At 45.9% G+C, this 144,179-nt stretch overlaps 2 protein-coding genes and 1 long non-coding RNA gene across 4 annotated transcripts; 1 reads left to right on the top strand and 2 right to left on the bottom strand.

Annotated features, from left to right (window-relative positions):
- Window positions 1–29,580: 29,580 nt before the first annotated feature.
- Window positions 29,581–100,951, bottom strand: LOC139257603 (uncharacterized). Of its 2 annotated transcripts, XM_070874541.1 has the most exons (4): window positions 100,840–100,951; window positions 95,304–95,415; window positions 32,785–32,964; window positions 29,581–30,933 (listed from the first exon to the last, which is right to left on the bottom strand). In XM_070874541.1, the coding sequence occupies exons 1-4, from the start codon at window positions 100,928–100,930 to the stop codon at window positions 30,678–30,680; spliced, it is 639 nt and encodes a 212-aa protein (XP_070730642.1). In that variant the 5' UTR covers window positions 100,931–100,951; the 3' UTR covers window positions 29,581–30,677. The 2 variants fall into 2 exon arrangements, with proteins under 2 accessions (XP_070730642.1, XP_070730641.1); XM_070874540.1 differs by lacking the exons at window positions 95,304–95,415; window positions 100,840–100,951 and adding an exon at window positions 37,046–37,461.
- Window positions 100,952–102,461: 1,510 nt separating this feature from the next.
- On the top strand, window positions 102,462–112,654 carry LOC139257600 (uncharacterized). The gene is made up of 2 exons (XM_070874539.1): window positions 102,462–102,534; window positions 107,456–112,654. Exon 2 carries the CDS (start codon window positions 109,962–109,964, stop codon window positions 110,874–110,876), a length of 915 nt encoding a protein of 304 aa, XP_070730640.1. The 5' UTR covers window positions 102,462–102,534; window positions 107,456–109,961; the 3' UTR covers window positions 110,877–112,654.
- LOC139257601 (uncharacterized) lies at window positions 102,912–134,330 on the bottom strand. The gene is made up of 3 exons (XR_011592309.1): window positions 134,247–134,330; window positions 122,510–122,666; window positions 102,912–103,156 (listed from the first exon to the last, which is right to left on the bottom strand). It is a non-coding gene; the product is annotated as an uncharacterized lncRNA (long non-coding RNA).
- Between the last annotated feature and the right edge of the window lie 9,849 nt (window positions 134,331–144,179).

Raw genomic sequence — 144,179 nt, 5'->3', positions numbered from 1 at the left:
GTTGAAACGCTTGAAATTTGTTTTCCTGGCGCTGGAGGTCAAGTTCTTGGGAAGAAAAATCGCAGCAGACGGTATCAGACCCACCGACGTCAAGACGGAGGCCGTTAAGAACACGCCGAGACCACAGAACATGACGGAGCTACGGTCGTTCCTGGGACTCCTCAAATATTTCGGTAATTTCCTACCCGGGTTAAGCACCTTGCTGGAACCCCTATTTGTGCTACTGCTCAAGGGAGACGACTGGGTATGGGGGAATTCACAAGAGAAAACCAGAAATCTGTTGTGTTCAAACAAAGTGCTTGTCCTGTAAAACCCATGTAAACAATTAGTATTAGCTTGCGATGCGTCGTCATACGGGGTCGGGTGTGTGTTACAACAGGCTAACGAATCGGGGATTTTGCAACCGGTCGCTTATGCGTCCAGGAGTCTGTCCAAGGCCGAAAGGGCTTACAGCATGATTGAAAAAGAGGCTCTGGCGTGCATTTATGGGGTGAAAACATTGCACCAGTACTTGTTTTGGCCTCAAGTTTGAGCTTGAAACTGACCACAAGCCGTTCATATTGCTATTCTCGGAGAGCAAAGGGATTAACATCAATGCCTCTGCCCGCATCCAAAGATGGGCGCTCACGCTGTTGGCATACAACTATGTAATCCGCCACAGACCAGGCACAGAGAACTGCGCTGATGCTCTCAGTCGGCCTACCATTGCCCACCACCGGGGTAGAAATGGCACAGCCTGCGGACTTGCTCATGGTAATGGATGCATTCGCAAACGAAAAATCATCCGTTATGGCCTGCCAGATCAGGACCTGGACCAGCCAGGATCCTTTACTGTCCTTGGTAAAAAAACTGTGTCCTCCATGGGAGCTGGTCCAGCATCCCAGTGGAGATGCAGGAGGTGATTAAGCCTTTCCACAGGCGCAAAGACGAAATGTCCTTGCAGGCGGACTGTCTGTTGTGGGGTAATTGCGTGGTCTTGCCCAAGAAAGGCAGAGATACGTTCATTTGTGACCTACACAGCACCTATCCAGGCATTGTAATGATGAAAACCATATCCAGATCCCATGTGTGATGGCCCGGCATCGACTCAGATTTAGAATCATGCGTGCGCCAGTGCAACACTTGCTCTCAGCTGAGCAATGCACCCAGAGAGGCACCGCTAAGTTTGTGGTCGTGGCCCTTCAAACCGTGGTCGAGGATCCACGTGGACTATGCGGGCTCATTTCTTGGCAAAAGTTTCTTGGTTGTCGTGGATGCTTATTCAAAATGGATTGAATGTGTAATAATGTCTGTAAGCATGTCCATGACCACTATCGAAAGCCTACGAGCTATGTTTGCCGCACACGGCCTGCCTGATGTCCTAGTCAGCGACAATGGGCCGTGTTTCGCCAGTGCTGAATTCAAGGAATTAATGATCAGCAATGGGATCAAGCACATCACATGTGCCCCATTCAAGCCTGTATCCAACGGCCAAACAGAATGGGCAGTTCAGACCATCAAGCAAAGCTTGAAACACGTGTCGGAAGGCTCCCTGCAGACCCGGCTGTCCCGAGTGCTGCTCAGCTACCGCACCAGACTCCACTCACTCACCGGGGTTTCCCCAGCTGAGCTGCTCATGAAAAGGGCACTCAAAACAAGGCTCTCTCTTGTCCACCCTGATCTCCATGATCACGAGGAGGGCAGGCAGCATCAACAAAGTATGTACCATGACCGTGCAAATTTGTCATGCGATATTGAGGTCAAGGATCCTGTGTTTGTATTCAATTATGGGCATGATCCCAAATGGCTCGCTGGCACAGTCATAGCCAAAGAAGGGAGAAGGGTGTTTCAGGTCAAATTGGCAAATGGACTAACATGCAGAAAGCATTTGGACCAAATCAAATTGCGGTTCACCAACAACTACGAACAACCCAAAAAAGACACCACCAACTTTGACCCTCCAACATGCACACAAGTGGCAACTGACATCATGGTTGACCATGAAGCCGAACTTACCATCCCCAGCAGCCCGGCAAGGCCGGCTGCCCAGCAGCCCAGTGAAGAACTGACCCACCCACACCCGCATTTGTACTGAGACAATCGACAAAGGGGCGAAAAACCCCAGATCGTCTCACCCTGTAAATAAGTGTAATGTTAAATTTACGAGGGAGTGATGTAATGTATTTAACCCTTGGCAACCTGTATCACACCACCACCAGAGCAATAACCTGTTGGAGTCCCAAGGGATCCCAGCATCCCTTGGGAGCACTGTATATAAGCAGGCCACCCACATGGTACCTGCACTCTGGAGTCTTATTAAAGGAGCTAAGGTTACACTTACTCATTGCTCACAGTACTCACTTTCATCCTTTATTATGAGCGTATCTGGTAATCCAGTAATCATGGGGGACTTTAACCTAACTATAGACTGGGCAAACCAAATGTGCAGTAATAGTGTCAAGGACGAATTCATGGAATGTATACAAGATGGTTTTCTAGATCAATATGTTGAGGAACCAACTGGGGAACCGGCTATTTTAGATCTACTATTGTGCAATAAGAAAAAGTTAATTAATAACCTTGCAGTAAAGGGACCTTTAGGGAAGAGTGATAGAATTTTATAGTGAGTTTGCAAGTGATTTAGTTAAATCTGAAACTAGGGTCTTAAATCTAAACAAAGCAAACTATGCAGGTATGAGGGGTGAATTGGCTAAGGTAGATAGGGAAACTACATTAAAAGGTATGATGGTAGTCAAGCAATGGCTAGCATTTAAAGAATGAATACATAATTTACAACAAACATACATTCCTTTAAGGCACAAAGACGCCACAGGTAAAGTGGTCCAACTCTGGCTAACAAGAGAAATTAAAGATAGTATTAGATCAAAGGAAGAGGTTTATAATGTTGCCAAAAACTAATGAGGGGAGGTTGGGGAGCGGGAGGATTCAGGAAAGAGTAAGGGCTCGATTTTCCTATCCTTTGCACTCTGGGTTTCGCTCCGGAGTGACGTGAAAGGCAGCGTTGAGGTCTCCTGTGCCCCGTCGCGACCCTCCGGTTGGATTTTGCGGTGCACTGAGCAAGATTGGCGGGAAGAGCTGCGCCGGGTGTGCAAGGCCCCTGGTTGCGACACCAACAAGTTTTGACTCTTGCCCGATCCGTCCACCTGGATGTGCGCCCACAATGATCGCCTAGCAAATCAGAGCGGTCCAGCCATGCCAGCGGTACAGAGGAAGGCAATGTGCTGTAAAAGTAAGTGCGAGTGTTTTTTGTATTTAATTTTTGTGCAATGTCTGTTGCGGTGGTGTGGGCAATGTTTTAGGAATGTTTCACTGTTTTTTTGTTTCCCTGCGCCCCCACCGCCCCTCTCGCCCCAGGCCCTCTCTGAGAGCGCACATGGCCCGGCTCCTTAGTTCGCGAGTTTCCCATCCTTGCACCACGAAAACTGTACAATGCCTCCCTTAGCATTGTGCCCCTTGACGCAGGGCCGAGATGCCCAAACTAACATACTAAAGCGCAAACTATTCCTGGCCGATAACTTTCCCACCTTGCTTCTGTTTTTGCCCTGAAAAAAAGCCTAAAATCCAGCCCTTAATTTAAAAGCAACAAGAGAAATGTTAAGGCTCTAGAGCAGAGCAGTGTTTTGAGCAAAAATAAGCAGAGTAGGGACAGAGAGAGTAATAAAGGTAATGGGGCATTGCTGTCGAAGGAGATATCAGGGAAAATAGAAAAAAGTCAAAGCTAAAGTGACTCTATTTGAATGTGTGAAGCATTCGCAACATAAAAGATGAATTAATAGCGCAGATAGGAATTAATAGGTTTGTTCTAATAGTCATTACGGAGACATGGTTGCAAAGTGACCACGGTTGGGAACTAAATATTCCAGGATACTTTACTTTTAGACGAGATAGGCAAAATGGAAGAGGAGGAGGGGTAGCCCTGATAATAAAGGATGGGATAAAGACAGTAGAGAGAAAGGATCTTTGGTCGGAAAATCAAGAATTAGAATCACTTTGGGTGGAGCTGAGAAACAGCAAAGGGCAGAAAACATTAGTGAGAGTTGTTTACAGGCCACCAAACAATAGTGATAATGTGGGGCACAGTATAAATCAGGAAGTTAGAGGTGTATGTAACAAGGGTAATGTTATGTATTTAACCCTTGGCAACCTGTATCACACCACCACCAGAGGGCCTACCTGTTGGAGTCCCAAGGGATTCCAGCATCCCTTGGGAGCACTGTATATAAGCAGGCCACCCACGTGGTACCTGCACTCTGGAGTCTTATTAAAGGAGCTAAGGTCACACTTACTCATTGTTCACAGTACTCAGTTGCATCCTTTATTATGAGCGTATCAATTGGCGACGAGATAACGAACAACCGCGCGAAAACATAGAAACGTAGAAAATAGGTGCAGGAGTAAGCCATTCGGCCCTTTGAGCCTGCACCACCATTCACTAAGATCATGGCTGATCATTCCCTCAGTACCCCTTTCCTGCTTTCTCTGCATATGGTTTGATCCCTTTAGCCGCAAGGGCCATATCTAACTCCCTCTTGAATATATCCAATGAACTGGCATCAACAACTCTCTGCGGCAGGGAATTCCACAGGTTAACAACTCTCTGAGTGAAGAAGTTTCTCCTCATCTCAGTCCTAAATGGCCTACTCCTTATCCTAAGACTGTGTCCCCTGGTTCTGGACTTTCCCAACATCGGGAACATTCTTCCCGCATCTAACCTGTCCAGTCCCGTCAGAATCTTATATGTATCTATGAGATCCCCTCTCATCCTTCTAAACTCCAGTGTATAAAGGCCCAGTTGATCCAGTCTCTCCTCATATGTCAGTCCAGCCATCCCTAGAAACAGTCTGGTGAACCTTCGCTGCACTCCCTCAATAGCAAGAACGTCCTTCCTCAGATTAGGAGACCAAAACAGAACACAATATTCCAGGTGAGGTCTCACCAAGGCCCTGTACAAGTGCAGTAAGACCTCCCTGCTCCTATACTCAAATCCCCTAGCTATGAAGGCCAACATACCATTTTCCTTCTACACCGCCTGCTGTACCTGCATGCCAACTTTCAATGACTGATGAACCATGACACCCAGGTCTCGTTGCACCTGCCCTTTTCCTAATCTGCCGCCATTCAGATAATATTCTGACTTCGTGTTTTTGCCCCCAAAATGGATAACCTCACATTTATCCACATTATACTGCATCTGCCATGTATTTGCCCACTCACCTAACCTGTCCAAGTCACCCTGCAGCCTCTTAGCATCCTCCTCACGGCTCATACCACCACACAATTTAGTGTCATCTGCAAACATTTATTCCCTCTCTTTGCTTCCTGTCTGCCAACCAGTTCTCTATCCACATCAATACATTACCCCCAATACCATGTGCCTTAATTTTGCACGCTAATGTCTTATATGGGACCTTGTCAAAAGCCTTTTGAAAGTCCAAATACACCACATCCACCCGTTCTCCCTTATCCACTCTACTAGTTACATCCTCAAAAAATTCCAGAAGATTCGTCAAGCATAATTTCCCGTTCATAAATCCATGCTGACTTGGATCGATCCTGTCACTGCTTTCCAAATGCGCTGCTATTACATCTTTAATAATTTTTCCAACATTTTCCCCAATACTGATGTCAGACTAACCGGTCTATAATTCCTTGTTTTCTCTCTCCCTCCTTTTATAAAAAGTGGGGTTAGATTAGCTACCCTCTAATCCATAGGAACTGAACCTGAGTTATAGAATGTTGAAAAATGACTACCAATGCATCCACTATTTCTATGGCCACTTCCTTAAGTACTCTGGGATGCAAACTATCAGGCCCTGGGGATTTATTGGCCTTCAGTCCCTTCAATTTCCCTAACATCATTTCCTGACTAATAAGGATTAACCTCAGCTCCCACTTCTCGCTAGACCCTCAGTCTATTTGTTCAATTGGTCTGCCATTTCCTTGTTCCCCATTATGAATTCCCCTGATTCTGACTGCAAAGGACCTACATTAGTCTTCACTAATCTTTTTCTTTTCACATATCTATAGAAGCTTTTGCAGTCAGTTTTTATGTTCACTGAAGGGATCATATCACTGGTCGAGTTTAACGAGTGGGCTTGTCCCATTGTTCCTGTGTTGAAGAGTGATGGCACCGTCAGGATTTGTGGAGACTACAAGGTTACAATTAACCGATTTTCAAAAGAGGATCGGTATCCATTACCGAGGGCTGATGACCTGTTCGCCATGCTAGCTGGTGGAAAGTCGTTCATGAAACTGGATCTGACGTTGGCCTATATGACACAAGAGCTTGTCAACACTTCAGAGAAACTCACCTGCATCAACACCCATAAAGGACTGTTCATCTACAACAGGTGTCCTTTTGGGATTCGTTCAGCTACAGCCATATTTCAGAGGAATATGGAGAGTTTACTGAAGTCTGTTCCTAGAACTGTCATGTTTTAAGATGACATTCTGGCCACAGGTCGCGATACTGCTGAACATCTGAACAATCTTGAAGAAGTCCTACAGCGTCTGAACAAAGTGGGACTCAGGCTGAAACGCTCGAAGTGTGTATTCATAGTACCTGAAGTCAAATTCCTTGGGAGGAAGATTGCTGCTGATGGCATCAGGCCCACTGATTCAAAAACTGAGGCCATCAAAAATGCACCCAGACCTCAGAATGTGACAGAGCTGCGTTCGTTCCTTGGGCTACTCAACTACTTTGGTAATTTCTTACCCAGATTGAACACTTTACTCGAGCCACTGCATGTGTTAAATAGAAAAGGCGACAACTGGGTTTGGGGTGCGTCTCAAGATAGAGCTTTTGAGAAAGCCAAGAATCTGCTATGTTCAAACAAGTTGCTTGTTCATTATGATCCGTGTAAGCGTCTTGTATTAGCCTGTGATGCTTCATCATATGGGTTGGCTGCGTACTCCAACAAGCAAATGAATCGGGCAAGTTACAACCTGCTACGTATGTTTCGAGAAGTCTGTCTAAAGCGGAAAGAGCTTAATATGGTAGAGTTTGGCCTGTGTGTATGGGGTAAAAAAAATGCACCAGTACCTGTTTGGTCTTCGCTTTGAAACTTTGAAACAGATCACAAGCCACTCATTTCATTGTTTGCAGAAAACAAAGGTATTAATACCAATGCATCATCCCGCATTCAGAGATGGGTGCTGACATTGTCTGCCTATGATTACGTCATCCATCATAGACCTGACACTGAGAATTGTGCTGATGCACTGAGTCGTCTGTCCTTACCCACAACTGAGATGGAGATGCCTCAACCTGCAGATCTATTGTTAGTAATGGATGCTTTTGAAAGTGAAGGAACCCCTGTCACTGCTCAACAAGTTAGGATCTGGATCAGCCCTGACCCTATTTTATCAGTTGCGAAACGGTGTGTACACAGTGGTAATTGGTCTGCCATACCTATGGAGATGCGTGAGGAGACCAAACCTTACAAAAGTCGCAAGGATGAGCTGTCCATTCAGTCAGACTGTTTGCTGTGGGGTAATCTTGTAATCATGCCTAAGAAAGGTAGAGAAAAATTTGTACGTGAACTTCATAGCACTCCTCCTGGTATTGTCATGATGAATTCCATTGCTAGGTCTCATGTATGGTGCCCTGGAATTGACTCTGATCTGGAATCATGCGTACATCAATGCAATACTTGCATGCAGCTAAGTAAAGTACCAGCGGAATCTCCGTTGCGTCTTTGGTCGTGGCCATCCAAACCATGGTCGATTTGTGGGCCCGTTCCTAAGAAAGATGTTTTTTGTCGTCGTAGATGCATATTCTAAGTGGATAGAGTGTGTTATTATGTCATCCAGCACGTCTATAGCTACCATTGAGAGCCTTCGTATCATGTTTGCTACTCATGGTTTGCCTGACATTGTTGTGAGCGACAACGGACCTTGCTTCACAAGTCTTGAGTTCCAGGAGTTCATGAAACTCAATGGCATCAGACATGTGAGATCAGCTCCATTCAAGCCTGCTTCTAATGATCAAGCAGAGCGTGCTGTTCAAACGATTAAGCAAAGTATGAAATGTGTAACTCAGGGCTCACTGCAGAGACAGTTGCCATGTATATTGCTCAGTTACAGGTCAAGACCTCATACACTTACTGGGGTTCCTCTTGCTGAACTACTGATGAAGAGAAATCTCAAGACCAGGCTTTCTCTTGTTCATCCTGATTTGAATGATTGTGTTGAAACCGGACGTCAAAGTCAGCAATGGTTTCATGATCGTGTTGCCGTGTCACATGACATCTCGGTCAATGATCCAGTTTATTTACTGAACTATGGTCAAGGTCCAAAGTGGATCACCGGCACTGTTACAGCCAAGGAGGGTAACAGAGTGTTTATTGTCATGCTCAAGAATGGACAAACATGCAGGAAACACCTTGACCAGGTTAAACTGCAGCACACGGATGAACTGGAACTGAGTGAGGAAGATGCAGTCAGTGACCAACCAACCATTATTCACTCATCAGAGGACTCTGCTGACATTACTGACTCTGAACCTTCAGTCTCTGATGTGGTCATGACCACTCCCATCAGATCGGCTACTCAGCCCCCAGTCTCAATGGACTCAGAACGCTCGCCCAGAGCCAAAGTTGAACTGAGACGATCAACTTGTGAGAGGAAAGCCCCAGACCATCTTAATTTGTAAAAAGACTGTTGTTAAGATTTTAAAAGGGGGATGTTGTTATGTATTAATGCTTGGGGGTCACCAGACACCAGAGGGCACCGCGGTCGGAGGACTGTACGCATGTAGCATGTTTGCTTGGTCACCTGTATATAAGCCTTTGTCTTTGTCATGCAGGCACTCTTGGGCTGGAATAAAGATGGGTCAGGTTGCACCTGAATGAGTTTATATTAACCAGACTCTTGAGTCATTACAGGCATTATAAAGTAAAGGGGCCTATAATTTCTCAGCCAGTATTGATGACTGCTCACATGCTGCAGACTAGAGATGGGAGAAGATTCATTGAAGAGCATTATGTGCCAATCAAAGAGGTGGCAGACTGTTGAGGGGGAGGAGACCTTACACCCAACACATTTACAGGGATAAGCAGTCATACCTGGACTTGGCCGATAACACGTATCTTAGGGAGGCTGCGCTTCCGAAAGGAGATCATCAGTGAAATATGCCAGCTGATTTAAGGGAGATCTGCAGCCTAACAGCACCATCAGCACTGCCCGTTGAGGTCAAGATCACTGCGGCACTTTCCTTCTATGCATTGGTCTTCTTTCAGGCCTAGCTGGCGACATTTGCTGGCGACATCTCTCAGCACGCTACACATTGCTGCATTCGACATGTGATTGAAGCCCTTTACGCATGCAGGATGGACTTTATAAGATTCCCTATGGCCAGGGAGGCTGAGACAGAGAGGGCTTCGGGTTTCTCGAGAATAGCAAACTTCCCCAAGGTGCAGGGAGCAATAGACTATATGCACATCGCCATGCGAGCACCTTTTCAGGGTACAGAGGTGTTTCGGAACCGAAAGGGATTCCAATCACAGAATGTGTAACTCATTGTTGACCACAAGCAAATAATCATGGCAGTAAATGCAAATTTTCCGGGGAGTATCCATGATGCGCACATCTTGTGTGAGAGCACTGTCTCTGACCTGTTTAAGAGTCAGCCACAAGGTCACGGTTGCCAGCTGGCTGATGACCCCCCCTGCGTAAGACCCAGACGGAAGCCGAGAAACGCTACAATGAAAGCCGCATCGCCACACACAATATCATCGAAAAGACAATTGGAGTGCTTAAGCAGCGCTTCAGATGCCTGGACCACTCAGGAGGTGAATTACAATGCCACCCTGAGCAGGTCGCTCAGTTCATTATGGTGTGTTGCATGTTGCATAACTTAGCTATCAGGAGGGGACAACAATTGCCAGATGGGACTGGTGGTCCACCTCAGGAGAGAGGAGAGGCAGAAGAGGAGGATGAGGAGGTGGACGAGGACCTTGTGGAGGACCATCAGGCTGGCCTTGAAACCATACGCTCACCCCACCCTAGACTGCAGGAAATGCCTCCTGGTAGTTATGCAGCTGCAAGACTGTTGCGTCAGTAGCTCATAAATGAATGCTTTGCTTGAACTAACATTGGTGGTAGTTACGCAGCGGCAAGACTGTTGTGTCCGCAGCTCATAAATGAACGCTTTGCATTACGTTGGTGACAGTTACCTTACGTGTCATCTTTGCCTTTCCTGGCCTGGACTCGCCAGTGTTTTCAAACTTTGTGTATGCTTAACTTTTCTGCTATTTGAAGACACTGTACAACAATGTTAAGTTAAATAACTTTTTTTACTGTTTATAAAAGTTTTCAAGAATGTATTTTTAAAACAAACACCATTAACAGTTAACACTCATGTACCCCCCACTCCGACCCCAACAGTGGAAAATGTTTTAAATTACAAATAAGATTTACAATAAAAACAACAACAAACTTTAAAAAACAATTATAAATATAACAAACACCCAATCACCCACCCACCCCCCAACAGTCAACAAATTTTTTAACAACAATAATAAGAATCCCCACCCTCCCTACCTACGACCACGCTTCTTTCCTTTACCCTCCCCCCCGCCCCGCCAGCCTCATCTGAACCCCACCTCTTCCCCTGCCCCTACCAATTCCAAGCCGCCTTGTAGCAGGGTACCTCGAGCGCTGCTGCGGTGTGGGGGATGACGGCAGATTAATAGATTGGGCTGGAGATGAGGAGAACATTTCTTCCTGCGGTCCTTTGAGTCAGAAGCAAGAGCTTCCTCCTGACTCACATGTGTCGGTGGCAATGGCGGGATGGCATCTTGGGGTGCAGTGCCGTATTCTGGGACCACTGGCTGCCCTCTGGCATCCATGGACTCGGCTATCCTCTCCATCACCGCTACCATCCGCGACATCTCCTGCGAGACTAGCGCGGTCAGTGCGACAACGTGGCCAGTTAACCCATCCATTGCCTGGAGGAGCTCTCAACCTATATCAACGCTTGTCCTAGACAGAGTCACCATGTCCACACTTAAATAAGCCGGTCTTGGAGCAGTGCGACTTCGCCGTACCAATGTCCGTGGGGTCAGCGCAGGCATGGAACCACTTGGGGTGTCTTGCTGTAAGGAGCTGAGAGGGCTGCAGGCTCCTCCTCCACCTCCTCACTATCCTTGGTAGATAGGATGACCTGCAGAAGGACAGGAAAGGCTCTTGCCTCCTCACCTCTGGAGATAACAAATTAAGTTAATCGAAGGGTTAAGTCATGGCAGGAGAGCCAAGATCCATATCATGCTCCTCCTGTGTCCCTGACTACTATGTGTGCGGGAAGTGTATCCAGCTGCAGCTCCTGACAGACCACATTGCGGCACTGGAGCTGCGGATGGATTCACTCTGGAGTATTCGCGATGCTGAGGATGTCGTGAATAGCACATTTAGTGAGTTGGTCACACTGCAGGTAAAGCTTGCACAGCCAGATAGGGAATGGATGACCATCAAGAAAAGCAAGGGAAGGCAGTTAGTGCAGGGGTCCCCTGCGATCACCTCCCTCCAAAACAGATACACCATTGTGGGTACTGTTGAGGGAGGTGGCTCATCAGGGGAAGGCAGCAGCAGCCAAGTCCATGGCACCAGGGGTGGCTCTGCTGCACAAGAGGGCAGCCAAAAGAGTGGGAGAGCTATAGTGATAGGCGATTCTATTGTAAGGGGAATAGATAGGTGTTTCTGCGGCTGCAAACGAGATTCCAGGATGGTATGTTGCCTTCCTGGTGCAAGGGCCAAGGATGTGTCGGAGCGGCTGCAGCGCATTCTGGAGGGGGAGGGTGAACAGCCAGCTGTTGTGGTGCATATAGATACCAACGATATGGGTAAAAAAACAGGATGAGATCCTACAAACTGAATTTTGGGAGCTAGGAGTTAAATTAAAAAGTAGGATCTCAAAGGTGGTAATCTCAGGATTGCTACCAGTGCCACGTGCTAGTGAGAGTAGGAATTTCAGGGTCGCTCAGATGAATACGTGGCTTCAGGAATGGTGCAAGGGGGACGGATTCAAATTCCTGGGACATTGGAATCAGTTCTGGGAGAGATGAGACGGTCTGCACCTGGGCAGGACTGGAACCGACAGTCTAGGCGGCGTGTTTGCTAGTGCTGTTGGGGAGGGTTTAAACTAATATGGCAGGGGGATGGGAATCTATGCAGGGAAACAGAGGGAAGTAAAATGGGGGCAGAAGCAAAAGGTAGAAAGGAGATAAGGAAATGTGGAAGGCAGAGAAATCAAGGACAAAAATCAAAAAGGGCCACATTACAACATAATTCTAAAAAGATAAAGAGTGTTAAAAAAACAAGCCTGAAGGCTCTGCGTCTCAATGCGAGGAGGATTCATAATAAGGTGGATGAATTAACGGCACAGATAGCTGTTAACGGATATGATGTAATTGGGATTACGGAGACATGGCTCCAGGATAACCAAGGTTGGGAACTCAACATACAGGGGTATTCAATATTCAGGAAGAGTAGACAGGAAGGAACAGGAGGTGGGGTAGCGTTACTGGTTAAAGAGGAGATTAACGCAATAGTAAGGAAGGACATCAGCGTGGATGATGTGGAATATATATGGGTAGAGCTGCGATACACCAAAGGGCAGAAAACGTTAGGGGGAGTTGTGTACAGACCACCAAACAGTAGTATGGAGGTTGGGGACGGCATCAAACAGGAAATTATGGACACGTGCTATAAGGGTACTGCAGTTATCATGGGTGACTTTAATCTACATATTGATTGGGCTTTCCAAACTGGTAGCAATACTGTGGAGGAGGAGTTCCTGGAGTGTATAAGGGATGGTTTTCGAGACCAATATGTCGAGGAACCAATTAGAGAGCAGGCCATCCTCGACTGGGTCTTGTGTAACGAGAGAGGATTAATTAGCAATCTGGTCATGCGAGGCCACTTGGGGAAGAGTTACCATAATATGGTAGAATTTTTTATTAAGAAGGAGAGTGACATATTTAATTCAGAGACTAGGGTCCTGAACTTAAGGAAAAGTAACTTTGACGGTATGAGACGTGAATTGGCTAGGATAGACTCGCGAATGATACTTAAAGGGTTGATGGTGGATAGGCAATGGCAGACATTTAAAGATCACATGGATGAACTACAGCAATTGTATATCCCTGTGTGGCATAAAAATAAAAAAAGGGAAGGTGGCTCAACCGTGGCTAACAAGGGAAAATAGGGAAAGTGATAAATCCAAGGAAGAGGCATATAAATTGGCCAAAAGAAGCAGCAAACCTGAGGACTGGGAGAAATTTAGAATTCAGCAAAGGAGGACAAAGGGTTTAATTAGAAGGGGAAAATAGAGTATGAGAGTAAGCTTGCAGGGAACATAAAAACTGACGACAAAAGCTTGTATAGATATGTGAAGAGAAAAAGATTAGTGAAGACAAATGTAGGTCCCTTGCAGTCAGAATCAGGTGAATTCATAATGGGGAACAAGGAAATGGCAGACCAATTGAACAAATACTTTGGTTCTGTCTTCACTAAGGAAGGAAGACACGAATAACCTCCCGAAAATACTAGGGGACTGAGGGTCTAGCGAGAAGGGGGAACTGATGGAAATCCTTATTAGTCAGGAAATGGTGTTAGGGAAATTGAAGGGGCTGAAGGCCAATAAATCCCCAGGGCCTGACAGTCTGCATCGCAGAGTACTTAAGGAAGTGGCCATAGAAATAGTAGATGCATTGGTGGTCATTTTCCATGGACTCTGGATCAGTTCCTATGGATTGGAGGGTAGCTAATGTAATCCTACTTCTTAAAAAAGGAGGGAGAGAGAAAACAGGGAATTATAGACCGGTTAGCCTGACATCGGTGGTGAGGGAAATGCTGGAGTCAATTATTAAAGGTGTAATAGCAGCGCATTTGGAAATCAGTGACAGGATCGGCCCAAGTCAGCATGGATTTATGAAAGGGAAATCATGCTTGACAAATCTTCTAGAGTTTTTTGAGGATGCATCTAGTAGAGTGGATAAGGAAGAACCAGTAAATCTGGTGTATTTGGACTTTCAAAAGGCTTTTGACAAGGTCCCACACAAAAGATTATCGTGCAAAATTAAAGGCACATGATATTGGGGGTAATGTATTGACGTGGATAGTGTTATATATGTAAAGTTGTATTTACTCTGTGCAGCCACCAGAGGGCTCATCCACTGGAGTCCCAAGGGATCTCATAATCCCTTGGGAGCACAGGTATTTAAGGAGACCTCACAGGTTGGAGAGGCACTCTGGAGACCTGCAATAAAAGACTACGGTCACACTTTACTTTGAGCTCACAGTGTTCAGTCTGACTCTTTCTCCATACATAACAGATAGAGAAATGGTTGGCAGAAGGAGGCAAAGAGTGTGAATAAACAGGTCCTTTTCAGAATGGCAGGCAGTGACTAGTGGTTCAGTGCTGAGACCCCAGCTATTTACAATATACATTAATGATTTAGACGAAGGAATTGAATGTAATATCTCCAAGTTTGCAGGTGACTGGGTGGCAGTGCGAGCTGCGCGGAGGATGCTAAAAGGCTGCAGGTGGATTTGGACAGATTAGGTGAGTGGGCAAATGCATGGCAGATGCAGTATAATGTGGATAAATGTGAGGTTATCCACTTTGGTGGCAAAAACAAGAAGGCAGATTATTATCTGAATGGTGACAGATTAGGAAAAAGGGAGGTACAACGAGACCTGGATATCATGGTACATCAGTCATTGAAGGTAGGCAAGCAGGTTCGGAAGGCAGTAAAGAAAGCAAATGGCATGCTGGCCTTCATAGCTAGGGAATTTGAGTATAGGAGCAGGGAGGTCTTGCTGCAGTTGTACAGGGCCTTGGTGAGACCACACCTTGAGTATTGTGTGCGGTTTTGGTATCCTAATCTGAGGAAGGACATGCTTGCTATTGAGGGAGTGCAGCGAAGGTTCACCAGACTGATTCCTGGGATGGCAGGACTGACATACGAGGAAAGATTGGATCTGTTAGGCTTATACTCACTGGAATTTAGAAGAATGAGAGGGGCTCTCATAGAAACGTATAAAATTCTGATGGGACTGGACAGGTTTGACGCAGGAAGAATGTTCCCGATGTTGGGGAAGTCCAGAACCAGAGGACACAGTCTAAGGATAAGGGGTAAGCCATATAGGACTGAGATGAGGAGAAACTTTTTCACCCAGAGAGTTGTGAACCTGTGGAATTCTCTGCCACAGAAAGTTGTTGAGTCCAGTTCGTTGGACATATTCAAAAGGGAGTTAGATGTGGCCCTTATGGTTAAAGGGATCAGGGGGTGTGGAGAGAAGGCGGGAGTGGAGTACTGAGGTTGAATGTTCAGCCATGATCATATTGAATGGCGGTGCAGGCTCGAAGGGCCGAATGGCCTGCTCCTGTACCTATTTTTTATGTTTCTATGCTTCTATGAACCTGGGAATCCTGCGAAGGCTGACGAGCCTGGGGAACCTAGAAAGCCTGTGAGGCCTGGTGACCTAGGAAACATAAATGAGGTTAGTAGATGAGAAGGGGACATCAGGGTGATCTGAGAATGCTTATGCTACACAGGCATATATACGAGGAGCAACACTACTGCTATAAATATACTGAGAGACATCACATATAATTAACATCATGATAATACAGAACCTGCTTTGCATCACAATGATATTTCATGATCTCATCATTAATTACATAACATTACATTATATCAATAGTATTTTATACTGAAATGGCATTAAATTACTTTAAATCACCAATGGTTTGTACATTACTCATATAGCGCAAGAACGGGTTCAGCGTCACCACGAGTGGCCGACCGGTTGCGGACCCCCACTACGGCCAATGCCCGGTCCTCAAGGTCCGACAGCGGGGTCAGATCTCCTGGTCCTCCACCAGTACATCGATGCTCCGATCGATTCTTCAAAAGCTTCTTCTGCAAAGGTGACAAGAGCATGGCATGGCATAAGATCGTTGCCTAGGTACTATTACAGATATGGCAGATATCAGATTACTGACAGATATCAGATTATTATTATTACTATTACATAACACAACACAACACACACAGCACAACACACAGAACACACAGACAATCCCCAATTAGTCATCCCATGCTATTCATCGTTAACGTTATATGCTAATGCGCTTCGTATGCAATTGAATGCATGGTTATATCTACCATCTGAGAATAACTTTAATAAGATCGAGGTTAGGATTAAACGCATGACTCCAAGATTACCAACCTAACTACAATCCAGCATATCTACATTTAAATTAATCATTGCATCATTACAATTTATTAAATAAATTTAATACTTACTCTGCCGGAACCAACGAGGTCATTCCAACGCTTGCAGCATTGGTTAGGCTCTTTGACTTTGTGTGTGGTTGAGGACACCACTTCTGCGATCTCGCACCAGATCCTCTGATACACCGTGGGGGGGGGGGGGGGGGGGGGTGGTTTCCCACGACCACCCCAGGTCAATTGGGCCCATTGATTCTCTACCTCAGAGTCCAGGCAGCATTGGCCTCCTCAGTTATGCGCTTGGCATGCCTTCGTCCGCCCATCTCCTCTCCCACCTTGCCCACTTTGGCCACCTCCTCCACCTCTACATCATTCATATTTACTTATTCTACAATATCGATGCTCTCCATTTCTTCAATACTACTCGACACCAGCTTCTACAATCACCTCCTCTCTCTTTCTCTCTCTCGCTCCTCTCTCACTCTCTTCTTCATATGTGCAGATGACCTCTGACCTCCCGAATCGCGGGAAAAGCCCATTGCTATGGAAGACAGTCTTGCATGATGGAATAAATCGCTAACACCCATTTCACATCGCTACGGCTAATGCCCCCCAAAAAAGTGGAAATTTGCGGGTTTTAAAATGGGCGATATTCCGGTGATCACGAAAAAAAATATTATCACTATCGTCGGAAATATCGCCCATTTTTGGGCAATCTGGACAGCAAAGCAAAGTGTAGCCCCATAATATGATAGAATTTTACAGTAAGTTTGAAAGTGATTTTGTTAAATCTGAAACGAGGGTCTTAAATCTACAAAAAGGAAACTACGTAGGTATGAGGGGTGAGTTGTGTCAGGTAGATTGGGAAACCACATTAATAGGTATGATGATAGTCAAGCAATTGATAGCATTTAAAGAATTAATACATAATTTACAACAAACATACATTCCTTTCAGGCACAAAAACCCCACAGAAAAAGTGGTCCAACAAAAGAAATTAAAGAGAGTAAAAGATCAAATGAGGAGGCTTATAATGTTGCCAAAAAGAGCAATAAGCCTGAAGATTGGACAGATTTTAGAATTCAGCTAAGGAGAACCAAGAAATTGACAAAGAAAGGGAAAATAGAATATGAGTGTAAACTAGCGAGAGACATAAAAACAGACTTCTATAGCTATGTAAAAAGGAAAAGATTAGTAAAAGTAAATGTGGATCCCCTACAGGTTGAGACAGGAGAAATTATAATGGGGAACAAGGAAATGGCAGAGAAATTAAACAAATACTTTGTGTCTGTCTTCACGGAAGAAGACACAAAAAACCTCCTGGAAATAGTGGAGTACCAAGAGTCTAGTGATAATGAGAAACTGAAAGAAATTAGTAAAAAAATAGTACTGGAGAAATTAATTGGACTGAAAGCCGATAAATCCCCTGGACCTGATGGCCTACATCCTATGGTTTTGAAAGAGGTGGCTACAGAGATAGTGGATGCATTGGTTGTCATCTTCCAAAGGTTAAGTGAATAGATTCTAGAACGGTTCCTGCAAATTGAAAGGCAGCTAATGTAACCCTGTTATTTAAGAAAGGAGGAAGAGAGAAAATGGGGAACGAAAGACCAGTTAGCCTGACATCAGTAGTAGGGAAAATGCTAGAATCTATTATTAAGGATGTGGTAACAGGGCACTTCGAAAATAATAATAGGATTGGGCAGAGTCAACACGGATTTATGAAAGGGAAATCATGTTTGACAAATCTGTTAGAGTTTTTTCAGGTTGTAACTAACAGAATAGATAAGGAGGGACCAATGGATGTGGTATATTTGGATTTCCAGAAGGCATTCGAAAAGGTGCCTCACAAGAGGTTAGCAAACAAAATTGGAATATAATGTGGAAAAATAGTAAAGCAGAATATTTTTAAATGGTGAGAGATTGGGAAATGTTGGTGTTCAGAGGGACCTGGATGTCCTTGTACACAAATCACTGAAAGTTAACATGTAGATACAGCAAGCAATTAAGAAAGCAAAAAGTATGTTAGCCTTTATTGCAAGAGGATTGAGTATAAAAGTAAAGATTTCTTATTGCAATGATATAGTGCCCTGGTGAGATTGCACCTGGGTTATTGTGCACAGTTTTTGTCTTCTTACCTATGAAAGGATATATTTGCCATAGAGGGAGTGCAACAAAGGTTTACCAGATTGATTCCAGTGATGGGGGGATTGTCCTATGAGGAGCGATTGAGTAGACAAGTCCCATATTCTCTAGAGTTTAGAAGAATGAGAGGTGATCTCATTGAAACATACAAAATGATTACAGGGCTAGACAGGGTAGATGCAGAGAGGTTGTTTCCTCTGCCTGAGGAGTCCAGAACCAGGGGTCACAGTCTTGGAATAATGGATCGGCCATTTAGGACTGAGATGAGGAGAAATGTCTTCACTCAGAGAATACTGAATCTTTGGAATTCTCTATTCCAGAGGCTCAGTCTTTGAGTATATTCAAGACGGAGATCAATAGATTTTTAAATATTAAGGGAATCGAGGGATATGGGGACAGTGCAGGAAAGTAGAGTTGATGTAGAAAATCAACCATCTTATTGAATGGCTGAGCAGGCTCGAGGGACCGAATGGCCTACTCCTGCTGCTAATTTTTATGTTCTTATCTTCTTAAATAAAGCCAATTACAAAGGTATGGAAACAGAATTGGCTAAAGTGGACTGGAAAAAAGATTAAAGGGTAAGATGGTAGATAAGCAGTGACAGACATTTAAGGAGATATTCATAACTCTCAGCAAAGATATATTCCAGTGAGAAAGACTCTAAGAGAATGATGAACCATCCGTGGCTAATCAAGGAAGTTAAGGATGGTATCAAATTGAAAACAAAGGCATACAATGTTGCGAAGATTAGTGGTAGGCCAGAGGTTTGGGAATTTTTTAGAAACCAGCAAAGGATGACTAAAACAATAATAAAGAGGTAGAAGATAGATTATGAGAATAAACTAGCAAGAAATATAAAAACAAACAGCAAGAGCTTGTACAGGTATATAAAAAGGAAGAGATTAGCTAAAGTAAATGTTTGTCTCTTAGAGGATGAGGCTGGAGGATTAATAATGGGAAACAGGGAAAGGGCAGAGATTTTGGACAAATATTTTGCATCAGTCTTCACAGTAGAAGACACTAAAATTACCCCAATAATAATAGATAATCAAGGGGCTATAGGGAGGGAGAACTTAAAACAATCACTATCACTGCAGAAAAAGTATTAGGCAAATTAATGGGACAAGTCCCCTGGATCTGATGGCCTGCATCCTAGCATCTTATAAGAAGTGCCGGCAGAGATAATGGATGCATTGGTTGTAATCTACCAAAATTCCCTGGATTCTGGAGAGGTCCCAGCGGATTGGAAAACCGCAAATGTTTAAGGAAGTCGTAGCAGGACATTTAGAAAATCATAATACAATCAAGCAGAGTCAGCATAGTTTTTTGAAAGGGAAATCATGTTTGACAAATTTGCTAGAGTTCTTTGAGGATGTAACAAGCAGAGTAGGTAAAAGGGAACCAGTAGATGTAGTGTATTTGGATTTCCAGAAGGCATTCGAAAAGGTGCCTCACAAGAGGTTAGTAAACAAAATTAGGGCTCATGAGATTGGGGTAATATGCAAGCATGGATTGAGGATTGGTTAATGGACAGAGAACAGGGAGCAGGACTAAACCGGTCATTTTTGGGTTGGCAGGCTGTAATTAGTGGGATGCCGCAGGGATTAGTGCTTGAGCCCTAGCTATTCACAATATATATCAATGATTTGGATGATGGGACCAAATGTAATATACCCAAGTTTGCTAGTGATTCAAAGCTAGGTGGGAATGTAAGTTGTGAGGATGATGCAAAGAGGTTTCAAGGGGATATAGACAGGCTAAGTGAATGGGCAAGAACCTGGCAAATGGAATATAATGTGGAGAAATGTGAGGTTATCCACTTTAGTAGAAAAAATAGTAAAGCAGAATATTTTTTAAATGGTGAGAGATTGGGAAATGTTGGTGTTCAGAGAGACCTGGATGTCCTTGTACACAAATCACTGAAAGTTAACATGTAGATACAGCAAGCAATTAAGAAAGCAAATTATATGTTAGCCTTTAATACAAGAGGCTTTGAGTATAAAAATAAAGATTTCTTATTGCAATGAAATAGGGCTCTGGTGAGATTGCACCTGGGTTATTGTGCACAGTTTTTGTCTTCTTACCTATGAAAGGATATATTTGCCATAGAGGGAGTGCAACAAAGGTTCACCAGATTGATTTCAGTGATGGGGGGATTGTCCCATGAGGAGAGATTGAGTAGACAAGTCCCATATTCTCTAGAGTTTAGAAGAATGAGAGGTGATCTCATTGAAACATACAAAATGATTACAGGGCTAGACAGAGTAGATGCAGGGAGATTGTTTCCTCTGCCTGAGGAGTCCAGAACCAGGGTCACAGTCTCAGAATAATGGATCGGCCATTTAGGACTGAGATGAGGAGAAATGTCTTCACTCAGAGAATACTGAATCTTTGGAATTCTCTATTCCAGAGGCTCAGTCTTTGAGTATATTCAAGATGACATCAATAGATTTTTGAATATTAAGGGAATCGAGGGATATGGGAACAGTGCAGGAAAGTAGAGTTGATGTAGAAGATCAACCATCTTATTGAATGGCTGAGCAGGCTCGAGGGACCGAATGGCCTACTCCTGCTGCTAATTTTTATGTTCTTATGTTCTTAAATAAAGCCAATTACATAGGTATGGAATCTGAGTTGGCTAAAGTGGACTGGGAAAAAAGATTAAAGGGTTAGATAGTAGATAAGCAGTGGCAGATATTTAAGGAGATATTTCATAACTCTCAGCAAAGATATATTCTTGGATGTAACGAGCAGGGTGGATAAGGGGAAACCAGTGGATGTGGTGTATTTGGACTTCCAGAAGGCACTCGATAAGGTGCCACATAAAAGGTTACTGCACAAGATAAAATTTCACAGGGTTGGGGGTAATATATTAGCAGAGATAGAGGATTGGCTAACTAACAGAAAACAGAGAGTGGGGATAAATGGGTCATTTTCAGGATGGCAAACTGTAGCTAGTGGGGTGTCACATGGATCAGTGCAGGGAACTCAACTATTTACAATCTATGATAATGACTTGGATGAAGGTACTGTAACCAAATTTGCTTATGATACAAAGTTGATGGGAAAGCAAGTTGTGAGGAGGACACAAAGAACCTGCAAAGGGATATAGATAAAGTCAGTGGGCAAAAATTTGGCAGATGGAGTATAATGTGGGAAATGTGAGGTTATCCAGTTTGGTAGAAAGAATAAAAAAGCAAATTATTATTGAAATGGAGAGAGACTACAAAATGCTGCAGTACAGAGGGATCTGGGGATCCTTGTACCTGAAACACAAAATGTTTGCATGCAGGCACAGCAAGTAATTAAGAAGGCAAATGGAATGTTGGCCTTTATTGCAAGGGTGTGGAGTATAAAAGCAGGGAAGTCTTGCTACAACTGTACTGGGTGTTGGTGAGACCACATCTGGAGTACTGCGTACAGTTTTGGTCTCCGTATTTAAGAAAGGATATACTTACATTGGAGGCAGTTCAGAGAAGGTTCACTAGGTTGATTCCTGAGATGAAGAGGTTGTCTTATGAAGAAAGGTTGAGTAGGTTGGGCCTTTACTCATTGGAGTTTAGAAGAATGAGAGGTGATCTTATTGAAAAAAAAGATTCTGACTGGGCTTGATAGGATAGACGCAGAGAGGATGTTTCCCCTCGTGGGGGAATCTAGAACTAGGGGGCACAGTTTCAGAATAAGGGGTCACCCATTTAAAGCTGAGATGAGGAGGAATTTCTTCTCTCAGAACATTGTAAATCTTTGGAATTCTCTACCCCAGAGAGCTGTGGAGGCTGAGTCATTGAATATATTTAAAGTGGATATAGACAGATTTTTCAACTATCGGGAGTCATGGGTTATGGGGAGCGGGCAGCCAAGATCAGATTAGCCATGATCTTATTGAATGGTGGAGCATGCTCAAGGGGCCAAATGGCCTACCCCTGCTCCTATTTCTTATGTTCTTATGTTCCTTTGTAAACTACTCTCAGGTTCCCATCCCCCTGCCGAGCTAGTTTTAATCTCCCCAACAGCACGAGCAAACCACCCGCGAGAATATTGGTCCCGGCTATGCTGAGGTGCAACCTGTCCGGCTTGTAGAGGTCCCACCTCCCCCAGAAATGATCCTAATGTCTCAGGAATCTAAAGCCCTCCCGCCTGCACTGTCTCTCCAGCCACATATTCATCTGCTCTATCCTCCTATTACTGTAGTCACTTGCATGTGGCACCGGGAGTAATCCGGAGATTACTACCTTTGAGGTCCTGCTTTTTAATCTCATTCCAACTCCCTAAAATCTGCCTGCAGGATCTCATCCCTCGTTCTACCTATGTTGTTGGTACCAATATGGACTATGACCTCTGGCTGTTCACCCTCCTCCCTCAGAATGTCCTGTAGCTGTTCAGTTACATCCTTGACCCTGGCACCAGGGAGGCACCATGTTATCTTGGAGTCACAGCTGCAGCCACAGAAACGCCTGTTTGTTCCCCTAACTATTGAATCCCCTACCACTATTGCTCTTACACAGTTCTTCCTCCCCCTTGTGCAGCTGAGCCACCCATGTTGCCATAGACTTGGCTCTGGCTGCATTCCCCAAAGGAACCATTGCCCTCACCAGTATTGAGAACTGAAAACCGGTTAGCAAGTGAATGCACTCAGGGGACTCCTGCTTTACCTGCCTGGTCTTGTCTGTCTGGCGGCCACCCATTCCCTCTCTGCCTGCACACTCTTAAGCTGCGGGGTGAGCACCTCTAGACACTTGCTATCCAAGTAGTTCTCAGCCTCGCGGATGCACTGCAGTGACTCCAGCCGCCGCTCAAGCTCCGAAACATGGAGCTCGAGCTGCTGTAGCTGGCTACACTTCCCGAACATGTGGTCGCCCATGCCGCGAGAAGTATCAATGACTCCCCGCATGGCACAGGATATGCACTCCACGGGAGTGAGCTGCCTTGCCATGCCTCTATTTATTAGATTATTGACTCGTTTTTAGTATAGTTTCCCAGTCCTAGTTTAAACCACTGACCTAGTTTAGAGAGTAAAAAACCTTAATACTCACCAACCAATCACCTACTTGCTGTCCTGTGGTGTCACTTTTGAGTTTCTGCCTGTGTTTAGCCGGACTCCCACTCTCTCGGACTCTCTACTCCTGAACTCTCCTGGGATCTCTCTCTCTCCCGAACTCACTCGGACTCTCTCTCTCCCACTCTCGTACTCTCTCTCTCCCGCACTCGGACTCTACCCTGATTGAATGCCCAATTCTCAATGAGGCTAATTCTCCACTGCAGTTCTGCATGATACTGAGTTTGTGCATCCACCGGTTAATATTGCGCGAAGAATTGCATTGGGGATGGAGCTGTGATTTTTGACCGAATGCAAAGTATAAAACACATTCATTTTGTTTGATTCATAAAATCATGGAAATTTACAGCACAGAAGGAGGCCATTCAGCCCATTGTGTCCATTCAAACCAACAAAGAGCTATCCATCCTAATCCCACTTTCCAACTCTTGGTCCGTAGCTTTGTATGTTACGTCAGTTCAAATGCATATCCAAGTACTTTTTAAATGCGATGAGGATTTCTGCCTCTACCACCCTTTCAGGCAGTGAGTTCTAGACCCCCGCCATCCTCTGGGTGAAAAAATTCTCCTCAAATCCCCTCTAAACATCCGACCACAATTTAAATCTATGCTCCCTGGTTATTGACTCCTCTGCTAAGGGGCATAGGTCCTTCCTATCCACTCTATCTAGGCCCCTTATAATTTTATACACCTCAATTAGCTCTCCCCTCAGCCTCCTCTGTTGCAAAGAAACCAACCCCAGTCTATCCAATCATTCCTTATAGCTAAAATTCTCCAGTTCAGGCAACATCCTCGTAAATCTCCTCTGTACCCTCTCTAGTGCAATCATATATTTCCTGTAATGTGGTAATGTGGTGATCAGACTGTACACAGTACTCGAGCTGTGGCCGAACTAGTGTTTTATACAGTTCAAGCATAACCTCCCTGCTCTTATATTCTATGCCTCGGTTAATAAAGGTAAGTATCCCGTACATCTTATCTACCTGTCCTGCTGCCTTCAGGGATCTGTGGACATGCACTCCAAGGTCCCTCTGTTCCTCTACATGTCACAGTGTCCTACCATTTATTGTGTAATCCCTTGCCTTGTTAGCCCTCCCCAAATACATTACCTCACACTTCTCCAGATTGAATTCCATTTGCCACTGTTCTGCCCACCTGACCAGTCCATTGATATCTTCCTGCAGTCTACAGCTTTCTTTTTTCATAGTAATATTTCACATTCCTGCTCCCTGCTTGCAATGTCTTTATCGTCCCTCTCTTTTGTGAAAACAGATGCAAAGTATTAATTAAGAACCATTACGCCTCCACACACAGGGTATCTTTATGGTCCCTATTGGCGCCACTCTTTGTTTAGTTATTCTCTTGTTCTTAATGTATTTATAAAATATCTTTGGGTTTTCCTTGATTTTACTTGCCAATATATTTTCATACCCTCTCTTTGCTTTCCTAATTTACTTCTTAATTTCACCCTTGTACTTTCTTTACTCCTCTAGGGTTTCTGCAGTATTGAGATCTGTCATAAGCTTCCCTTCTTTTCTTTATCCTACCCTGTATGCCCCTTGACATAAAGGGGGCTCTAGATTTGATAGTACCACCCATTTTCTTTAAGGGAACATACTTGCTCTTAACCCTCACTATCTCCTCCTTGAATGCCTCCAACTGCTCTTAATATGTCCTTACTATACAGTACAAATGTACACGAGGCCCATACTTGAGAGAAGGTCACTCTGTGACCAGTAACCTTTATTAGCCAGCACTGAAGTGAAGAAGGTGGGTGGAGCTTTCCCTTTTATACCTGAAAGTCCAGGTTAGGAGTATCTCCCACAAGTTCACCCCCTTGTGGTCAATGTTCTCAAGGTGTACAACTTAGATCAGTTTATACATGGGTTACAATGACAGTTGACTACATAACATCACCTCCCGGCCAAACTCTTATTGGGATCACAGGTCAAGTCTCTCTGGTGGTTTACACTCCCTTGTGGAGTGCCTGAGTTGGGCGCTGGCCTGAGTGTCTGCTGTTTACGGTGCCTCAGGCCTGTCTGGACTGCCCACAGTGACTGGGCTCTCCTCCACTTGGTTCTGGTGTTCGGTCACCTGTGGTGGAGTGAACACTACATCGTGTTCTTCCTCTGCTTCTTCTATGGGGTTACTGAACCTCCTTTTTGTTTGATCCACGTGTTTGCGGCAGATTTGTCCATTGGTAAGTTTAACTATCAGAATCCTATTCCCCTCTTTAGCAATCACAGTGCCTGCGAGCCATTTGGGCCCTGCAGCGCAGTTGAGGACAAAAACAGGGTCATTGACATCAATACATCGCGCCCTCGCATTCCCGTCGTGGTAGTCACATTGTGACCGGCGCCTGCTCTCAACAATTTATTTCATGGTGGGGTGTATAAGGGATAACCTGGGTTTGAGCGTCCTTTTCATTAGTAGCTCTGCGGGTGGAACCCCTGTGAACGAGTGTGGTCGGGATCTATTGGCCAACAGGAGGCATGATAACTGGCTTTGTCGGGAACCCCCTTGGATTCTGAGCATCCCCTGTTTGATTATCTGCATTGTTCATTCCGCCTGGCCGTTTGAGGCCGGCTTGAACGGTGCCGTTCTGACATGGTTGATACCATTTCCTGCCATGAAGTCCTGGAATTCAATGCTTGTAAAGCACGGGCCATTGTCGCTGACCAAGACGTCCGGTAGACCATAGGCGGCGAACATTGCTCGTAGACTTTCTACCATGGCAGAGGATGTGCTTGAATTGAGTATGTCACACTCGATCCATTTGGAGTAGGCTTCTACTACAACCAAAAACATTTTTCCCATGAAAGGATCTGCATAGTCCACATGGATGCGTGACCATGGCTTGGCGGGCCAGGGACTAAGGGGGGCTTCCCTGGGCGCATTGCCCAGTAGGCACACGTGTTGCACCTGCGAACACAAAGTTCCAGGTCTGCATCTATCCCTGGCCACCAAACGTGTGACCTGGCAATTGCCTTCATCATGACAATGCCCGGGTGCTCATTGTGGAGTTCTCGGATGAACACCTCTCTGCCCATCTGGGGCATGAGTACTCGGTTTCCCCATAGTAGGCAATCGGCCTGAATCGAGAGTTCATCCTTGTGCCTGTGAAATGGTTTGAATTCCTCAGGGCATGCCCCATACGTGGCTGCCCAGTCCCCATTCAGGACACATTTCTTGACTAAAGACAGTAGCGGGTCTCTATTTGTCCAGACTTTGATCTGATGGGCTGTCATGGGTGAGCCTTCGCTTTTGAAAGCTTCAACAGCCATGACCATCTCAGCAGCATGCTTGGTTGCCTCCTCGGTGGTGGCTAGTGAGAGCCTGCTGAATGCATCGGCACAGTTTTCAGTGCCCGGTCTGTGCCGAATTGTATAGTCATAGGCAGCTAACGTGAGTGCCCACCTCTGTATGCGGGCCGACGCATTTGCATTTATGCCGTTTTTGTTGAGCAAAAGGGACGTTAGAGGTTTGTGATCTGTCTCCAGCTCAAATTTTCTGCCAAACAGGTACTGGTGCATTTTTTTTACTGCATATACACATGCAAACGCTTCCTTTTCTACCATCCCGTCGCCCCTTTCTGCCTGGGACAGACTTCTGGAGGCATAAGCTACTGGCTGCAACTGACCGTTGGCATTAACATGCTGCAACACACACCCGACCCCATAGGACGACGCATCGCACGTTAAAACAAGTTTCTTACATGGGTCATATAGTGTTAACAGATTATTGGAATATAACAAATTGCGTGCTCTACCAAAAGCCCTTTCCTGGCTGTCCCCCCAGACCCATTCACGACCTTTGCGTAGGAGCACGTGTAGCGACTCTAACAGCGTGCTCAATTTGGGAAGAAAGTTACCAAAATATTTCAGGAGCTGCAGGAACGAACGCAGCTCCATCGTGTTACGGGGTCTGGGTGCTCTCTGGATCGCTTCCGTCTTGGATGCAGTAGGCCTGATCCCGTCTGCTATTACCCTCATCCCCAAGAATTCTACCTCTGGAGCTAGGAAGACACACATTGCCTTTTTCAGTCGCAGACCTACCCGATCCAGTCTGCGTAGCACCTCCTCCAGGTTGTGGAGGTGTTCTTCAGTGTCGTCTTGAAAAACCACCGTCCTCGAAATCGATTTGAGGAGGCTTTCCATGTTTCGTTGAAAGGTCCCGGCGGCCGAGCGAATCCCGAATGGACATCTGTTGTACTCAAACAATCCCTTGTGTGTCGTGATGGTGGTCAGCTTCTTCGACTCACTTGCCAGCTCCTGGGTCGTGTAAGCTGAGGTCAGGTCCAATTTTGAAAAATGTTTGCCACCGGATAGCATCGCAAAGAGGTCCTCCGCTCTCGGTAGCGGGTACTGGTCTTGGAGTGACACCCGATTGATGGTGACCTTGTAATCACCACATATCCTGACCGACCCATCCGCCTTGAGCACCGGCACAATCGGGCTCGCCCAGTCACTGAATTCGACTGGCGAGATGATGCCTTCCCTCAGCAGGCGGTCCAATTCGCCTTCTATCTTTTCCCGCATCATGTACGGCACCGTTCTGGCCTTGTGGTGTACTGGCCTGGCGTCCGGGTTTATGTGAATCACTACCTTGGTCCCCATGAAAGTGCCAATGCTGGGTTGATATAGTGAGTCAAATTTGTCCAGGATCTGTGAGCATGATATTCGCTCCACAGAAGAAATTGCATTGACACCGCCCCATTTCCAGTTCATGACAGCAAGCCAACTCTTCCCCAGTAGTGCGGGACCGTCCCCCGGGACAATCCAGAGTGGCAACCTGTTCTCCGAATCTTTATGGGTCACGACTACCGTGGCGCTGCCGAGCACTGGAATGATCTTTTTATATGTCCATAGTTGTGCGTCAATCGGCACTAATTTTGGCCTCCTGGCCTTGGACGCCCACAACTTGTCGAACTGTTTGATACTCATCAGGGACTGGCTGGCCCCTGTGTCTAACTCCATTGATAGTGGGATGCCATTGAGGAGCACTTTCATCATTATCGGTGGCGTCCTGGTGTATGAACTGCATATGTGCTCCACAGGAACTCGCTGAACTTCAGCTTCCAGCGATTTCCCCCATTGTCCATTTCGCCTCGTAGGGCTTACTTCGGGCCCATCCTCCTCATACATCAACCTGGCTGCAGGCTTCCTGCACATACGCGCCAAGTGACCGCTGACGTTGCAGTTTCTGCAGGTATATTGCTGATACCTGCAAGCTCTGGCTGTGTGTTTGCCTCCACACCTCCAACATGAGCCATTGTTGGAAACAAAAGGTCCATTACCAGTCGATCGTATCTGACTGTCTCTATAACTGTCCTTAAGCACACCATTGACAGGTGTTGATGGCCCCATTACTGGCCGCATTGTCCCTTGCGATGGCATGAATCACCATTCAGCTAGCCATTGTCTCTGTTGAATTCCTCCTTTGGGTTCGACTACATGCTCGGGCATGTCCGATTACCCCTTTCTGCCTGGAGAACTGTGTGCCGCGTTAACAATGTTGACTCCCTGTCCATTTGCTGCATTTAAACCAAGATTTTTGTCAAATATCATTCTGGTCTCTTCCTCCCCTGAGATAAATGTCTGGGCCATCAAAGCCGCAGCTTCCAGGGTCAAGTCTTTGGTCTCAATCGGTTTCCTGAAAACCCCAGCGTGCCTGATGCCCTCAATAAAAAAGGTCTCGCAGTATCTTCGCTCTGCATGCATCTGGGAACTTACATAGACTCGCCAGTCGCCGGAGGTCTGCCACGAAGTCTGGAACGCTTTGCCCTTCTCGCCGCCGGTGCGTGTAAAACCGGTGTCTCGCCATGTGCATGCAGATCGCTGGTTTAAAGTGTTCCCCGATCAATTTACTGAGCTCTTCAAAAGTCTTGTCTGCCGGCTTCTCTGGCGCTAGAAGGTCCTTCATCAGGGAGTACGTCCTGGATCCACAAACCGTCAGGAGATGAGCCCTGCATTTGTCGGCCGAATCCTGTCCCAGCCATTTCTTAGTGACAAAACTTTGCTGTAGTCTCTCAATAAAATCATCCCAATCATCACCAACACATGCTCGCGTGCTTTAAATTCCAGTTTCTCGTCACCAATGATATGTCGTTATTATACAGTACAAATACACACGAGGCCCATACTTGAGAGAAAGTCACTCTGTGACCAATAACCTTTATTAGCCACAAGTTCAGTGTTCAGTGTTCTCACGGTGTACAACTTAGGTCAGTTTATACATGGGTTACAATGACAGTTGAATACATCACAGCTCTGACACTGATTTATCTTCAAGTAGCTGTTTCTGGTCCACTTTGGCTAAATCACATCTCAGCTTAGTAAAATGAGCCTTTCCCAATTGAGAACTTTTATTCTCGGTCTATTTGTCCTTTTCCATAACTACCCTAAATCTAACTGAATTATGATCACTACAACCAAAATGCTCTCCCATTGATACCCCTTCCACCTGCCCAGCTTCATTCCCTAAAACTAAGTCCAGAACACTAGCTACATACTGACTAAAAAAGTTCTCCTGAATGCATTTTAAGAATTCTGCTCCCTCTATACCTATCACACTAATTCTATCCCAGTTAATATTAGATTTGATTTGGGGTCTCAGATTGGACCCGTTTCTGTGCGAATAGTGCAATGCAAATATTAATTGCTCATTGGCAGAACAGACCTGGTTACATTGAACAAACAGTAGGTCGTGTTCGATAAGTTAGAATGAAAAATATACAATGTATAATGGCACAGGCTTTATTTAGGTGGAATTTTGACTTGTAACACTACAATGCTGATCTTTTACTCAGCACAAGCAGACACTGAGAATTCTTAACATCAAATGTCTCATTTGTGACTCTTAAAATTCTATATTACAGTCTGCAATTACATATATTTCAGCAAGGACAAAACACTATTCATATGTAAAGAAAGACTTAAAAATACTTACCCTAGCAAATAACGTATTTGAATACTAACTGAATTTTATATGAAGATAATAAGCATTTAACTTTTAAACATTTATACAGTAATGACATACTGAAAACACTTTACCTCAGTAACAAAAATAGGGTACATGCTTGCTTTAAACATTACTGGAACAATACCACCTCCATTTTTATACCAAGTATAACACTTTGTTACAATGTAAACAAGATGCATATGGCCCTCAGAAGCTGTTTAATCTTGGTAAGGTCTCCAACAATGTGCTTCTCTGTGATATAACTATAACGTCTGTTGACTAATACATTAGGTCTTCAGGTGTGACATTTGCTTCCTCTGTTTTGGTCTTTAATGTGGGGAAACGTACTCCGCTGATGCGGACCACTAACATGTTTACTACATGCACAACAGCACTTGCGACACACAACCAGAAGGAGTAGTCAAAGTATTCCTGAAGGATAATGAACTTAAAAACATGTTCGTGAAAATTGGCAATTTGTTCTGTATGGTGATGAAGCTTCACAGCAGCAATAAAGCAAACAATCCACATATACCTGCAAAAGGAAACCAGTGTAATTGCAAGATAGAATTAAAAGATTTGGCTGATATAGAATATCTCCCTCTCTATAGATTCTGAAAATCAAGTATAATATATAACATTAATATGATCTAATAAGATTAGTCGAAATGGAGCATCAAAGATTGGAATCATATTTTGCTGAGACTGCTTTAGTAGTGCACAGAATAGCTCAGCCAGTTAAGCCAATGAGTAGATGACCCAAATAGACCAGGAATATCCCAGATTCAATACGAACATATGTGCTGATTTAGAAAATCTTAGCTGGATGGGTGTTAGGTGTGTACAATGGACCTCAGCACTTCACGGATTAGGGTGATGAATTCAGCCAGTGCTCCTGCATCTGTCTGCTTTCCAGTAACCCTTGGTGGAGGTGTGCATGTATGATTATCAGTATTTAGACTTGGCTAAGATGCCTGTACAGTTAAATAGTCTTCAAACTAGGTTCACACATTAGGAATGGCCACTTGGGAACAATATCAGAGGGCGAGCAGCATCTATGGAGCTAAAGGCCAGCATGGAGTCAATGCCTTCAGGAAAGAAGTGGGGAACTGAAGATCAGTCTTGTTTGAATCTTAAGAACCTCAACATGTTTTTCTCTCTGCTAGGCTAGGGTGAGCATATTCAATAATAGTTTATTTTGTTACTAGTTAAAATGTTTTCCTCTGCCAAGCTGTATGTATGTATAATATCCAGTAATAGATGGATGCTGGCATGAGTTTAAATTGCAGCCATAACTGCCTGCCAGCTGGCCCACTTCAGTTACTGATGTGTGAGGAAGATGCAGCTTTCTGAAAGGTCTTTGTGAAATAGCCCCATGTGGATCTATAGATAAAAAGTCGTGGGTCCCAGCTGGCACAGGACAGATGCTGCCTTTGGTGCCTAGTCAGCCTCGCATCTCTGTAGTGGTCTTTCTGATCCTCATCCACTTCCACCTTACAGTAAAATAATATGGAGTGATCTAAGGGAAATCCCATTGGTTATCAAGACCTAATCTGCAACCTCAGAAAATATTAAAAAGTGTTTAAAATACCCAGAATATGTTTTGTTCTCAGGATCTAGCCAAAACTCGCAAGCACACATTTATTGCCCAATCCCAGTTGCCCTGAGAAGGTGGGGGCGGGCCTTGCCCTTAACCCGCCGCAGTATTTGTGATGGTGGTGCTCTCACATATTGACCCAGCAACAATAAAGGAACAGTGATATATATGTTGAAGGCATGATGATACGAAGCTTCTGAAATGTTTTTTAAAGTTTAAAATATTTCTTGTATAGACTATACAGTTAGTTAATCTTTGCTAAATCAATTTGCTTCTTAACTTTAAAATAAAATCAGCCGTTAAATGGAGATCTGCACTATGAAACAGTTTAAGTTTAAAAACAATTCTACAATTTGATTGTATTTATAATGGAAAGAATTATATTTTTTCTGTGTAAGACATGCAAAATATTGAGATTACGGTGACACTAGCAACTTATTCCAATCACAATGTCATGAACTAGTACAGCCAGGATGTAAATACTGCATTATATCAGGAACATTTCAATCTCTGAAAGAGTTTCTTTGATATATGTAATATTAGATTGAAACATTAAAACTACTTTATTTAAGGATGGATGATTTATGCAGATGTTTCTTATTACCTAATTATTTATGCACTTCAGTTTATAGAATATTTTGTTACAAACCCTCAATTTCAAAGATTATTTGAATGATTTGTTTTTAAATGAATATAAATGAAACACTTGGTGTTAATGGGATTTAGTCACATTAAAAACATGATATAACAGTAAATGAACACTAACAAAAGTAGGTTCTACACACTTACTTGCAATCAAGTTCCAGAGGTAGATGCCCATTGGTCCTTTTATGGCTTGGTAAGGGATTTTCATTGCATTGTAAATACAAAACCCAAAACTGACCAAAGCAAATGCAATCGCTAGGCAGATAAAAAATATAACCAAAACATGAACAGCTGCATTCAGCGATTTCACCAACTGTGGAAAAACTGAAAGTATAGATCAGAAAACATTATAGAAAAAACAAAAGTGGAAAAGCATTTACATTAACATGTATGTGGAGTCTGTCATGCTCGTGACAATGTCTGAATATTCAAATTGAATATCGTTGCCTATGGCATTTAAAGTTACATTTCTTTACCATTTTCATTTTTCTTTCCTATCTAGGTTAACATTAGAACTATATTGCGAACTGTCGACGGAACATCGGCCGTCTCAATTTCTCTGCTCCCCTCACTCTCTCCAACCTTTCACTCTCTGAACTTGCAGCACTCCGCTCTCTCAAATCCAACCCCGACATTGTCATTATTGACAAACATTCACGATAAGCCCACTGACTCCCACATCTACCTGGACTACACTTCCTCCCACCCTGCATCCTATAAGGACTCCATTCCATTCTCCCAGTTTCTCCGTCTCCGTCGCATCTATTCTGACGACGCCACCTTCCATACTGTGCCTCTGATATATCTTCCTTTTTCCTCAAGCGAGGATTCCCCTCCAACATGATTAACATGGCCCTCAACTGTGTCCGTTCTATTTCCCACACTCCTGCTCTCACCCCTTCCCCTCCCTTCCAGAACCACGACAGGGTTCCCCTTGTCCACACCTTTCACCCCACCAACCTCCATGTTCAAAAGATCATCCTCCACCACTTCCACCACCTCCACCACCAAATACATCTTCCCCTGCCCTCCCCTCTCAGCATTCCAAAGGGACCACTCCCTCCACGACACCCTGGTCCACTCACCCCCAGCACCCCCTCCCCATCTCACGGCACCTTCCCGTGCAAGCACAGGAGATTCAAGACCTGCCCTTTTACATCCTCCCTTCCCACTGTCCAGGGCCCAGAACACTCCTTCCAGGTAAAACTGTGATTTACTTTCAATTTAGTATACTGTATTCGCTGCTCACGATGTGGTCTCCTCTACATTGGGGAGATCAAACGCAGATTGGGTGATCACTTTGCAGAACACCTCCGCTCAGTCCGTAAGCGTAACCCTGAGCTTCCAGTCACCTGTCACTTTAATTCTCTGCTCAACTCTCACTCCGACATCACCGCCCTACACTGTTCCAAAGAAGCTCAATGCATGCTCAAGGAACAGCACCTCATCTTTCGTTTAGGCACTTTGCAGCCTTCTAGACTCAACATCGAGTTCAACAATTTCAGAACATAACCTCTGCCCGTATTTTTTCCCTTTTTTTTTACAAACCCTCTCCCTTTTTTTCTCTTTCCTATAGCAGCTGGTGTTGAATCCGCCATTCATACCTCATCTAGTCTCATCTTTTGTTTCTTATCTTATTCCATCACCATCTCATTTTTGCCCATCATTCCTTTTGTCTCTTAATCTCTTCTGCCTTCCACCCTATCATAGACCTTCCCTTTTGTTCTTCCCTCCCCTTCCCCTTTCACTGGCCCTGCACTTCCTTAACAATCTGTTACATCTCAAACTTTTCCAGTTCTGACGAAGGATCACAGACCTGAAATGTTAACTCTGCTTCTCTCCACAGATGCTGATTGACCTGCTGAGATTTCCAGCATTCTCTGTTTTTATTAACATTAGAACTATTCATTTCATTAATTTCAAAATATTTTTTCACATAACTGCCTATTGTTCCTCCAATAGCTCAGTGATTTTAGCCAATAAATAGTGAAAGATATACTAGAACAAGAAGGTATCGGGTTTGATCCATCATCTGTGCTGAGCTGGCTGCTCTTAGCTGGAGCAGCACTAGAGATCTTCAAACTAGAGGGCTTACTGTCATAGGTTGCGAGAAAAATTGATCAGGATTCCCACTCCTAAAAAACATTTTTTTATAAATTCTGTGTAACTGCTGTAACATAGGTGACATAAAAAAAAGCTGACAGTAACCTATTTTACCAGTTCCTGGCTGGGGTATGAATGGATTACTGCAGGAAAAGTAGAAAAAGCAGACTAAGGCCCGGAATTTGTGGTGGGTAATAACAGCGAACGAACCACATTTGCTGTTATTACCTCTTTGAAACTGACCACAGGTCAGCGCATGCACATCCCAACGCAGAAGTCCTGAAGTTACTGTCAGTCATTCACTGCTTCGACACTGGCTGCGCTGTGTCCCTCCACCACTTCCCCATAGTCGGCAATCAGTGCAATCAGGGAAATCAGTTCTTCCTCGGTAATATTGCTGTGAAATACCCCATTAAAAGTTCATCCTTGTTGGATTAGGTGTAACTGGCGTTTTCATAGTGTCTCGCCTGCTAAATAAATGTTATGGCCCTGAAAAACTAATTTTAGTTTTGCGGGGTGTCAAATTTCTCCATTATAATAAAAATCACATTTTTAAGAAACTTTAAAAGAAACTTATATATTTTAAAAGGTTGTTCATATTTATTTTAGGTTTACCTTTTCCCCAGGTGAGAACCCCAATCTTTGTTTTGCTCCCTATAACATTTTTTAAAAGTCAGAATAAAAGAAGCTTATTCACTTCCTGGTTCTCTGTCTGTGAGAATTCTGCAGTGTGATTAGCTGCTTAGACAGCATGTTGCTGTCACACCAGCTCGCACTAGGAATTCCTACTACACTGCACTGATCTCAATTGCACATTGAAAAAGCCAAACTTCTCAGAAGAATACAAGAAATAGGAGCAGGAGTCGGCCATACGGCCCCTCGAGCCTGCTCTGTCATTTAATATGATCATGGCTGATCCGATCATGGCCTCAAGTCCCCATCTGGTAGCCCCAATCTTTATATTGCTCTCTCTAAATAGCGTAAAAAGTTAGAATTTTCAGAGCTTACTCACTTCCTTGTTTGCTGTGTAAGAATTCTGCCTTTTGATTAGCTGCATAGCCAGCCTGTTGTCATCACAGCAGTTTGCACAAGGGATTCCGTTGATGATTTGAATTGAAGATAGGAAAACCCAAAGTTCTTGACACAGGGATTGCAAGATCCTTGTGCTAAGTCTACTTCGCTTTGCCCGCTGACTGCAAATCCCAGGCCACTCACCCATTAATTCTCCTGGAACCCCTGTAGGTGGCACTCTAATACCACTTCCAAAAATTAATCTGAGCACTCAGCTCCCGGTACAACCACCACTTGGCACTGTATTTTCCACACAAATCACTCAAAAAGCTTTATGAAGATTTTTGATTGTGCCCCACCTCTCCCAGTAACAAATTTCTAGCATCCAAAATAAGGTTTTAAGCACCTGCAAGGAAAGAAGACAGGGAGAGAAGCAAAACAACATGCTAAGAGAAAAGACGATACACATTGAGAAACAGCATCAAGACATAAGGCAAGAGAAAGAGACCGCACTTCCTTGACTTACCGTGTGGAATAGCACAGGATATCCATAACAGGATCTTGCGGAGACATTGTTGATGGCATTTCTCCAGCAATTTGAGGTGTCTACTGTATATGGTGTTTCCGCAAGATCCTGCAAATCCCCTGGGAGGACAGACGCACCAACGTTGGTGATCAGGCCAACATCCCTAGCATCGAAGCACTGACCACACTCGACCAGCTCTGTTGGGCAGCCCACACTGTTCACATGCCCGACACAAGACTCCCAAAACAAGCGCTCTACCGGAACCCCTACACGGCAAGCGAGCCCAAGGTGGGCAGAGGAAATGTTTCAAGGACACCCTCAAAGCCTCCTTGATAAAATGCAACATCCCCACCAACACCTGGGACTCCCTAGCCAAAGACTGCACTAAGTGGAGGAAGTGCATCCGGGAGGGCGCTGAGCACCTAAAGTCTGATCGCCAAGAGCATACAGTAAACAACCACAAGCAACGGAAGGAGCGTGCGGCAAACCAGTCCCACCCACCCTTTCCTTCAACGACTGTCCCACCTGTGACAGAGACTATAATTCCCGTATTGGATTGTTCAGTCACCCAAGAACTCATATTTCGAGTGAAAGCAAACCTTTCTCGATTTCGAGGGACTGCCGATGATGATGATCCACGGCATATTGCTTTTTACAAAGAGGATAATATGCACTCACACAACTCACAATCCGGTTTGTAAAATGACGTTACCAGTTTAGGACGATTACGATCGTTCTCAATGAAACACAAATGAGTTTCTGCACCTTTTCTTGCCGATGGTGAAGGACGGGTTACTGCTGTCGGTGCTCCGGGAACGGGTGGTGTTCACAGAGTCCGAAGACGAGAAGAGATGCTCCCTGCCCGCCTCTGGGCTCAACCACTTGTGGGCCTTCACCGTCCGCACATTGTATTTACCGTATGTGCGCACCGTAGCCAGGCGGCTACCCCGTAGCTGTTGCCTCATCATCCTGTCCGAGCAATTGGGGAGGTGTGGAGGGAGACACAACCTGTCTTAACAGAGAAAGCACGGCACTCTCTCCTGACTGTAAAGCTCAGGGCCTGCGGCCGCAGCCGGCACCACGATAGCCTGGGGAGCAGAGTGTATCGGCCAATTGGGTTACCGCCCCGCTATTTGAATTTCTCCTCATCCGATTGGATAACCGGCGGCTCCACTGCACGCTCTGATTGGTTCTCATATCCGGAAGTGCGTCATTGAATGTTGTTCGAAGAGGGTTTTAAAACGGCGCTTGCGCGCGGAGGACTATGCAAGGACCGTTAGAGCAACTCGTCTTTCAAACATGAAATATTTAGCAGGTCCGTCAGTGTTGATGGGGAGGGTCGGGCTTTGGCGATAATTCCTATGTAATCATAGAAATCTATGCCACAGAAGGTGGCCATTCGACCCATTGTGTCTGCCGGCTGACAAAGAGCTATCCAGCCAAATCCCACCTTTCAGCTCCTGGTTTGTCGCCCTGTAGGTTATGGCACTTCAAGTGCACATCCAAGTACTGTTTAAATGCAGGGGGGGGTTCTGCCTTTCCCACCCTTCCAGGCAGTGAGTTCCAGACTCCCATCACCCTCTGGGTGGAAAAAGGTTCTCGTCAACACCCCTCTAATCATTCTACCAATTACTTTAAATTTATGCTCCCTAGTTATTGACCCCTCTGCTAAGGGAAATATGTCCTCCCTAACCACTCTAGGCTGCTCATAATTTTATATATCTCAATTAAATCTCCTTTCAGCCTCCTCTGTTTCAAAGAAAACAATCCCAGTCTATCCAATCTTTCCTCATAGCTAAAATTCTCCGGTCTTGGCAACATCTTTGTAAATCACATCTTTCCTGTAATGTGGTGATCAGAACTGCACGTATACTCTAGCTGTGGCCTAACTCATGCTTTCAGAATTCTTGTTTTACCTGGACCCCTCCCTCTGGCCTATTACCCTCTCTAGATCTTTTGAATGCTAACTGCTGACGTGACATCAGTTGCCTCAATTTCTTTGCTTCCCCTCACTCCAACCTACCTCCCTCTGAACTTGCAGCACTCTGTGCTCTCAGATCCAACCCCAACATTGTCATTAAACTTGCTGACAAGGGTGGTGCTGTTGTTTGGTGAACTGATCTTTACTGTATGAAGGCTGAACACCAACTCTGATACCTCCTACTACCTTCCCCTGAACCATGACCCCACTACCAAACACCAAGCCATTGTTTCCAAGACCGTCACTGACCTCATCTCCTCTGGGGATATTCCCTCCGCGGCTGTCAACCTTATAGGAACATAGAAATCCACAGCGCAGAAAGAGGCCAGTTTGGCCCATTGTGTCCGCACCGGCTGACAAAGAGCCACAAGGCCCTCGATCAGCAGCCCTGAAGGTTACATATAAACCTATGAACAACGGCAGAAAGATAAAGAGTATCCGTCCCAACCCGTCTGCCCCACACAACTGCGATACTCCATGCATCACAACATTTTACACTCCACCCCAACCGGAGGCATGCAGTCTGGGTGGGGCAAAAATACAGATTAAAAACCCAGGCCATTTGGGGGGAAAAGATCTGGGAAAATTCCTCTCCAACCCATCCATGCGATCGAAACTAGTCCAGGAGATCACTCTGGCCGTATTAGATTCCCTTAAGTACTTACCATCGTATCTGCGCCAGCCAACAAGAGGTTATCCAGTCAAATCCCATATACCAGCTCCAGGTCCGTAACCCTGCAGGTCACGGCACTTCAAGTGCCCATCCAAGCACCTTTTAAATGAGGTGAGGATTTCTGCCTCTACCACCCAGTGAAGTCTAGACCCCCACAACCCTCTGCGTGAAGAAGCTTCCCCTCAAATCACCTCTAAACCTTCTACCAACCACTTTAAAATTATGCCCCCTCATAATTGACCCCTCCACCAAGGGAAATAGGCCCTTGCTATCCACTATATCCAGGCCCCTCAAAATGTTATACACCTCAATGAGGTCTCCTCTCAGCCTCCTCTGTTCCAAGGAGAACAAACCCAGCCTATCCAATCTGTCCTCATAACTAAGATTCTGCATTCCAGGCAATATCCTCGTAAATCTCCTCTACACCCTCTCCAGTGCAATCACGTCCTTCCTATATTACAGCGACCAGAACTAAGTGCAGTATTCCAGCTGTGGCTAACCAGAGTATTATACAAATTAACCATAATCCCCCTGCTCTTGTATTCTATGCCTCGGCCAATAAAGGCTAGCATTCCGTATGCCTTCTTAACCACCTTATCCACCTTGCCTGCAACTTTCCGGGATCTGTGGACAAGCACTCCAAGGTCCCTTTATCTACACTTCTAAGTGGCCTACCATTTAATGTGTATACCCTTATTAGCCTTCCCCAAGTGCATTTCCTCACACTTCTCCGAATTAAATTCCATTTGCCACTGTTCTGCCCACCTGACCAGTAGATTGATATCCTCCTGCAGTCCATGACTTTTCTCTTCATTTTCAACCACACAACCTATTTAAGTTCATCTGCAAACTTCTTAATCATACCCCTTATATTCAAATCTAAATCATTGATGTATACCACAAAATGCAAGGGTCCCAATACTGAGCCCTGCGGAACCCGACTGGAAACATCCTTCCAGTCACAAAAACATCCTTCCAGTCACAAAAACATCGATCAATCATTAGTTTTTGCTTCCTACCTCTAAACCAATTTTGGATCCAACTTGCCACTTTGCCCTGGATCCCATGGGCTTTTACCTTCGTGACCAGTCTGCCATGTGGGACCTTATCAAAGGCTTTGCTAAAGTCCATCGTACACACTACCGTCCTGGTTACCTCCTCGAAAAATTCACTCAGGTTAATCAAGCACGATCTTCCCTTAACAAATCCGTGCTGACTGTCCCTGATTAAACCTTGCCTTTCTAAATGTAGATTTATCCTGTCCTTCAGGATTTTTTCCAATCATTTTCCCACCACTGAGGTTAGGCTGACAGGCCTGTAATTACTCGGCCTAGCCCTTTCTCCCTTCTTAAACAAGGGTACCACATTAGCATTCTTCTGGCACCATGCCTAAATCAAAAGAGGACTGGAAAATGATGGTCAAGCCCTCTGCTATTTCCTCTTTTGCTTCACTCAACAGCCTGGGATGCATTTCATCCGGGCCTGGGGACTTATCCACTTTCATAGCTGCTAAATCCCTTAATACCTCACCTCTCACTATGTTTACTTCATCCTGAATTTCGCACGTCTCCTCGATACCAGTATCTGTATTGTCCCTTTCCTTTGTGAAAACAGACGCAAAGTATTCATTAAGAACCATACTCACATCTTCTGCCTCCACACAGAGATTACCCTCATGGTCTCTAATAGGCCCTAACCTTTCTTTAGTTATCCTCTTACTTTTAATATATTTATAGAACATCTTTGGGTTTTCCTTAATTTTACTTGCCAAGAATTTTTCATACTCTCTTTTAGCATTCCTAATATTCCTTTTAATTTTACCTCTGAACTTTCTATATTCCTCCAGAGATTCTACAGTATTTAGCCATCGGTATTTGACACACGCCTCCCTTATTTCTTTATCCTCCCTAGAGGATAAAGAAATGTAAGTCCCTAGACATTCAGGAGGCTCTAAAATTGTAATTCCCACCCTTTTTCTTTAAAGGCACATGTTTGGTCTGAGCCCTCCGGTTGGCCTTCATAGTGAGTACAGGGGCAGGGAAGTGTTACTACAGTTGTACAGGGCCTTGGTGAGGCCACACCTGGAGTATTGTGTACAGTTTTGGTCTCCTAACTTGAGGAAGGACATTCTTGCTATTGAGGGAGTGCAGCGAAGGTTCACCAGACTGATTTCCGGGATGGCGGGACTGACATATCAAGAAAGACTGGATCAACTGGGCTTGTATTCACTGGAGTTCAGAAGAATGAGAGGGGATCTCATAGAAACATTTAAAATTCCGACGGGTTTAGACAGGTTAGATGCAGGAAGAATGTTCCCAATGTTGGGGAAGTCCAGAACCAGGGATCGCAGTCTAAGGATAAGAGGTAAGCCATTTAGGACCAAGATGAGGAGAAACTTCTTCAGCCAGAGAGTGGTGAACCTGTGGAATTCTCCACCACAGAAAGTTGTTGAGGCCAATTCACTAAATATATTCAAAAAGGAGTTAGATGTAGTCCTTACTACTAGGGAGATCAAGGGGTATGGCGAGAAAGCAGGAATGGGGTACTAAAGTTGCATGTTCAGCCATGAACTCATTGAATGGCGGTGCAGGCTCGAAGGGCCAAATGGCCTACTCCTGCACCTATTTTCTATGTTTCTATGTTTCCTCCTTGAATGCCTCCCACTGTTCCGACACCGATTTACCTACAAGTAACTGTTTCCAGCCCACTGTGGCCAAATCACTTCTTAACTTAGCAAAGTTAGCTTTTCCCCAATTTGGGACTTTTATTCCTGGTCTCTCCTTGTCCTTATCCATAACTACTTTGATTCTGACTAAATTATGGTCACTGGCACCCAAGTGCTCTCCCACTGAAACTCCTTCTACCTGCCCAGCTTTATTCCCCAAAACGAAACCTAGAACCACCCCCTCCTATTACATACTGACTAAAAAAGTTCTCTTGGATGCATTTTAAGAATTCCGCACCCTCTATACCATTTGGGACTATGTCCATAATTGAGCACAAACACAGGATCATTGATCTCAATATTGCGTGACAAGTTTGCACGGTCATGGTACACACTTTGTTGATGCCGCTTGTCCTCCATGTGATCATGTAGATCAGGGTGGACCAGAGAGAGCCTTGTTTTAAGCACCCTTTTCATGAGCAGCTCGGCTGGAGGAATCCCTGTGAGTGAGTGGGGTCTGGTATGGTAGCTGAGCAGTACTCGGGACAACCGGGTCTGCAGGGAGCCTTCCGACACGCGTTTCAAGCTTTGTTTGATGGTCTGAACTGCCCGTTCTGCCTGGCAGTTGGATGCAGGCTTGAACGGCGCAGATGTGACATGTTTGATCCCGTTGCGGGTCATGATCTCTTTGAATTCGGCACTGGTGAAGCACGGCCTATTGTCGCTGACTAGGATATCGGGCAGGCCGTGCGTGGCAAACATTGCTGATAGACTTTCAATGGTGGCCGTGGACGTGCTTACAGACATTGTTGCACATTCAATCCACTTTGAGTAAGCGTCCACGACAACCAAGAACATCTTGCCTAGGAATGGGCCCGCATACTCTACATGGATCCTTGACCACAGTTTGGATGGCCAGGACCATAAACTTAGCGGTGCCTTGCTGGGTGCATTGCTCAACTGAGAGCAAGTGTTGCACTGGCGCACACATGACTCTAAATCTGAGTCGATGCCTGGCCACCACACGTGGGATCTGGCTATGGCTTTCATCATCACGATGCCTGGGTGGGTGCTGTGCAGTTCACAAATAAATGTGTCCCTGCCTTTCTTGGGCAAGAACTCACAATTGCCCCACAAGAGACAATCCACCTGCAGGGACAGCTCATCTTTGCGTCTGTGGAATGGCTTAATCGCTTCCTGCATTTCCACTGTGACACTGGAGCAGCTCCAATGGAGGACACAGTTTTTTTACCAGGAACAGTAAAGGATCCTGGCTGGTCCAGGTCCTGATCTGGCGGGCCGTAACGGGGGATTTCTCGTTCTCAAATGCCTTCATGACCATAAGCAAGTTCACTGGCTGTGCCATTTCCACCCCGGTGGTGGGCAATGGTAGCCGACTGAGAGCATCTGCACAGTTCTCTGTGCCCAGTCTGTGGCAAATTACATAGTTGTATGCCGACAGCGTGAGCGCCCATCTTTGGATGCGGACAGAGGCATTGGTATTAATTTATTTGCTCTCCGAGAATAGCGGCTTGTGGTCAGTTTCAAGCTCGAACTTGAGGCCAAGCAAGTACTGGTGCATTTTTTTTATCCTGTAAACGCACGCCGGAGCCTCTTTTTCAACCAGGCTGTAGGCCCTTTTGGCCTTGGACAAACTCCTGGATGCATACGCAACTGGTTGCAAAATTCCCGATTCATTAGCCTGTTGTAACACACACCCGACCCCGTATGATGACGCATCGCAAGCTAACACTAGTCATTTACATGGGTTATACAGAACAAGCAGTTTGTTAGAACACAGTAAATTTCTGGCTTTCTTGTGAATTCCCCTCGTCTCTCTTGCGCAGTAGCGCATGCAGGGGTTCTAGCAGGGTGCTTAACCCAGATAGGAAATTACCGAAGTAGTTAAGGAGTCCCAGGAACGACCGCAGCTCTGTCACGTTCCGTGGTCACAGCGTGTTCTTGATGGCCTCCATCTTGGCATTGGTGGGTCTGATGCTGTCTGCTGCGATCCTGCTTCCAAGGAATTCAACGTCCTGTGCCAGGAAAACACACTGCAAGCGTTTCAACCTGAGCCCCATGCGATCCAACCGACTAAGAACCTCCTCCAGATTCTTCAAATGCTCCATGGTGTCCCGACCTGTAACCAATATGTCATCCTGGAAAACCACTGTGCAAGGAACTGACTTTACCAGGCTTTCCATGTTCCGCTGCACCCGACCGAATCCCAAAGTGGCACCAGTTGTAAATAAACAGACCTTTGTGCGTGTTGATGCAGGTGAGGCCTTTCGAAGACTCATGCAGCTCATGCGTCATATAGACCGAGGTCAGGTCCAGCTTGGTGAATGTCTTCCCTCCAGCCAGGGTTGCGAATAGGTCGTCTGCTTGGGTAGCGGGTAGTGGTCCTGCGAAAAATGGTTAATCGTTACTTTATAGTCCCCGCAAATTCTAACCGTACCGTCCTCCTTGAGTACCGGAACAATTGGACTGGCCCAGTCGTTGAATTCCACCGGCGCGATGATGCCTTCACGTTGCAGCCTGTCCAGCTCAATTTCCACTTTTTCACGCATCATGTACGGTACCGCCCGAGCCTTGTGGTGGATGGGTTGGGTACCGGGAACCAAATGGATCTGTACTTTCGCCCCCGAGAAACTTCCAATGCCTGGCTCAAATAACAAAGGGAATTTGCTTAGAACCTGGGTACATGCGGTGTCATCGACTGACGAGAGCACTCGGATGTCGTCCCAGTTCCAGCGGATTTTCCCCAGCCAGCTTCTGTCAAACAACGTGGGGCCATCCACTGGCACAATCCACAGCGGGAGTTCGTATACTGCTCCATCATAGGAGACTTTGACTTCAGTACTGCCAATTACAGGGATTAGTTCCTTTGTATAAGTCCTTAGTTTGGTGTGAATGGGGCTGAGCTTGGGCCTGTGTGCCTTCTTCCCTCACAGACTGTCGAAGGCTGTTTTACTCATTATGGACTAGCTTGCCCCCGTGTCCAGCTCCATAGACACTGGAATACCGTTCAGTTCAACTTTCAACATTATTGGTGGGCATTTCGTCATGAATGTGTGTACCCCGTACACCTCTGCCTCCTCCGTACAAGTTTCCAATTCCATGGTGGTTTGCAGCTCGCCTGCACATTCGTTGGAGGTGTCCCATTGTTCTGCAGCCATTGCACACATAGTGCTTGAAGCGGCATCGATGGGGCCGATGATCACCCCCACAGTGCCAACAGGATGTTAACTGCCTCGCATTAACAGATGATGGCGGACTCTGGGTCAATTGAGTCGGGCCACAGCAGCCGGCGTGTACGTTCTGCCCTGTACATTTCTGCTCAAAACCTAAATTACTTCATGCACAGTACTGGCTGAAACTTCTTTGTTCTGCAAAATCTGCTTGATGTTGTGGCTGGTGGACATAAATGCCTGGGCTATCGTTATGGCTTTACTCAGATTCGGAGTTTCTACAGTCAACAGTTTGCGAAGGATTGTCTTATGTCTGATGCCCAGTACAAAAAAGTCTCTGAGCATTTATTCTAGGAATCCCTCAAACTCACAATGTCCTGCAAGGCGCCTTAGTTCGGCGACGTAGCTCGCCACTTCCTGGCCCTCCGATCGTTGACACGTGTAGAACCGATATCTCGCCATCAAAACACTTTCCTTAAGATTTAGGTGCTCCCGGACCAGCATACACAGTTCTTCGTAGGATTTCTCTGCTGGTTTAGCCGGGGCCAGGAGATTCTTCATGAGGCCATAGGTTGTTGCCCCACAGATAGTTAGGAGGATCGCCCTTCGTTTGGTCATGGTCTCGTTCCCTTCCAGCTCGTTGGCCACGAGGTTTTGGTCAAGTCTCTCCACGAAAGTCTCCCAATCATCCCCCTCTGAGAACTTCTCCAAGATGCCAACTGTTCTTTACATTTTCGTGCGGTTGTTCGTTACCTCGTCGCCAATTGTTACACTCATAATAAATGTTGAGACCGAGTACTGTGTGTAATGAGCATGTGTGACCATAGTTCCTTTATTGTAGTTCCAGAGTGCAGGTACCTCGTGGGTGGCCTGCTTATATACTGTGCTCCCAAGGGATGCTGGGATCCCTTGGGACTCCAACAGGTAGGCTCTCTGGTGGACAGGTGTCATGCAGGTTACAAGGGGTTAAATACATAACAACTAGGATAGTTGATCCTCTACTCTTACTGTTCTATTGTTTTTGGACTTCACAGAAATTTGCCTACATATTTGCTTTTCTATCTCCCTCCCACTGTTTGGGGGTCTATAATACATGCCCAGTAGTATGATCGCCACTTTTTTATTTTTCAGTTTGACCCATATGGCCTCATTTGATAATCCTGCTAACATATCATCCCTCCTCACAGCTGTAATAGTTTCTTTAATCAATACCGTGACACCCCCTCCCTTTTTACTCCCCTCTCTGTCTTGTCTAAAAATCCTGTAACCAGGAATATTTAGCTGCCAAACTTGCCCCTCTTTCAGCCATGTCTCTGTAATGGCTATAATGTCACACTCCTAATTGTCTATCTGTGCTCTCAGCTCATCCACCTTATTCGCTAAGTACTCCTTGCATTGAAGTATATACCATTTAGCACAGGAAGACCTCCTTGATTACTACTTACTAACCCTTGTTTCCTCTGTCTTACAGATTCACTTTCTACATTCTTGCTTTCTATTTTCAGCTTCCTTCCATATAGAATTTGTTCTCGTGTTTCCATCCCCTGCCAAGCTAGTTTAAACACTCCCCAATAGCACTAGCAAATCTCCCCATGAGGATATTAGTCCCAGCACTGTTGAGGTGGAACCCATCCAGTTTGTACAGGTCCTATCTCCCCCAGAAGCGGTCCCAATGCCTCACGAATTTAAAGCCCTCCCTCCCTCCTACACCAACTCTCCAGCCATGCGTTCATCCTCTTTATCCTATTCTTGTACTCATTAACACATGGTAGTAACCTAGAGATTACTACCTTTGAGGTCCTACCCTTTAATTTTTCTCATAAATCCATAAATTCTGCCTGAAGGACCTCATCCCTCTTTCTACCTATGTCATTGGTCCCGATATGGACCACGACCTCTAGCAGTTTACCCACTCCGCCCAGTATGCCCCACGTTCGCTCTGTGACATCCTTGACCCTGGCACAGGGAGGCACCATACCATCCTGGAGTCACGTCTACAGCCACAGAAACACCTCTCTATGCCCCTAACTATTGAATCCCCTACCACTACAGCTCATTTATTCTGTGACCCTCCCCGCTGTGCAGCTGAACCACCTGTGGTGCCTTGGTCTTGGCTCTGGCTGCACTCCCCAGAGGCACCATCACCCTCAGCAGAGAATATTGGTTGGAAAGCAAGATGGACTCAAGGGGGAATCCTGCACTACCTACCTAAAGTTCTTTTTCCATCTGGTGTTCACCCACATCCTCGCTACCGTATTGACTCTAGCCGCCGCTCAAGCTCCAAAACGCAGAGCTCGAGTAGTTGAAGCTGGAGACGCCACCTGCACACATGGTTGTCTAGGCCGCACGAAGCGTCCAGGATTTCCCAGGTGCCACGGGATTTGCACTCCCTAGGACTGAGATGTCCTGCCATCCCTCTAATTAGGCTTATATGATTATAAAAAAAAAAGAGAGATACTTATCAATCCCATCATAGGCAGTCCCTCGGAATCGAGGAAGACTTGCTTCCTCTCTAAAAATGAGTCCTTAGGTGGCTGAACAGTCCAATACGAGAACCATGGTCTCTGTCACAGGTGGGACAGATAGTCGTTGAGGGACGGGGTGGGTGGGACTGGTTTGCCACACCCTCTTTCCGCTGACTGCGCTTGATTTCTGCATGCTCTCGGCGATGAGACTCGAGGTGCTCAGCGCCCTCCCGGATGCACTTCCTCCACTTAGGGCTGCATCCCAGAGTACTTAAGGAGGTGGCCTTGGAAATAGTGGATGCGTTGACAGTCATTTTCCAACATTCCATTGACTCTGGATCAGTTCCTATGGAGTGGAGGGTAGCCAATGTAACCCCACTTTTTAAAAAAGGAGGGAGAGAGAAAACAGGGAATTATAGACCGGTCAGCCTGACATCGGTAGTGGGTAAAATGATGGAATCAATTATTAAGGATGTCATAGCAGTGCATTTGGAAAGAGGTGACATGATAGGTCCAAGTCAGCATGGATTTGTGAAAGGGAAATCATGCTTGACAAATCTTCTGGAATTTTTTGAGGATGTTTCCAGTAGAGTGGATAAGGGAGAACCAGTTGATGTGGTATATTTGGACTTTCAGAAGGCGTTCGACAAGGTCCCACACAAGAGATTGATGTGCAAAGTTAGAGCACATGGGATTGGGGGTAGTGTACTGACATGGATTGAGAACTGGTTGTCAGACAGGAAGCAAAGAGTAGGAGTAAATGGGTACTTTTCAGAATGGCAGGCAGTGACTAGTGGGGTACCGCAGGGTTCTGTGCTGGGGCCCCAGCTGTTTACACTGTACATTAATGATTTAGATGAGGGGATTGAGTGTAGTATCTCCAAGTTTGCGGATGACACTAAGTTGGGTGGCAGTGTGAGCTGCGAGGAGGATGCTGTGAGGCTGCAGAGCGACTTGGATAGGTTAGGTGAGTGGGCAAATGCATGGCAGATGAAGTATAATGTGGATAAATGTGAGGTTATCCACTTTGGTGGTAAAAACAGAGAGACAGACTATTATCTGAATGGTGACAGATTAGGAAAAGGGGAGGTGCAAAGAGACCTGGGTGTCATGGTACATCAGTCATTGAAGGTTGGCATGCAGGTGCAGCAGGCGGTTAAGAAAGCAAATGGCATGTTGGCCTTCATAGCAAGGGGATTTGAGTACAGGGGCAGGGAGGTGTTGCTACAGTTGTACAGGGCATTGGTGAGGCCACACCTGGAGTATTGTGTACAGTTTTGGTCTCCTAACCTGAGGAAGGACATTCTTGCTATTGAGGGAGTGCAGCGAAGGTTCACCAGACTGATTCCCGGGATGGCGGGACTGACCTATCAAGAAAGACTGGATCAACTGGGCTTGTATTCACTGGAGTTCAGAAGAATGAGAGGGGACCTCATAGAAACATATAAAATTCTGACGGGGTTAGACAGGTTAGATGCAGGAAGAATGTTCCCAATGTTGGGGAAGTCCAGAACCAGGGGTCACAGTCTAAGGATAAGGGGTAAGCCATTTAGGACCGAGATGCGGAGGAACTTCTTCACCCAGAGAGTGGTGAACCTGTGGAATTCTCTACCACAGAAAGTTGTTGAGGCCAATTCACTAAATATATTCAAAAAGGAGTTAGATGAGGTCCTTACTGCTAGGGGGATCAAGGGGTATGGCGAGAAAGCAGGAATGGGGTACTGAAGTTGAATGTTCAGCCATGAACTCATTGAATGGCGGTGCAGGCTAGAAGGGCCGAATGGCCTACTCCTGCACCTATTTTCTATGTTTCTATGTTTCTATGTTTCTAGGGCAGTCTTTGGCAAGGGACTCCCAGGTGTCAGTGGGGATGTTGCACTTTATCAGGGAGGCTTTGAAGGTATCCTTGGAATGTTACATCCTTGGAAGCTCCACTTCCCCGCCCCTCCCCATAACCCCTTATCGCTCAAGAAACTATCTATTTCTGACTTAAATTTATTCAATGTCCCAGCTTTCACAGCACTCTGAGGCAGCAAATTCCACAGATTTACAACCCTCTGAAAGAAGAAATTCCTCCTCATCTCAGTTTTAAATGAGCAGCCTTTTATTCTAAGATCGTGCACTCCAGTTCTAGTCTCTCCTATCAGTGGAAACATCCTTTCTGCATCCACCCTGTCAAGCCCCCTCATAATCTTATTCGTTTCGATAAGATCACCTCTCATTCTTCTGAACTCCAATGAGTAGAGGCCCAACCTACTCAACCTTTCCTCATAAGTCAACCCCCTCATCTCTGGAATCAACCTAATGAACCTTCTCTGAATTGCCTCCAAAGCAAGTATAACCTTTCTTAAATATGGAAACCAAAACTGCACGCAGTATTCCAGGTGTGGCCTCACCAATACCCTGTACAACTGTAGCAAGACGTCCCTGCTTTTATACTCCATCCCCTTTGCAATAAAGGCCAAGATGCCATTGGCCTTCCTGATCACTTGCTGTACCTGCATACTATCCTTTTGTGTTTCATGCACAAGTACCCCCAGGTCCCGCTGCACTGCGGCACTTTGCAATCTTTCTCCATTTAAATAATAACTTGCTCTTTGATTTTTTTTGCCAAAGTGCATGACCTCACACTTTCCAACATTATACACCATCTACCAAATTTTTTGCCCACTCACTTAGCCTGTCTATGTCCTTTTGCAGATTTTTTTGTATCCTCCTCACACATTGCTTTTCCTCCCATCTTTGTATCGTCAGCAAACTTGGCTACGTTACACTCAGTCCCTTCTTCCAAGTCGTTAATATAGATTGTAAATAGTTGGGGTCCCAGCACTGATCCCTGCGGCACCCCACTAGTTATTGGTTGCCAACCAGAGAATGAACCATTTATCCTGACTCTCTGTTTTTTGTTACCTAGCCAATCTTCCATCCATGCTAATATATTACCCCCAACCCCGTGAATTTTATCTTGTGCAGTAACCTTTTTTGTGGCATCTTGTCAAGTGCCTTCTGGAAGTCCAAATAGACACATCCATTGGTTCCCCTTTATCCACCCTGTTTGTTACATCCTCAAAGAACTCCAGCAAACTTATCAAACATGACTTCCCCTTCATAAATCCATGTTGACTCTGCCTGACTGAATTTTGCTTATCCAAATGTCCTGCTACTGCTTCTTTAATAATGGACTCCAACATTTTCCCAACCACAGATGTTAGGCTAACTTATAGTTTCCTGCTTTTTGCCTGCCTCCTTTTTTAAATAGGGGCATTACATTTGCAGTTTTCCAATCTGCTGGGACCCCAGAATCCCGGGAATATTGGTAAATTACAACCAATGCATTCACAATCCCTGCCGCTACTTCTCTTAAGACCCTAGGATGCAAGCCATCAGGTCCAGGGGATTTATCTGCCTTTAATCCCATTATCTTACTGAGTACCACCTTCTTAGTGATTGTGATTGTGTTAAGTTCCTCCCCTCCCTATAGCCCCTTGACTATCCACTGTTGGAATATTGTTAGTGTCCTCTGCCGTAAAGACTGATGCAAAATATTTGTTCAGAGTTTCTGCCATCTCCATGTTCCCCATTACTAGTTCCCCGGTCTTGTCCTCTAAGGGACCAATATTTACTTTAGTCACACTTTTCCTGTTTATATATCTATAGAAACTCTTGCTATCTGTTTTTATATTTTGTGCTACTTTACTTTCATAGTCTATCTTCCCTTTCTTAATCATTTTTTTAGTTGTTCTTTGCTGGCTTTTAAAAGCTTCCCAGTCTTCTGTCCTCCCAGTAGTTTTGGCCACTTTGTATGCCCTTGTTTTTAATTGGATACCGTCCTTTATTTCTTTAGTTAGCCATGGATGGCTATCTTTTCTCTTACACCCTTTCCTCTTCACTGGAATATATTTTTCTTGAGAGTTGTGAAATATCTCCTTAAATGTACACCACTGTTCATCAACCGTCCTACACTTTAATCTATTTTCCCAGTCCACTTTACCCAACTCTGCCCTCATACTTTCATAGTCTCCTTTATTTAAGCTTAGTACGCTGTTTTTGTTCCTTATCTCCACCCAAACTGTTTCAACACCCTTATCATTTGAGCCAATATCATTTCTTACTATTGCAGTGATTTCATCCTTTGTCAATAGAGCTACCCCACCTCCTTTTCCTTTCTGTCTGTCCTTCCGGATTGTCAAGTACCCCTGAATATTTAATTCCCAATTAAGATGGTTGAGGAGGACTCTAACAACGACTTTCCCAGTGGCTGATAGTAGGGAGATTCCTCTGTAGTTGCCGCAGTCGGACTTGTTCCCTTTTTTAAAGATGGTCTCGATCACTGCATCTCTGAGATCTCTCCAGATGAGAGAGGTGTGGTCATGTATTCGCACCAACAGTGCCTCTCCACCATACTTAAGTGCCTCAGCGGAGATTCCATCCACTCCCGTAGCCTTATTGTTCTTAAGCTGTCTTATGGCTTTTTCTACCTCATGCAGTGCTGAGGTTTTACTAAGGTGGTGGCGGGTAACACGCTGTGGGATGGAGTCGAGGACACTTGAATCAAAGGCAGAGTCTCGATTGAGGAGATCTTCGAAATGCTCCTTTCAGCGGGCCCTGTCTCCCTCGGGGTCCTTGATGAGTGTTTCCCCGTTCTTGGCCAGCAGTGGGGTGGGACCTTGGGTGTTTGGACTGTAGGTGGCCTTGACTGTGTCATGTATGTACATGCTGTTTGTAGCCACCAGATGGTGTCATTGTTGGTGGCCACTGAGCAGCACACACATGGTGCTGGTCTGGTGTAAAAGGGCAGCCATTTTGTGAGTAGGCACTTTGGGCCGTAATAAAGCAGAAGCAGGGTTGTACGTTGCTTAGTTAAACAGTACTCAGTTTGTACCTTTATTGCATACATAACATTTGGCGATGAGAATACAAGAACCTTTGTTTGCAAAATGAGCACGATTGGATTTTTAGAGTGGTTCGTGGAGGGAGAAGATTGGGAAGACTTTGTGAGTTCTTTGAACCAGTACTTCAGGGCCAATAAAATGGGACTGTAGACACTGGGGTTAGGTGATAAAGTCGGTGAGACCGTAGACACCGGGGTTAGGTGATACAAATAGGAAGACGGTCAGTATCTGAGAATACAGTGAAACCGATGTAAGGGTAGATGTACCAAAAACTGAGTATGACGTGGAAAGATATGCTGGACACTGCTCCCTTATTGGGGGGCTGGGATATTTTTCGGACAACCATAAAAAACCTGATAGTAACTATCTTAAGTGACGTATGGATCCAAAAATAGAGCCGGCCAAACAATTAATAAGCTTTGTTGAATGAAAAGTGACTTTTGTGAATGTCTGTCTTTGAATGAAAGTGCTTGTGTGATTTTTGACTGCGGAATATTTGAGGTGGGAATTAATGAATTTTTCATGTGTCTGAAGGCCTGTTTGAAAAAATGGTGGAGCTGTTTGTTTTAGCTCCACCCACTTTTTCAGGCAGAGTGAATTTTTTTTTTTAACCCTTTGTAGTATTGTCCTGAATGTGGGAAGTTTTAAGAAAGTGTGAAACTAGAATTGAAATACATTTTAAGTTAGAAACGCAGATGCGGATTTATTCGGATGATAAGTTACGGAGCTAGGAAGTGCACAAAGAATAGGTTTGTTGAGCAAAAGATAAAAAATGCATGGTCCCGTTGGTTTTTTAAAAAATTTCGACACGCTCACTTACTTGTCAAAAGAAAACACATAATCATTGATTACATTGGGTTGAAAGACAATAAATTTAGTCTAGGAATGAGATAAAGAATAGAGATGGGAAATTGTAATGCCTTTAAAAAAAGCCTGCGTGGGTCTCTCGAGGCTGTGGGCTGTGGAGGTACGCCCCTATTTTCCTTTGTGCAAAACCTTGCCGTGAAAGCTTCTAGCTCAGTAAAAAGAATTTAAAATAAAAGATTGGCAATACAATATTTGAATTGGGATTTTGAGATATTTCAGCTGATTTTCCTTGATAAACATTTTGGTTGTATTGGAAAATCTTGGGTTTGGAAGCCTTTTTAATAAAATTACACAACTACTGCATCAGAAGTTGAAGCTTAAAAAGATGTAATTTCTGAGATACCGTATCACAAAATTGAACTTATAGAGCAAAAGATTAGAGATTTTGATGTTCAGCTTCTAAAACAGAAGTTAGGCACATAATTATAAAACAAGAACTTTGCATTCTGTGATCAGTGAATCACTATAAGCATAAATGAGAAGTCCGCTATTAAAAAAAACAGTATTACCATATTTGACATTTTGTAATCCAACAATAAATACAAATACTACAAAAGGGGAGCAGAAATTAGGATGGGAACAGTGAAAAGTTAATTTTATTGTGAAGGTTTCAAGTACCATTGGTTAAGAAAAGGCACAACAAAATGAGATACATTTAAAATAAAAAGTTAAATCTGATCTCTTAAAAAAAAAAGAAATAAAGCTAAAAGTTTTGGAAACAATCTAGAAATGCCTTCAGGGATCAGGTCAAACTCCTGGGCAAGTGGAGAGCTGTGCGAAAGTGTAAAAGGGACTTTGGAAAAATTAAAATGTTAAAACGGCAGGCTTTAGCAGTTTAAAACAAAGTTGAACTTGTGACTTCAGATACGGTGTTTGAAGAACCACAGAAAGTGAGATGTAATGGCCTTGAAATTGGAACATTTGAGATAACGGAAAGCAGCTTTCAAAGCCTACGTGCTAGACTCTGTTCTAGTTATGGAAAAGACATTTGAGATAACGGAAAGCAGGATTTAAAGTAAATCCCAAAAAGGCACAACTCGGATAAGCTGTGGTACAGTATCTGGGACACGAAATATCCCAAGGAACTAGGACCGTGTCCAATGACAGGAAGGAGGCCATTAGGATTATGCCCCAACCAAAAACAGTCCGAGGGATGCGTAAGGTACTGGGGTTCTTTAACTATTGCAGGAATTTTGAACTTAACTTCGCGGCAATTGCAGAACCAATACAGCGGCTAGTGAAAGAGGGAAGACCATCCTTAGAAACCATAGAATAGGGCCCTGAACAAGAAGCGGCATGTGGAAATCTGAAGGAAGCCCTAATGTCAGCTCCAGGACTGGGACTCCCGAATATGGATTTCTCATTCCATATATATTGTGAGAACCAGGGAGGCTTCTACGGAGCCGTGGTAACACAAATGCATGGGGATAGGATGAGACCCGTAGCTTACTACTCGACACAGCAATCACTAGTGGATGCCAGTCTGTCCAGATGCGTGGCCGCACTGGATTGTGCCATTTGGGCAGTCAAAATTAATGAACCTGTCATAATGACAGGAGAAACAATACTGCATAAAAAACACACACTGGTGGAAATGCTAAATGGGTGGCAGTCCTATTACCACGTGATTGACTTGGATCAAGGGACTCATTTCATAGGTCAAGTGATGAAAGAAACTTGTAGAATATTCAGTATTAAGCAGAAGTTTCACATCTCATATCACCCCTAGAGTTCAGGGATGGTAGAGAGAATGAATTGGACCCTTAAAACCGCCTTGAGCAAGGCAATGAGGTTACCAGAAGGAATAGTGACAGGAGAAGTCGACTTAGGCCCCCTACGAGACAGAATCAGAAAGTATGTGAGGGAATTGAGTGAGCAGTTGAAAGGTATGTGACAGGAGGTCTGAGAAAGGCAGAAGGAGGAGGACGAAGGCGGTGAGATAACCGCCTCGGCTATAATCCCCGAGGTGGGGGCGAAGGTAATGGTTAAGGAGGTGGCAGAGAAACCAGGGTTCGCACCTAGGTGGAGCGGACCATATGAGGTATTAATTAATGGAGATACGTGTGCTTGTGTGAATATGAAAGGTAGGGGTCGATGGAAACACTCGTCCCAGCAGAAAGAATATAAAGGTACGACAGATGGACTTTTTAGAGGATTAGAATGGATATTTGCAATATTAGAGGTACTGGCTATAATAAAATGGATCTGGAAAAGGGCACATGCCCGGAGAAACGGTACAAACAATTGGAGAAATGGTGCAAACAATCCGGTTGAAATAGAGATGGTAAGACGCTAACTAAAAACCTGGAATATCCAGGATGTGTTTTATCAACAGAATATAAACGGAGGGTACAACAACTATATAAAGTAGCCCCTGTGGGCGGCATCCAAGTGTCAGGAGCATTTATCTTGAAGTCACAAGATAAGTGGGTAACAAAATGTTACCTGAATATTGTAAACCAGGGGAATTAACCTTGGGAAAGCTTGTGATAGTTAAATCTGGAACAGAAGTAATGTTGTTATTTGAAAATGTGCAGCATGAAATATCACCTGTGAGCATAAATTTAACAACCCAATACCTGTCAGAAAAGTTTAGCCCCAAGACTAAAGCGTTGTACACATGATTGCTGGATACAATCCTGAGAAAAGCTAGTGACACATCAGGAGCAAGGGAGTATCACAAGCAGCTGAGACACAAAGGAGGAAGACAGAGGAGATCTATAGGGAATGACATATTAAATGGAGCAAGTACAGGGACCTCTCTAGTAGATGCACAAGATATACAGGTGATCCAAGTAGGAGTAGATAGTTTGAGGGGAACGATGGAGGTATGATGAGGAAACAGGCCGGGATAGGGATAGAATCTTCAGTTAGGATCTAAAACATCCAAAATACTGGTAGAGGGTATATCCATATTGGAAGGGCATGCACGAACAATTAACGAGCTAAATAAACAGGAATGAGAGGTCGATGCCAAGGACAGGAAAAGAGACACATGTCATGCCGATGGGAGATGGATGATCGGTCAGGTAAGACACAATGTGGATCAGATACAAACCGGGCAAGTTCCAGATTGGATAACTAGCACCCAGTTGAAAGAAATGGCACAGCACACTGGGCTATTAGACGCCTGCATCCTGAAAGCAATGACTAGGGTTTATGCGGTTACAAGAGTATTTTAGGGGAAACAAACCCCTATGGCAGGGATAATACTAGTGATCCCCGTAACAAACCAAGGCTTATACCCGTATCTTCAATATGAAGTTGAAAACATAGGGATAATACGAGGGGAAGAGTACATCCGTGATGGACCAGTTTGAGATCAAAAAGAATGGAAATATAAGGGGAATATCTTTATCCGGGTGCCGGAGAGAAGAAAACCTAACTATATGCCCTCATCCAGTGGGAAATGGGAGCAAGGATAGCTGCGGGGTTGACAATACTACGGAAGGATGTGTCATTGGAATAAGCCATGCCCGGACCGAACCCACACATTACGCCTATCAAGGGCGAGGAGAATACTGTGTGGTAACTAGCCTGGGAACTTCCGATTACGGAGGCTTGACTTGTAACATTACAATGCCTAACTTTTGCTTTACTCCCAGAGTGTCGGTGGCAGTGGGAAGAGCACGCATGACATATATATCCGCCAGGAAGACAATGACATTAAATATAAGCGATGAGATTAAGCAAGATATTGATGATTACATGGAACGGCAAGCACCACCAATTCCCCTGTTACTTGAAGATTTAACTGAGCTCAAAGGACTATTAAGAAATAACATTAAACGATATTATGAGCTAAAGGATAAAGGCAAAAGAACTGAACAATGAAATAAAGGATAACCTGAAAAACCTGCCTTGATACTTGAGATTCTACATCCGTGGATAAGGATCCTTTCACATACCCTAGTGGCAGTACAGATAGGAATAGCCTTGAGTTAGTTGGTGAGGTTATGTAACAAGTACAAAGACAGGAGAGGCATACCTGAGTAAAGATACAAGATAGGGATTAGAATTATATCTCATGTGTTAGTCGTAGTGCAGCTGATAGTGGTGCTGATACTCCGGGGAGAATGTGCAGGTAGATACAAGAGACGCAGAGCAAAGACGCTGGCCAAGGCCCGTAACCAAGAATTCAGAAAGCCTTTGCTAGATCCAAAGAGGGGTAATCAAACACAAAGATGGCATGAATACCTGATATGAGTCGTGAGTGTCCCAATCTTATCGCCTGATCAACGAAACCGAGGCGGGAGGCACACGAATCAAGACAGGAAAAGGCAGGGAAAGAAAAATTGTTCTTCATGGTGGGTATTAGGGGTTACCACCTGATCAAATGGGGGATTGTAAGAACGAAAAACCTTAATTCGGGGTAAAGTAAATCGGTGTAATTAAAATAATTAGACAGCTCACAGATATAATGAGAGAAGACCGCAATGTTCCAGTCACATGAGATAACAGACACAAAGCCTCTTTTAAGCAGAGGGTAGCTATATGTCTGCCAGGGACATTAGTCTGAGAATTAGCCTGGGAAGACGTTCCCAGAAATGTAACACATAACCTTAGAGGGCTTTTCCTGTAACAACAGTGATGTACCAATTAGAAATCACTGTAACCAATAGAATCATTAGAAATTACTGCAACCAATTGTCTGTAACCTGTATTAACCAATGTATTCGTAGCAGGTGGGCGGGGACTGGTGGCAAATAACCAATGGAACACTTCCCAGTGTAATTCCACCATTTTGACTGTATCTGAACTGTATAAGAATGTAACTGCATAGCTTGTCCCATGAGATCGGCATTGAGAGCACTCAGTAACGGTACTGATGAGGCCGGATGTCCCTTGATTAATCAGGTTTTAATAAACAACTCTATTCTCTATAAAAGACCTTTCATGTGAGTGTTATATTTTTAATACTCCACAACACTCGGCAAGTACTGTAAATGCGATTAATTCGGCGTTCGGCAGAGCGGCACATGGCAGGGCCGATCTGGCTGCGTTCGCAAAACCTGTGGCTGCCCAAAGTCCACCAGCGGGAATGTATCCGACTTCTCCCGTGTTGGCGTTGTAGGGGAAATCATCGGCACCAGCAGTGCCGATTTAAGCAATACAGTTGCAAAGGCTGTCTGAAAGTGGAGCATCTCCAGCGCAAGTGTCCACAGATGAGCAAGCGTGCTGCGACATACCACATGGAGGATGAGAGTCAGACTAGCGCGGATCTGGATACGCAATCTGAGATGCCAGAGGAGGAAGTGTATGGACTGTACTCTTTCATAACCAAGAGTAAACCAATTTTGATTAACGTGAAGTTTAACGGGATACCGGTATCGATGAAACTGGGCACAGGGGTGAGTCAATCGATCATGAACGAGAGGGCATTTAATAAGCTGTGGGATACTAAGACTGTGAGGCCCAGGCTGAGCCATGTTAACGTCAATCTGCACACATACTCCACAGAACTGATAAAGGTGATTGGCAGTGTACAAATTATTGTATTGTATAACGGTGTGGTTCACGAGTTACCGCTGTGGATTGTTCCAGGTAATGGCCCAACGCTGCTCGGCAGGAGCTGTTTGGAGAAAATCAGATGCGACTGGAGGAAGGTACATGTGCCCAAGTATTGAGCAAGTTCCCCTCACTGTTCGAACTGGGTATCAGCAACTTCACGGGAGCCACGGTCCAGATCCACATGGACTCAGATGCAAGTCCCATCCATCATAAAGAAGGGCAGTGCCATATATGATGAGGGAGAAGGTTGAAATTGAACTGGACAGACTCCAGCGTGAAGGGATCATATCACCGGTCCAATTTAATGAATGGGCCAGCCCCATTGTTCCTGTGCTGAAAAGTAATTTCACAGACAGAAGCTGTGGAGACTACAAGGCTACGATCAACAGGGTTTCGAAACAAGATCAGTACCCGTTCCCGATGGCTTGTTTGTGACGCTAGCTGGAGGGAAGTCGTTCACAAAACTGGACTTGACGTCGGCCTATTTGACACAGGAGTTGGTCGAGACATCGAAGAGACTTACATGCATTAACACGCTCGAAGGACTGTTTATTTACCATTGGTGCCCTTTTGGAATTCGCTCGGTTGCAGCAATATTCCAGAGGAATATGGAAAGTCTGTTCCCAGAACCGTCATGTTCTAAGATGACATCCTGATCACCGGTCATGACTCCACGGAACATCTGAACAACCTGGAAGAGGTTCGACTGCTTTTGGACAGAGTGGGACTCAGACTGAAATGCTTGAAGTGCGTCTTCGTGACACTGGAGGTCGAATTCCTCGGGAGGAAAATCGCCGCTGATGGCATCAGATCGACTGACGTGAAAACCAAGGCCATCAAGAATGCACCCAAGCCGCAGAATGTGACGGAGCTGTGTTCATTCCTGGGTCTACTCAACTACTTTGGTAACTTCCTACCTAAATTGAGCACCTTTCTAGAACCACTGCACATGCTATTGAGAAAAGGCAACAACTGGGTGTGGGGCGCATTGCAAGACAGAGCTTTCAAGAAAACCACCAATCTGCTTTGCTCGAACTAGCTGCTGGTACATTATGACCCATGTAAATGTTTCGTTTTGGCCTGTGACGCATCGTCATATGGAATTGGTTGCGTACTCCAACAAGCCAATGGGTCGGGGAAACTTCAACCTGTAGCGTATGCATCCAAAAGTTTGTCTAAAGCAGAAAGAGCCTACAACACGGCAGAAAAAGAAGCTTTAGCGTGTGTGTACGGTGTTAAAAAGCTGCATCAATGTTCGGTCTGAGGTTCAAATTAGAGACTGATCACCAGCCGCTCATTTCATTGTTTTCCGAGAGCAAAGGTATCAATACCAACGCTTCATCCTGCATCCAAAGGTGGGCGCTAACATTATCTGCCTATGATTATGTCATTTGCCACAGACCTGGCACAGAGAATTGTGCCGATGCTTTGAGCCGGTTGCCGTTGCCCACACCAGCGGATCTAATGTTAATCATGGATGCTTTTGAACGTGAAAGAACCTCTGTCACGGCTCAACAAGTTAAGACCTGGAATGGCCAGGACCCGATTTTATCGGTGGTACAGGGTTGCATCCTCAAAGGGGATTGGTGCCATACCTAAGCAAATGTGCGAGGAGGCCAAACCATACAGTTGTCGCAAGGACGAACTGCCTATTCAAGCAGATTGCATATTGTGGGGCAATTGCGTTGCAATGCCCAAGAAAGGGAGAGAGAAGTTCGTGCGTGAGTTACACAGTACACATCTTGGTATAGTGATGATGAAGAACATCGCAAGGTCCCATGTATGGTGGCCAGGAATTGATTCTGAGCTGGAATCATGCGTGCATCAGTGCAACACTTGCATGCAGCTCAGCAAAGTACGAGCGGAATCGTCGCTGAGTCTGTGGTCATGGCCATCCAAATCTTGGTCCAGGATCCACATAGATTTTGCAAGTCCCTTCCTGGGCAAGATTTTTTTAGTGGTGGTGTATGCTTATTCAAAATGGATAGAATGCATAATCATGTCATCCAGTACGTCCACGGCAACCGTAGAGAATCTCAATGTCATGTTCGCGACACATGGTCTGCCTGACATAGCGGTGAGCGACAATGCGTCATGTTTCACCAGTCAGGAGTTTCAGGAGTTTGTAAAACTTAACGACATAAAACATGTAAGGTCAGCACCGTTCAAGCCTGCGTCCAACAGGCAAGCAGAACGTGCAGTACTAATTATCAAGCAAAGCATGAGGAGAGTAACCCAAGGATCACTGCAGACCCGCTTGTCTTGCATACTGTTGAGTTACAGGACAAGACCCCACACACACACAGGGGTTTCGCCTGCTGAACTCATGATGAAAAGACCAAGTTATCCCTTGTACACCCGGATTTAAGTAATCATGTTGAATACAGAAGATAGAGTCAATAAGGTTACCACGATCGTGCAACTGTGTCATGCGAGATTTCTGTTAATAATCCTGTATATGTGTTGAATTATGGTCAGGGTCCCAAATGGATCGCTGGTACGGTCATGGCCAAGGAGGGCAACAGAGTATTTGTTATTAAGCTCAAGAATGGGCAAACTTGCAGGAAACATGAATCAAACAAAGCTGAGGCACACAGATAAGCCAGAACAGTCGGACGAAGAAACCGTCGACGACCAACCAACCTACTAGCAACCTTCAGTGGACTCAAAGGTCATCAGTGAACCCAGGATTTCCATCACAGACTTGTTCAATACAAATGGACTTGCAATTCCTGACATGGCCACTGCCACCCCCAACAAGTCAGCCATCCAGCCACCAGCCACAACAGACTCCACACATTCATCCAATGCCGGAATCGAACTGAGACGGTCAACCCAGGAACGTAAAGCACCAGACCGTCTCAACCTGTGAAAGACTGTGATAAGATCTCAGAGGAGGGTATTGTCAAGTATGTACATGGTGTTTGTAGCCAGCAGATGGTGTCATTGTTGGAGGGCACTGAGCAGTACGCACATGGTGCTGCTCTGGTATAAAAGGCCAGCCATTTTGTGAATCAGGCACTTTGGGCCGTAATAAAGCAGAAGCAAGGTTGTACCTTGCTTAGTTAAACAGTACTCAGTTTGTACCTTTATTGCATACATAACAGACTGCGATGAAGAATCCTCGCACGTCATGGCTGTCAGCCATCTGTTGTATCTCCTGTGCTTTCTCCATCCACCACCTGTTCTTTAGGTCCCAGTTTTTTGTTGGACCTCAGCCTTACGCTGTCTGTGATGCTGCCTTGCTGCTCCCAAGTTGGGTTGTTGTTTAAGGCTGAGAAAGAAAGATACTTATCAATCAAACAGCCAATGACTTAGCTGCCCAGACAAGGGCTGTGAGCTCCTCACCTGAAGTGAACTCCTTGCCAACCTCCGGGCCTCCCAAACTCTTGGACTCCTGACCTCCAGAACTCTCGGAGCTCCGAGCTTCCCAAACTCTCAGGCCTCTGGGCCTTCCGAACACTCAGACCTCCGAGCCTCCCGAACTCTCAGACCTCCGGGCCTCCCAAACTCGGGCCTCCGGGCCTCCCAAACTCTCGGACCTCCGGGCCTCCCAAATTCTCGGACCACCAGTACCTCCCAAACTGTCATGTATCTTACATTATTATATATAACTGCATCCCAACATGCTATACATGACTGTAATAAGATATGACCTGTAACCACCAGCATACCTTACCACCAGGGGTGCACTTGCAAGAGACAGGTATATAAGGACAGGTCTCAGGCAAGTGCAGCATTCCAGAACTGTGAAATAAAAGGTGCAGGTCCACAGTGACCTTGACTTCACTACATGCCTCGTGTGAATCTGTACTGAGGGGACAGGACTTTACAGCGGCGATGGGTTACGGGATTACAGAATCCACAGAATGGCGAACAACGGATCAGATGAAAAGTACAATGCGGGAGAAAATTGGGAGGACTTTATAGAAAGGCTCCAGCAAAGCTTTGTAACCAAAGACTGGTTAGGTGATGATATGGCAGACAAGAGAAGAGCCCATCTCTCGACCAGCTGTGGCTCGAAAACATACACTTTAATGAAGGATCTGTTGGCACCCGAGAAACCAGCAAGCAAGTAGTTTGAAGAATTGAGCACACTGGTAAGAGACCACCTGAAGCCAGCGAGCAGCCTACACATGGCCAGACACAGGTTCTACAACTACAGACGCTGTGTGGGCCAGAGCATACCCGACTTCGTGGCGGAACTTCGGAGGTTGGCTAGTTTATGTGAGTTCTCCAATGAACTGAGGAGAAAAATGCTGAGAGACTTTTTCATTGAAGGAATAGGCCACGCAGGCATATTCCGAAAGCTCATAGAGACCAAGAACCTGAACTTAGAGGCAGCAGCACTGGTTGCACAGACATTCTTGGTAGGGGAAGAAGAAACGAGGTTGATTTACAATGCAGGTACGACAACAAACGAAATAATGGAACAAGTAGTTCACAGCATTAGAAAAGCTGCTACCCCCACACACAGACAAAACCGGCAGAACAGGCTTTCGACAGCAAGCAGTGGCAACAGAAGCCATCTAGGGCCACAGGAACGTACTTTCACACCTCATCAACCCACAATGCGAGCAATCAACTACAAACTGAGTGAAGCTCAAGAGAGATCAGCCAGACGCAGCCCATTCTTTGGGAACACTTTGAACAATGGAACAGGTCTGTGCTGGAGGTGTGGGGGTGGGCACTCGTCAAGGGGATGTCGATTTCAGCAGGCTGTTTGCAGAAATTGTGAATATACAGGGCATTTGGCCCGCATGTGCAAAAAAACGGCAGCTTGGCTGGTATACGAATCGGATGGGTCGGAAAGCGGACCAGAAGATGGTGGGGACAGTACCTGGGACACCGATGTACAGCGGGTCAACATGATCAATGGCCGCTGCTCCTACAACAGGACACCTTCTATAATGATGAGGGTCCTACTCAACGGGATATCTGTCAACATGGAGCTGGATACGGGAGCGAGTCAATCTCTCATGGGCGCTCAACAATTTGAATAACTGTGGCCGCATAAAAGAGACAGACCAAAACTCACAAAGGTCGACACCAAACTAAGGACCTACACCAAAGAAATCGTACCAGTCCTCGGCAGCACCATGCTCTCTGTCACACACAAAGGGACAGTGAACCGACTTCCCCTGTGGATTGTCCCCGGAGACCCCCCAGCACTGCTGGGGAGAAGCTGGCTGGCAAAACGAAACTGGAAATGGGATGATGTCCATGCCATGTCATTAGAGGAACGGACCTCCGGCTCAACAGTTATAAAGCGATTTGAACATCTCTGTCAGCCAAGTGTGGGCACTTTCAAAGGGGCCAAAGTCAAAATCTACATCACACAGGATGCTAGACCGGTCCATCACAAGGCCAGAACTGTACCCTATGTGATGAGGGAAAAGATTGAACATGAACTAGACAGGCTTCTGTGGGAAGGCATTATATCACCTGTGGAATTTAGTGACTGGCCCATCGTCCTAGTCATGAAGCATCATGGATCCGTACGAATCTGTGGGGACTAGAAATCTACCATAAACAGAGTCTCCCTACAGGACCAGTACCCGCTGCCCAGAGCGGAGGACTTATTTGCCACATTGGCTGAAGGTAAACTTTTCTCAAAATTAGACCTCACATCTGCATATATAACGCAAGAATTGACCGAGGAATCCAAGCTACTCACCACCATCAACACACATCGAGGCCTTTTCATGTACAATCAATGCCCATTCGGCATCAGGTCGGCAGCTGCCATATTCCAGCGCAACATGGAGAGTCTGCTCAAGTCCATCCCGGGGACGGTTGTATTTCAAGACGACACACTTATCATGGGCAGGGACACCGACTTCCATCTCCGTAATTTGGAGGAAGTACTAAAGCGGTTGGATCGGGTAGGCCTACGAATCAAGAAATCCAAGTGCCTGTTTCTCGCACCCGAGGTTGAATTTTTGGGCAGAAGGATTGCCGCTGATGGAATCCGCCCAACAGAGTCCAAAACAGAAGCAATTCGCCTGGCACCCAGGCCCCGGAATGTTTCAGAACTGCGCGCCTTTCTCGGGCTACTCAATTACTTTGGGAACTTTATGCAGAACTTAAGCACACGTGCTACTCAGGAAGGGGTGCGATTGGTTTTGGGGGGACGCCCAGGAACACGCCTTCAATAAGGCACGCAACTCTCTGTGTTCCAACAGTGTTTTGACTTTCTTTGACCCAGGTAAAAAGCTAGTTCTCACATGCGATGCGTCAGCGTATGGGGTCGGGTGCATTTTGCAACATGTCAATAGTGCGGGCAAATTACAACCCACAGCTTATGCCTCCAGGTCACTTTCGTGGGCGGAGCGCAGGTACGGAATGGTAGAGAAGGAGGCACTCGCATGCGTGTACAGTGTCAAAAAGATGCACCAATACCTTTTCAGGGCCAAGTTCGCATTAGAAACCGACCACAAGCCCCTCACATTTCTCCTATCCGAGAGCAAGGCAATAAACGCCAATGCCTCGGCGCGAATTCAACGGTGGGCACTCATGCTGGCGTCCTACGACTATACCATAAGGCACAGACCAGGTACAGACTATACCATAATGCACAGACCAGGCACAGACAACTGTGCCGATGCGCTCAGCAGGCTACCCCTGGCGACCACGGAAGGGTCTGACGAACAGGACTGTGAGATAGTCATGGCAATCAATGCCTTTAAGTCCACAGGTTCGCCCATGATGGCTCGCCAAATCAGAGCCTGGACGGCCAGCGAGCCCACATTATCCTTCGTAAAAAGATGTGTCCTAACCGGTGACAAGGCAGAGGCTCGCGATGCCTGCCCCGAGGAATTAAAACCCTTTCACAGGCGCATGCATGAGCTATCACTACAAGCAGACTGCCTGATGTGGGGCAGCCGAGTAGTCATGCCTCTGCGAGGCAGAGAGGCATTTGTCCGGGAGCTCCACCGCAAGCACCCGGGGATCGTTCTCATGAAGGCCATAGCCAGATCCCACGTCTGGTGGCCTGGTATTGACGCGGACTTGGAGCTCTGCGTCCGAAGGTGCACCATTTGTGCCCAACTCAGCAATGCCCCCAGGGAGGCTCCACTGAGCCCCTGGCCCTGGCCTACCAAACCGTGGTCGCGGGTGCACGTAGACTATGCAGGCCCATTCATGGGCAAAATGTTCCTCGTAGTTGTAGATGCATTTTCAAAGTGGATCGAATGCACCATTTTAAACTCGAGCACAACCTTCTCCACTGTGGAGAGCCTCGCAACCATGTTTGCAACGCACGGAATCCCTGACATATTGGTCAGTGACAATGGTCCGTGCTTCACCAGCGCAGAATTCCAAGACTTTATAATTGACCACGGCATAAATCATGTCAAGACGGCACCATTCAAGCCGGCCTCCAACGGCCAGGCGGAGAGAGCAGTGCAAATCATTAAACAAGGCATGCTTAAAATCCAATGTCCCACGCTGCAGGGTCACCTGTCGCGACTGCTGCTGGCATACAGATCTCGTCCGCACTCATTGACTGGGATCACCCCGCGCAACTGTTGATGAAAAGGACTTTAAAAACAAGGCTCTCATTAATCCTCCCAGACATGCACAAAATCGTTGAGGCAAAGCGCCGTAAGCTGACTGAGTACCATGACAGAAATTCGAGGGGGAGATGGAATGAGATAGGGGACAAAGTGTTTGTACTAAACTATGGCAGGGATCCCAAATGGCTTGCAAGGACAGTAACGGGCAAGGAAGGAAACAGGCTACTGGTAGTACAAATGGATAATGGCAAAATCTGCCGGAGGCATGTAGACCAAGTCAAAAGCAGATTTACCAACAACACTGTGGAACCAGAGGCAGACTACAATGTGGAACTCGCACCACACCTGGTGGACAGACAGAGGGAACAACCTGAGGAAAGGGCAATCCCAACAGACAGCCCAGGCGAGTCAACAACAATCACACCAATCGAAACAGACAGCACAGGCGAGGTACCAGCAACCACACCCAAAGAAAAACAGACACCAAGGCAAACAACTGAACCACAACTCAGCCGCTCCACGCGAGAGCGCAGACCACCTGAGAGACTGAACCTATAAAGACAATAAGACCTTGGGGGAGGGTGGTCATGTATCTTACATTATTATATATAACTGTATCCTAACATGCTATACATGACTGTAATAAGATATGACCTGTAACCACCAGCATACCTTACCACCAGGGGTGCACTTGCAAGAGACAGGTCTCAGGCAAGTGCAGCATTCCAGAGCTGTGAAATAAAGGTGCAGGTCCAGAGTGACCTTGACTTCACTACATGCCTCGTGTGAATCTGTACTGAGGGGACAGGACTTTACAGTACCACCCACAGCTGTAGCATTGACGGGGAAGGAGATAATCGGTAAAAAGAATTAGAAGGGATAATCTGTAGAACAAGTTATGGCGAACCATGGAAGGATGAAAACCAAGGGTGGGATAGATGTAATGCCTGAAAAAGAAGGAATACAACCTAAGGGGGAGAGAACCTCAGCGATCGTTAGAGGAAAAATAATGTCCCGAAGCGTGACACAGTAATAACACGGAGAAGCCGGTTTTGATCGTGCGCAGCACAAATAAAGAAGGAATACAACCTAAAAAGTGGGATGGGACCCCAGGATCCTAGGAAAACTGGCCAGTGGGAGAAAATGCTGGCTGAGAAAAGTGGAAAATTAATAAAAGAAAAGAAAAATGCTGGAAAAACACATTGAATTTACAAAGGACAGTTTATCAAAAGATAAAAATGTGACCTTGAAAGCTGCAACTGCTAAAAAGAGAAACAAAGTTGTTTAGGAAAATGGACTGGAGGAAGATGATCAAAATACAAAACCTAATTTGAAGAAAGGCGATTTAAATTGGCTGTGAAAAAGATACTGGTTTAAATATAAAAACTTACGAGTTAAACCCGACACAGAAGTTTTGTGCCGAGAAAGATAAACAAAGGTGTTTAACTATGGACTAGAGGAAGGTCATCAAAAAAAAATGATTGAGTTCGGATTCAAAAGGGAAAAAAAAATCTAAGCTATCAGAACTCAGCAAAGGAAGGAAAAAACTGGAAATTAGAGAATTCTTGAAAAAGATGGAACCGGCACGGAAGTTTAGATTTTGTGCCGAGAGAAATAAAACACAAGATTTGCTCAGTGAACGGGACCGTAAATATGAAATGCTGGAATGTATATAGCTTGTGTGAAAATTGGATTTCAGTAAACAAAATAGCTATTAAAAATGTGTGGTCTCATTTTAAATCAATGAAAAAATCTTTGGCAAGTATTTGAATTAGAAGTTTAGAGAAATTGGAGTTTAATCTAACATGCTGTTTTTCCTGATGAGAAGGTTTTATTCTGACAACTTTACATATGATTTCTGCTGTTTTAACAGATTCCTAATCTCTAAGCAAGTTTTGAAGGCACAAAGACTTGAGGTTAGACTTTCCACTTCACATCGTCCATCTAAGGCCCATCTATCGCCCAAAACGGACCTCTGTCGCCCATTTTGAGGAAAAAGTGGAAACTAGGCCCAAAACATCACTGAAAAAACAAGTGCCCAAGTTTCGGCTCACTTCGCCAAAATGATTGCCGAACTGGTCGCCCACACAAGGCCCATCCCAAGTTTCGGCACCTAGCATGCACTTCGCTGGGCTGATGCAAGGCCCAAAAGATCGCTGAGAAATAGTTGCTTTTACTGGGCTTAACAGAAGGAAATGGGCACTACGGACGCCATTTTGAAGATCGTAGGAAGGGTGGAGGCAACAGAAAAGAAGGAGCTAAATAGTTGTGAGTTATTTAGAGAGTTATTTAAAAATAATTCAACTCAGAATATTAGATAAGGGTATAAATAATAATTAGGTATTGTATCGGCATTTTTTTTTGAAAAGTGCTTTTATATATAGTGAAATGAATTACTGATATTGTTGGGGCCTATTAAACTGACTGGTATACAGTGTAGAGAGTACAGAGAGTACAGTGATTAGAGAGTAGAGAGATTAGTTTAATTTAGTGAAAGTAATCAAAAGTAATCAAAAGTAATTATTGATAGTGATGGGGCCTGTGCTTTCCCTGCCATTACTTGTAACAGCTCACACACTGGTTACTGAAAGGATCAATCGAAGAGGTGGCAGAGTAATGCGTAGACTGAGACGAAGACAGAGGAGGCGACCGTCCAGCCAACGAAGGTACTTGGAAAAGCAATCTTACCTGAACTTGTCTGAAAACGCTTGGCTTAGGAGGCTGCGATTCCGGAAGGAGGTCATCGATGAGATATGCCAACTCGTGAAGGATGATCTGCAGCCTTCCAGCACCATCAGAACCGCACTGTCCGTTGAGATGAAGGTTACTGCTGCATCGGGATCTTTTCAGGCTTCAGCTGGCGACCTCTGCCATATCTCTCAGCACGCTACACACTGCTGCATTCGACAGGTGACTAAAGCCCTTTACGCTCGCAGGATGGACTTCATAAGCTTCCCAATGACCAGGGAGGCACAGACCGAGAGGGCTTTGGGTATCTACAGAATATCACACTTCCCCAAGGTACAGGGAGCAATAGACTGCTTGCCCATTGCCCTGAAAACCCCTTTAAAGAACGCAGAGGTGTTTCATAACAGAAAGGGGTTCCACTCCCTAAATGTGCAGCTTGTTGTCGACCACAACCAAACATTCATTACAGTAAAAGCTACATTTCCTCGTGGCATCCATGATGCGCACATCCTATGTGAGAGTGCTATCCGTGACCTGTTTGTCAATCAGCCAGAAGGTCACAGTTGGATGCTGGGGGATAAAGGATATGACCTTGACAGTTGGCTCATGAACCCTCTGCGTAATCCTGTCACTGAAGCAGAGAAGCATTACAATGGAAGTCACATAGCCACACGCAACATCATCAAAAAGACAATTGGAGTCCTAAAGCAGCACTTCAGATGCCTGGATCATTCTGGAGGCAGCCTATAGTACCACCCTGATCAGGTCACTGAGTTTATTGTGGTGTATTGTGTTCTCATCCCTTGGGAGTACAGGTATTTAAGGAGGCCTCATAGGTTGGAGAGGCACTCTGGAGGTCTGCAATAAAGCACTTTACTTTAAGCTCACAGTGTTCAGTCTGACTCTTTCTCCATACACAACAACTGGCGACGAGATACTAATAGCCAACACAAAGATGTAGAGAACAGTGGTCATCCTAGAGAAATTCTCAGAGGGAGATGATTGGGAAACTTTTGTGGAGCGACTCGACCAATACTTCGTGGCTAACGAGCTGGATGGGGAATAGAATGCTGCCAAACGAAGGGCGATCCTCCTCACCGTTTGTGGGGCACCAACGTATAGCCTCATGAAGAATCTGCTCACTCCAGCGAAACCCACAGAGAAATCGTACGATGATTTGTGCACACTGGTCCAAGAGCATTTGAACCCGAAGGAAAGCGTTCTGATGGCAAGGTACTGGTTCTACACCTACAAAAGCTCTGAAAGCCAGGAAGTGGCGAGTTATGTCGCCGAGCTAAGGCGCCTTGCAGGACATTGCGAATTTGAAGGACATTTGGAGCACATGCGCAGAGACTTTTTTCTACTTGTCATTGGCCACGAAACCATACTTCGCAAACTTTTGACTGTAGAGACCCCAACCTTGAGTAAGGCCATAGCTATAGCCCAGGCATTCATTGCCATCAGTGACAATACTAAGCAAATCTCTCAGCACACAAGTGCTGCTACAAGTACTGTGAACAAAGTGATGTTGTTTTCAAATCGTAACGTACAGGGCTGATCACACATACCTGCAGCTGCACGTCCGCATATGTCTGAGTCCACCATCAAGGGTGATGAATGCAAGGCCATTAACACCTTGTTGGCGCTGCGGGGGTGATCATCATTTCCATTCATGCCGATTCAAAGGGTACGTTTGCAAGGGCTGTGGAACAATGGGACACCTCTAATGTATGTGCAGGCGAGCTGCAAATCCTGTTAAACCTGCAAACCATCATGTTGCAGAGGAGGACAGATCCACAGAGGATCACGACAAACCAGAGCCTCAGACCGAGGAGGCCGAGGTACATGAGGTGCACACATTCACCATGAATTGCCCCCCGATATTGCTGAATGTTGAACTAAATGGATTCCCGGTGTCAATGGAACAGAACATGGGTGTGAGCCAGTCCATCATGGGCAAAAAGACTTTCGAAAGATTGTGGTGCAGCAAGTCCTCAAGGCCAGTCTTAACTCCAATTCGTACGAAACTAAGAACGTACACAAAAGAACTGATTCCCGTAATCGGCAGTGCTACCGTAAAGGTCTCCTATGATGGAGCGGTGCACAAGCTACCACTCTGGGTGGTACCGGGCGATGATCCCACGCTGCTCAGCAGGAGCTGGCTGGGAAAGATACACTGGAACAGGGACGACGTCCGAGCGCTATCGCCCGTTGACAACATTTCGTGTGCCCAGGTCTTAAACAAGTTCCCTTCACTGTTCGAACCAGGCATCGGGAAATTCCAAGGAGCAAAAGTGCAGATCCACCTAATTCCGGGGGCGCGACCCATCCATCACAAGGCGAGAGCAGTACCATACATGATGAGAGAAAGGGTAGCGATCGAGCTAGACCAGATGCAACGAGAGGGCATCATTTCACCGATCGAGTTCAACGAGTGGGCCAGTGCAATCGTTCCTGCCCTGAAGGGAGACGGCACCGTCAGAATCTGTGGCGATGACAAAGTAACAATTAATCGTTTCTCCCTGCAGGACCAATACCCACTACCAAAGGCCGACGACCTCTATGCAACGCTGGTGGGAGGAAAGACGTTCACAAAGCTGGACTTGACTTCAGCCTACATGACGCAGAAATTGGAGGAATCATCGAAGAGCCTCACCTGCATCAACATGCACAAAGGTCTTTTCATTTATAACAGCCGCCCGTTTGGAATTCGATCAGCGGTGGCGATATTCCAGAGAAACGTGGAAAGCTTACTGATGTTGGTCCCGCGCACCATGGTCTTCCAGGACGACATCTTGGTCACAGGTTGGGACACAGTCGAGCATCTGCAGAATCTGGAGGAGGTTCTTAGTCGACTCAACCGCATGGGGCTCAGGTTAAAATGTTCGAAGTGCGTTTTCCTGGTGCCTGAAGTGGAGTTCTTGGGGAGGAGGATCGCGGTGGACGGCATCAGGCCCACTGATTCGAAGACGGAGGCAATCGAGAACGCCCCGAGGCCATAGAACGTGATGGAGCTGTGGTCGTTTCTAGGACTCCTGAGCTACTTTGGTAACTTCTTACTGGGTCTCAGCACACTGTTAGAACCACTGCATAGCTTACTGTGAAAAAGGGACGAATGGGTTTGGGGCAAAAGCCAAGAAAATGCCTTTGTAAAAGCGAGAAAATTGTTATGCTCAAACAAATTGCTTGTGTTGTATAATCCATGTAAGTGTTTGGTACTAGCATGAGATGTGTCGTCATATGGCGTTGGGTGTGTGTTGCAACAAGCTAATGATTTCGGGAAACTGCAACCGGTTGCCTATGCATCCAGGAGTCTGTCTAAGGCTGAGAGAGCCTACAGCATGATTGAGAAAGAAGCGTTAGCGTGTGTCTATGGGGTAAAGAAAATGCATCAATACCTGTTTGGGCTAAAATTCGAATTGGAAACTGACCATAAGCCACTCATATCCCTGTTTTCCAAGAGTAAAGGGATAAATACCAATGCATCGGCCCACATCCAGAGATGGGCACTCACGTTTTCCGCATACAACTACGACATCCGCCACAGGCCAGGCACAGAAAACTGTGCCGATGCTCTCAGTAGGCTGCCATTGCCCACCACGGGGGTGGAAATGGCGCAGCCCGCAGATCTAGCCATGGTTATGGAAGCATTTGACAGTGAGCAATCACCCGTCACTGCCCGGCAGATCAAAACCTGGACGAGCCAGGACCCCTCAAAAACTGTGTGCTTCATGGGAGCTGGTCCAATGGCCCAGTGGAAATGCAGGAAGAGATAAAGATGTTCCAGCGACGCAATGGTGAAATGTCTATACAGGCAGACTGCCTTCTGTGGGGCAATCGAGTAGTGGTTCCCAAGAAGGACAGAGACATCTTCATCAGTGACCTCCACAGTATCCACCCAGGCATCGTAATGATGAAAGCGATAGCCAGATCCCACATGTCGTGGCCCGATATCGATGCGGACTTAAAGTCCTGCATTCACAGATGTAATACATGATCGCAGTTAAGCAATGCACCCAGGGAGGCGCCGCTAAGTTTATGGTCTTGGCCCTCCAAACCGTGGTCTAGGGTACACGTCGACTATGCAGACCCGTTTTTGGGTAAAATGTCCTTGTGGTTGTAGATGCGCACTCCAAGTGGATTGAATGTGAGATAATGTCGGCTAGCACATCCGCTGCCACTACTGAAAGCCTGCGGGCCATGTTTGCCACAACAATTTGCTGTAAACTGAGAGTTGAACTGCCTCCCTCATAACCTTTTAAGTAAAACGTGAGACTTTATAAAAGGTATATAACCATAAAAAGAAATGAGAAATAAGATGGAGCGCCAACGGGCCATGTTTTACCGGTGTTGCATTCAAAGAATTCATGACCCACAACGGGATCAAACATGTCACATCTGCCCCATTTAAATCAGCGTCCAATGGTCAGGCAAAGAGAGCAGTGCAAACCATCAAGCAAGGCTTGAAGATGGTAACTGAACGCTCACTGCAGACTCGCCTATCCTGAGTCCTGCTTAGCTACCACACGAGATCCCAGTTGCTCACTGGGATCCCACCTGCTGAACAGCTCATGAAAAGAGCACTCAAGACAAGGCTCTCGTTAGTTCACCCTGATCTACATGAACAGGTAGAGAGCAGGCGGCTTCAACAAAGTACATACCATGATAGCGCAAATGTGTCACGCAAGATTGAAATCAATGATCCTGTATTTGAATTAAATTATAGACAAGGTCCCAAGTGGCTTCCCGGCACTGTCGTGGCCAAAGAGGGGAGAAGGGTGTTTCGGGTCAAACTTTCAAATGGACTCATTCACCGGAAACACTTGGACCAAATCAAACTCAGATTTACGGACTATCCTGAGCAACCCACCTTGGACCCTACCATCTTTGATCCCCCAACATACACACCAGTGGCAACCGACACCACGGTTGACCACGAAGCAGAATCCATCATCTACAGCAGCCCAGCAGGGCCCAACACACCAGGAAGCCCAGCAAGGCCAGCTGCACAGCAGCCTAGCGAGGGCCCAACAACTAATTCAACAATGCCAGCCTTCACACTGAGATGATCAACCAGGGCAAGAAGGGCCCCAGATCGACTCACATTGTAAAATAGTTACACTGTTGACTTTGGGGGGAGTGTTGTTGTATATGTAAACTTGTAGTTACACTTTACAACCACCAGAGGGCTCACCCCTGGAGTCCCAAGAGATCCCATAATCCCTTGGGAGCACAGGTATTTAAGGAGGCCTCACAGGTTGGAGAGGGACTCTGGAGACCTGCAATAAAAGACTACGGTCACACTTTACTTTGAGCTCACAGTGTTCAGTCTGACTCTTTCACCATACACAACATGTTGCATGCTGCATAACCTAGCTATAAGGAGAGGACAAGTAATGCCAGATCGGGCTGCAGGTTCACCTCCAGAAGAAGGGGTGACAGAAGAGCCAGCCGGCGAGGATGAAGAGGAGGAAGAGGCGGAAGAGGATGCAGGCGAGGACCAAATGGAGCGCAATCAGCCTGGCGATCTAGCATCGGTACCACCACCTCCTTCCTGAAGACCAGTACTCAGTGGCAGTTACACGGCTGCTAAGCTGTTACGATAGCAACTCATTAATGAATGCTTTGCATGAACTTACATTGTGGATATTCAATAGTTCATTTACAGTTAGTGTTAATCAAAAGTTTCATTTGCATGGGGTTTCATTTTTGTCTTGCCTGCACTGGCCTGGCATCGGTATTAATGCTTAGTTTAAGTAAAGTTTAAGTAAAGTCCGGCTACAATAAAAGACTAAACAAATAATGATGAACAACTGTAAATATATTATATGAAAATGTTATCCTTAATGTAACTAATGTAACTAAGAGAGAAGGCATAACAATTGTTGAATTAAATAATTTTTTTTATTAACACAACAAACGAATGAATTTAAAAAAAATTAGTAAACAACACCCTCCCTCCCCCCACTCCTGCCCCCAACCCACCCTTCTCCCAAACCCCGAACAACCATGAAAAAAACGTTAACAATTTTCAAACAACCATGAACAAAACACAATTTAACAATGTAAACAAACCACCCTCCCTTCCTGTGGCCACGTTTCCCTCCAGGTCTTTTCCCACCCCGTGTTTTTACTCCACCCACCCGTTTTGGTCTACGCTGACCGACACGAATGCGTTGTGCAGCATGGGACGGCAAGATTTCCTGCAGTGGTGGAGGTGAAGGAGTGGAAACAGAAGCCTGAGGCTCCACTTCTGAGTCAGGAGGAACTGTGTCCTCCATACTCACTTGAGTGCTAGGGGTCTCGTTGCGAGCCAACACGACGCCTTGGGGTGCAGCGCCATGTCCAGCCAGCAACGCATGCCGAAGGGCATTGGTTGCGGCGGTCTGTTCGCAGATCGCCTCCAGCGCTTCCCGCACTATCTGGGTTTGCACGGAAGACCAGTTGGAGAAGTTTGTGCTGAACTGGCTCCAGGTTGTTGGGAACTGGCTCCAGTTTGTGGAGAATTGGCTCCAGTTTGTGAAGAAACCCTCGAACCCCTGGATAAGGCCGCGACCGATCACGATCATCTCCCTGCACAGGGAAATCAAGCACTCCACCTGCCCCCCCGAGGTAGGCGATTGCTCACCTCGCTGACCTAACCTCCGTGTCATTGGCATGTGCAAAATCTCATGCCTTGGCGTTGCCACCTGCACACCGCTTGGTCCCAGTGCCTCATCTATCTCAATAGAGATGGCCGCAGGTTATTTCCCCCCCCCCACAAAAAATTTTCTATCCTCCTCCTCCTCCTCCTCCTCCTCCTTCTCCTCCTCCACCTCCTGCTCTTCCTCCACACTAACTCTTGCCTCATGTTCCTCCTCTTCCTCCTCCGAGGTAGTTGATGCTGCAGATGGTGCAGGAGGAGTGGATGGCTCCACTGACACAACTCGACCTTAAAAAGATGAATGACATTTCTAAACAACTTATTAGGACATTAACTGTGCTCATTAATAGTAAACACACATATCAATATTTTTCAATAACCTATAACATAACAATAATTTTCAATACCCCATATGCACAAGGGTCCACCAGGGCTGCCATGACATCATTCGTACATCAAGAGTACATCAAAAGTATATTGCATATTGCATTATAATTGCAGGACATTACATGCGTAACCAATATAGATTTTTAAAATGTCTTTCATAATGTTTGACACATTGCACAGTTCCCATTACTCACAAGACTCAAGGATGGGTTCGGCCACACCAAGGGTCGTGACTAAACGGCTGTCAGGTCCCACTAAAGCAACCGCAAGCTCCTCATATTCTGACAGCGGCTGTATATGAACAGAGCTGCTGCTCTGCTTGATTGATAGATATCTTCTTCTGCAAATGATAAGAGAACATGGCATGGCATAAGCTAATGGACATGCTAATACACATTTAAGAATGACAGATTTAAATTCAATGCCAGAGATGCAATGTTCGATTAAAAATTTGCATTGCATTGCATATGAACAATATTTCATAATATAAAATTCAACTTACTGTTAGGATGCATAAATTAATTCATAATTGAATTAATTAATTCTATAAAGAAATGACATTCAAGATTCCAATTAAAATTTGCATGCATCATTAAAATATTACATATGTAACATTTAAAATATAACATGCAACTTACTCTCGCTGCTGCAAACAAGTTGTTCCATCTTTTCTGGCACTGGTCAGGTGTCCTTACTTCATTTGATGCCGATGTCACGACATCGGCAATCTCCATCCATATTTTGCTGTACGCACAGGATGGAGGTTTCCCTTGCCCACCCCGTGACAAGTCGGCCCACCTGCCCCGGACAATATTTACCAGAGTCTTTTGGCCTCCTCGCTGAAGGGTTTTGCCCTCTTCCTCTCACTCTCACCCTCCATTTTAAAGTATGTATATATAGTACACTATTAGAATTTCAAACATATTTTCTGTAATTTCAGTGCAATAAAACACTGTAAAGTAAGATAATATTAAGTATTTTTTACTCCAAACAACTATTTTCAGGATTGCTACACTCCAACCAGACCAACAAATCTCCTCTTCCTCTCTTCCTTCCTTCACTCGCTCTGTCTGCACTCTCTCTCTCTGACCCTCCCTGTGCCTTTTGAGTATGTGTGATGACCTCTCAAAATGCAGCAAAGAAACTCAACCAAAAATAAAATCCCACACATACGCAGAATAGCATTGATAGGGAAGTTTTTTTTTAAACTTTTGTTTTCGGTGGGCGATCGTGAGATCGCCGAAAAATCACATCGCCCATTTGATATCACCGGGGTAAGGCCGAGTGGAAAATCGCAAAAAAAAAAATGGGTCTTGTGCCGGCGATCAGCAAGGCCGAGACGTCCCATATCGCTGGAACAAGGCCCATTTTTTGGTGCCTTAGCCACCTTGTGGAAAGTTTAGCCCTTGGGAAAATGTTTTTGAATGATTACGCAAAGCCACGTAATAACGTCAGGCTTTCTTACAAACCTGTAAAGGAGTTAACCCTTTCCATTGACAGCTGTTTTATACTGGACATTATTAATTTGGATTTATTAATAAAAGAAAAAATACTCACCTGACAGACAGAGGAAATGGTGGGATAGTCAGAATAAAAATAAAACGAAGAAAGCCTATGTAATAATACTCGCCTGCTACAGAGGACAGATAGATACTCAAACAAAACAAATTCAAGAGTTAGAAGCTAAGATAAATAAGTTGGAAGAGATAAAGACAGCACCAGATGGATAGTGCAGTGCACAGCCATAGCACCATCACCTACGGCAATAGAGCCAATACACCCCATGGTGGGTAAGTGTAATCCACAAGCCCAACCTAACAGTAAACCAGACTGGGATAACGAGTGCAGAGTAAAGTGGCCCGCAGCACATGATAATGGCTATGTATCAGCGGCACCGATATGCACTACCACCATTCCCTCCAATGGATGTAAAGCAGCCCAGATTACCACACAGAAGGTACCCTCAGCCCACAGGAGAGACAAATTCTATTGAATGAGTTACCAACCCCTAAAGCAAATAGTAGGAATACAAAATTCTGGCAAAAGGTGGAAGAACTGCTAGACGCCCATAACCTAACCTTAGTAGACATTCATAATCTGGTAAAAGCCAAAACGGGTCCGATAAATTGGCATAAAGCGACACCAGAGGTATAAAATGGGGAATGGCAGAATAATGGAAGAGCGGATCTAGCAAAATGCAAAGATGGGAATTCCTCAAATACGGGATGGAAAGATGCTGGGGACCAATTAGGACCAATTGGAGTAGAATACTGAATGTGACTCAAAAGGCAGGTGAAAGGGTAGGGGAGTATGGGGAACGAAAGTGGATTGAATACAAAGATCACTCTGGGACTGATGACCCCGACAAAAATGATGTAGCATTCTTGAAAATGTTTAAAGATGGACTAAGAGAGGCACATCAAAAGATAATTAAGTTAGGATTTAAGATAGGAGATGATTACGATGAAACTTTGGAATGGGCAGAACATGTAGAGGAGTTGAAGTTAGAACAAAGGGAGAAAATAGCAAAAATAGCAGCAACAGCGGTAGCGCAGCTCCCCTGATATGTTTTAACTGCAATCCTGAAGGCCACTTCAGTAGGGATTGCCTGCAGAAAAGGAGAGGTTACGGAATTTCTAAAGGGAGATGTCAAAATTATGGTAAACTTGGACATTTGGCCAAAGATTGCTGGAGTAAGGGAGGAGACGCGGGAAGATGAGGCCCCCAACAGGCAAAGAAAGGAACACCATTAACCAGGGAAGAGCTGATGGACATGCTCAGACAGGTACCAGCACCACTGCCACCACAGCCCCAACCTGAGACACCCTCTAACGAGGATATCATCAATATGCTCCAATTAGCAAGTACACGCTAGGGGTTGCCGGCCCACGGCGGAGGTATGGGACGGCAGCCAGGGGATCCAAGGATGTTTATTAGTGCAGTGTTAGGGGGCCGCACTGGGATATGCTAGTAGACACAGGAGCGTCTATTTCCATAACCAACTTAGATTTGCCCCGGATCCGCAGGACTGCAAACATACAAGGAGTAGGTGGGCGATATTAGAAAGCAACTCTAAGTGAGATGGTGTTATTAGAAGTACAGGGGGTAATGTTACCTACTCAGTTCTGGTGCTGTCAGAACACAGAAGGCACCATATTGGGCATCGATACTTTAAGGGAGATAGGAGTACTGATAGATCCCCAACGTAACCGGATAATTTTGGGGGATAAGCACGAAAACCGAATTAAGTTCGAACACCCGGGACACCAGCAGCAACGAGTGGCCGGAATACCCCCAATCCAGCCTGAGTGAGAAACAAAGGGTGTATGGGGTAGCGTGTGTCAATTATACCCGACTTTGTGGGCACAATACAAGCAAGATTGTGGATTAGCAGAGATACCACCCATCAAAATTTACGGACCCGAACACAAAGCTCACCGACAGTACCCATTAAGATCCGAAGCTGAGGAAGCGGTCTGTCAGATAGTGCAGGAATTAGAGAAGCAAGGGGTAGTGAAACAGGCAATAGCCTCCACTAATTCACCTGTGTGGCCAGGAAAGAAACCCGACAGGTCTTACCGACTAACTATCGATTATACCGCCCTGAATAAGGTGACTCCCCGAGAACACCCAATAGTGGCAAGTCCGGCCACAATTTTTAATGGCCTGGATCCAGAACATAAGATATTCACCGTGCTGGATATAGCGAATGAATTTTGGGCCTGTTATGTATGCAACCCTATGTAACCAGTATCATACCACCATCAGAGGGAGTACCTGTTGGAGTCCCAAGGGATCCCAGCATCCCTTGGGAGCACTGTATATAAGCAGGTCGCCCATGCTGTACCAGCACTCTGGAGTTAGAATAAAGGAACTAAGGTCACACTTACTCACATCTACAGTACTCAGTTACATTACTTTATTATGAACATAACTGGCGTCAAAATAACGAACCATCACACAAAAATGCAGTGAACTGTTGGTATCCTGGGGAAATTCTCAGAAGGGGACGATTGGGAGGCCTTCGTGCAGTGACTCGACCAATACTTTGTGACCAACGAGCTGGAAGAGGATGAGAACGCTGCCAAACGAAGGGCGATCCTCCTCATCGTCTGTGGGGCAACAACCTATGGCCTCGTGAAGAACCTTCTTGCTCAGGTGAAACCAACAACCAAATTGTATGAAGAACTGTGTACGTTGGTCTGGGAGCACCTAAATCCGAAGGAGAGTGCTCTGATAATAAGGTATCAATTTTACACATGTCAACGGTCTGAAGGCCAGGAAGTGGCGAGCTATGTCGCCGAACTAAGGCGCCTTGCAGGACATTGCGAATTCGATGGATTCCTGGAGCAAATGCTAAGAGACTTTTTTGTGCTTGGCATTGGCCATGAGATTATCCTTCGCAAACTATTGACTGTTGAAACACCGAACCTGAGCAAAGCCATAACAATAGCCCAGGCATTTATGTCCACCAGTGATAACACCAAAAAAATGTTGCCGCTGTAAAGTCCTGTCCCCTCAGTACAGATTCACACGAGGCACATACTGAAGTCAAGGTCACTCAGGACCTGCACCTTTATTACACAGCTCTCGAATGCCTCACTTGCCTGAGACCTGTCCTTATATACCTGTCTGGGACAGGTATCCAGTGTCTCCTACAAGTGTACCCCTGGTGGTAAGGTAAGCTTGTGGTTACAGGTCATCTCTGGTTACAGTCATTTATAGCATGGTAAGATACAGTTATGTACAGCAGTGTGAGATACATGACATCACCCTCCCCCAAGGTCTTATTGTCTTTATAGGTTCAGTCTCTCAGGTGGTCTACGCTCTCGCGTGGAGCGTCTTAGTTGTGGTTCAGTTGTTTGCCTTGGTGCCTGTTGTTCTTTCGGGGTGATTGCCGGTATCTCGCCTGGGCTGTCTGTTTCATTCAGTGTGATTGTTGGTGTCTCGCCTGGACTATCTGTTTGGATTGCCTTTTCCTCAGGTTGTTCCCTCTGTCTGTCCACCAGGCGTGGTGTGAGTTCCACATTGTAGTCTGCCTTTGGTTCAGCAGTGTTGTTGGTAAATCTACTTTTGACTTGGTCTACATGCTGTCTATTTGTACCACCAGTAGCCTGTTTCCTTCCTTGCCTGTTACTGTCCCTGCAAACCATTTGGGACCCCTGCAATAGTTTAGCACAAACACTTTGTCCCTTATCTCATTCCACCTCCCCCTCGAATTTCGGTCATTGTACTCGGTTAGCTTACGGCGCTTTGTCTCAACGATTTCATGCATGTCTGGGAGGATTAATGAGAGCCTTGTCTTTAAGGTACATTTCATTAATAGTTGCGTGGGGGGAACTCCAGTCAATAAATGCGGGCGAGATCTGTATGCCAGCAGCAGTCGCGACAGGCGGCCCTGCAGCGTGGGACCTTGGATTTTGAGCATGCCTTGTTTAATGATCTGCACTGCTCGCTCCACCTGGCCGTTGGAGGCCGGCTTGAACGGTGCTGTCCTAACGTGATTTATACCGTGGTCACTTACAAAATCTTGGAATTCTGCGCTGGTGAAGCACGGACCATTATTACTGACCAATATGTCAGGAATGCCGTGCGTTGCGAACATAGTTCCAAGGCTCACCATAGTGGTGGAGGTGGTGCTTGAGTTTAAAATGGTGCAATCGATCCACTTAGAAAATGCATCTACAACTACGAGGAACATTTTGCCCATGAATGGGCCCGCATAGTCGATGTGTACCCGCGACCACGGTTTGGTGGGCCAGGGCCAGGGGCTCGGGGGGCCTCCCTGGGGATATTACTGAGTTGGGCACAAATGGTGCACCGTCAGACGCAGAGCTCCAAGTCTGCGTCAATGCCAGGCCACCAGACGTGGGATCTGGCTATGGCCTTCATGAGAACGATCCCCGGGTGCTCGCGGTGGAGGTCCTGGACAAATGCCTCTCTGCCTCGCAGAGGCATAACTACTCTGCTGCCCCACATTAGGCAGTCTGCTTGAAGTGACAGCTCATGCATGCGCCTATGGAAAGGCATGCACCTCGGGGCAGGCATCGCGAGCCTCTGCCCAGTCACCGGTTAGGACACATCTTTTTACTAGGGATAACATGGGGTCTGATTTGGCGAGCCGTCATGGGCGAACCTGTGGACTCAAAGGCATTGATTGCCATGACTATCTCACAGTCCTGTTCGTCAGATCCTTCTATGGTGGCCAGGGGGTAGCCTGCTAAGCGCGTCGGCACAGTTGTCTGTGCCTGGTCTGTGCCTTATAGTATAATCGTAAGACGCCAGCATGAGTGTCCACCGTTGAATGTGCGCCGAGGCGTTGGCGTTTATTGCCTTGCTTTCAGATAGTAGGGACATGAGGGGCTTGTGGTCGGTTTCTAACGCGAACTTGGCCCCGAAAAGGTATTGGTGCATCTTTTTGACACCGTACACGTACGCGAGCGCCTCCTTCTCCACCATTCCGTACCCGCGCTCCGCCCGCGAAAGTGACCTGGAGGCATAAGCTATGGGTTGTAATTTACCCGTGCTATTGACATGTTGCAAAATGCACCCGACCCCATACGCTGACGCATCACATGTAAGAACTAGCTTTTTACCTGGATCAAAGAAAGTCAAAACACTGTTGGAACACAGAAGGATGCGTGCCTTATTGAAGGCGTGTTCCTGGGCGTCCCCCCAAAACCAATCGCACCCCTTCCTGAGTAGCACATGGAGAGGCTCCAGCAGTGTGCTTAAGTTCTGCATAAAGTTCCCAAAGTAATTGAGTAGCCCGAGAAAGGCGCGCAGTTCTGAGACATTCCGGGGCCTGGGTGCCAGGCGAATTGCTTCTATTTTGGACTCTGTTGGGCGGATTCCATCAGCGGCAATCTTTCTGCCCAAAAATTCAACCTCAGGCGCGAGAAACAGGCACTTGGATTTCTTAACTCTTAGGCCTACCCGATCCAACCGCTTTAGTATTTCCTCCACATTGCGGAGATGGGAGTCGGTGTCCCTGCCCGTGATAAGTGTGTCGTCTTGAAATACAACCGTCTCCGGGATGGACTTGAGCAGACTCTCCATGTTGTGCTGGGATATGGCAGCTGCCGACCTGATGCCGAATGGGCATCGATTGTACATGAAAAGGCCTCGATGTGTGTTGATGGTGGTGAGTAGCTTGGATTCCTCGGTCAATTCTTGCGTCATATACGCAGATGTGAGATCTAGTTTTGAGAAAAGTTTTCCTCCAGCTAATGTGGCAAATAAGTCCTCCGCTCTGGGCAGCGGGTATTGGTCCTGTAGGGAGACTCTGTTTATGGTAGATTTGTAGTCCCCACAGATTCGTACGGATCCATCAGGCTTCATGACTGGGACGATGTGACTTGCCCAATCGCTAAATTCCACAGGTGAGATAATGCCTTCCCGCAGAAGCCGGTCCAGTTCATGTTCAATCTTTTCCCTCATCACATAGGGCATAGCTCTAGCCTTGTGATGGACTGGTCTAGCATCCTCTGTGATGTAGATTTTGACTTTAGCCCCTTTGAAGGTGTCCACACCTGGCTGAAAGAGATGTTCAAATTGACTTAGAACTGTTGAGCAGGAGGTCCGTTCCTCTGACGAAATGGCGTGAACATCATCCCATTTCCAGTTTAGTTTTGCCAGCCAGCTTCTCCCCAGCAGTGCTGGGGGGTCTCCGGGGACAATCCACGGGGGAAGTCGGTTCACTGTCCCTTTGTGTGTGACTGAGAGCATGGCGCTGCCGAGGACTGGGACGATTCCTTTGGTATAGATCCTTAGTTTGGTGTCGACCCTTGTGAATTTTGGTCTGTCTCTTTTGTGCGGCCACAGCTGTTCAAATTGTTGAGCGCTCATGAGAGATTGACTCGCTCCCGTATCCAGCTCCATGTTGATGGGTATCCCGTTGAGTAAGACCCTCATCATTATTGGAGGCATCTTGTTGTAGGAGCAGTGGCCATTGATCGTGTTGACCCGCTGTACATCGGTGTCCCAGGTACTGTCCCCACCGTCTTCTGGTCCGCTTTCCGACCCTTCCGATTCGTATACCAGCCGAGCTGCCATTTGTCTGCACATGTGGGCCAGATGCCCTGTATAGTCGCAGTTTCTGCAAACAGCATGCTGAAATCGACACCCCCTTGATGAGTGCCTTCCCCCACATCTCCAGCACAGACTGCTTCCATTGTTTCCAAAGAATGAGCTGCGTCTGGCTGATCTCTCTTGAGCTTCTCTCAGTTTGTAGTCGATTGCTCGCATTGTGGGTTGATGAGGTGTGAACGGCCATTCATGTGGCCCTTGATGGCTTCTGCCGCCACTGTCTGCTGTTGAGGGCCTGCTCTCCTGCCTTTATCTGTGTGTGGGGGTAGCGGCTTGTTTCACGCTGTGAACCCCTTGTTCCGATGTTTCGTTAGTTGTCGTACCCACAGTGTAGATCAACCTCGTTTCTTCTTCTCCTGCCAAGAATGTCTGTGCAACCAGTGCTGCTGCCTCTAGGGTCAAGTTCTTGGTTTTGATGAGCTTTCGGAATATGCCTGCTTGGCCTATTCCTTCAATAAAAAAGTCTCTCAGTACTTCTCTCCTTAGTTCATCGGAGAACTCACATAAGCTAGCCAACCTCCGAAGTTCCGCCACGAAGTCGGGTATGCTCTGGCCCACACAGCGTCTGTAGTTGTAGAACCTGTGTCTGGCCATGTGTAGGCTGCTCGCTGGCTTCAGGTGGTCTCTCACCAGTGTGCTCAACTCTTCAAACGACTTGCTTGCTGGTTTCTCGGGTGCCAGCAGGTCCTGCATTTAAACGTATGTTTTTGAGCCACAGCTGGTCAAGAGTTGGGCTCTTCTCTTGTCTGCCTTGTCGTCGCCTAACCAGTCTTTGGTTACAAAGCTTTGCTGGAGCCTTTCTATAAAGTCCTCCCAATTATCTCCAGCATTGTATTTTTCATCTGAGCCATTGTTCGCCATTCTGTGGATTCTGTAATCCCGTAACTCGTCGCCACTGTAAAGTCCTGTTCCCGCAGTACAGACTCACATGAGGCACATGCTGAAGTCAAGGTCACTCAGGACCTGCACCTTTATTACACAGCTCTCGAATGCCTCACTTGCCTGAGACCTGTCCTTATATACCTGTCTGGGACAGGTATCCAGTGTCTCCTGCAAGTGCACCCCTGGTGGTAAGGTAAGCTTGTGGTTACAGGTCATCTCTGGTTACAGTCATGTATAGCATGGTAAGATACAGTTATGTATAGTAGTGTGAGATACATGATAGCTGCATAAAGGGGTTTCGGCAATTACTGTACACAAAGTAACATAGTTTTCAGGCAGGAATGCATATGGCAGAATGTACATGCCTGCAGCTGCATGACCTCAGATGACCCAGAGCCATCAAATGTTAATGTGAGGCAGTTAACACCTAGTTGGCGCTGCAGAGGTGATCATTGAGCCCATCAATGCCACTTCAAATACTATGTGTGCAAAAGCTGTGGAACAATTGGACACCTCTAGCGAATGTGCAGACGGGCTGCAAACCACCACATTGCAGAGGAAGATCGATCCATGGCAGATCAAACTGAACTAGAGACTCGAACCGAGGAGGCAGGTGTACGGGGTACACACCTTCACCACATATTTCCACCGATCATGTTAAAAGTCGAACTGGACGGAATTCCAGTATCCATGGAACTGGACATGGGTGCGAGTCAGTCTATCATGAGCAAAAAGGCCTTTGACAGGCTGTGGTGCAACAAGGCACACAGACCCAAGCTTAGCCCCATTCATACCAAGCTGAGAACCTACACCAAAGAACTGATCCCTGTAATTGGCAGCGCAGCAGTAAAAGTCTCCTATAATGGAGCAGTGCATGAACTCCCACTATGGATTGTACCAGGAGATGGCCCTACACTGTTCAGCAGAAGCTGATTGGGGAAAATCCGCTGGAACTGGGACGACATCCGAGTGCTCTCGTCTATCGACGACGCCTCATGTGCCCAGGTTCTGAGCAAGTTTCCGTCGTTGTTTGAGCCAGGTATTGGAAGTTTCTTGGGGGCGAAGGTGCAGATCCACTTGGTTCCCAGTACACGACCCATCCATCACAAGGCACGGGCAGTGCCATACATGATGCGAGAGAAAGTGGAGATCGAGCTGGACAGGCTGCAACGAGAAGGCAGCATCGCGCCGGTGGAGTTCAACGAGTGGGCCAGTCCGATTGCTCCGGTCGTCAAGGGCAATAGCACAGTTAGAATTTGTGGGGACTATAAGGTAACGATTAACTGTTTTCCGCTGCAGGACCAGTACCCGCTACTCAAGGCAGACGACCTATTTGCGACCCTGGCAGGAGGAAAGACGTTTGCCAAGTGGAATCTGACCTCAGCTTACATGACGCAGTAGCTGGCGGAATCTTCGAAAGGTCGCACCTGCATCAACATGCACAAAGGTCTGTTCATCTATAATAGATGCTCGTTTGGGATTCGAGTATCCGCGGCTATCTTTCAAAGGAACATGAAGAACCAGCTAAAGTTGGTTCCGCTCATCGTGGTTTTCCAGGACAACATATTGATCACAGGTCAGGACACCATCGAACACTTGAAGAACCTGGAAGAGGTTCTAAGTCGATTAGATTGTGTGGGACTAAGTTGAAACGCTCGAAGTGTGTTTTCCTGGCACCAGAGGTTGAGTTCTTAGGGAGAAGAATCGCGGCAGACAGCATCAGAACAACCAACGCCAAGACGGAGGCCATCAAGAACGCGCCGAGACCACAGAACGTGATGGAGCTGCGGTCATTCCTGGGACTCCTCAATTATTTTGGTAATTTCCTACCCGGGTTAAGCACCTTGCTATACAAAGGTCCTCCACCAGCCTGTCCTCGCTTCACAGCACTGTCCTCCAGACATCAAGATCCATGTCGTGGCCCTGAACAACGTGGACCACTTCCCCGATCTCGGGAGCCTCCTATCAACAAGAACTGGCATTGACGACGAGATCCAACACCGCCTCCAGTGCACCAGTGCAGCTTTCGGCCGCCTGAGGAAAAGAGTGTTTGAAGACCAGTCCTTCAAAACTGTCACCAAGCTCATGGTCTACAGGGCCGTAGTAATACCCGCCCTCCTGTATGGCTCAGAGACATGGACCATGTACAGTAGACACTTCAAATCGCTGGAGAAATACCACCAGCGATGTCTCTGCAAGATCCTGCAAATCCACTGGGAGGACAGACACACAAACATTAGCGTCCTCGTCCAGGCCAACATCCCCAGCATGAAAGCACTAACCACACTTGATTAGGTCCGCTGGGCAGGCCACATAGTTCGCATGCTAGACACGAGACTCCCAAAGCAAGCGCTCTACTCGGAACACGACCACGGCAAACGAGGCAAAGGCGGGCAGAGGAAACGTTACAAGGACACCCTCAAAGCCTCCCTGATAAAGTACGACATCCCCACTGACACCTGGGAGTCCCTGGCCACAGACCGCCCTAAGTGGAGGAAGTGCATTCGGGAGGGCGCTGAGCTCTTCGAGTATCGTCGCCGAGATCATGCAGAAATCAAATGCGGGCAGCGAAAGGAGCGTGTGGCAAATGCTAGTGGAAGTTGTGTACAGACCCCCAAACAATAATAGTGAGGTTGGGGACAGCATCAAACAAGAAATTAGGGATGCATGCAATAAAGATACAGCAGTTATCATGGGCGATTTTAATCTACCTATTGATTGGGCTAACCAAACTGGTAGCAATGCGGTGGAGGAGGATTTCCTAGAGTGTATTAATATGGTTTTCTTGACCAATATGTCGAGGAACCAACTAGACTGGATGATGTGTAATGAGAAAGGACTAATTAGCAATCTTGTTGTGCGAGGCCCCTTGGGGAAGAGTGACCATAATATGGTACAATTCTTTATTAAGATGGAGAGTAACACAGTTAATTCAGAGACTAGGGTCCTGAACTTAAGGAAAGGTAACTTCGATGATATGAGATGTGAATTGGCTAGAATAGATTGGCGAGTGATACTTAAAGGGTTGATGGTGGATAGGCAATGGCAAACATTTAAAGATCACGTGGATGAACTTCAACACTTGTACATCCCTGTCTGGAGTAAAAATAAAATGGGGAAGGTAGCTCAACCGTGGCTAATAAGGGAAATAAAGGACAGTGTTAAATCCAAGGAAGAGGCATATAAATTGGCCAGAAAAAGCAGCAAACCTGAGGACTGGGAGAATTTTGTAATACAGCAGAGGAGGACAAAGGGTTTAATTAGGAGGGGGGAAATAGATTATGAGAGGAAGCTTGCTGGGAACATAAAAACTGACTACAAAAGCTTCTATAGATAAGAGAAGAGAAAAAGATTAGTGAAAACAAACGCAGGTCCCTTGCAGTCAGATTCAGGTGAATTTATAATGGGGAACAAAGAAATGACGGACCAGTTAAACTAATCCTTTGGTTCTGTCTTCACGAAGGAAGACACAAATAACCTTCCGGAAATACTAGGGGACCGAGGGTCTAGTGAGAAGGAGGAACTGAAGCAAATCCTTATTAGGCAGGAAATTGTGTTAGGGAAATTGATGGGATTGAAGGCCGATAAATCCCTGGGGCCTGATAGTTTGCATCCCAGAGTACTTAAGGAATTAGTCCTAGAAATAGTGGATGCATTGGTGATCATTTTCCAACAGTCTATCGACTCTGGATTGGTTCCTATGGACTGGAGGGTAGATAATGTAACACCATTTTTTAAGAAAGGAGGGAGAGAGAAAACGTGTTAGAGAGAGACCGGTTAGCCTGACATCAGTAGTGGGGAAAATGTTGGAATCAATTATTAAAGATGAAATAGCAGCACATTTGGAAAGCAGTGACAGGATCGGTCCAATTCAGCATGGATTTATGAAAGGGAAATCCTGCTTGACAAATCTTCTAGAATTTTTTGAAGATGTTACTGGTAGAGTGGACAAGAGAGAACCAGTGGATGTGGTGTATTTGGACTTTCAAAAGGCTTTTGACAAGGTCCCACACAAGAGATTGGTGTGCAAAATTAAAGCACGTGGTATTGGGGGTAATGTACTGACGTGGATAGAGAACTGGTTGGCAGACAGGAAGCAGAGAGTCGGGATAAATGGGTCCTTTTCAGAATGGCAGGCAGTAACTAATGGGGTGCCACAGGGCTCAGTGCTGGGACCCCAGCTCATTACAATATACATTAATGATTTGGATGAGGGAATTGAGTGTAATATCTCCAAGTTTGCAGATGGCACGAAGCTGGGTGGCGGTGTGAGCTGTGAGAAGGATGCTAAAAGGCTACAAGGTGACTTGGACAGGTTAGGTGAGTGGGCAAATGCTTGGCAGATGCAGTATAATGTGGATAAATGTGAGGTTTTCCACTTTGGTGACAAAAACACAAAGGCAGAATATTATCTGAATGGCGGCAGATTCGTAAAAGGGGAGGTGCAACGAGACCTGGGTGTCGTGGTACATCAGTCATTGAAAGTTGGCATGCAGGTACATCAGGCGGTGAAGAAGGCAAATGGTATGTTGGCCTTCATAGCTAGGGGATTTGAGTATAGGAGCAGGGAAGTTCTATTGCAGTTGTACAGGGCCTTGGTGAGGTCTCACCTGGAATATTGCGTTCAGTTTTGGTCTCCTAATCAGAGGAATGACGTTCTTGCTATTGAGGGAGTGCAGCAAAGGTTCACCAGACTGATTCCCGGGATGGTAGAACTGACATATGAGGAGAGATTGGATCGACTGGGACTGTATTCACTGGAGTTTAGAAGGATGAGAGGGGATCTCATAGAAACATATAAATTTCTGACAGGACTGGACAGGTTAGATGCAGGAAGAATGTTCCCGATGTTGGGGGAGTCCAGAACCAGGAGACACATTCTAAGGATAAGGGGTAAGCCATTTAGGACCGAGATGAGGAGAAACTTCTTCACTCAGAGAGTTGTTAACCTGTGGAATTCCCTACCGCAGAGAGTTGTTGATGCCAGTTCATTGGATATATTCAAGAGGGAGTTAGATATGGCCCTTACGGCTAAAGGGATCAAGGGGTACGGAAAGCAGGAAAGGGGTACTGAGGTGAATGATCAGCCATGATCTTATTGAATGGTGGTGTAGACTCGAAGGGCCAAATGGCCTACTCCTGCACCTATTTTCTATGTTTCTATGTTTCTATGTAAACATCTATACAGACAGTCGATATGCTTTTGGAGTAGTGCATGATTATATGATAGCCTGGAGCAGATGGGGATACTTGTCCTCAGGAAGAGGGACGATTAAAGATGAGGAGATTGTTAAAGAATTAGTGGAAGCCTCCCTCCTACCCCAAGAGGGTGCGATCAACATCAACAGGGGAATGGATGGGCAGATGAAGCAGCCAAGTGAGTGGCAGAGACAGGTACACTGGCCAGGGAAGCCTAAGTCGGAGTAGGTACAATTGGGCCTGAGGAAGTAAACATGCTTAAAGTACAGGGAGAAGCCCCTCCACAGGAAAAGGAGAGGTGGAAGCAGAGAGGGGACCAACAAGGGACCGACGGGATATGGAGGAAAGATGGGAATGTGGTGGCCCTGGAATGCATCCAGGGGAGTCTACTAAATTTATACCACGGGTATGTCCATACAGGTAGAACCAACATGATAAGCTCGATGTCCAGATGCTGGTGGTGGAAAGGAATGGTTTGAGATATAGAGGACCAATGTAGGAGGTGCGTGATATGCGCAAAATGCAACCCAGGGGGGAAAGTAAAGGTCAGAATGGGAAATCAGCCCCGACCGAAAGGACCCTGGGAAAACTTGCAGATAGATTTTACTGGACCGTTGCCCAGCAACAAGGCGAAGACATATTGCCTAGTTATAACAGACCAGTTTACGAAGTGGGTAGAAGCTTTCGCCACTTGAAATTGTTCAGCAGAAACCGTGGCCAGGATCCGAGTAGAAGAAATATTACCCCGATGGGGAATGCCACTACGGCTGGACTCAGATCAAGGTACACACTTCACTGGGCAGTTGATGAAACAGGCCTGCGCTTTACTAGGGATTAGGCAAAGGTTCCATATCCCATACCATGCAGAATCCTCCGGATTGGTGGAATGAATGAATAGGACCTTAAAAACAGCCCTAGCTAAAACAATCGAGGAAACTGGAAAAGGTTGGGTAGAGATGTTACCCCGAGTACTGATGAAGCTCAGGGCAAACCCAAGTCGGACGACAGGACTGACACCCTTTGAACTAATGATTGGAAGGGCAATGAGACTGCCAGAAGTCTTGGTTTCAGGAAGCGAGGACGCAGGACCATATAAAGACAGAATACGGAAATTTGGAATGGAACTCTCTGAACAGTTACATGATTTAAAGGTACAGGCTAACAGTAGTTTAATCAAGGACTTAGAGAACGACACTAAGAAACAGAAGGTCCAAACACCCCAAATAGGCAGTCAGGTGATTACTCCAGTGAGGTCCGGGCTTGCACCCAAATGGACCGGACCCTATCAGGTAATAATGGTAAATTATGGTAGTTGTAAGGGGTATCGGCAAGTGGAAACACTGGACCCAGTTAAAAAAGAATGGTCACTAACTAACTGGTGACGACCGGGAAATATTGTTTTTTTGCAGGATTCTAGTGCTTGTGGAAACAACGTGGGGTAACGTAACCTCATATCAAGGACAACAGGTTGAGGGACGGCAAGGCCTGTATTACAGGGACTCGGGCAACATTAGTTCAAAAAGAATCAATAACAGTGACAGACGGAGCAACAGTAGACTTAAATAACGGGCATAAAACAACGTAACAAGGAAACAAAACAACATTGGGGATGGGCCAGGAATACGGGACCAATAATTAGTGGGAATAAGACCACGGTGTGTTTCATAATCCGGAGGGACAGAGATACTGCCCCCGGGGGAAGTGGGTGCAGGTTTCACTCAACATCTCTGAATGGTGGTGGAGGGATATCTCCCGAGATAGACGCACCACCACGACCCCACCCACTACTTTTGTAGTGTATGTGCGCACCTTTAGTAATGACTCCACGAGGCAGGGTATGATACTTAAACTGTGTAGACCTGTAGTCCTTTATTAGCAGCTCCTGAGTGAGGACAACAAGCTGTGAGTTCCTTTTTATACTGCAGTGTGCAGGTAACCCTTAGGTCTCCAGCAGCAGCACCCTCTGGTGTACAGGTAAGGCGTGTACAGTATAAGGGTACATTCAGTGTGGCATAACAGTGTTACAGACATCACACAGTAAGCAGGCATGCATACACAACAACTTTAGCAACAGTGAGCACTACCAGGACCTCGACCATCATACCCCCAGCACCACAAACGTGTCCAACTATGAACGCTGGGGCAAAAGAGAAATTGATTCGGCAGAATAGAGAAGACCCCAAGTGGAGGAAAGATTCGAACACCAAGAAAATGTTGGCTAAAAAGGGCTTATACACAAACTATGCTGGACTAAATGTACTGGTTGTAGTGCAAGGGAACTCACCTTGTTGTATTATCCTGCAAAAAGGTGTAACCGACGTAAGAGGCAGGCCCTAGCCCGTACTACAGTTAAAACATTGAATAAAGGAAAATCGGACAGTCTGGCAGAAAGGACTTACTCAGTATCACCTTGATGGGAAATCCAACAGGTAGATCCTGCAGCTCGGGAAGTAGCGCTTCCCAAGCGAAAGGACAACCCTGGAAGCCCACCCATGAGAAATTAATTGGGAAATGGCCTATCTTCGGCATATAGCCAAGGGCCATTAGGGGGGAATTATAAGGGATAAATTGTAGGGGATGCAAATAGGGGGTCAGATTTATGCTGAAGGTAGTGAACTTATAAATTGCCTATATCTGTAACACTTGCTTGTTTAGGTATAGCAGAATTATTCACATTAAACTATAGCTTAACCTTAGTAATACTTAAACAGCCGAAGTCAGCAGTTTGTTTAAAAGTCCCTGAGGAAGAGATAAAGAAGCCAGTACAACCACCCTAGGCATCGGATAGACTGGGGTAGAGGGCAAGATGGAACAAAACAATGATGAGAGATGGACAATTGCATTTACCACTCAGAGTCCGTCTGATAAGAGTCGACAAATCAATGTAACTTCGCTGATAGCAATAGACCTATCGATGATTTTGTAGGAGAATAGCTCCTCTCCAAAACCTGTATAAATTGTACTTGAAAACTCTTGTATTTCGGAGGATTTAGGCTGAACCTTCCCGTGCATTGCTCGTAATAAAACCGGTAAAACTGAGGTTTCGTTTGTTTACTTCCGTGGTCGTTATACAGTGGGAATCTGGGCAAGGTGTCAATTAACTATATCAGTTAGTCCACCTTGAAGGAGAGAAGCCTCCTTTTTACCCTAAAATTCTGCAAAATTCTTAATCATGCCCCCTACATTGAAGTCTAAATCATTGACATATATACCACAAAAAGCAAGGGACATATGAACATAAGAAATAGTAGCAAGAGTAGGCCAATTGGCCCCTCGATCCTGCTCCGCCATTACATAAGAATAAGATCATGGCTGATTTGATCTTGGGCTCAGCTCCACTTCCATGCCTGCTCCCCATAACCCTTCAAAAATCTGTCTATCTCCACCTTAAATATATTCAATGACCAGCCTCCACAGCTCTCTGCAGCAGAGAATTCCACAGATTTACAACCCTCTGAGTGAAAAAATTCCTCCTCATCTCAGTTCTAAATGGGTGACCCCTTATTCTGAAACTATGCCCCTTAGTTCTAGATTCCCCCATGAGGGGAAACATCCTCTCTGCATCTACCTTGTCGAGCCCTCTCAGTACCTTAAATGTTTCAATAAGATCACCTCTCATTTATGTAAGCTCCAATAACTAGAGGCCCAACCTGCTCAACCATTCTTCATAAGTCAACCCCTTCATCACAGGAATCAACCTAGTAAACATTTTATGAACTGCCTCTAATGCAAGTATATCCCTCCTTAATTAAGGAGACCAAAACTGTATGCAGTACTCTAGGTGTGGTCTCACCAATATTCTGTAAATTCAAAAACAAGAAATAAATCACACTGCAGTCAAAATGAAATGGTACAGTGCATGGTCCTCCAAAACAGATATAAACATAGTCTTTAAACATTTCAATCTGTACAACTTGAAATAATCTAATTCAATTGAGACTTATATACACATCATAATTGCATTGTTTGTCACTTAAGTACCTCAAACCTAATCAAATTAAATAAAAAGTTCTTCGATTAACTACACCCCAGACTTCCCTGCTTTTATACTCCATCCCCCTTGCAATAAAGGTAAACATTCCATTTGCCTTCCTGATTACTTGCTGTACCTGCGTACTAACTTTTTGTGTTTCATGCACAAGGACCTCCAGGTCCCTCTGTACTGCAGCATTTTTTAATCTCTCTCCATTTAAATAATAATTAGCTTTTTTATTTTTCCTGCCAAAGTGGATAACCTCACACTGTTCCACATTATACTCTATCTGTCAAATGTTTGCCCACTCACTTAGCCTGTCTATAGCCCTTTGTAGATTCTTTGTGTCCTCACAACTTGCTTTCCCACCCATCTTTGTATCATCAGCAAACTTGGCTACATTACTCTCTGTCCCTTCATCCAAGTCATTAATATAGATTGTAAATAGTTGAGGTCCCAGCACCAATCCCTGTGACATCCCACTAGTAACGTTTGCCAATGGGAAAATGACCCATTTATCTCGACTCTCTGTTTTCTGTTAGTTAGCTAATCCTCTATCCATGCTAATATATTACCCCCAACCCTGTGAGGTTTCATCTTGTGCAGTAACCTTTTATGTGGCACCTTATTGAATGCCTTCTGGAAATCCAAATACACCACATCCACTGGTTCCCCCTTATCCACCCTGCTCGTTACATCCTCAAAGAACTCCAGCAAATTTGGCAAACATGATTTCCCTTTCATAAAACCATGCTGATTCTGCTTGACAGTATTATGCTTTTCCAAATGTCATGCTACTGCTTCCTTAATATTGGTCTCCAGCATTTTCCCAATGACAGATGTTAGGCTATAGTTTCCTGCTTTCTGTCTGCCTTCTTTTTAAAATCGGGGCGTTATATTTGTGGTTTTGCAATCTGTTGGGACCTCTCCAGAATCAAGGGAATTTTGGTAGATTGCAACCAAAGCATCCACAATCCCTGCAGCCACTTCTTTTAAGACCCTAGGATGCAGGCCATCAGGTTCAGGGGACTTGTCCACCTTTAGTCTCATTATTTTACTGTGTACTTTTTCTTTGGTGATTGTTTTATGTTCCCCCGTCCCTATAGCCCTTTGATTATCCATTATTGGGATGTTTTTAGTGTCTTCTGTCGTGAAGACCGATACAAATTATGTGTTCAATGACTCTGCCATTTCCCTGTTCCCCATTATTAATTCCCCAGTCTCATCCTCTAAGGGACCAACATTTTCTTTAGCTACTCTCTTCCTTTTTATATACATGTAGAAGCTCTTACTATCTGTTTTTATATTTCTTGCTAGTTTACTCTCATAATCCATCTTCTTTCTCTTTATTTTTTTTTAGTCATTCTTCATTGGTTTTTAAAAATTTCACAATCCTCTTACCTCCCACTAATCTTGGCCACATTGTATGCCTTTGTTTTCAATTTGATATCATCCTTTACTTCCTTAGTTAGCCACAGATGATTCTTCCTTTTCTTAGAGTCTTTTCTTCTCACTGGAATATATTTTTGTTGCGAGTTATGAAATATCTCCTTAAATGTCTGCCACTGCTCATCAACTGTCTTATCCTTTAATCTATTTTCCCAGTCCACTTTAGCCAACTCTGCCTTCATACCTTTGTAATCGCCTTTATTTAAGATCAGGACACTGGTTTGAGATCCAAATTTCTCACCCTCCAACTGAATTTGAAATTCAACCATGCTATGATCACTCTTTCCTAGAGGATCCAGGATCCTTTACTATGAGATCATTCATTAACTCTGTCTCATTACACAGAACTGGATCTAAGACAGCTTGCTCCCTAGTTGGTTCCACAATGTACTGTTCACGGAAACCATCCCGGATAAACTCTATGAACTCTTCCTCAAGGCTACCATGGCCAATTTGATTTGTCCAATCAATATGAACATTAACATCGCCCATGATTATTGCCGTACCTTTCTTACAAGCCTCCATTATTTCTTGATTTATACTCCGTCCAACAGTGTAGCTACTGTTAGGGGGCCTTTAGACTACACCCACCAGTGACTTCTTCCCCTTATTATTTCTTATCTGCACCAAAACTGATTCTACATCTTGATCTTCTGAGCCAATATCATTTCTCACTACTGCACTGATCTCATCCTTTATTAACAGAGCTACCCCACCTCCTTTTCCTTTCTGTCTATCGTTCGGAATTGTCAAATACCCCATAATAGTTCGTTCCCAGCCTTGGTTACCTTGCAACCACGTCTCTGTAATGGCTATCAGATCATACCTATTTATATCTATTTATGCTGTCAGCTCATCTATCTTGTTACGAATGCGGCGTACATTCAGATAAAGGGCTTTTAATTTTGTCTTTTTACCATTTTCCCCTGCTTTGACCCCACTTTCTGATGCACTCTTATTTTTATACATTCTGTCTCTTCCTGTCACCACTCTGGTTATAATTTCTCCCATCGCTACCCTGCTCTATTGTCTTCTCCTTTCTCTTTGACTTTTTAAATTTCCGCTCACCTGAACCCTTCCCCCCACCCCCCCCACTATTTAGTTTAAAGCCCTCTCTACAGACATAGTTATTCGATTCGCCAGCACGGTTCAAGTAAAGCCTGTCCCAACAGAACAGCTCCCTCTTACCCCAGTACTGGTGCCAGTGCCCCATGAATCGAAACCCATTTCTTCCACACCATTCTTTGAGCCACGCATTCGTCTCTCTGATCTTATTTACCCAATGCAAATTTACTCATGGAGCAGGTAATAATCCAGAAATTATTACCTTTGTGGTTTTGCTTTTTAATTTAGTCCCTATCTGTTTATACTCCCTCACCAGAACCTCGTACTGAGCCCTGCAGAACCCCACTGGAAACAGCCTTCCAGTCACAAAATACCCATTGACCATTACACTTTGGTTCATGCCATTGAGCCAATTTTGGATCCAACTTGCCATGTTCCCTTGGATCCTGGGCTTTTACTTTACTGGCCAATCTGCCATATGTGATCTCGTCAGAAGCCTTTCTAAAATCAAGGTAGATTACATCAAATGTGCTACCCTCATCGAATTGTTATCTCCTCAAAAAATTTAATCAAGTTAGTCAGACATGACCTTCCCTTAAAAAATCAATGCTGACTGCCCTTGATTAATCCGTGCCTTTCAAAATGACAATTAATAGTGTCTCTCAGAATTTTTTCCAACAATTTGCCCACCACTGAGGTTAGACTGACTGGCCTGTCTTTGCTCAGTCTATCCCTTTCTCCTTTTTCAAACAATGGTCCAACATTAGCAGTCTTCCAGTCCTCCGGCACCACACCTCTAGCCAGAGAGGATTAGAAAATGATGGAGAGAGCCTCCACTATTTCCTCCCTTGCTTCTCATAATAGTCTGGGATACATTTCATCCGGGCCTGGGGATTTATCCACTTTCAAAGATGCTAAACCCCTTAATATTTCCTCTCTCATTATGTTTATTTCATCTAGTATTTCACACCCCTCCTCTTTAACTACAATGCTGCATTGTCCCTTTTGTGAAGACAGAAGCAAAGTATTCATTCAGAACCATATCCACATCTCTGCCTCCACACCTTTTTGGTCTCTAATAGGCCCTACACTTTCTTTAGTTATCCTCTTGATCTTTATGTATTTATAAACCATCTTTGGGATTTCCTTGATTTAACTAGCCAATCATGCCCTCTCTTTGCTTTCCTAATTTTCTCTTTAATTTCTCCCCTGCACTTTCTATACTCTTCTAAGCTTTCTGCAGTATTTAGCTCTCGGTATTTGACATATACTTCCCTTTTTTGCCTTATGCTACCCCGTTCAATTCGTCCATTGTATAAGATGTTTGTATGTTTGTTCAGATATTCAAATCACCTTAAAATAACTGCAGATTACATCAAAACTCCCCAGAAGTTGAAGCAGCCTTTTATATGAAAAGTCCTCCGATTTACAAAAGTGCGTCCATACCGCAGGGTCAAGGTCAGGAGAGAGCAGCTTTTTCTCAGCATTTGTTTCGACAAGCGATATTTTCGGCGATATGTGGGCGAGATTCAAAGTAACACTCGGCGATATTATGGGCATTAGTTTCCATTTTTCTGACATTTACGGCAAAAAAAATTGGGCGGGCAGTATTATTAATTCTCGGCGTTAACTATATGCCGAAAGTAATGATGGGCGATAAGTGAGCGATAAATGGGTGTAAGTTTCCATTTTTTTGCTAAATGGGCACTATCTGGGCGTTATACCTCATCTCAGTGTTAAAATGGATATTAAGTGGGCGGTAGTGATGCAAAACTTATGGAAAGTCTAGCCTTATATCTTTTACACTGATTCTATCCAAGTTAATATTCGGGTAGTTGAAATTCCCTACTATTACTGCCCTATTGCTTTGGCTCTTAGATATTTGCCTACATATTTGCTCTTCTATCTCCCTCTGCCTGTTTGAGGGTCTATAGTACACTCCCAGCAATGTGATTGTCTCATTTTTGTTCTTCAGTTCAACCCATATGGCCTCATTTGATGATCCTTCTAACATGTCACCCTCCTCACAATTGTAATTGCCTATTAACCAATATTGTGATACCTCCTCTGTTTTTATCCCACTATCTATCTCGTCCGAAAGCCCTGAAACCAAGAATATTTAAGAACATAAGTATTAGTAGCAGGAGTAGGCCATACAGCCCCTTGAGCCTGCTCCACCATTCAATAAGATCATGGCCTATATAAGAACCACTTTCCCACCCGATCTCCATATCCCTTGATGCCCCTAGAGTCCTAAAATCTATCTCTTTCAGTTTTGAATATACTCGATTCAGCATCCACAGCCCTTTGTGGTAGAGAATTTCAAATATTCACAACCCTCTGAGTGAAGAAATTCCTCCTCATCTCAGTCTTAAATGACTGACCCCTTATACTGAGACTATTCCTCCTAGTTCTAGACTCTCCAGCTAGGGGAAACAACCTCCCAGCATTTACTCTGCCAATCCCCCTCAGAATCTTGTACGTTTAGCTGCCATCCCTGCCCTTCTTTCAGCCAGAATTCAGTAATAGCTATGATATTATACTTCCACGTGTCTATCTGTGCTCTCAGTTCATCTGCCTTTTTACTAGACTCCTTGCATTGAAGTATATACCATTAAGCATTGCCAAACCGCTTTGTTGTCTATTTTCTAGCTTTTGTTTCCTCTGCTTTCCAAACTGCTTTCCCTTCTGAATCTATGCTTAGGTTCCCATCCCTCTGCCAACAGCACTAACAAACCTCCCTGCGAGGAAATTGGTCCCGGCCCTGTTAAGGTGCAATCCGTCCAGCTTGTACAAGTCCCAACTCCCCCAGAACAGTCCCAAAGCCTCAGGAATCTAAAGCTCTCCCTCCTGCACCATCCCGCCAGCCATGCATTCATCTGTTCTATCCTCCGAGCACTCACTAGCTCATGGCACTGGGAGTAATCCAGAGATTACTACCTTTGAGGTCCTGATTATCAATCTCTTTCCTAGCTCCCTAAAATCGGCCTGCAGGACCTCATCCCGCTTTCTACCTATGTCATTGGTACCAATATAGACAACGACATGACTGTTCACCTTCCCCCCATTTATATAGCGCCTTTCACGACCTCAGGATGTCCCAAAGCACTTCACAGCCAATTTTTGAAGTACAGTGGCTGTTGCAGTGAAACACAGCAGCCATTCTTTACACAGTAAGATCCCACAAATTGCAATGAGATAAATGACCAATTAAACTATTGGCTCCCAGTCACACTTGGACATTTAACGCTGTTCCTTCAAAATCACTGGGTCAAAATCCTGCAAATCCCTATATAAACCATTGTGGGAGCACCATCACCACAAGGACTGTAGCAGTTCAAGGAAAATGCCCACCATCACTGTCTCAGGATAACTAGGAATGGGCAATGAATGCAGTCTTGCCAGTGTGACCCACATCCCATATATAAATATAAAAAATGTCTTCAGAATGGCACGCACTATTTGAATTTCTAAGTGAAAGACAGATATCCATGCTTAAGGTAGATTTTTTTTATTGTTAACAGAAAAAATAAGCCAGGCATACAATGATCACCATTTTCCTGATATCATTGATGAAACTGAAAGCATTCTATATAAAGTAATAATGTTTTAGTAAAACAATATAAATCAGCAGAAGCTTTGTGATTTCCTTTATTCACTTCAGTGAAAAATCTTGTAACAGAACTTCTGCTCCCCTGAATTGCAAACCTAGGATGAGTCACATCCTGTTAACATTAAATCCTTGGTATTGCAGTCTTCTCGCTTGCCTTTCTTCTGACATCTAAACTACTTAAGAAATCGAAATGAATAATAAAAAGACATTTCATAATGTGTCGCTGATCCATTGTATATGAAAAATGCACGTCCACATTTAGTAACATTTTTAAATCTTTGATTATCAGGACCAAAAGAAAACAAATACAAAGATCACACCCACAGTAAGTAAAGCAAGCTTTGCCATCGCTGTCGAACTGAAAACTTGTAGCTACAAGTGCTCTTATAAGTTGTGTAAAGTTGAATTCTCTGTTTCCAGTCCAAAAAAGTGATTAATATTCCATTGCTCAATAGGGAATGAACAATTTCCAGTCTCCTATCAACCAAGTCTCTTTAATCTGCAAACTTTCAGTCTCTCTTGCCGTATAAAAATTAAAAAATCCTAAAGCAAAGCAGCGCAAAGGAAAAGTACATTCAATATAAAGTACTTCTAGCTAGTTCATATTAAAAATTCCAAACTTGGAGGAAATAATCGCAATTTAAATCTTTTTTACAGCCTGTGATTACATCTAAGGTTGCGGGTTTAAGTCCCACTCTAGGGGCCCAAGTTTCCACAAGAAAAAAAACGGGCGCCCCTCCGAGCTGGGCGCCCATTTCTCGCGCCTAAAACGGCACCTAAAAAAATCCTCAGTATTCTCCACCTACTTACAGGTCCTGTAGCACTCGGCGCAGCCAGCACGAGCTGTGGGGGGGCGGAGCCAGGTCCCGGCGCTGAAAACAGTGCCGGGACCTCTGCACATGCGCGCTACAGTCGGCACGCAAGTGCAGTAGCTCCAGGCGCCGAACTGTGTGGGAGGGGCCCGAAGCACGCAGCCCCTAGCCCTAGCCCTGGCCCAATGGCCTCACTGGGGCTGCGTGAATGAGGCTCCTCCCACGGCCAGCTCCTGCTCCCCGCCCCCGACAAGACCCGACACTCACTTCCCCCCGTCCCCCCCCGTCGACCAGACCCGACCCGACACACGCTCCCCCCCCCCCCGCCGACCAGACCCGACCCGACACACGCTGCCCCCCCCCCCCCCCGCCGACCAGACCCGACCCGACACCCCCCCCGACCCTTACTCTCACCCCCCCGCCCCGACCCGACACCCGCTCCCCCCCCGACCCTTACTCTCACCCCCCCGCCCCGACCCGACACCCGCTCCCCCCCGCCCCCCGCCGACCAGACCCGACCCGACACCCGCTCCCTCCCCCGACCCCCGCTCTCCCCCCCCCCCTGCCCCGACCTGACACCCGCTCCCCCCCGCCCCCCGCCGACCAGACCCGACCCGACACCCGCTCCCCCCCCGACCCTTACTCCCCCCCCCCCGCCCCGACCCGACACCCGCTCCCCCCCGCCCCCCGCCGACCCGACCCGACACCCGCTCCCCCCCCCCCCGCCGACCAGACCCGACCCGACACCCGCTCCCCCCCCCGACCCTTACTCTCACCCCCCCGCCCCGACCCGACACCCGCTCCCCCCCGCCCCCCGCCGACCAGACCCGACCCGACACCCGCTCCCCCCCCCGACCCCCGCTCTCCCCCCCCCCGCATCGACCTGACACCCGCTCCCCCCCGCCCCCCGCCGACCAGACCCGACCCGACACCCGCTCCCCCCCCGACCCCCGCTCTCCCCCCCCCCGCCCCGACCCGAGACCCGCTCCCCGCCCCGACCCAAGGCCCGCACCCCCCCCCGACCCGACCCGACCCGAGACCTGACCCGACACCCGCTCCCCCCCCGACCCTTACTCTCACCCCCCCGCCCCGACCTGACACCCGCTCCCCCCCGCCCCCCGCCGACCAGACCCGACCCGACACCCGCTCCCCCCCCCGACCCCCGCTCTTCCCCCCCCCGCCCCGACCTGACACCCGCTCCCCCCCGCCCCCCGCCGACCAGACCCGACCCCCGCTCCCCCCCCGACACCCGCTCCCCCCCCCCCGCCCTGACCCGAGACGCGCTCCCCCCCGACCCGACACCCGCTCCCCCCCCGACCCGACACCCGCTCCCCCCCCGACCTGACACCCGCTCCTGTTCCCCGAACCCCCCTCTCTTCCCCGACCTCCCCCTCTCTTCCCCCCTCTCTCTTCCCCCCCCTCTTCCCCCCCTCTCTCCTCCCCCCCTCTCTCTTCCCCCCCCTCTCTCTTCACCCCCCTCTTCCCCCCCTCTCTCCTCCCCCCCCTCTCTCTTCCCCCCTCTCTCTTCCCCCCCTCTCTCTTCTCCCCCCCCCTCTCTTCTCTCCCCCCCTCTCTCTTCTCCCCCCCCCTCTCTCTTCTCCCTCCCTCCCTCCCTCCCTCTCTCTCCCTCCCTCTCTTGCTCAGCGGCACGAACAGCTGCAGAATTCTCCCTGGCTGAAGCACTTTCACACAGGTAGGAAGATGGTTTATTTAATCTTTTCTTGGCTTATAAATGTTTATTCAGGTTGGATTTATTTGTATAATATTTGTAGAAGTATAAATAAGGATTTATTGTCGAATTTAATGAGTTCCCTTCCCCCTCCCTCCCCCCACCTCGTTCTGGACGCCTAATTTGTAACCTGCGCCTGATTTTTTAATGTGTAGAACAGGTTTTTTCAGTTCTACAAAAATCTTCACTGGCTCCATTCTACTTTACTTTGGAGTACATTTTCACTGTGGAAACTTTCAAATCAGGCGTCAGTGGCCGGACACACCCCCTTTTGAAGAAAAAATTCTGTTCCAAACTAGAACTGTTCTACCTGACTAGAACTGCAGAAAAAATAATGTGGAGAATTGCGATTTCTAAAATAGTCCGTTCTCCACCAGTTGCTCCTAAAAATCAGGCGTGAATCATGTGGAAACTTGGGCCTAATGAGTGCAGCACATAGTCTTGGCTCAGACTTCAGTGCAGTACTGAAAGAAAAGGCTTTCTCAGGGAAACCTGCGATGGGTAATAAATGCAGCCTTGCCACCATCGCCCACATCCTGAATGTGGCTCAAGATGTGGTTCTTGTACCCTTCAGTGCAGCGTCAACCTGAAAATAAATACATCCACTGTCAGTCATCATTGATAACATAATCTGGACATCAGGTGGGTGTTAACTATTGGTGCTGCAGGGAGCCTCGCCAACGGGCAGAGCAAATTGAAAATTTGTGCATGCACGACCTACAATTTTTCATCATTTGCGCTGACAGTGGATGAAGCTCTCTGCCATTGTACAAATCTCACAATTTATAAATGAATTAGTAATGGCCCTGAAATTGCGGTCGGAGGCTTCCCGCGGGTGGATGCCGCCGACCACAAAAATATTTACAAATGTCCCGGAGGAACAAAGACTTCTACCCCGCGGCCTCGATGCACAGCCCAGTGCAGAGGCCCACTTATTCCAGGAGGATATGTGCATCCTGGGATCACGTGGGACTAGACCAGCAATCACAATGTAGTATTCTCATTCATAGTAATAGCAGCTCCGAGCTCCCATTACTCTCAATGAGAATACCCCTAAAAATAAATAACACCCACAAACATAAATAAAAAAAACACTACTTTTTAAAAATTAAGGGAGATTGCATTAAATGTTTGAGAAAATTTCATTTTTTTTTAATTAAAAGAAAAATGTTTTAATAGTGTTAAAAATAAACTTACCATCATAGACAGTGATTTTAATATAAAGATAAGTAACAACATTTATTTTTCTATCTATTAAAACTCATACGTGGTAAAAGCAGACCTTATGCCTGCTTTTACCAGGCATAAGAATTTGAAGGAAATTTGCTGGGCAACAGTTGAGCAAATAACTCAAATCTCAGCCCGTGAAGGCCCTTCTCCCAGGGGTGCATGCGATCGCATGTGTCGGGTTCAGGCGCATGCTCGTGTGCCTAAACCCGGAACTTGCGGGGCCTCTTTGGGCACTTGCACACATCATACGCACCCGGAGAGGCCGCAATTTCAGGGCCAATGTTTCCTTATTGAGTAAGAAAAACTGTGTATGTCTTCAGTGTGTATTCACGCTATAATATGGGTAAAAATCTAGACTCATAATTGCTTGCTTTATATAAAACATGTAGAAACAGAAATATTTAAAAAATCTTACTAAGCTACAAATATCCATTATTAGCTACAAGTTAAAAAGATCGACAGTTAACATGAGTATAATTTTTCCTATTATTTGTTTATATGTTTTACACAACACGCTTATTCCTCACTGTAAAACATTGCCCATGCTTCATAAATTTGAAGTGGATGGGCAGGTGATTGATCCTGTGGCTTTAAGAATATTATTTTCTAACCTGCTTTCAGGTGGCACCTCATTAATGCAGGAGAATTGAGGTCCCATGAAGGGGGAGCTACAAGATTTTGCCCCTCCCTCAATCGCCAAATTGCCTGCGAATGCTGGCTCCGCATCGGACTGGTGACACCATTGTTCTGACAATAATGAAAATCAGCCCCATGATTTCTAGACATCTCAACTGAGTTTCTAGTGAGTCTCTCTAGTGAGTCTCCATGATAGCAGTGGAGATTTGCAAAATTACTCCCTGGATTTAGAGCACCCAGCGTTCCTATGAATTTCAGATTACAGGAGTTTTTATAATTCATTCTTGGGATGTGAGCATCGCTGACAATGCCGACATTTATTATCCATCTCTAGTCACCCTTGAGAAGCTGGACCACAGATACAGAAAGTCATCAAACAAAGAAAGCACAGTGGTTTATTTTTAAACACCATGTAACAATAACTCAATATTTTTGTTTTAATTAATCAAATATAATTCCAGGGGTGTATGCATATTACATAAGAACATAAGAACATAAGAAATAGGAGCAGGAGTAGGCCATTCGGTCCCTCGAACCTGCTCTGCCATTTAGTACGATCATGGCTGATCCGATCATGGACTCAGGTCCACTTCCCTGCCCGCTCCCCATAACCCCTTATTCCCTTATCGGTTAAGAAACTGTTTATCTGTCTTAAATTTATTCAATGTCCCAGCTTCCACAGCTCTCTGAGGCAGCGAATTACACAGATTTTCAACCCTCTGAGAAAATAAATTTCTCCTCATCTCAGTTTTAAATGGGAGGCCCCTTACTCTAAGATTATGCCCTCTAGTTCTAGTCTTCCCCCATCAGTGGAAACATCCTCTCTGCATCCACCTTGTCAAACCCCCTCATAATCTTATACGTTTCGATAAGATCACCTCTCAATCTTCTGAATTCCAATGAGTAGAGGCCCAACCTACTCAACCTTTCCTCAAAGGTCAACCCCCTCATCTCCGGACTCAACCTAGTGAACCTTTTCTGAACTGCCTCCAAAGCAAGTATATCCTTTCTTAAATATGGAAACCAAAACATCACGCAGTATTCCAGGTGTGGCCTCACCAATACCCTGTATAACTGTAGCAAGACGTCCCTGCTTTTATACTCCATCCCCTTTGCAATAAAGGCCAAGATACCATTGGCCTTCCTGATCACTTGCTGTACCTGCATACTATCCTTTTGTGTTTCATGCACAAGTACCTCCAGGTCCCACTGTACTGCAGCACTTTGCAATCTATCTCCATTTAAATAATAACTTGCTCTTTTTTTTCTGCCAAAGTGCATGACCTCACACTTTCCAACATTATACACCATCTGCCAAATTTTTGCCCACTCACTTAGCCTGTCTATGTCCTTTTGCAGATTTTTTGTGTCCTCCTCACACATTGCTTTTCCTCCCATCTTTGTATCGTCAGCAAACTTGGTTACTTTACACTCGGTCCCTTCTCCCAAGTCGTTAATATAGATTGTAAATAGTTGGGGTCCCAGCACTGATCCCTGCCGCACCACACTAGTTATTGATTGCCAACCCGAGAATGAACCATTTATCCTGACTCTCTGTTAGTTAGCCAATCCTCTATCCATGCTAATATATTACCCCAAACCCCGTGAACTTTTATCTTATGCAGTAACCTTTTATGTGGCACCTTGTTAAATGCCTTCTGGAAGTCCAAATACGCCACATCCACTGGTTCCCCTTTATCCACCCTGTTCATTACATCCTCAAAGAATTTCCACAAATTTGTCAAACATGACTTCCCCTTCATAAATCCATGCTGACTCTGCCTGACCGAATTATGCTTTTCCAAATGTCCTGCTACTGCTTCTTTAATAATGGACTCCAACATTTTCCCAACCACAGATGTTAAGCTAACTGGTCTATAGTTCCCCACTTTTTGTCTGCCTCCTTTTTTAAATAGGGGCGTTACATTTGCAGTTTTCCAATCTGCTGGGACCTCTTCAGAATCCAGGGAATTTTGGTAAATTACAACCAGTGCATCCACTATCCCTGCCGCCACTTCTCTTAAGACCCTAGGATGCAAGCTATCAGATCCAGGGGATTTATCTGCCTTTAGTCCCATTATCTTACTGAGTACCACCTCCTTAGTGATTGTGATTGTGTTCCTCCCTCCCATACCCCTTGACTATCCACTGTTGTTATTGTTAGTGTCCTCTACCATAAAGACTGATACAAAGTATTTGTTCAGAGTTTCTGCCATCTCCATGTTCACCATTACTAATTCCCCGGTCTCGTCCTCTAAGGGACCAACATTTACTTAAGCCACTCTTTTCCTTTTTATATACCTATTGAAACTCTTGCTATCTGTTTTTATATTTTGTGCTAGTTTACTTTCATAGTCTATCTTCCCTTTCTTAATCATTTTATTAGTCATTCTTTGCTGGCTTTTTAAAGCTTTTCAATCTTCTGTCCTCCCACTAGTTTTGGCCACCAGCAGGAAAGCTTAACATTTGACATTTATGTTGTCATAAATCTCTATCCTGGAAGGATATGTTGATGGGGTTCAATGTAGTAGGGTGGGAGGAAGCTCATGTGAAGCATAAAAACCTGCATGGAACCAATTGGGCCGAATGGTCTGTTCCTATGATGAACATTATCTGTGTAATTCTGTGAAATCTTGCTCACTGTGACAGCAAAAAATCCTCCAAACTTAAACGAAAATTACGCTGCCTTAGCAGTATTTTTGAAGCTGTACATTGGGTTATGATGTTTTAGCAATCAGACATTACATTCCAAAACCCGCCTACTACTATAATAAAAACGATTCCTTGCCACACAGTCACAGAGAAATGTTCATAGCATCACAATTACTATCGCTACTCTGTGTTATTAAAAATAAAACAATAGTACCTCCACATTGTGTGTTAAAAAAAGTTATACTCTCTTTTGAAAAATGTAAAACCACTGAAAAAAATGTCTGAAAATTTTTGTTAACCTAAACTGAAAAAGAAGCACTCATCAAAATCGGATTTAACATCAAATTATGATTTATTTTATAAAAAGATCAATTTCGTTATCTGCTGGAAGGCCTGTGAGATGAGGCTTCTGCTCTGCACTGGGGATCTGTGATATCACCATGGGCAGCAACCCAGAGCAGCTCAACGGGAAACAACAGAAGGCCACAACTTCAGACCAACATGACAGCCGATCCATAGGAACAACCACGACATGCGAAGATTCTTCAGCGCAGTCAAGCCCACCTACAGATCAAGCACCCAAAGCCCGATCCCACTGCTGGCAAACAACGGAGAGACACTCATTAAGGACACCGAGGCAGTCAGGGCCTGCTGGAAGGAGCACGTCGAAGATCTCCTTAACCGAGACTCTGCCTTTGACACAAGTGTCCTTGACTCCATCCCGCAGCATGCAATCCGCCACCATCTCAGCAAAACCCCAGCCCTGCACAAGGTAGAAAAGTCAGCTCAAAAACAACAAGGCATCAGGAGCAGATGGAATCCCAGCCGAGGTACTAAAGTATGGTGGAGAAACATGATTGGCACGAATGCATGACCTCATCTCTCTTATCTGGAAGGAGGAGAGCATGCCAGGAGATCTCAGAGATGCCGTAATCGTGACCATCTTTAAAAAGGGGGCCAAGTCCGACTGCAGTTACTACAGAGGAATCTCCCTGCTGTCGGCCACTGGGAAAGTCATTGCAAGAATCCTCCTCAATCTCGTCTTCTCCCTGTGGTTGAAGAGCTCCTCCCAGAGTCGCAATGCGGATTCCGCCCACTAAGGGATAGAACGAACATGATCTTCACCGCGCAACAACTACAAGAGAAATGCTGGGAACAGCACCAACTCTTGTACATGGCCTTCTTTGACCTCACAAAGGTCTTTGACACTGTCAACCGCGAGGGACTATGGAGGGTCCTCCTCCGTTTCGGCTGCTCCCAAAAGTTTGTCACCATCCTCCGCCTGCTCCATGATGACATGCAAGCCATGATCCTGACCAACGGATCCACCACAGACCCAACCCACATCTGGACTGGGGTCAAGCAGGGCTGGTCATCGCATCAACGCTGTTCTCGATCTTCCTTGCTGCAATACTTAATCTCACTCTCAACAAGCTCCCCGCTGGAGTGGAATGAAACGATAGAACCAATGGGAACCTGTTCACCCTTCCCCACTTCCAGGCTAGAACTGAGGTCGCCCTATCCTCTGTCACGAGCTACAGTACGCGGACGACGCTTGCCTCTGCGCACACTCAGAGGCCGAACTCCAAGCCATCATCAACACCTTCACCGAGGCGTATGAAGCATGGGCCTTACACTAAACATCCGTAAGACAAAGGTCCTCCACCAACCTTGACACCGCCACACAGCACTGTCCCCCGGTTATCAAAATCCATGGTGAGGCCTTGGACAATGTGGACCATTTTCTATACCTTGGGAGCCGAGTATCAGCAAGGGCAGGCATCGATGAGGAGGTCCAACACTGCCTCCAGTGTGCCAGCGCAGCCTTCAGTCGCCTGAGGAATAGAGTGTTCGAAGACCAGGACTTCAAATCTGGCACCAAGCTTATAGTCTACAGGGCAGTAGTAATACCCGCCCTCCTATATGGCTCAGAAACGTGGACCATATACAGCAGGCATCTCAAAGCGCTGGAGAAGTACCACCAACGCTGCCTCGGCAAGATCCTGCAAATTCACTGGGAGGATAGGCGCACCAACATCAGTGTTCTTGCTCAGGCCATCCCCAGCATCGAAGCACTGACCACGCTCGACCAGCTCCGTTGGGCAGGCCACATTGTCCACATGCCCGACACGAGACTCCCTAAGCAAGTGCTCTACTTGGAACTCCTACACGGCAAGCAAGCCCCAGGTGGGCAGAGGAAATGTTTCAAGGACACCCTCAAAGCCGCCTTGAAAAAGTGCAATATCCCCACCAGCAGCTGGGAATCCCTGGCCCAAGACCATCCAAAGTGGAGGAAGAACATTCCGGAGGGTACTGAGCACCTCGAGTCCCGTAGCGCAGATAGCGGAAGGAGCGTGCGGTGAACCATATGCAGCACCCACCCTTTCTTTAAATCATTGTTTTCCCCACCTGTGACAGAGACTGTAATTTCCACATTGGACTGTACAGCCACCTGAGAACTCACTTTTAGAGTGGAAGCAAGTCTTCCTTGATATCAAGGGACTGCCTATGATGATGTGAGGAACATAGTGTTATATATGTAAACTTGTATTTACTCTGTACAGCTAACAGAGGGCTCATCCCTGGGAGTCCCAAGGGATCCCATAATCCCTTGGGATCAAAGATATTTAAGGAGGTTTCACAGGTTGGAGAGGCACTCTGGAGACCTGCAATAAAAGACTAAGGTCACACGTTACTTTGAGCTCACAGTGTTCAGTCTGATTCTTTCTCCATACAAACAACTGGCAACGAGATACAGATAGTGAACCCAAAGATGCAGAGAACAGTGGGCATCCTGGAGAAATTCTCGGAGGGAGATGACTGGGAAACTTTTGTGGAGAAACTCGACCAATACTTTTTGGCCAACGAGCTAGATGGGAAGAGAGTGCTGCCAAACGAAGGGCGATCCTCCTCACCTTCTGTGGGCCACCAACGTATGGCCTCATGAAGAATCTGCTCACTCCAGCGAAACCCACGGAGAAATCGTACAACAATTTGTGCACACTGGTCTGAGAGCATTTGAACCCGAAGGAAAGCGTTCTGATGGCGAGGAAGTGGTGAGTTATGTCACTGAGCTAAGGCGCCTTGCAGGACATTGCGAATTTGAAGAACATTTGGAGCACATGCTCAGAGACTTTTTCGTACTTGGCATTGGCCATGAAACCATACTTCGCAAACTTTTGACTGGGGAGACCCAAACCTTGAGTAAGGCCATAGCGATAGCCCAGGCATTCGTTGCCACCAGTGACAATACAAAGCAAATCTCTCAGTACACAAGTGCTGCTACAAGTACTGTGAACAAAGTGATGTTGTTTTCAAATCGTAACGTACGAAAAAGTCACACATACCTGCAGCTGCACATCCACAGATGTCTGAGTCCACCATCAAGGGTGATGAATGCAAGGCCATTAATACCTTGTCGGCGCTGCGCGGGTGATCATCGTTTCCATTTATGCCGATTCAAAGAGTACATTTGCAAGGGCTGTGGAACAATGGGACACCTCCAACGAGTGTGCAGGCGAACTGCAAAGCCTGTTAAACCTGAAAACCACCACGTTGCAGAGGAGGACAGATCCACGGAGGATCACGATGAACCAGAGCCTCAGATCGAGGAGGCAGAGGTACATGGGGTACACACATTCACCACGAATTGTCCCCCGATAATGCTGAATGTTGAACTAAATGGACTCCCAGTGTCAATGGAGCTGGACACGGGCGCGAGCCAATCCATCATGGGCAAAAAGACTTTCGATGGTTGTGGTACAACAAGACCTCAAGGCCAGTCTTAACTCCAGTTCGCACGAAACTAAGAACTTACACAAAAGAACTGATTCCTGTAATTGGCAGTGCTACCACAAAGGTCTCCTACAATGGAGTGGTGCACAAGCTACCACTCTGGGTGGTACCGGGCGATGGTCCTACGCTGCTCGGCAGGAGCTGGCTGGGAAAGATACGCTAGAACTGGGACGACGTCCGAGCGCTATCGCCTGCTGATGACACTTCGTGTGCCCAGGTCTTAAACAAATTTCCTTCGCTGTTCAAACCAGGCATCGGGAAATTCAAAGGAGCAAAAGTGCAGATCCATCTAATTCTGGGGGCGCAATCCATTCATCACAAGGCGAGAGCAGTACCGTGCATGATGAGAGAAAGGGTAGAGATTGAGCTAGACCGGCTGCAAAAAGAGGGCATCATTTCACCGATCGAGTTCAACGAGTGGGCCAGTCCTGTTGTCCCAGTCCTAAAGGGAGACGGCACCGTCAGAATCTGTGGCAATTACAAAGTAACTATCAATCGTTTTTCCCTGCAGGACCAATATACACTACCAAAGGCCGATGACCTCTTTGCTACGCTGGTGGGAGGAAAGACATTCGCGAAGCTGGATCTGACTTCAGCCGACATGACGCAGGAACTGGAGGAATCATCGAAGGCCCTCACCTGCATCAACACGCACAAAGATCTTTTTGTTTATAATAGATGCCCATTTGGCGATATTCCAGAGAAATGTGGAAAGTTTACTGAAGTCGGTCCCGCACACATGTGGTCTTCCAGGACGACATCTTGGTCACAGTTCGGAACACAGTCGAGCATCTGCAGAACCTGGAGGAGGTTCTTAGTTGACTCAACCGCATGGGGTTCAGATTAAAATGCTCCAAGTGCATTTTCCTGGTGCCTGAAGTGGAGTTCTTGCGAAGGAGGATTGCGGCGGACGGCATCAGGCAAAGACAGAGGCAATTGAGAACGCACCGAGGCCACAGAACGTGATGGAGCTGCGGTCGTTTCTGGGACTCTTGAACTACTTTGGTAACCTCTTACCGGATCTCAGCACACTCTTAGAACCACTACATGTCTTACTACAAAAAGGGGCAAAAAGGGGCAAAAGCCAAGAAAATGCCTTTGTAAAAGCAAGAAAATTATTATGCTCAAACAAATTGCTTGTGTTGTATGATCAGTAGCGGGAGTCTGGGGAGTCCGAGGCCTATAAAAGACCCGAGAGTCGAGAAGGTGTGAGTTCGAGCAGTGTGAGTCCGGGCAGTCAGAGGCCTATAAAAGGCCGGAGAGTCGAGGAGGCAGGAGTTCGAGCAGTGGGAGTCCAGGGAGTCGGAGGACTATAAAAGGCCCGAGAGTCGAGGAGGCGGGAGTTCGAGCAGCGGGAGTCCGGGCAGTCAGAGGCCTATAAAAGGCCAGAGAGTCGATGAGGCAGGAGTTCGAGCAGCGGGAGTCCGGGGAGTCTGAGGCCTATAAAAAGCTCGAGAATTCAGGAGGCGGGAGTTTGAGCAGTGGGAGTCCGGGAAGTCGGAGGCCTATAAAAGGTCCGAGAGTCAAGGAAGCGTCGGAGAGGCCAGCTGGTGCAGAGACAGAAGGTAAACAAAGAAGCAGAAAGAAATCGAAAGGTGACGTCACAGCCAATGGGGTAAGTGATTGGCTGGTGATTGGTGAGTAGTTTTTCTTTCTCTTTTCCTTTATCAGTAGATAACCTTTATTGTTATTGTTGCCAAATTAAGTTAATCTAGGGGTTAGGTCATGGCAGGAGAGCTCGGACACGTGTCATGCACCTCCTGTGCTATGTGGGAACTCAGGGACGCTTCCAGTGTCCCTGACGACTACATGTGCTGGAAGTGTATCCTGCTGCAGCTCCTGACAGACTGCATTGCGGCACTGGAGCTGTGGGTGGATTCACTCTGGAGCATCCGTGATGCTGAGGATGCCGTGAATAGCACGTTTAGTAAGTTGTTCATACCGCAGATAAAGGTTACACAGACATATAGGGAACGGGTGACCAACAGGAAGAGCAGTGGAAGGAAGGTAGTGCAGAGGTCCCTTGCGGTCATCCTCCTCCAAAACAGATACACCGTTTTGGGTACTGCTGGGGAGATGACTCATCAGGGGAGGGCAGCAGCAGCCAAGTCCATGGGTGGCTCTGCTGCACAGGAAGGCAGGAAAAAGAAGGGGAATAGATCGACGTTTCTGCGGCCGCAATCGAGACTCCAGCATGGTATGTTGCCTCCCTGGTGCAAGAGTCAAGTATGTCTCGGAGCGGTTGCAGGACATGTTGGAGGGGGAGGGTGAACAGCCAGTTGTCATGGTGCATATAGGTACCAACGATATAGGTAAAAAACGGGATGAGATCCTACAAACTGAATTTAGGGAGCTAGGAGTAAAATTAAAAAGTAGGACCTGAAAGGTAGTAATCTCAGGATTGCTACCAGTGCCACGTGCTAGTCAGAGTAAGAATCGCAGGATAGCTCAGATGAATATGTGGCTTGAGAAGTGGTGCAGAAGGGAGGGATTCAAATTCCTGGGACATTGGAACCGATTCTGAGGGTGGTGGGACCAGTACAAACCGGACGGTCTGCACCTGGGCAGGACCGGAACCGATGTCCTGGGGGAGTGTTTGCTAGTGTGTTGGGGAGGGGTTAAACTAATATGGCAGGGGGGTGGGAACCTGTGCAGGGAAACAGAGGGAAGTAGAATGGGGGCAGAAGCAAAAGATAGAAAGAAGAAAAGTAAAAGTGGAGGGCAGAGAAACCCAAGGCAAAATCAAAAAGGGCCACATTACAGCAAAATTCTAAAGAGGCAAAGTGGGTTAAAAAGACAAGCCTAAAGGCTCTGTACCTCACTGCGAGGAATATTCGTAATAAAGTGGATGAATTAACTGCACAGGCAGCAATTAATGAATATGATAAAATTGGCATCACGGCGACATGGCTCCAGGGTGACCAAGGCTGGGAACTCAACATCCAGGGGTATTCAACATTCAGGAAGGATAGGCAGAAAGAAAAAGGAGGTGGGGTAGAGTTGCTGGTTAAAGAGGAAATTAACACAATAGTAAGAAAGGACATTAGCTTGGATGATGTGGAATCTGTATGGGTGGAGTTGCGGAATACCAAAGGGCAGAAAATGCTAGTGGGAATTGTGTACAGACCACCAAACAGTAGTAGTGAGGTTGGGGACATCATCAAACAAGAAATTAGGGATACGTGCGATAAAGGTACAGCAGTTATCATGGGCGACTTTAATCTACATATAGATTGGGCTAACCAAGCTGCTAGCAATACGGTGGAGGAGGATTTCCTGGAGTGTTTTAGGGATGGTTTTCTAGACCAATATGTCGAGGAACCAACTAGAAGGCTGGCCATCCTAGACTGGGTGATGTGTAATGAGAAAGGACTAATTAGCAATCTTGTTGTGCGAGGCCTCTTGGAGAAGAGTGACCATAATATGGTAGAATTCTTTATTAAGATGGAGAGTGACACAGTTAATTCAGAGACTAGGGTCCTGAACTTAAGGAAAGGTAACTTTGATGGTATAAGACGTGATTTGGCTAGAATAGACTGGCAAATGATACTTAAAGGGTTGACGGTGGATAGGCAATGGCAAACATTTAAAGATCACATGGATGAACTTCAACAATTGTACATCCCTGTCTGGAGTAAAAATAAAACGGGGAAGGTGGCTCAACCGTGGCTAACAAGGGAAATTAAGGATAGTGTTAAATCCAAGGAAGAGGCATATAATTTGGCCAGAAAAAGCAGCAAACCTGAGGACTGGGAGAAATTTAGAATTCAGCCGAGGAGGACAAAGGATTTAATTAGGAGGGGGGAAATTGAGTATGAGAGGAAGCTTGCCAGGAACATAAAAATTGACTGCCAAAGCTTCTATAGTTATGTGAAGAGAAAAAGATTAGTGAAGACAAACGTAGGTACCTTGCAGTCAGATTCAGGTGAATTTGTAATGGGGAACAAAGAAATGGCAGACCAGTTGAAGAAATACTTTGGTTCTGTCTTCACGAAGGAAGACACAAATAATCTTCCGGAAATACTAGGGGACCAAGGGTCTTGTGAGAAGGAGGAACTGAAGGAAATCCTTACTAGGCAGGAAATTATGTTATGGAAATTGATGGGATTGAAGGCCGATAAATCCCAGGGGCCTGATAGTCTGCATCCCAGAGTACTTAAGGAAGTGGCCATAGAAATAGTGGATGCATTGGTGATCATTTTCCAACTGTCGATCGACTCTGGATCAGTTCCTATGGACTGGAGAGTAGCTAATATCACAGCACTTTTAAAAAAGGAGGGAGAGAAAAAACGGGGCATTATAGACCGGTTAGCCTGACATCAGTAGTGGGGAAAATGTTGGAATCAATTATTAAAGGTGAAATAGCAGCGCAGTTGGAAAGCAGTGACAGGATTGGTCCAAGTTACCATGGATTTATGAAAGGTTGACAAATCTTCTGGAATTTTTTGAGGATGTAACTAGTAGAGTGGACAAGGGAGAATCAGTGCATGTGGTGTATTTGGACTTTCAAAAGGCTTTTGACAAGGTCTCACACAAGAGATTGGTGTGCAAAATTAAAGCACATGGCATGGGGAGTAATGTACTGATGTGGATAGAGAACTGGTTGGCAGACAAGAAGCAGAGAGTCGAGATAAACGGATCCTTTTCAGAATGGTAGGCAGTGACTAGTGGGGTGCCGCAGGGCTCAGTGCTGGAATGCCAGCTACTTACAAGATACATTAATGATTTAGATGAAGGAATTGAGTGTAATATCTCTAAGTTGGCAGCTGACACTAAGCTCGGTGCGGTGTGAGCTATGAGGAGGACGCTAAAAGGCTGCAGGGTGACTTGGACAGGTTAGGTGAGTGGGCAAATGCATGGCAGATGCAATATGATGTGGATAAATGTGAGGTTATCCATTTTGGTGACAAAAGCACAAAGGCAGAATATTATCTGAATGGCGGCAGATTAGGAAAAGCGGAGGTGCAACGAGACCTGGGTGTCATGGTACATCAATCATTGAAAGTTGGCATGTAGGTATAGCAGGCGGTGAAGAAGGCAAATGGTATGTTGGCCTTCATAGCTAGAGGTTTTGAGTATAGGAGCAGGGAGGTCTTACTGCAGTTGTACAGGGCCTTGGTGAGGCCTCACATGGAATATTGTGTTTAGTTTTGGTCTCCTAATCTGAGGAAGGACGTTATTGCTATTGAGGGAGTGCAGCAAAGGTTCACCAGACTGATTCCCGGGATGGCAGGACTGACATATGAGGAGAGACTGGATCGACTGGGCCTGTATTCACTGGAGTTTAGAAGGATGAGAGGGGATCGCATAGAAACATATAAAATGCTGAGGAGACTGGACAGGTTAGATGCAGGAAGAATGTTCCCATTGTTTGGGAAGTCCAGAACCAGCGGACACAGTCTAAGGATAAGGGATAAGCCATTTAGGACTGAGATGAGGAGAAACTTCTTCACTCAGAGAGTTGTTAACCTGTGGAATTCCCTACCGCAGAGAGTTGTTGATGCCAGTTCATTGGATATATTCAAGAGGGAGTTAGATATGGCCCTTACGGCTGAAGGGATCAAGGGGTATGGAGAGAAAGCAGGAAAGGGGTACTGAGGTGAATGATCAGCCATGATCTTATTGAATGGTGGTGCAGGCACGAAGGGCCGAATGGCCTACTCCTGCACCTATTTTCTATGTGTCTATATTTCTATCCATGTAAGCGTTTGGTACTAGCATGTGATGCATCATCATATGGCGTCGGGTGTGTATTGAACAAGCTAATGATTTCGGGAAACTGCAACAAAAGAACATAAGAACATAAGAATTAGGAACAGGAGTAGGCCATCTAGCCCCTCGAGCCTGCTCCGTCATTCAACAAGATCATGACTGATCTGGCCGTGGACTCAGCTCCACTTACCCGGCCGCTCCCCATAACCCTTAATTCCCTGATTGGTTAAAAATCTATCTATCTGTGATTTGAATACATTTAATGAGCTAGCCTCAACTGCTTCCTCGGGCAGAGAATTCCACAGATTCACAACCCTCTGGGAGAAGAAATTCCTTCTCAACTCGGTTTTAAATTGGCTCCCCCGTATTTTGAGGATGTGCCCCCTTGTTCTAGTCTCCCCAACCAATGGAAACAACCTCTCTGCCTCTATCTTGTCTATCCCTTTCATTATTTTAAATGTTTCTATAAGATCACCCCTCATCCTTCTGAACTCCAACGAGTAAAGACCCAGTCTACTCAATCTATCATCATAAGGTAACCCCCTCATCTCCGGAATCAGCCTGGTGAATCGTCTCTGTACCCCCTCAAAGCTAGTATATCCTTCCTTAAGTAAGGTGTCCAAAACTGCACGCAGTACTCCAGGTGTGGCCTCACCAATCCCTTGTACAGTTGCAGCAGGACCTCCCTGCTTTTGTACTCCATCCCTCTCGCAATGAAGGCCAACATTCCATTCGCCTTCCTGATTACCTGCTGCGCCTGCAAACTAACTTTTTGGGATTCATGCACAAGGACCCCCAGGTCCCTCTGCACCACAGCATGTTGTAATTTCTCCCCATTCAAATAATATTTCCTTTTACTGTTTTTTTTCCAAGGTGGATGACCTCACATTTTCCGACATTGTATTCCATCTGCCAAACCTTAGCCCATTCGCTTAACCTATCTCAATCTCTTTGCAGCTTCTCTGTGTCCTCTACACAACCCGCTTTCCCACTAATCTTTGTGTCATCTGCAAATTTTGTTACACTACAGTCTGTCTTCTTATGCATCCAGGAGTCTGTCTAAGGCTGAGAGAGCTTACAGCATGATTGAGAAAGAAGCGTTAACGTTAATGTCTATGGGGTAAAGAAAATGCATCAATACCTGTTTGGGCTAAAATTCGAATTGGAAACTGACCATAAGCCACTTATATCCCTGTTTTCCGAGAGTAAAGGGATAAATACCAACGCATCGGCCCACATCCAGAGATGGGCACTCACGTTGTCCGCATACAACTACGCCATCCGCCACGGGCCAGGCACAGAAAACTGCGCCGATGCTCTTAGTAGGCTGCCATTGCCCACCACAGGGGTGGAAATGGCGCAGTCCGCAGATCTAGCCATGGTTATGGAAGAATTTGAGTGAGCAATCACCTGTCACTGCCCGGTAGATCAAAACCAGAACAAGCCAGGACCCCTTATTATCTCTAGTCAAAAGCTGTGTGCATCACGGGAGCTGATCCAGTGTCCCAGTGGAAATGCAGGATAAGATAAAGTCGTTCCAACGGCGCAAAAATGAAATGTCTATTCAGGCAGACTGCCTTCTGTGGGTCAATCGAGTAGTGGTCTCCAAGAAGGGGACCTCCAGAGTACCCACCCAGGCATCGTAATGATGAAAGCGATAGCCAGATCCCACGTGTGGTCACCCGGTATCGATGCGGACTTAGAGTCCTGCGTTCACAGATGTAATACATGCTCGCAGTTAAGCAATGTACCCAGGGAGGGGCCGCTAAGTTTATGGTCTTGTCCCTCCAAACCATGGCCTAGGGTACACGTCGACTATGCAGGCCCGTTCTTGGGTAAAATGTTCCTTGTGGTTGTCGACACGTCCTCCAAATGGATTAAATGTGAGATAAGGTCGGCTAGCACGTCTGCTGCCACTACTGAAAGCCTGCGAGCCATGTTTGCCTGGTGAGCGACAATGGGCCATGTTTTACCAGTGCTGAGTTCAAAGAATTCACGACCCGTAACGGGATCAAGCACGTCACATCTGCCCCGTTTAAACCAGCGTCCAATGGTCAGGCAGAGAGAGCAGTGCAAACCATCAAGCAAACTTGAAGAGGGTAACTGAAGGCTCACTGCAGACTTGCCTATCCCGAGTCCTGCTTAGCTACCGCATGAGACCTCACTCACTCACTGCAATCCCACCTACTGAACTGCTCATGAAAAGAGCACTTAAGACAAGGCTCTCGTTAGTTCACCCTGATCTACATGAACAGGTAGAGAGCAGGCGGCTTCAACAAAGTCCATACCATGATTGCGCAAATAAGTCAAGCAAGATTGAAATCAATAATCCTGTATTTGTATTAAATTATGGACAAGGTCCCAAGTGGCTTCCCGGCACTGTCGTGGCCAAAAGAGGAGCAGGGTGTTTCGGGTCAAACTTTCAAATGGACTCATTCACCGGAAACACTTGGACCAAATCAAACTCAGATTCACGGACTTTCCTGAGCAACCCACCTTGGACCCTACCTTTTTTGATCCCCCAACATACACACCAGTGGCAACCGGCACCACGGTTGACCAGGAAGCAGCCCAGCAGGGGATAACACACCAGGCAGCCCAGCAAGGCCAGCTGCATAACAGCCCAGCGAGGGCCCAACAAATGATTCAACAACACCAGTTTTCACACCGAGATGATCAACCAGGGCAAGAAGGGCCCCAGATCGACTCACATTGTAAATAGTTACAGTATTGACTTTGTGCGGGGGGGAGTGTTGTTATATATGTAAACTTGTATTTACTCTGTACAGCCACCAGAGGGCTCATCCCTGGGAATCCCAAGGGATCCCATAATCCCTTGGGAGCACAGGTCTTTAAGAAGGCTTCATAGGTTGGAGAGGCACTCTGGAGACCTGCAATAAAAGACTAAGGTCATACGTTACTTTGAGCTCACAGTGTTCAGCCTGACTCTTTCTCCATACACAACACATAGTAACAGAAGTAGGCCATTTAGCTCCTCAAGCTTGTTCTGCCATTCAATGAGATTATGGCTGATCTGTGATCTAACTTCACATACCTGCCTTTGCCTCATATCCCTTAATACCTTTGGTTAACATAAATGTGTCGATCTTAGATTTAAAAATAACAATTAATCTAGCATCATTTGCCATTTGTGGAAGAGAGTTCCAAATTTCTACCACCCTTCGTGTGTAGAAGTGTTTCCTAATTTAACTCCTGAAAGGTCTGGCTCTAATTTTTAGACTATGTCCCCTAGTCCTAGTTGCCCCAACCAGCAGAAATAGTTTCTCTCCATCTACCCTATCTGTTCTCCTAATATCTTGAAAACTTCGAACAGATCACACCTTAATCTAAATTCCAATGGCATAGGAGAGTGAGGGATCTGGGACATCTGGCGAGTGAGTTCCCATTGTCCGTGGCCTCTCAGTGGCGGAGCAGATGGCGCAAGTGAGGTCGACCTGGAGTCCAGGCCTGAATTGTGGCCTGGCAGGTAGTTACTGCCACTTTCTGGGGAGGGGGTAAGATTCTTCCACTGCAGTATGCAGCCTCTGGGGCAGGCCGGTTCCTTTGGCAGTATTTAAATCAACAAATTTCTCCTTGGCAGGGTCAGCAGGACAAGTCCTGGGTGGGAGCATCCTATCACTTACACAAGGCTGCATATCCTGCCATGGCTTTTGGGGATGGTTCGCTATCGGGTCATTGGAGCCCTTCCTGATCCTATCTTTGCCTGAAATCGACACATGCACATCCAACAGGAGATGTTGATTAGTGATCGATTTTTCTCTTCCCTCACCTATAAATAACGAGGAAAATTGTGGTACCTCACTCGCACCTTGGCTGAATTTGCCTTCAGCATAAACCAGGAATCAAACCTGGAATCTAATGATTTGCATTGCACAATGCACTCAGTGAATTTATATACTGGGCAAAGGGTGGCCACATTCCGAGTATCTTAATATTTCATATTTTGTTTTCTATTTTATTTTGGGCTCATCCAGGTAAGAGATGTTAATATTGTGGAATGGAATAATTTCCCCATTGTCAACATCATACACTAAAGGGCAGCTGTAACACAGGCCAGCTGTAGAATAAAGCTCCTCCTACTTTGCTCCAACATTGAGGCTATTTCCAACCTCAAAGGATGCACCAGTATAAATGTTTCTGCTTCCTATTCCACCTATCATTCGATCCAAAAATTATTGACCTTTTTGGCACATTCCCAGCGTTATTCCACAAATTCCACCATAATTTCTGGCATTTTATGGTATCAATCGAATTATGGAAGAATCAACTAAGGACAACAGCTTGAGAATATATAGCTCCTTTAACATAGAAAATTGGCCCTTGGTACTTTACAGAGGCATAATTGGACAAAAAGCAACACGATGGCAAAAAAGGAGCTATTAGGAGGGGTGATTAAAAGCTTGGTCAAAGAGGTAGGTTATAAGGAAGGTCTTAAAGGAGGAGGGAAAGTTGAGGGGTTTAGAGAGGGAATTCCAGAACGTAGGGCCAAGGCAGCTGAAAATGTGACCGCTGGAATTTTTAGTTTGAAATTAGATACCTGTTGCTCCCTGAACTGCAGTGAAAGTTTGTATTCTAACAGCCGTCTCACACAGATCTCTTCTTTAAAGATCTTCCTGTTCTGTTGAACTTTTACAAATAATTTATCTTCAGTCGGCTTTCTGGTGATTTTCAAAACATTCATTTGGCTGCTTTCCTATCAACATAAACACCATACCTGTTCTGATAAAAACAAAAGATAACAACCCTCCCCAAAAACCCAAGCAAACCTCTCTTGTCACATTAAGAACTCCCTTCCACATACAGCTTACCTTTAATGTGCAATGTAAACGGGTGGAAGTAATGCTGGGTGAGATTTCTGCCCAAAGATTTGGAAATCCTTCAATACTACTGCAGGCCCTTATTAGCAAGTAGGATGCAACTTAACTAAACTCCCGCTCAGAGATTTTATTAAGCAAGCATTCACTAGTGAATGAGGAAACATAGAAACATAGAAAATAGGTGCAGGAGCAGGCCATTCGGCCCTTCAAGCCTGCACCACCATTCAATAAGATCATGGCTGATCATTCCTTCAGTACCCCTTTCCTGCTTTCTCTCCATACCCCTTGATCCCTTTAGCCATAAGGGCCATATCTAACTCCCTCTTGAATATATCCAATGAACTGGCATCAACAACTCTCTGCGGCAGGGAAGTCCACAGGTTAACAACTCTCTGAGTGAAGAAGTTTCTCCACATCTCAGTCCTAAATGGCCTGCCCCTTATCCTGTGTCTCCTGGTTCTGGACTTCCCCAACATCGGGAACATTCTTCCCGCATTTAACCTGTCCAGTCCCGTCAGAATCTTATATGTTTTTATGAGATCCCCTCTCATCCTTCTAAACTCCAGTGTATAAAGGCCCCCAAAGTGGATAACCTCACATTTATCCACATTATACTGCATCTGCCATGTATTTGCCCACTCGCCTAACCTGTCCAAGTCACCCTGCAGCCTCTTTGCGTCCTCCTCACAGCTCACAGCACCACCCAGTTTCGTGTCATCTGCAAACTTGGAGATATTACACTCAATTCCATCATTTAAATCATTAATATATATATTGTAAAGAGCTGGGGTCCCAGCACTGAGCCCTGCGGCACTCCACTAGTCACTGCCTGCCATTCTGAAAAGGACCCGTTTATCCCGACTCTCTGCTTCCTGTCTGCCAACCAGTTTTCTATCCACGTCAGTACATTACCCCCAAGATGTCTAATTGAAGGATTAAGCCCAGTCAAAAAATGAATGGGGTCGGATGACATCACTGGATGTTGGTTTTCCCAGTTACTACACAACCAGCTCGTGATAGTAAGAGTGTTCCCACCAAGTGGAAATTTTAGTTCTAAATATGAAATTCTAACATACCATTTTGATCATATTGCTGAAGTCAGACTTTAATTCTTTGTTTTCCTCAAATTGCTTTATCTTTAATTAATTTTTCAGAGATGTGGTCACCAGCTGCCATATTCTTGGCTTTGGATTCTTGCCCTGAGTTCTAATCTTTCCTCTGAAGGACTTCCATCTAAAATGAAAAATAAATTGAGTTAGCATATTTTACATAATGAAAGGGGAGCATTACAGGACAAAATTTAAGTTTATTAATGATCAGATCGTAATTAACATATCTGTTTACCCATAAATAAACTATAAGTAGGTTGGCAGATAAGGCTGGATAGATGTGTGTTATTTCCTTTTGCTTTATGCAAAAACTAGATGACAGCTTCTTTACAAAATTATTTAAAACATAGTGTAAAGTATGAAGTGGGGCTTTCGAGCTCTATTATAATTAAAGGGTTAAGAATTACAGGAGGCCAAATTGTTGAACCACAGGAGGCCAAACTATTGAACCACAAATAGCCAAACTGTTGAACCACAGGAGGTCCAGAAGGGCAGCTAAACAGGGCAAGAGGTCAAAAGTCTCATGTTGGAAAAACTCCATTTAGTATGAGACAAAGGCGACTGATTGTGTGATGCGAAAGGGAATTCGTCAAGCAACAATTGTGCACACGGGCTTTGGGCCAATTAAACGGCACAGGGGGGCCGTGCACGAGGCTGACATGTATCATTAAGTGTATAAAAGGTTTCTTGGAACTTTGTATCATTGGAGAGGCCTGGCAACAGACAACCAGCAGGCAAGTTCCCCACCGGTGTAAAATAAAGACTATTTGAATCTTCAAACCCAGATCTGGTGTTGAGTATTTATTTTAAATACTCCACGACAATGATTCAAATAGAGCATGTAGTGCAACACCCACACCCTGGCCGGCATCTTCCCAGCCCTGCGAGTGCAGATTTGGAGGCGGCTCTGATTGACAGCGGGTCGGGATCCTGCTCTAAACCTGCCTCTGTGTGAGTTTCTGACCTGACAAGTCTGCGTGCGGATCACAGACCTGACAGCAAGCGGCAGGTCAGTTAATTAAAGTCGTTAAGGGGTAGTTGAATGCTACTTAAGAGCATTTAAAGCAGGCACTTACAATCTTACCAACCTTCTGACGGGTTTGCCGTACCTCGGGGAACACGGCAGGGGTAAGTGGAGTCAGGTTCTCAATGACTCTATTGCTTTGGCAAGTTGACAGCTGAAGAAGTGGGACAAAAGTTATAATTTCACAGCTGTTCACTTTCCAATGTCAGAATCTGAAGCCTTCAGGAACTGGAAGAAACTTTTGAGCCGAATGCAGTTGGAAGTGTTTGCAGTGAACTGTCCATTCACTGTCATCTCCTTGGAACAATCTCTCTTACCATTGACAGATCTCTTCTGTCATTTCAACCTCACCTGCCATCTACTCCAACAGCATTGGTGCCCTTGAAAAAATCTCACCTTGGTCCATGGAATCCCACCACGATCAGCACCAACACCAAAATCACCAGGCACACGAGCGTCGCCAACAATAACACCAACCTTCTCCGCAATCACCTGGTGCTGCACAGAACACGGGGCATCAGCACCCAACCACATTGCTGCCAGGGATGGCCACACCATGGCTACATTTACTTCATTTGATGCTGTGCACCTTGGCCCCACACCAGCTCCATAGAGCATTCCTGCAATGCCCAAACCATTCCTTTCACACTCATCACCATTGTGAAGGGTACCGTTATGTCTTACCATTCACTACAACTCACTAAGCCACTTCCAAAGGTGCACACAAATCTGTCCAAGAACACGAAGTGTTCAAAATAAAGATTTCAATGTTTGACAACACATTAGCAGAAACTTTACATGAAGATTGGCTAAAACCCAAGTGCCTAGCCTTGCGAGTTATTAGTTGGTATGATTGGACAAGGATGAGGGTGAGAGTGAATGGTGGCTAGTGAGATGGGGAAGTGATAATGTGGATAGCGGGATGGGTGGAGGTGCAAGGTAAATTGGTGTGAGTAAGTTTGTGCAGGAGTAGGGTACGGAATGCAGAGTGATGGGGATGTGATGAATGGCACAGCAGGATGAGGCTGAGTTTGGCTTTGCAGTAACGTTTCGTGATCCACTAAGATCATTGAAAGGTTTGTGCCACTGTAACCAGCACCTGACGACATCCCTGCTTGTGCCCTCCTGTGCAATGTGGCTGCGTTGGTGTCCTGGAGAGGTCTTTTCCATACATTGGAAGGGAAGAGAACCTCTCTGCGTGCTGTGACTCCCTCTATAAGCATCTGGAGGGAGTCATGGGAGAGCCTGGGTCCAGCCGTATACCTTTGTGCAGTGTTTCTCAGTGTTTGCAGCAGTTCAATGCTGTAGAACACTGACAGAAGAACTGTCAAAATGAATGTGGCCATGGTCCCTTTAAGAAAACCAGCTGATGATATGTCATTAGATGACATCATCAGACCAGCTTCCTGTTAATTGGTTGGGAACCTCGCAGGGCGGGCTTAACAAGCCCATTAATGGAAGATTGCTATCAGAGGGTGGGCTGCAGCTGGGAGTGCTATAAGATTCAGCAAACATCGACAGCAAAAACTTAAATTGCTTGGTAACATTTTCTGTTACTGCAGAGAGCGGACAGCACTGACCTGGGGCAGGTCCAAACATGTTTAACTTGAATACACATCAGCTGGGCGGGAATGAGAATGGCTAAAAGCAGGAACATCATGGTTGATGGGTGCCTTTTGTCATGGAATGAGAAGCAATCAATGCGACATTAAGTAAAGTGGCTGCGTTTTCAGGCCATCGAAAGACAAAGGAAAGTTATTCGACCACAGACCCATCGGAGCCACACATCGTGGTACAGCCCAGTTGACAAATGAACAAGCCACAGACTTGAGTTTGCTTTTCAGTTGGACAGCCTCAGGGGAAGTACAGGTGGACTTTTGGCGTAAAAAGGAGCATTTTTGCAAGTATAAGAGAGGCAGTTTTGGCTGCCATCTCTCTCTCTCTCCCCCTCTCTTAAGCCTGCTTGCAATGCACAAGGACTGAGCACTCCATCTGGGATGGAGAGAAGAAACACCAGAGAGCCTTGCTACTTCGACTGGGAAGCTGACCTTGAGACTGGACTTGAAGACCCAGAAGATACGCCTCAGCGGGAGAAGCAGCGAGTAAGCCAGAAGGGTAATTGGTGAGCATTTACCCCAGTCCACACATCTTTAAGACCACCGCATAGTGTGAAAGGGTGTCGTGTGTCCAATCAAGCTTTAGGGGTTTTAGTGGGGAGGTTTTTGCAAGGATCATAAGCATATGCACATTCTGTTGCACAGATCCAGTGGTGCTATTTTGAATCTGAGCAGGGGTGTTTCAGATATGGGTACTTCGCGTTATGGGTCATTTTAGACAGGCCAGACTGTGTGTTGTACTGTGTTTGTTTGTATTACATTACCAGGGTATCTTTTTACTGGGTGCAGGTGTGTTTTAACTTGAATAAAAGCATTGTGATGGTGGCGACCGAAAAGATTTGTATGTGACTGTATATTACTGTTCACGACTATAACACCTGTGTCTAGAAATACTGTAAGAGGGGTGATTCGAAACCACCAGGGGCAAAACCACTTACAGTGCACACCACCAATGCCGCCTGCACCCAACTTTCCCCCATTGGCAAAATCGTCCCTCTGACCGATTTGAAAATATATAGATAGAAACAAACCAAAGAGAAAACAAAGCTATATTTTATAAAGAATTTGGGTGTTGTGGTTTACGAATTATTTACATGTTTAATTTGTTTTAAGCTTTCATATTGCCATCTCCAAACTTTCAGAATTACTCAGATACCAGGCAATATGTAAGCTGGAAAATGTAATGTAGAGCAAAGGTTTTCAGGCTGCAGCTGAGAAGAATGGAATTAGAACCATAAAAACATAGAAAATAGGTGCGAGAGTATGTCATTCGGCCCTTCGAGACAGTACTTACCATTCAATAAGATCATGGCTGATCATTCACCTCAGTACCCCTTTCCTGCTTTCTCTCCATACCCCTTGATCCCTTTAGCCATAAGGGCCACTTCTAACTCCCTCTTGTATATATCCAACGAACTGGCATCAACAACTCTCTGCGGTAGGGAATTCCACAGGTTAACAACTCTCTGAGTGAAGAAGTTTCTCTTCATCTAAGTCCTAAATGGCTTACCCCTTATCCTTAGACTGTGTCCCCTGGTTCTGGACTTTCCTAACATCGGGAACATTCTTCCTGCATCTAACCTGTCCAGTCCCGTCAGAATTTTATATGTTTCTATGAGATCTCCTCTCATCCTTCTAAACTCCAGTGAACAAAGGCCCAGTCGATCCAGTCTCTCCTCATATGTCAGACCAGCCATCCCGGGAATCAGTCTGGTGAACCTTCGCTGCACTCCCTCAATAGCAAGAACGTCCTTCCTCAGATTAGGAGACCAAAACTGAACACAATATTCCAGGTGAGGCCTTACCAAGGCCCTGTACAATTGCAGTAAGACCTCCCTGCTCCTATACTCAAAACCCCTAGCTATGAAGGCCAACATACCATTTGCCTTCTTCACCGCCTGCTGTACCTGCATGCCAACTTTCAATAACTGATGTACCATGACACCCAGGTCTTGTTGCACCTCCCCTTTTCCTAATCTGCTGCCATTCAGATAATATTCTGCATTCGTGTTTTTGCCCCCAAAGTGGATAACCTTACATTTATCCACATTATACTGCATCTGCCATGCATTTGCCCACTCACCTAACCTGTCCAATTCACCCTGCAGCCTCTTAGCGTCCTCCTTGCAGCTCACAAGGCCACCCAGTTTAGTGTCATCTGCAAACTTGGACATATTACACTCAAGTCCTTCATCCAAATCATTAATGTATATTGTAAATAGCTGGGGTCCCAGCACTGAACCTTGCGGTACCCCACTAGTCACAGCCTGCCATTCTGAAAAGGACCCATTTATTCTGACTCTCTGCTTCCTGTCTGCCAACCAGTTTTCTATCCACGTCAGTACATTACCCCCAATACCATGTGTTTTAATTTTGTACACCAATCTCTTGTGTGGGACCTTGTCAAAAGACTTTTGAAAGTCCAAATACACCACATCCACTGGTTCTCCCTTGTCCACTCTACTAGTTACATCCTTAAAGAATTCCAGAAGATTTGTCAAGCATGATTTCCCCATCATAAATCCATGCTGACTTGGACCGATCCTGTCACTGCTTTCTAAATGTGCTGTTATTTCATCTTTAATAATTGATTCCAACATTTTTCCCACTACTGATGTCAGGCTAACCGGTCTATAATTACCCGTTTTCTCTCTCCCTCCCTTTTTAAAAAGTGGTGTTACATTAGCTACCCTCCAGTCCAGAGCAAATGATCCAGAGTCGATAGAATGTTGGAAAATGATCACCAATGCATCCACTATTTCTATGGCCACTTCCTTAAGTACTTTGGGATGCAGACTATCATGCCCCTGGGATTTCAATCCCATCAATTTTCCTCACACAATTTCCCGCCGAATAAGGATATCCTTCAGTTCCTCCTTCTCAATAGATCCTTGGTCTCCTAGTACTTCCGGAAGATTATTTGTGTCTTCCTTCGTGAAGACAGAACCAAAGTATTTGTTCAACTGGTCCACCATTTCTTTGTTCCTCATTACAAATTCACCTGAATCTGACTGCAAGGGACCTACGTTTGTCTTCACTAATCTTTTTCTCTTCACATAACTATAGAAGCTTTTGCAGTCAGTTTTTATGTTCCTGGCGAGTTTCCTCTCATACTCTATTTTCCCCTTCCTAATTAAACCCTTTGTCCTCCTTTGCTGAATTCTAAATTTCTCCCAGTCCTCAGCTGCATTTTCTGGCCAATTTATATGCCTCTTCCTTGGATTTAACACTATCCTTAATTTCCCTTGTTAGCCACGATTGAGCCACCTTCCCTGTTTTATTTTTACTCCAGACAGGGATGTACAATTATTGAAATTCATCCATGTGATCTTTAAATGTTTGCCATTGCCTATCCACCGTCAACCCTCTAAGTATAATTTGCCAGTCTATTCTAGCCAATTCACATCTCATACCATCGAAGTTACCTTTACTTAAGTTCAGAACCCGAGTCTCTGAATTAACTGTGTCACTCTCCATCTTAATAAAGAATTCTACCATATTATGCTCACTCTTACCCAAGGTGCCTCGCACAACAAGATTGCTAATTAGTCCTTTCTCATTACACATCACCCAGTCTAGGATGGCCAGCCCTCTAGTTGGTTCCTCGACATATTGGTCTCGAATACCATCCCTAATACACTGAAGGAAATCCTCCTCCATCGTATTGCTACCAGTTTGGTTAGCCCAATCTGTATGTAGATTAAAGTCGCCTATGATAACTGCTGTACCTTTATTGCATGCATCCCTAATTTCTTGTTTGATGCTGTCCTCAACCTCACTACTACTGTTTGGTGGTCTGTACACAACTCCCACTAGCGTTTTCTGGCCTTTGGTATTCCGCAGCTCCACCCATACAGATTCCACAACATCCAGGCTAATGTCCTTCCTTACTATTGTGTTAATTTCCTCTTTAACCAGCAACGCTACCCGACCTCTTTTTCCTTTCTGTCTATTCTTCCTGAATGTTGAATACCCCTGGATGTTGAGTTCCCAGCCTCGGTCACTCTGGAGCGATGCCTCCATGATGCCAATGGTATCATATTCATTAATTGCTGCCTGTGTAGTTAATTCGTCCACCTTATTATGAATACTCCTCGCATTGAGGCACAGAGCCTTCAGGCTTGTCTTGTTAACACACTTTTCCCTTTTAGAATTTTGCTGCAATGTGGCCCTTTTTGATTTTTGCCTTGGGTTTCTCTGCCCTCCACTTTTACTTTTCTTCTTTCTATCTTTTGCTTCTGCCCCTATTTTACTTCCCTCTGTCTCCCTGCATAAATTCCCATCCCCCTGCCATATTAGTTTAACTCCTCCCCAACAGCACTAGCAAACACTCCCTCTAGGACATTGGTTCCGATCCTGCCCAGGTGCAGACCGTCCGGTTTGTACTGGTCCCACCTCCCCCAAAACCGGTTCCAATGTCCCAGTAATTTGAATCCCTCCCTTCTACACCACTCCTCTAGCCACATATTCATCTGAGCTATCCTGTGATTCCTGCTCTGACTAGCACGTGGCACTGGTAGCAATCCTGAAATTACTGCCTTTGAGGTCCTACTTTTTAATTTAACTCATAGCTCCCTAAATTCAGCTTGTAGGACCTTATCCCGTTTTTTACCTATATCGTTGGTACCGATATAGACCACGACAACTGGCTGTTCACCCTCCCTTTTCAAAATGTCCTGCACCCGCTCCGAGACATCCTTGACCCTTGCACCAGGGAGGCAACATACCAAGCTGGAGTCTCAATTGCAGCCGCAGAAACGTCTATCTATTCCCCTTACAATTGAATCCCTTATCACTCTAGCTCTCCCCTCCTGTGCAGCAGAGCCAGCCACAGTGCCATGGACTTGGCTGCTGCTGCTCTCCCCTGATGAGTCATCCCCCTCAATAGTACCCAAAGCGATGTATCTGTTTTGCAGGGGCATGACCGCAGGGGCCCCCTGCACTACCTTCCTTCCACTGCTCTTCCTGTTGGCCACCCATCCCCTATCAGGGTGTGTACACTTTACCTGCGGTGTGGTCAACTCACGAAACGTCATTCACGTCATTCTCAGCATCGTGGATACTCCAGAGTAAATCCACCTGCAGCTCCAGTGCCGCAATGCAGTCTGTCAGGTGCTGCAGGTGGATACACTTCCCACACAAGTAGTTGTGTGGGAAGTATATCTGCCTGCTTATCTGTAATGTTGACCTGAATCACTGTCCAGCTGGATATCGTGTGGCATTGGTCTGTGAGATTAAAAATTTACATTATGAAATTGTGGAGGCAAACCCATACCCTACCAACCTGTGGTACAATTCAGAGAACCATGTGCCCAACATGCACTCATGAGTGCTGTCACGACAAAACTTGGCTGATATAATATAAAAATGATGGAATCAATTATTAAGGATGTCATAGCAGCGCATTTGGAAAGAGGTGACATGATAGGTCCAAGTCAGCATGGATTTGTGAAAGGGAAATCATGCTTGACAAATCTTCTGGAATTTTTTGAGGATGTTTCCAGTAGAGTGTACATGGGAGAACCAGTTGATGTGGTATATTTGGACTTTCAGAAGGCTTTCGACAAGGTCCCACACAAGAGATTAATGTGCAATGTTAAAGCACATGGGATTGGGGGTAATGTGCTGACATGGATTGAGAACTGGTTGTCAGACAGGAAGCAAAGAGTAGAAGTAAATGGGTACTTTTCAGAATGGCAGGCAGTGACTAGTGGGATACCGCAAGGTTCTGTGCTGGGGCCCCAGCTGTTTACATTGTACATTAATGATTTGGACGAAGGGATTAAATGTAGTATCTCCAAATTTGCGGATGACACTAAGTTGGCTGGCAGTGTGAGCTGCGAGGAGGATGCTATGAGGCTGCAGAGTGACTTGGATAGGTTAGGTGTGTGGGCAAATGCATGGCAGATGAAGTATAATGTGGATAAATGTGAGGTTATCCACTTTGGTGGTAAAAACAGAGAGACAGACTATTATCTGAATGGTGACAGATTAGGAAAAGGGGAGGTGCAACGAGACCTGGGTGTCATGGTACATCAGTCATTGAAGGTAGGCATGCAGGTACAGCAGGCGGTTAAGAAAGCAAATGGTATGTTGGCCTTCATAGCGAGGGGATTTGAGTACAGGGGCAGGGAGGTGTTGCTACAGTTGTACAGGACCTTGGTGAGGCCACACCTGGAGTATTGTGTACAGTTTTGGTCTCCTAACTTGAGGAAGGACATTCTTGCTATTGAGGGAGTGCAGCGAAGGTTCACCAGACTGATTCCCAGGATGGCGGGACTGACATACCAAGAAAGACTGGATCAACTGGGCTTGTATTCACTGGAGTTCAGAAGAATGAGAGGGGATCTCATAGAAACGTTTAAAATTCTGACGGGTTTAGACAGGTTAGATGCAGGAAGAATGTTCCCAATGTTGGGGAAGTCCAGAACCAGGGGTCACAGTCTAAGGATAAGGGGTAAGCCATTTAAGACCGAGATGAGGAGAAACTTCTTCACCCAGAGAGTGGTGAACCTGTGGAATTCTCTACCACAGAAAGTTGTTGAGGCCAATTCACTAAATATATTCAAAAAGGAGTTAGATGAGGTCCTTACTACTAGGGGGATCAAGGGGTATGGCGAGAAAGCAGGAATGGGGTACTGAGGTTGCATGTTCAGCCACGAACTCATTGAATGACGGTGCAGGCTCGAAGGGCCGAATGGCCTACTCCTGCACATATTTTTTATGTTTCTATGTTTCTATGTAAAAAAGCAATTCCATGGCACGATAAAAAGAAAACCAATTTCAAGGAGGAAGTACCTTCCCAATGATGGATAGGCTTTGAGGGATCAGAAGATGAGCCATTCGTTGCAGAGTAACCAGCCTTTGTGTACTCTTGTAGCCAAGGTGTTGATGTGTCTGGTCCAATTCAGCTCATGGTCTGTGGTGTTGGTGGTTAGAGACATATTGCCATACTTGCCTCCTCTGCAGCATGATTACCCGTCTTCGGCACTAAAAGGTCTGACATTTCTCCATTACACAATTCACCAGTATTTGGGAATCTCACAGGAAAAAGGAGCTTTTCAAAGTTGCTGCTCAGTGTTTCTGAGAAATTTTTCACCTCTTTAGCTGGATTATCAACATTTGCATAATTTGTACCAATTAAGTGACTCATTAACTGAGAAATGTTACAGGATTTATTCCTATAATCGCACCATGAATGGCTTTTTTTGTCGCTCCCACAAATAAATTTGTGTTGCATCGTTACCTCTGGTGTCCCCCAAGGAGCTATCCTTGGCCCCCTCCTATTTCTCATCTACATGTTGCCCCTTGATGACATCATCCAGAAACACAGCGTCAGTTTCCACCTGTACTCTGATGACATCCATCTCAACCTCACTATCAGTTCTCTCGACCCGTCCACGGTCTCTAAATTGTCAGATTGCTTGTCCGACATCCAGTTCTGGATGAGCAGAAATTTTCTCAAATTGAATATTGGGAAGGCCGAAGCTATTCTTTTCAGACCCCACCACAAACTCCATTCCCTAGACACTGACTCCATCCCCCTCCCCAGCTCCTGTCTGAGGCTGAACTAGATTGTTCGCAACCTTGGTGCTATATTTGACCCTGAAATGAACTTTCGGCCACATATCCGCAGCATAACTAAGACCGCCTATTTCCACCTCCGTAACATCGCCCGTCTCTGCCCTTGCCTCAGCCTTTCCGCTGCTGAAGCCCTCACCATGCCTTTGTTACCTCTAGACTTGACTATTCCAACGCACTCCTGGCTGGCCTCCCACATTCTACCTTACGTAAACTAGAGGTGTTCCAAAACTCGGCTGCCCGTGTCCGAACTCGCACCAAGTCCCACTCACCCATCATCCCTGTGCTCGCTGACCTACTATGCCTTCCAGTTAAGCAATGCCTAATTTTATGATTCTCATCCTTATTTTCAAGTCCCTCCATAGCCTCACCCCACCCTATCTTTGTAATCTCCTCCAGCCCCACAACCCTGCAGAAATGTCTGTGCTCCTCTAATTCTGCCCTCCTGAGCATCCCTGATTATAATTGCTCAACCAATTGTGGACGTGCCTTCTGTTGCCTAGGCCCCAAGCTCTGGAACTCCCGGCCAAAACCTCCCCGCCTATCTACCTCTCTTTCCACCTTGAAGATGCTCCTTGAAACACACCTCTTTGACCAAGCTTTTGATCACCTGCACTAATTTCTACTTATGCGGATCGGTGTCAAATCTTTCGCGCATAATACTTCTGTGAAGCGCCTTGGAACGTTTCACTACGTTAAAGGTTCTATATAAATACAAGTTGTTGTTCAATGAGATTGCATGTTTGAAAACAGCACGTATCTGCCACTTTTTAGCAGGTTTTAATTCATGGGAAAAAAGGGCATTAAACACTTTTTTTGAGAACAGAAGAAAATATGACCCTAAGTTACGTAATTTGGTTATACTTACATTATCTATGAGTCATAGATTACATCCCCCCAAATTTACTTTTGTCTCATGGAAATAAATTGTGGGCAGAATTTTAAATTCCACTATTCCACAGGAAAAGCTTTTGTCACACATAATCCGAGAGAGGGGGTTTGATCCCAAATAGTACACATAATATTTCTATTTACTTGGGGGTAAACATTACTCTAATATTTAAACTTAATATATGAAGGGTTTGATTAAAAGGGTTTGATTTTAGCTTCACGTTGCCAATTAGAAATTAGTATAGAGATTTCACCGCTATTCCTTACCAGCAGAGGTTCTTACAGATTTGTGTCATTTTTGAATGGCAATAATGAAGAGGTCATCAATCTGGATTTTCCAGCCATCGTTTCAATGCCTGGAGAATCGGAAGTGCACAAACTGAATGTGCTAACCTCCGTGCCTGATTCTCCAATCTGTGCTGCAATCATGTGAGACTCTATGCTGAGAGCAGAGCTTTCCTCTGAAAATCTGGCAATGTAAGAGACGGTTGAAGGCTGTGATTGGGGATTTGTAAGTTTATAAGATGGATGAGATAAGGTGCGCTAAATGGCCGTCCTCATCAGTATTTACCTTGTGATTCTGGATTCTTACCTCTTTTCATGAAGGTCAAATTCAAGCTTGGACTCAAAGATTCCAAATGCTTTTGTTACAGTCGATTTAAGGTCTTTGGACACCTAAGTAAACAATAAGATGTAGGTTTCCAATAAAAGTATGTTCTACATAACAAAACTACTCAGAACTTTAACAAAAGCAAAATACTACGGATGCTGGAAAACCGAAATATAAACAAAGTATTGGAAATGCTCAGCAGGTCAGGCAACATCTGTGCAGAAAGAAACAAAGTTAACATTTCAAAAAGTAATCGACCTGAAATGTTCACTCTGTTTCTCTCTCCACAAATGCTGCCTGACCTGCTGAGTATTCCAGCACTTTCTGTATTTACTCAGTCTTTCCCCAACCAACATCCATATCACCTGACTGACACTCAAACTCTTCCTGTCAGGTAACATGAAATGCAAATATTAGCTGACATTCTGAACCAGTGGCCTTCCGCAGTCGACAATCTAATGCTTTACTATAATAGAACAGAGTGTCGAAATGCACTGTGGTTTTTCAGCGCCAGCGACCTCTGGACTCCGCCCCCGACACTTCTCGCACATGCGCAGACTCCTCGGACCCGGAACTGGAACCGGAAGTGGGGCCCTGACGAGTCCGCATGTAGTCTGCTGCTGAAACATTGCTTCCAGCCTTTGCATTATTGCAGGCTTCTGTGGGAGAGAAAACATCGGAGCTAGTGGGAGAGAGAGGGCGGGGGAGAGAGGCGACAGGTGGTGGGGGGGAGAGGCGCCGAGTAAGGGGAGAGCGAGAGACACGGGGGGGGGAGACAGGGACGGGGGGAGAGCGAGACATGTGTGGGGGGAAGAGCAAGACACGGGGGAGAGAGAGCGACACGGGGGGGGAGAGAGCGGCACGGGGGGGGGAGAGAGCGGCACGGGGGGGAGGGAGAGAGACACGGGGGGAGGAGAGAGAGAGACACGGGGGGAGGAGAGAGAGAGACATGGGGGGGAGAGAGAGACACGGGGGGGGAGACAGGGACGGGGGGAGAGCGAGACATGTGTGGGGGGAAGAGCAAGACACGGGGGAGAGAGAGCGACACGGGGGGGGGGGAGAGAGCGACACGGGGGGGAGGGAGAGAAAGAGACACGGGGGGAGGAGAGAGAGAGACACGGGGGGAGGAGAGAGAGAGACACGGGGGGAGGAGAGAGAGAGACATGGGGGGGAGAGAGAGACACGGGGGGGAGAGAGAGACACGGGCGGGGGGAGGAGCGAGACACGGGGGGAGAGAGAGCGACACGGGGGGGGAGAGAGAGAGACACGGGGGGAGGAGAGAGCGAGACATGGGGGGGAGAGAGAGACACGGTGGGGGGAGAGAGAGACACGGGGGGAGGAGAGAGAAAGACATGGGGGGGAGAGCGAGACACGGGGGGAGAGAGAGAGACATGGGGGGAGAGAGAGAGAGACATGGGAGAGAGAGAGAGAGAGACACGGAGGGGAGAAGAGAGCAAGAGACATGTGTGGGGGGAAGAGAGAGAGGGACACGGGGGTAAAAAGAGACGGGCGGGGGGAGGGAGAGACATGGGGGGGTGAGAGAGATGGGGAAGCGGGAAGGGGGATCGGAGGGAATTCAGGGAAGACGTATCACGTACTTCCAATCCCCTTTACACCACAGTGGATGAAATCCGGAAATCATGACACTGTCACTATTCACTCATAATCAATAAGCCTGTTAACAATCCGTGACCCACACACAATGCCCCATCTATGGCAGGGCGGGGGCGGCAAGATCATGCACCTGTACTGGGGTAAGGAACTTCGGCTTTGAGATGCATGCACTTCGGGTGGGACAGGAGTTTGGGAAGCTTTTGCTGGGAGTTCTATCCTCTCTGTGACTGCTTGCAGATGATTCTGAAGTCAAAATGGCTCGAATTACATTTTGCAAGGTCACTCAGAACTTGGGCTGGGCGGTTCCAATTACACACTCCAGAGAAACTTCTGAGTGTGGCTTATCCTCCAAGAGTACCATCAATAATCAGGTCATGTGATAATGGAGTGCCAATCAGTCAGAAGCACAGTGCAAATAAGCCTCTCCACAATAGAACCTGCAATGCAAAAATGTTTTACCAGGGTTCACAGACACAAATCTTTGAAGGTGGCAGGACAGGGAGAGCAAGATGTTAAAAAAGCATACTGGATCCTTTTACTTTATAAATAAAGGCATAGAGCACAAAAGCAAGGAGGTTATGCTAAACCTTTATAAAGCACGGGTTCAGCCTCAGTGAGGGTCCAATTCTGGGCAGCACACTTTAAGAAGGATGTTAAGGCCTTGGAGAGGGTGCAGAGGAGATTTACCAGAATGATTCCAGGGATGAGAGACTTTAGTTATGTGGAGAGACTGGAGTAGCTGGAATTGTGCTCCTTAAAGCAGAGAAGTTTAAGGAGAGATTTAATAGAGGTGTTCAAAATTATGAGCAATTTTAATAGAGTCGATAGGAAGAAACTGTTTCCACTGGCAGGGGGGTCGGTAACCAGAGGACACAGATTTACGATAATTGAGAAAAATCCTTGGAGGAAATGAAAAATAGTTTTATGCAACAAGTTATGATGATCTGGAATGCATTACCTGGAGGGGTGGTGGAAGCAGATTCAATAATAACTTTCAAAAGGGGATTGGATCTATATTGGAAAAAGAAAACACCTGCAGCGTTATGGGAAAAGAGCAGGGGAGTGGGGTTAATTGCATAGTTCTTTCAAAGAGCCGGCTTAGACATGATGGGCTGTATGGTTTTATGAAAATAATTTGTAATGAAATATATCAATTTAGTGATTAGGTTTTGACTGGTGTAAGTATTTAATCTGACCGATTTCTGATGTTCTACAAATCTGTACTGTCTCTATAATATGGTATGATTCAATTTTCCATGGAGTAGAAAAAAACTTCATGCATGAGTATATGATACTGGAGCAACAGAAGTCGAACTGTTGGGAATTCTCTCTTCTTTTGCTAACAGCGTCTGGAAATTGGGCAGACACAAAAACTGCCTGCCTCCAAATGGCTCAGCAAACTCTGGCACAGTCAAAATGTGTCAAACACATGGCAGAACTGGGTCCAACCCCAAAATCCAACGTGCCCACTCTAATCACACCCTAAATGCACTGCAAACATTGCAGACTTTTGATCCCAATCACATGCAAGTTATTTCTTTGCCTTGATGTCTGACAGAAACATAGAAACATAGAAAATAGGTGCAGGAGCAGGCCATTTGGCCCTTCAAGTCTGCACAACCATTTGCTAAGATCATAGCTGATCAATCCCTCAGTGCCCCTTTGCTGCTTTCTCTCCATACCCCTTGATCCCTTTAGCTGTAGGGGCCATATCTAACTCCCTCTTGAATATATCCAGTGAACTGGCATCTCTGCGGCAGGGAATTCCACAGGTTAACAACTCTCTGAGTGAAGAAGTTTCTCCTCATCTCGGTCCTAAATGGCCTGTCCCTTATCCTAAGACTATGTCCCCTGGTTCTGGACTTCCCCAACATCGGGAACATTCTTCCCGCATCTAACCTGTCCAGTCCCGTCAGAAGTTTATACGTTTCTACGAGATCCCCTCTCATCCTTCTAAACTCCAGTGAATACAGGCCCAGTCGATCCAGTCTCTCCTCATATGTCAGTCCTGCCATCCCGGGAATTAGTCTGATGAACCTTCACTGCACTCCCTCAATAGCAAGAATGTCCTTCCTCAGATTAGGAGACCAAAACTGAACACAATATTCCAGGTGAGACCTCGCCAAGGCCCTGTACAACTGCAGTAAGACCTTCCTGCTCCAAAACTCAAATCCCTTAGCTATGAAGGCCAACATGCCATTTGCCTTCTTCACCGCCTGCTGCACCTGTATGCCAGCTTTCAATGACTGATGAACCAAGACACCCAGGTCTCGTTGCACCTCCTTATTTCCTAATCTGCCACCATTCAGATAATATTCTGTCTTCGTGTTTTTGCCCCCAAAGTGGATAACCTCACATTTATCTACATTATACTGCATCTGCCATGCATTTGCTCACTCACCTAATCTGTCTAAGTCACCCTGCAGCCTCTTAGCATCCCCCTCACAGCTCACACTGCCACCCAGTTTAGTGTCATCTGCAAACTTGGAGATATTAAACTCAATTCCTTCATCTAAATCATTGATGTATATTGTAAAGAGCTGGGGTCCCAGCACTGGGCCCTGCGGCACTCCACTGGTCACTGCCTGCCCTTCTGAAAAGGACCCGTTTATCCTGACTCTCTGCTTCGTGTCTGCCAACCAGTTCTCTATCCACGTCAGTATGGTACCCCCAATACCATGTGCTTTGATTTTTCACACCAATCTCTTGTGTGGGACGCTGCCAAAAGCCTTTTAAAAGTCCAAATACACCACATCCACTGGTTCTCCCTTGTCCACTCTACTAATTACATCCTCAAAGAATTCCAGAAGATTGCCCTTTCATAAATCCATGCTGACTTGGACTGATCCTGTCACTGCTTTCCAAATGCGTTGCTATTTCATCCTTAATAATTGATTCCAACATTTTCCCAACCACTGATGTCAGGCTAACCGGTCTCTAATTACCCGCTTTCTCTCTCCCTCCCTTTTTAAAAAGTGGTGTTACATTAGCTACCCTCCAGTCCATAGGAACTGGTCCAGAGTCGATAGACTGTTGGAAAATGATCACCAATGCATCCACTATTTCTAGGGCGACTTCCTTAAGTACTCTGGGATGCAGACGATCAGGCCCCGGGGATTTATCGGCCTTCAATCCCATCAATTTCCCACCTAATAAGGATATCCTTCAGTTCCTCCTTCTCACTAGACCCTCGGTCCCCGAGTACTTTCGGAAGCTTATTTGTGTCTTCCTTCGTGAAGACAGAACCAAAGTATTTGTTCAATTGGTCTGCCATTTCTTTGTTCCCCATTATAATTTCACCTGAATCCGATTGCAAGGGACCTATGTTTGTCTTCACTAATCTTTTTCTCTTCACATATCTATAGAAGCTTTTGCAGTCAGTTTTTATGTTCCTGGCAAGCTTCTCATACTCTATTTTCCCCGTCTTAACTAAACCCTTTGTCCTCCTCGGCTGAATTCTAAATTTCTCCCAGTCTTCAGGTTTGCTGCTTTTTCTGGCCAAGTTATATGACTCTTCCTTGGATTTAACACTATCCTTAATTTCCCTTGTTAGCCACGGTTGAGCCACCTTCCCCATTTTATTTTTACTCCAGATAGGGATGTACAATTGCTGAAGTTCATCCATATGATCTTTAAATGTTTGCCATTGCCTATCCACTGTCAATCCTTTAAGTATCATTTGCCAGTCTACTCTAGCCAATTCACACCTCAAACCATCGAAGTTACCTTTCCTTAATTTCAGGACCCTAGTTTCTGAATTAACTGTGTCACTCTCCATCGTAATAAAGAATTCTACCATGTTATGGTCACTCTTCCCCAAGGGGTCTCGCACAACAAGATTGCTAATTAGTCCTTTCTCATTACACATCACCTAGTCTAGGATGGCCAGCTCCTGGTTGGTTCCTCGATATATTGGTCTTGAAAACCATCCCTAATACACTCCAGGAAATCCTCCTCCACCGCATTGCTACCAGTTCAGTTCGCCCAATCAATATGTAGATTAAAGTCACCCATGGTACCTGCTGTACCTTTATTGCATGCATCCCTTATTTCTTGTTTGATGTTGTCCCCAACCTTACTACTACTGTTTGGTGGTCTGTACACAACTCCCACTAGTGTTTTCTGCCCCTTGGTATTCCGCAGCTCCACCCATACCGATTCCACATCATCCAAGCTAATGTCCTTCCTTACTATTGCATTAATTTCCTCTTTAACCAGCAATGCTACCCCACCTCCTTTTCCTTTCTGTTTATCCTTCCTAAATGTTGAATACCCCTATTAGTAATTGCAATGTTTTCTCATTTCTATCAAGATATAAACAAAGGAAAGGACAGACACAGAATCACTTTGGGTGGAATTGATTGATCATAACAGAGGTAAACTATTATTGGAGGTATGCTCTAAACCTCCAGGCTATGGAAAAGCCTTGATCTGGAACTATGGGATGAGATAAGGATGGTGACTAGTCATTGTCCAACTATAGTAGTTGGAGATTTTATCTTACCAGAAAGTGATTGGGACAATAATGGGCTCAATCTTCCCCAGTTATCTGCACCATTTTTTTGGCGTGCACCGCTTTTTGGGAGTAAATTAAAATCTCCAAGTTTCCTCCAAGTTCCTGTGCCAGCGTAACTCAGTTAGGTAGGCTTATTTTAGGTTAGGATGTTTTTGCATCAGGTTTTTGTAACCTGATGTCTGCGCCAGTTTTTCAGATTTAAGCAAGTTTGGCCAACTTACATTTTTCCTAGGATGGCGTATGTGACCACTCCCAAAAAACTTTCTGGGCACTTAAGAAAAAGCAGCGCACATTAAAAAATTGTCGCAGAAAGATGCCATTGTTTTTAGGCGAAATTTTGGAGGGAGTCAAGAAGGCAAAGAATATGCATCATAAATCTTAATTGTTTCAAAGTCAAAAGGGAGAAAATGGAAGTCGAATGCAATTCTTTAATTTTTGATTTTTTCAAAGTCCCGTGGCACCACCGAACGTTTCTTCACCGGGCTCGAGGGTCGGAGCGATGGCCGGCAGAATCACTCCCTCGCCCGGACACAAAAGAAGCCCGGGGGTGCGGGTGGGGCGGGGTGGAAGCCGAACTGAACTGCCAGCCACTTACATAAGGGATGAAAATCCAGAGGCTATACAGCAGCTTCAAAAGAAGTTCGGAGGGCGGGGGGTGGCAGGGGGGTGGGTGGAATGGATCCTGAGCTCCTGTGTTTTGGTGAGGGAGCGATTCTGCCGGCCGACGCTCCAACCTTTTATTTGAAGGAATTCAGTGAGTCTGCATCCACCACATGAAACAGCAGCTTGTTCCAGAGGTCTACTATTCTCTGTGAAAAGAACCAGCTCCTGACATCTAACCTAGATCTAGCCCTATACAACTTAAATTTGTGCCCCCTGCTCCTGTATAACCTATTTAATTGATATAAATGGTCAGCTGGAACACTATCTATTCCCTTCATTATCTTGTAAACCTTAATGATATCCCCCTTAATTCTACGCTTAAGTCTAAGGAAAAGAGTCCCAACTCTTTTAACCTATCCTGATAACTAAGATGCTTTAGAACATAAGAACATAAGAATTAGGAACAGGAGTAGGCCATCTAGCCCCTCGAGCCTGCTCCGCCATTCAACAAGATCATGGCTGATCTGGCCGTGGACTCAGTGTAAAGTCCTGTCCCCTCAGTACAGATTCACACGAGGCATGTAGTGAAGTCAAGGTCACTCTGGACCTGCACCTTTATTTCACAGCTCTGGAATGCTGCACTTGCCTGAGACCTGTCCTTATATACCTGTCTCTTGCAAGTGCACCCCTGGTGGTAAGGTATGCTGGTGGTTACAGGTCATATCTTATTACAGTCATGTATAGCATGTTAGGATACAGTTATATATAATAATGTAAGATACATGACCACCCTCCCCCAAGGTCTTATTGTCTTTATAGGTTCAGTCTCTCAGGTGGTCTACGCTCTCGCGTGGAGCGGCTGAGTTGTGGTTCAGTTGTTTGCCTTGGTGTCTGTTTTTCTTTGGGTGTGGTTGCTGGTACCTCGCCTGTGCTGTCTGTTTCGATTGGTGTGATTGTTGTTGACTCGCCTGGGCTGTCTGTTGGGATTGCCCTTTCCTCAGGTTGTTCCCTCTGTCTGTCCACCAGGTGTGGTGCGAGTTCCACATTGTAGTCTGCCTCTGGTTCCACAGTGTTGTTGGTAAATCTGCTTTTGACTTGGTCTACATGCCTCCGGCAGATTTTGCCATTATCCATTTGTACTACCAGTAGCCTGTTTCCTTCCTTGCCCGTTACTGTCCTTGCAAGCCATTTGGGATCCCTGCCATAGTTTAGTACAAACACTTTGTCCCCTATCTCATTCCATCTCCCCCTCGAATTTCTGTCATGGTACTCAGTCAGCTTACGGCGCTTTGCCTCAACGATTTTGTGCATGTCTGGGAGGATTAATGAGAGCCTTGTTTTTAAAGTCCTTTTCATCAACAGTTGCGCGGGGTGATCCCAGTCAATGAGTGCGGACGAGATCTGTATGCCAGCAGCAGTCGCGACAGGTGACCCTGCAGCGTGGGACATTGGATTTTAAGCATGCCTTGTTTAATGATTTGCACTGCTCTCTCCGCCTGGCCGTTGGAGGCCGGCTTGAATGGTGCCGTCTTGACATGATTTATGCCGTGGTCAATTATAAAGTCTTGGAATTCTGCGCTGGTGAAGCACGGACCATTGTCACTGACCAATATGTCAGGGATTCCGTGCGTTGCAAACATGGTTGCGAGGCTCTCCACAGTGGAGAAGGTTGTGCTCGAGTTTAAAATGGTGCATTCGATCCACTTTGAAAATGCATCTACAACTACGAGGAACATTTTGCCCATGAATGGGCCTGCATAGTCTACGTGCACCCGCGACCACGGTTTGGTAGGCCAGGGCCAGGGGCTCAGTGGAGCCTCCCTGGGGGCATTGCTGAGTTGGGCACAAATGGTGCACCTTCGGACGCAGAGCTCCAAGTCCGCGTCAATACCAGGCCACCAGACGTGGGATCTGGCTATGGCCTTCATGAGAACGATCCCCGGGTGCTTGCGGTGGAGCTCCCGGACAAATGCCTCTCTGCCTCGCAGAGGCATGACTACTCGGCTGTCCCACATCAGGCAGTCTGCTTGTAGTGATAGCTCATGCATGCGCCTGTGAAAGGGTTTTAATTCCTCGGGGCAGGCATCGCGAGCCTCTGCCTTGTCACCGGTTAGGACACATCTTTTTACGAAGGATAATGTGGGCTCGCTGGCCGTCCAGGCTCTGATTTGGTGAGCCATCATGGGCGAACCTGTGGACTTAAAGGCATTGATTGCCATGACTATCTCACAGTCCTGTTCGTCAGACCCTTCCGTGGTCGCCAGGGGTAGCCTGCTGAGCGCATCGGCACAGTTGTCTGTGCCTGGTCTGTGCATTATGGTATAGTCTGTACCTGGTCTGTGCCTTATGGTATAGTCGTAGGATGCCAGCATGAGTGCCCACCGTTGAATTCGCGCCGAGGCATTGGCGTTTATTGCCTTGCTCTCAGATAGGAGAGATGTGAGGGGCTTGTGGTCGGTTTCTAATGCGAACTTGGCCCTGAAAAGGTATTGGTGCATCTTTTTGACACTGTACACGCATGCGAGTGCCTCCTTCTCTACCATTCCGTACCTGCGCTCCGCCCACGAAAGTGACCTGGAGGCATAAGCTGTGGGTTGTAATTTGCCCGCACTATTGACATGTTGCAAAATGCACCCGACCCCATACGCAGTCTCTCAGGTGGTCTACGCTCTCGCGTGGAGCGGCTGAGTTGTGGTTCAGTTGTTTGCCTTGGTGTCTGTTTTTCTTTGGGTGTGGTTGCTGGTACCTCGCCTGTGCTGTCTGTTTCAATTGGTGTGATTGTTGTTGACTCGCCTGGGCTGTCTGTTGGGATTGCCCTTTCCTCAGGTTGTTCCCTCTGTCTGTCCACCAGGTGTGGTGCGAGTTCCACATTGTAGTCTGCCTCTGGTTCCACAGTATTGTTGGTAAATCTGCTTTTGACTTGGTCTACATGCCTCCGGCAGGTTTTGCCATTGTCCATTTGTACTACTAGTAGCCTGTTTCCTTCCTTGCCTGTTACTGTCCCTGCAAGCCATTTGGGACCCCTGCCATAGTTTAGTACAAACACTTTGTCCCCTATCTCATTCTATCTCCCCCTCGAATTTCTGTCATGGTACTCAGTCAGCTTACGGCGCTTTGCCTCAATGATTTTGTGCATGTCTGGGAGGATTAATGAGAGCCTTGTTTTTAAAGTACTTTTCATC

Source organism: Pristiophorus japonicus, unplaced genomic scaffold (assembly GCF_044704955.1).
Source record: "Pristiophorus japonicus isolate sPriJap1 unplaced genomic scaffold, sPriJap1.hap1 HAP1_SCAFFOLD_881, whole genome shotgun sequence".
NCBI lineage: Eukaryota > Metazoa > Chordata > Chondrichthyes > Pristiophoridae > Pristiophorus > Pristiophorus japonicus.
This window is presented reverse-complemented; position numbering and strand designations above follow the sequence as displayed.

Coding starts and splice junctions, on each gene's coding strand:
- LOC139257600 (XM_070874539.1), top strand. CDS start 109,962: ATGGGAAGAGAGTGCTGCCAAACGAAGGGCGATCCTCCTCACCTTCTG.
- LOC139257603 (XM_070874541.1), bottom strand. CDS start 100,930: ATGTGCAGAGGTCCCGGCACTGTTTTCAGCGCCGGGACCTGGCTCCGC. Junction 95,416..100,839: donor CGCCGAGTGCTACAGGACCT/GTAAGTAGGTGG, acceptor AATATATTCCAG/TGAGAAGAAAAGACTCTAAG. Junction 32,965..95,303: donor GTGGCCAAGATTAGTGGGAG/GTAAGAGGATTG, acceptor CTATACTTTCAG/TTTTTCCACAGTTGGTGAAA.